We start from the raw sequence: 144,179 nt of genomic DNA, 5'->3' as shown, positions 1-144,179 counted from the left end.
TGCACTGGATAAAGAGCCCAGACTGGAAGATGAATGCTGATGTTGGAACTGTGTATCAGGTCTACTAGAAACCTTTACGATTGAAGTTGCGGGTGGACATTTATTTCTTGACTGTACCACGAGCCTGTGGCTGGAGGAGATTGTTCTAGCCTTAGCTGCACCTAGAGGTACCTGGTTACAATAGTCATTGTGGAAATGTTGAAAACCCAGCTGGGTTGTGGCTCTCAAGAGCTGTGGTTGCCCACCACTGGTCTAGTGGTTAGTGCAGCAGGCTGAGAACCAGAAAACCCAGTGTTCAAATCCTGCTTCTCCATTGATGCCCCTTGTGACCTTGGGCAAAACACTTCACCCTCCGTAAACTTAGAGGCCCTTTTATTAATTGCACTATAAATTGGGCTTGGCACATCCTAACACTGGACTTTCCTATGCCTTAAGCCCATTTCTAGCATGTTCATAAACTAAAGCATTTTCATTTTTATTATTGGTGGGTCTTGCGTTAATGTTGGCTTTAGCGCATGGCAACTGCAAATAATTAATGCTGGAGCACTTACTACCTCCTATTTGGCAGTAAGGGCTCCAGCATTAACCCTGTGTTATTCAGTTAGCGCGTGCTAATGTGAGCGAGCTACCTGATAGTGCTTTCACGTTCATTCTCCACCGCTGACATGGCCCCTCTGAAAACTTAGGGAAAAAAATGCACGGCTTGCACGTGCAAAAGGGAAAATTACTACAAGACACTTTAGCATGTACTGCAGTAAGGGAACTAAGCCTGCATCAGTAAAAGGGCCCCTTAGACTATTAGTCTGCTTGGACAGGGAATACCTTGTATACTTCCATATAATTCCCTTGAGCTTGGATTTGGAAAAGGCGAGTAATTAAATCTCAAATTTAAAACATGCCTCATGGAATGATTTCCAACTCCTGTACATGTGCACATTCTTTCCCCTGATGGGAGGGGCAGTTCCCAAGCATTCTGTTTATTTGGAAGAAATAATAAAATGAAACCAGTGTGATAATAGAACTAACAATTAGATGCCACTGTCAATAGATTTCAAGGAATTAATTTTACATTTAAATTACAGGGTGCTACTGCATCAAAGCAACAGGCATTGCTGTGCATCTCTACCACCAGGAACCTGCACATATAGCAACCGCTAACAATCTACTCTGCATAGTCCATGTGACAGAACAGCGTGTTTTACGTCTCTAAAACTGCCTTAATTCTTGAAATGTATTTCTTTAGTTTGGCCAGCAGGTGGTGCATATTATGTTTTAAGCTGTTACAAAGAACTGACCTTTCCTTCATTAGTTAACACAGATAAAGGAAATACCTGCAGTGATGTAACCAGCTATTTTTAAAACTTGTTGTTCTGGGCTCTGATTGGCCCAGGAGCTCATTTTCATTTGTATTTTACTGACTTTCCCCCCAGTCTTAGCCAGGAAAAAGAGAGTAGAATCTTTTTGCTGAGGCTCAGTGAACAGTGTTATGTCCACTCCTGATCTTCCCAGGTACTAATTAGTTAGTATACAAATGTTTAGATAGTGTAATAATTGATCCATATTTCAGTTACCTGTTATTGTTTGCTGATTGCACTTTTTATGTTCATTGTTTAATATTTTTATGACAATATTAAATACAAAATGAAGAATATGATCACTGGAAAAAGTTTCCACTAAAAGTCTATAAATAGTGATCAATCCAAAATAAACTTTTCTGTTCAGGGAATCTTTACCACACAAATCACTCTTAAATTTTTGTATCTGTTAACGGGAGGAAAAGAGCCTCAGTTATTGCTGAGACTTCGATGGCATTCATGGGAACTGCATATTGTAGCGTTCTTTGCTCAGCTGCATTCAATCATCAGCAAAGTCACGCATGCTCAGTTTCACTAAAACCGAGCATGCACGCAATGTGAGGGGAAGCAGGGCAGACAATGCGCAGAGAACATGCTGGAGAAAGGCTTCAGTGGTGGAGGTTGGGACCCCTGCTGGCCAAGGCACGTGGGGTGGGGTTGCGGTGGGACAGTGGGCCAAACTATGCCCCCCCCACTTTGGGCTCTGGACCCCCCAAACATTGAGGTCTGGCTGTGTCCTTGCTTCATGGGCCATATGATCTTTATCTGCTGTCATAGTCATTGTTTTTCTGTTTCTTCCTTTGTACACCATCAGCTTGGGTAGAACACATGCTAGTTTCCTCTGGTCCCCACCTTTCCCCTTCTTTACCATTGGTTCCATAGTAACCTAAAGAGTCAGCAATTGTCTATTTATTTAAAAATATTTATTAGCTGCTCAATCCACAATTATCTAAAAAAACAGTAAAATAACAAAACTTAGTTATACTTAGTATATAATACTTAGCAATAATAGTGTGATCATTGATCAAACATCTGGTCTTCTTGCTCCTCTACATATCCTGCCAGACAGACTTAGCATTGTGGGTGCCTGCATTTTAATTCAATTTAAGTGGAATTTATATTACACTTAGGCTGGGAAATCCAGGTTCAAGGTGGATTACGATCAGTCATTAAAAAGCAAAGTATATATATTAAAACATAAAAGACATAATCAATAACAATAATAGTATAAACCACACTAGTAATAATACCACAGACTAGGTCAAATTAATAACCCCAGGAAGCTCATTCAGTCCATTCTCTTTCAGTCTTGATTCACCAGTTATACAGATGAGAATTTGTTCTGAGGTAAATTGAGAAAATAACTGTGTCTTCGGTTTTTCTTTTTCTGAAGCTCATATAACTGATCTCAGACTTCATTTCCTGAGGCAGCACATTCCACTCGAGTGGGGCCCTGCCATATATTGTACAGTTGCGAATGGTTTGCGACCTTAAAGTCTTAGAAGGAATTTTCAAACGATCATCCAGTTCTGAGTTTAGTGTCCACAGCGACAAGCACTGCGGCAAAAAGCCAGATAAATAGGAAGGCTCCAGCCCTTGTACTCAAGTTCAAGTTCAAAATATAATAGGCAGCCAATCGAGCTGTATGATTAACAGCCTTGCTCTGTCCCAGCTCTTACAGCTCATGAAATTTTGGCCACCATTGTCCTGTTCTTTGTATTGTATAAGTGCACAAAGTCCCAAAACCTGCCTTAGTTCTATGTGGTCAAGGAAAGGGCAGATTTGTCTGACTAATCTAAGGCTTGCAAATGTTATTTTTTATCACCACCAATGATACTGGGGTTTCCATAGTGACTGTTCAATCAAGTCCGCCTCCCAGACTGTGAATACACAGTGCGATGGATGTTTCTTCACTCTATTTATGGGATCTTTGTAAAAGGGTCCCTTGGTGATATGCTGTCCTGTTTTCTCACCTTTTTTGCTGAATTTTGGTGTGATATTGCTCTATGGTATGATCTCACTCCATGGTGCAACCTCATTTTGAGTACTGTGTTCAATTCAGGTCACTGTATCTCAAAAAAAGATATAGCGGAATTAAAAAAGGTTCCCATATGAGGAAAGGCTAAAGAGGTTAAGGCTTTTCAGCTTGTAAAAGAGAAGGCTGAGGGGGGATATGATAGAGGTCTTCAAAATACTGAGTGGTATGGAACAGGTGGCGGTGAATCAATTTTTCACTCATTCAAAAAGTACAAAGACCAGGGGACATGCAATGAAATTGCATGGAAATAATTTAAAAACAAATAGGAGGAAATATTTTTTCACTCAAAGAATAGTTAAGCTCTTGAACTCATTGTCGGAGGATGTGGTAACCACAATTAGTGTATCTGGGTTTAAAAAAGATTTGGACAAGTTCCTGGAGGAAAAGTCCATAGTCTGTTATTGAGATGGACATGGGGAAAGCCACTCTTGCCCTGGGATTGGTAGCATGGAATGGTGCTACTAATTGGATTTCTGCCAGGTACTTGTAACCTGGATTGGCCACTGCTGGAAGCAGGATACTGAGCTAGATGGACCATTGGTCTGACCTAGTATGGCTATTTTTAAGTACTTATGACCTAGGAATTTGCTTTCCTGAATTTCTCACACAGAAAACTGAGTTTTGTTGGGAATGATATTTAGCATTTATTCACTAATTTTCAAAAACATGCTACTTACGGGTTGGTACAGCTCCTCTAATCATATAGCTGAAAATAATTGGCATATTAATACACAATCCCTCAGGCACTTATCACAAAGCCCAGTGGTTCTAAAATGTTGTTTTTTAAAGAACAGGCAATTGCAGGCACCCTTGAAGGATCCTGCTTAACAAAGCCCATGGACCTGAGCAAGAAGAATACATGTGAACTTTTATTTGTCTATTTGTGGAAGTATCTCAAATCAGGAGACTAAATCAGATTCTGCTGAGAGGTCCAGTTACATCAAAAACCCCTCAGCTCCTATGTGTAATGTCATATTAAGGTCATCCAATAACCCTGCTAGCAGAGTTTCAGAGCTGTAATCCCTTCTGAGAGGGATCCAGATGGTTGGTCTCTGAAAAATTCTTGAAACTACATTATTACAATGCCCTCCGGTAGTTTTGCCTGCCATGTTTTGTGATTGGAGCATCATTTTCACACTTCTCAGACACAATTAAGAACAAGGAAAGCCTTGCTGAGTCAGTCAAAGGTTCATTGAACCAGGGGCGTAGCCAGATCTCGGTGGGAGGGGGGTCCAGAGCCTGAGGTGGGGAGCAGAGTTTAGCCTGCCTCCCCCTGCTGCCACTGACCCCTTGACTCATAAGTACATAAGTATCGCCATACTGGGAAAGACCAAAGGTCCATCAAGCCCAGCATCCTGTTTCCAACAGTGGCCAATCCAGGTCACAAATACCTTGCAAGATCCCAAAGACTCCCCCACCACTTTTGCCCCCCCCCCTTGCACCACCGACCCTCTCCCGCCACTTTCGATCCACCCTCCCACTGCCGCAGACCCTCCCTTGCCGCTGCCTGGTACCTTTGCTGGCGGGGGTCCCCAACCCCCACCAGCCGAAGTCTTCTTCAGCGCTGGTCTCCGATGCCTTCGCTGATCTGTTTCTGTGAGTCCTGACGTCCTGCGTGCGTGCTGACTTTGGCTAGTTCAGGTCACAAGTACATGGCAGAAGAAGAGGATCTGGGTATGACTCAGCTTTTAAAGTCATATTTAAAAATTCCATCAGCTACTTTAATATAAATTTTGGGGTTCCTTGCAGCAAGTTAGCTGGACAAGGGTTGAAATCTCAGATACTTTGCTGAGCATAGGAGACGGGTGCTACTGGTTAGAGCAGCAGGCTGCGAGGCAGGGAAGCTCAGTTCAAATCCCACCACAGCTCTTTATGATCCTGGGCAAGTTATTTAGGGCGTCTTTTACTAAGGCACACTAAGTTTTTAACACGCACTGAAATTGTGGGGTGCACTAAACGTTAGAGACACCCATAGGAATGTAATGGTGTCGCTAACGTTTAGCGCACTCACAATTTTAGCATATGCCAAAAACATGAGCGCGCCTTAGTAAAAGACCCTCTTAATTACTGTGCGCCCTCCAGGCACAGAGAAATATCCGGTGTACCTGAATGTAACTCGCCTTGAGCTACCACTGGAAAAGGTGTGAGCTAAATCCAAACTTCTGTTCCCTATGTGGTCATCTTTTGTTAAAGTGCCATTTCTGCAAATTAGGTCCAAATTGAACTCTGTATTTAAAGGGTAAAGGATCATGGATTTGATAGACTGCCTTTCTATGGTGCAATCTAAGGGCTCCTTTTAGAAAGCGGCGCTTCCGATCAGCGGTGTGCTGAATGTGAAGAAGCGCATTCAATTCTCGTGGGCTTCACCGCATTCGGCACATGCTAATCGGTGATGCCACTTTGTAAAAGCAGTCCTAAGTTTTGTACCAGGGGCCTTTGTTGATCGGAACGATCGCATTCTTCTAATTAGCTGATCAACCAAAACATTTTGAGATCTCATAAATATTCTGTTTGAATTATAAGCAAATAAATATATAGAATTCATTTTGTGATAGGTGTATGAAATTTATTGGACACACACTAATGACGTAAAACATTTATTGGGCAAAATGCTAAGCTAAGTGCTTTAAAATACTTTAAATATTTCTTCAATGTGCCTTGGACTGTTATATTTATTATTAATGCACAAAGAATTAGTAAAAAATATCAATAAGTTACAAAATTAATAGAAAATATGGAGGTTTTTGACCAGTGATAATACTGGACTCTATATAAGCTGGCACTTAGAAATTTTCATCTGCTGCCAAGCGTAGACTGTTGAGGTCTTTTCCTCCATCTAATAGATGAACAAGACAATTTAGAATTAAATTTAATATTTAATACCTCACCGTGCAAGTGAAACAGAATCGGATCATCACGATCATACCTAAACTTACATTGCCCAAATTGCAAAGGACTTAAATACAAAACAACTTACGCATCCACATTCTCCTACGTAAGCACGCAATTATGGAATGGACTCCCGAAAGCTGTAAAAACAATCCATAACCACCTAAACTTCAGAGAATCACTAAAAACCAACCTCTTCAAAAAGGCTTACCTCACCGATCCAACGTAAATTCCCACGTCCAGCAACACAGCTCAACCAATGATCATACTGGACAATATACAATCTTCATCCATACGACCTTCACGGTGCCTGACACACACCTACCTCATTTGACCACAATACAACCTTGTATTTGTTATCAACCGACTGGCGAAGCCACATTGAGCCTGCAAATAGGTGGGAAAATTTGAGGTACAAATGTAACAAATAAATATTATTTGGAGTTTCAGCTTGATATTTGGGTATTTACAAGAATTTTCGCTGAAAATTCTGTCTAGTTTGTACTGTATTCACATATTTAAGATGTATTTTAAATGTAAAGGAATCTTATTTTCTGGTTCTTAACCTTTCCATGCTAGTGAGACAGATGGCATAGTGACAAGAGGTCAGTTCTATTTCTTTTAATGTGTGGTACCATGGGAGTGTGATGGAGGTGCAGCTCTCAGTCCTGCTGAGAAGCTGGGGGCTGGGTAGCAGAGGCAGACTGTGGCTGCTTCGAAAGGATAGCTGCTTCTATCCCACAGCTAATCATTTCATTTCATTCTTTAATGTTCCATTTTGGCTTTCTGAATAAACTCTGAAGCCAGATTTCAATTGTGAAAATAAATTACAGCTGGAACATTTTGGGGAGGAAAGGTAGCAGGGAAACCTCAGGGACAGGCAATATCAATGAAGGGATGCCTCAAACGTTGATGAATAAACTGTTAAAGACAGTTTTCATTTGGGTGGCTTGTCGGCTTTCTCCTGCTGCGGGCGCATATGTTTGATGGATGGAATGCAGCAGGGAATGACCTGGAAGCAGAGTCAGCAATAGCTGCACAACACAATCTGCCATTTATCTGGGGACTGAGCCACATGGCAGTGGAGGAATGAAGTCTCACAGCATGTGGGTGGTGGTAGGGAGGAGGCCATGTCCTTGTAGGGAAGAGACATTGAGGCGGAGCAACAGTGCAGCGGATGAGACCAAGCTCCGCCCTTGGCACTAATGCACCTTTCCATTAGTAGGGAAAGGCAAATGGGACTTGATATACCACCTTTCTGTGGTATTTTGCAACTACATTCGAAGCAGTTTATATATATACAGGTACTTATTTTGTACCTGAAGCAATGGAGGGTTATGTGACTTGCCCACTGTCACAAGGAGCTGCGGTGGGAATTGAACCCAGTTCCCCAGGATCAAAGTCCGCTGCACTAACCACTAGGCTACTCTTCCACAGATTTGGATTTTAGATGTATTACTTGCCTTTTCCAAATAGAAACAAGACAAGTTACATAGTGAAATAGATGAGTTATTTCCATGCCCAAATGTCTAGTGATACACTGTTGGGGCAATATTCGAAGCCATTTATCTGGATAATGGTTGCTATTACTGGGATAAATGGCTTAGTTGGGTCCTATATGGAAATATTCAGTGGCACCATCTAGATAATGGCATTGAATATCCTTACAGATTGCCTTGGTACTATTTGGGTAGTGCTGGGGCTGCCCATGGCTGGAAGTTATGATACGAATGTTGCAATATAATATTGGCTTGTATGGAACTGTAATCTTGCTGAGAAGAGAAAAGCAAGTTTTCTGAGTCAGCAAATTCCAAAAGCAGCACTAACATTAGCAACATTGTAAGTGACGGCAGATAAAGACCTGAATGATCCATCCAGTCTGCCCAACAGTCACATTCATTATCAATTCATGATTAAATCAACAAGGAATGTGATATTATATACTTTGGTGTTTCTGGGACATAGACCATAGAAGTCCTCCCAGCTCTGACTTATGTTCCAAATACTGGAGTTGCCATCAAAGCTGACTCCAACCTATCTGATTCCGTCTTGTCATTTGCGGGACCTGGACCATAAAAGTCTGCCCAGCACTGTCCTCAGTTCTGCCTACTGAAGTTGCAGTTGAAGCTCTTTCCAGCCCATCCTAAACTGGATTGTCATATACAGAACACAGACCTACAAAGTCTGCCTGGCACCAGTCTTACTTCTTCACAGCTGGAGTCGCCATCCAAGCGTCACTCACACACCCACATACCTGCAGCCATTTAAGGTTTTTTTTTTTTTAATAGCATTAGGAGATGGAAAGTTTAATTTGTGTCCTGGGCAGGGGAGGGATGAGCAACATGCCTGACCCTGAGCTCCCATAACTGCTAACATGCTCCCTCCCAGCCCTCACCCGTCTGTCCTCATTCTGCTGAGTCATTACAGCTATCTGCATCTTGGACTGGAGCCTCTGATGCACACACATTCACCACAAAGCTTTGTGGTAGAAGGGAATGGTCACAACGTGGTGAGCTATAATTCTTAGTGTTCAAGAAACCATGTTATTAAACCCGGCAACCACCCTAAGTTATCATACTGTGATATCCACAGCAGGAACCAATCACATCCCCTTTAATTGTCATGTTTATTTCATCATCCACCAAGTTTTACTGCTACCCAAACCCTCATCAGACTTTGATTCTGCCAACAGCCAAATGCTTCCTGACAAGTCAGGGGAGTTTCTTTTTGTTGATTTTGGGAAAAAATGATTGTATAATTCCATGCAATTTCACTGCCAATAAATGAGCACGTTTTAGGTGTATCTTAACTCAGGATTCCCAATTTTGTTCCAATGCTTCACACTCTGGAGATGCACGAAACAAGTTTTACTTTACCATTAACCGTTGTTTCCTGTGGAAAAGAAAAAAATCACTACTTCATGGCAGGGGGAAATAACTCACAATTTAGGGATAATGTAACAAGACAGAACATTTCATTGGCCTGTTTTCAAGAATTACGTTGAACCGTTCGGAAGCCTGCGGTACATTCCAGGAGTCTGGAATGTGGTCTGGCTATTAAAATAATAAAAAAAAAACCTTCAAATTCAGAGCCCCTGGCCGAGATATTTCAAGTAGCAATGCAAGGCGTTTTAACCCTAATTATTAGTAGCACATCTGACCAGGGTACTAAAAAATAACAGCTGTGAAAAATGAAAGATAATTGGGGTCTTACTGGTGTTGGCTTCTGTGTTCCTGTCCCTTTATCTTCTCTGTGAGCGTGCTGAAAGGATGAAGATCTCTTTCTGGTTTAAGGTTTGGTCTGATGGGAGTAGGGAGTGGGAAGGGACCTCTTCTCTTCCAGCACCTAGCAGGAATTACTTCTATTTATTTATTTATTTATTTCATTTGTAACCCACATTTTCCCACCAATTTGCAGGCTCAATGTGGCTTACATTATGCTGTAATGGCGATCGTCATTTCTGGATAGAGAATTACAAGTGGTATTGCATTAAGGCGCATAAATGGTGAAGTAGAATACAAAGTGGTATTGCATTGAAGTTCCTGAATGATAGAGTGAGTTATAAAATAAGTTAGATAATCAACTATAGAAAGTTCATTTCCGGCATGAGAAATAAAGTGGTAGTGCATATTGCGTAACTTTCATTAGTAGCAACGAAGGTTATCAGTCTAGTGTAAAGAGTTCGGTTTTGTCTAGTTCATGTAAAGTCTAGTTGTCTAGTATTTAGGATGGATCATTATAGTATGCCTTCTTGAACAGGTTGGTTTTTAGTAGTTTTCGGAAGATTGTTAGGTCGTGCATTGTTTTTATGGCCTTTGGTAGTTGCGCGCTTATGTAGCAGAAGCTGGATGCATATGTGGATTTATATTTAAGTCCTTTGCAGCTGGGGTAGTGGAGATTCAAGAATGTGCATGCTGATCCTTTTGTGTTCCTAGTTGGCAGGTCTATGAGGTCTGACATATAGATTGGGGCTTCACCGTGAACGATTTTGTGGACCAGGGTGCAAACTTTGAATGCAATTCATTCTTTTAGTGGGAGCCAGTGTAGTTTTTCTCTTAGAGGTTTGGTGCTTTCGTATTTTGTTTTTCCAAATATGAGTCTGGCTGCTGTGTTTTGGGCAGTTTGGAGTTTCTTAATGATTTGTTCTATGCATCCGGCATAGATGGCATTGCAGTAATCTAGGTGGCTTAGCACCATTGATTGTACCAGGCTGCGGAATATTTTCCTTGGGAAGAAAGGTTTTATTCTTTTGAGTTTCCACATTGAGTGGAACATTTTCTTTGCTGTATTTCTCGTATGGCTTTCGAGTGTGAGATTTCGGTCAATTGTAACTCCAAGAATTTTCAGACTGTCTGAAACAGGAAGGGTGTAGTCTGGGGTGCTTATGGTGGTGGGTGCTTTGTTCGTGTTATATTGTGAGGAGAGAATGAGACATTGTGTCTTTTCTGCGTTGAGCTTTAGCTGGAATGCATTCGCCAATGAATTCATTATTTGGAGGCTGTGTTTGATTTCATTTGTGATTTCAGTTAGATCGTGTTTGAACGGGATGTAGATCGTGACATCGTCTGCGTAGATGTATGGGTTATGTCCTTGATTGGATAGCAATTTGGCTAAAGGTGTCATCATTAAGTTAAAAAGGGTTGATGAGAGTGGTGATCCTTGGGGTACTCCGCATTCAGGTTTCCATGGTGATGATGTTTTTGAATTTGATATCACTTGATGTGTTCTTGTGGTTAGGAAGCCATTAATCCATCTAGGTACGTTTCCTCCAATCCCAAAGTACTCTAGGATGTTCAATAGTATTTGGTGGCTGACCATGTCGAACGCGCTGGACATGTCAAATTATAGGAGAAGTACACTATTGCCGGTTGCAATTGTTTGTTTGAATTTGGTTAGGAGAGTGATTTGTTTCGGTGCTGTGGTTGGATCGAAATCCTGACTGTGATTCATGTAGTATTAAGAATTTGTTTAAGTAGTCGGTAAGTTGTTTGGTTACCATACTTTCCATTAGTTTGACTGCCAGAGGGATGGATGCTTCTGGGCGGTAGTTGGTTGTGTCATTTGTTTTTTTCTTTAAGTCTTTGGGTATAGGGGTAAGTAGTATATTTCCTTTGTCCTTGGGGAAGTGTCCATGTTGTAATGTACTTACCTCAATCTACACCTCCCCAACTGCAAAGGTAAGTACAAATCCTTCTACGCATCCAATTTTTCCTTTTTAGGTAGCCAGCTTTGGAATGCCCTACCAATATCTATCCGTACCATTAATGACCTTCTGCCCTTCAGAAAAGCACTGGACCCATCTCTTCAAGATAGCCTACTCTGACGATCCAACCTAACCAAAACTTGCCCATATGATTCTTATTGACAATAGCTATATTCTGACAATGTTCCCCTTTATCCTTTTTGCTACCCCATATCCATTCCTTTCCATCTTTCTACGCCTACCTCCCAACACTCATTTCCTTCTGAACCCAATTCCTTCTATGTTTAACGTACTTTCCGTTAACCCCATTAGTTTTGCGTTTACCACAAACTGTTATAGTCTTTTTACGACTTTGTAATTATTTATATTGTTGCTATGTAAGCCGCATTGAGCCTGCCATGTGTGTGAAAGCGCGGGGTACAAATGTAATAAATAAATAAAATAAACATGTAGTTCAGATGTGACGTGAGGTCTGTTATGAAGCGTTGGGGGGCAAATTTTATTAGGTTGTTGGGACATATATCCAGTTTGCAGTGGGATTTGATGAATCTGTTGATTGCTTGGGTGACGGTTTCTTCGGTTAGAAGATCGAAGTTTGTCCAGGTTCGGTCTGCTGGGTATTCATTGGGAATTGGGTCCAGGCAGTCAATGAATTTTTTGTGATCGGTGGTATTGAGTGGTAGCGTGGATTGTAGTTTTATAATTTTCTCATTGAAGTATTTAGCAAGGTTGTCTGCTGATGGGGTGTCTGTGCTGGTTGTGGTAACCGGTATGGTGTCTAGTAATTTATTCACGAGTTGGTAAAGTTTATGTGCATCTTTGTAGTCTGGCCCTATTTTGGTTTTGTAGTATGCTCTTTTGGGTTGTCTTATTGTATATTTGTATTTTCTTTGCATTTGTTTCCATGCGTTAAGTGTGTATTCATCTTTCATTTTTTTCCATGCTTGTTCGAGTCTCCTAACTTGTGTTTTTAGTTTTTTCAGTTCTTCGTTGAACCAAGGTATCGAGATGTCTTCGTGTGGTTCTTGTTTGTAATGGTGCAATTTTGTCTAATATGCTCCTGCATCTGTCGTCCCAATTTAGGAGATAATGTTTGGAGTCTGTTTGTGCTATCCAATCGTTTTTGTAGATCTGTTGCCAGAATGTTACAGGGTCAATTTGGCCTCTCGTGGTGTAGGCTGTGCGTTCTTGCTTGAGGTACGTGCCTTTTTTTCACCACTGTAGAGCTAGGTTTAATTTGTAGTGGTCTGACCATAGTATGTCTGTCCATTTTGTTAGTATAAGGTTTAAGTCTGAGGATAGTTTGTGTGTGATGAGGCCAATTGTGTGTCCTTTGACATGGGTAGCTTGCATATTAGGCCAGCTGAGGTCCCATAGTTGGAGGAAGTCCTTGCATTCACGTGCATTGGTTGTGTTAGGGTTTTCTAGGTGTAGGCTTATGTCCCCTATTATAAGTAGATTGGAGTTAGATACACAGGTATTCGATATGAAATCCATGAAGTGTGGTTGGCATTCTTGCCAATTACCCGGTGGTCTATAAAACAAGACAACATTTAGGTGGTCAAGCAGGGTAGTACGGTGAATTCTAACTGAGGCAATTTCAAGTTTTGGTGTTATAGACTCGGCAGTTGTTGTTACGGTGAAGTGAGATCTATAGATTAGTGCTATGCCTCCAACTCTTTTTTCTTTCCTTGTCCAGTGAGTAATTTTGTAGGTTGGGGGGCAGAGTTCTAAAATTATGGGGTCCTTGTGATCGTGGATCCTGGTTTCGCTGATGAATAGTAGATCAAAATTGTCTTCCGTGATCCAGTCTGTTATTATTGTTGTTTTGTTGACTACTGATCTGGCGTTTATGTATCCCACTTGAATTTTTTGGTAGGGGTTCATTGAGTTCGTGGTTGTATTGATTTTCGTAAGTTGTGTAGGTTTATTATGACCTTTCTTTCCTTTGTAGTGATTTTGTCCGCATGAGGTAGTTCTTCCATTGTTTTGGTTGTTATTATTCTGGTGAGGTGTGTTGTATCTGGGTAGTCTGTAGAGGTTACTCTCTATCTAGGCCTGGCTCAACCATTAGACAAGGCAGTTGCCTAGGGCAGCAACTTCTTGGGGGGGGGGGCTAAGGTTAATTTAGGGGCTAAGGTTAATTTGGGAGGGGAGCGTGCAAGGTTTGCCTAGGGTACCTAATATCCTTGCCCTGGCTCTAATTCTACCTGTAGGACTGGGTCCCTCCTTGACTTGGTAATAAATAGTGTTCTCTACTCAGTCACCTTTCTGCTTCCTGGAACTCTTCTCTTTTTAATTCACTTTTCTTTCCTGTGAAGGTTAGTGTGTACTTATTTTAAAAGTGGAGAAAGACAGATCGAGGGCTTTGGATGGCAAGTGTAGATCTCAGAGGGCCCAGCCAGTTGTAACCTCACCAGACCTGTGTCCGATGCGACTGCCTTTTCCTTTGTATCTGTTTCAGCACATTCATGAGACCAGTAATGAGGGCAGCTGTTCCCTTTGACTTGAATCAACTTTACAATCCCAGCATCTGCTGTGAATGATTCACTCCAGGAGGGGAAAACCTCATTTACAGAATAAATCTATCTATCTATATTATCTGTACATACATTTCTATCTATGTACACACATTTCTACATATCTATATAAACACATCTACTACTACTTATTTCTATAACACTACTTGATGTACGCAGCGCTGTACATGGAACATTTTAGAGACAGTCCCTGCTTAATAGAACTTACAATCTAAGTTACAATCAGGACAAACAGGACAAATAATGGATATTGGAATTATTTAAGGTGGGAATGATAAAACAGACATGGGTACTGAACAAGTGAATAGAGGTTAGGAGTTAAAAGTAGCCTCAAAAAGGTGGGCTTTTAGCCTAGATTTGAAGACGGCCAGAGCTGGAGCTTGACGTACTGATTCAGGAAGTCTATTTACAGTGCTGCAAGATAAAAGGAACAGAGTCTAGAGTTGGCAGAGGAGGAGAAGGGTACAGATAAGAGAGATTTACCTGATGACTGGAGTTCCCGGACAGGAGTGTAGGGAGAGATAAGAGTGGAGAGGTACTGAGGAGCTGCAGAGTGAATGCATTTGTAAGTCAATAGGAGGAGTTTGAATTGTATGAGCATAGCGACACTGGTGGAAGATAAGTCACACAGCAGAATTTTGAACAGATTGAAAGGGAGAAAGATGGCTTAGTGGACCTGTGAGAAACAATTTGCAGTAATTTAAGTGTGAGGTGATATGAGTATGGATAAGGGTTTTGGTATTATGCTCAGAAAGAAAGGGACAAATTTTGGTGATATTATAGAGAAAGAACTGACGGGTGTTAGCAGTCTGTTGGATATGTGCAGAGAAAGAGAGAAAGAAGTCAGTGATGAGCCCAAGGTTATAAGCTGATGATACAGGGAGGTGAGAGTGTTATCCACAGAGGTAAAGAATAGGGGAAGAAGAGAAGCTCAGTCCTGGCCATGTTTAATTTCAGATGATGGTGAGACATCCAGACAGCAATGTCGGACAGGCAGGCTGAGACTTGGGTATAGATTCTTGCTGAAATTTCTGGTGTGGAGAGGTAGATCTGGGAGTTATCAGCATAAAGGTGATACTGAAAACCATGGGAGGAGATCAGAGCACCAAGAGAATAAATCTAGATGGAGAAAAGAAGAAGTCCCAAGATGGAACCCTAAGGTACATCAACTGATAGTAGGAAATAAATGGAGGAGCATCCACCAGCGCATACACTAAAAGTGCAATGGGAGAGACAGGGGCGTAGCCAGACACCCAACTTTGGGTGGGTCTGGACTCAAGATGGGTGGGCAGAAGAACCCCTCCCTGTCCCACAGGTGATTTGGTCTCTCCTTGTCTCACCTGCATGCCATCTGCTATTTACAAGGTGTGCAGGAGAAACAGTAGTTGGGAGTTTTCAGTTGGTGGGGCTAGGGAATCAGCATAGGTGTGCTGCTACTGGGTGGGCCTGAGCCCTTGGCTACGCCACTGGGGAGAGATAAGAAGAAAATCAAGAAAGAACAGAGTCCTACAATCCAAGTGAGGACAGCGTATCAAGGAGTAGGTGATGATCAACAGTGTCAAAGCAGCAGATAGATCAAAAAGAATGAGGATAGAACAGAGACCTTTGGAGCTGGCCAGGAAGAGGTCATTGGAGATTTTAGCAAGGGTTGTTTGTCCTCTACAGAGGGCATAAGCCAGATTGAAATGGATCAAAAATAGCTTGAGATGAAAGAAAGTTAAGACAACGGCAGTGAACAGCATGTTCAAGTATCATGGATAAGAAAGGGAGGAGGAGATGGGGCGATAATTGGAAAGGCGGGTAGGGTACAATAAAGGTTTTTTGAGGAGTGGTGTAACTACAGCATGTTTGAAGGCATCAGGAACAGTCACAGTGGAGGAAAGATTGAGGATATTACAGATGGAAGGAATGACAGTAGGAGAGATAGTGCTGAGTTCTTGGGTGGGAATAGGGTCAGAGGAACAGGTAGTCAGTTTGGAAGAGAAAAGAAAATGTGCAGATGCTTCCAGTGATTTCAGAAAAGGTGGCAGGGGTTGAAGGAGGCTTGACAATTGCTGTCTCAGTGCTTTTTGCTCAGCACCACTGCGGTTGACTTTTCTCTCAGTTCTAATTGCCTTTTAAGCTCATGCTTGGTGCATTTACCTGTCATTAGCCTTTCTAAAGGCTTGATTTGGCTGCCTTACTTATGGTGCTCTATTCATTGGCTTACACAACAAACAGACTCCTGAAGCAGGCGTTTTTCGCCGAAACATGGCTCCGAGTCGAGTCTTTTTAGCTTTCTTTTAATAAAGCATTTTGATTACTCGCCTCCACAGTCTTGGAAGTGTCATGCTGATCTCACTACTTTTTTGCTGTTCTTTTATTTTTATCCACATAGCAGATCTAGTTTCTCCACTTTTGGTGGTTTTTTGGTTTCACCTATTGGAAGAAATATAAAATCTAACAGGAAGAACTACTTTTCTTTTAACTCTACCCAAAATACTAAAAATAATAATAATAATAAAAATCTCACAAGCTTCCCCTTTAAAAAAACAATATTTCCTGTGTAAAAGTCAATTTTAAAGGGCTAATGCCATTGTTCCTAGCTGGGATCATGGTCCTCATTAATCCTATTTCAGATGCGCACCATTTCTCATAGCTTAAGGATGGGCTGGAGTGGGCTTCGATGACAGCTTCAGTAGTTAGAGAATAAGGTTAGTGCCGGGCAGTCTTCTATGGTCTGTGCCCTGATCATGGCTGGACAGATCTGGAAGGGCTGGAGTGGGGCTTCAATGCCAGCTTCAGTAGTTGGGGAACAAGGCTAGTGTTGGGCAGACTTCTACGGTCTGTGCCTTGAAAATGGCAAAACAAATCAAGATCAAGTATGCATATGTAGTATCACATCATACCTTATACTATGAGTTTATCTCGTTGGACAGACTGGATAGACTGGACAGGTCTTTGTCTGCCATCATCTACTACGTTACCACGTTAAATCTTCCATCTATAATTTTACTTCCTCTTTTTTTCACTCACTCTTACAGGCTTATTTTCAAAGCACTTTGGGAGGCTAAGTTCCATAGGTTTCTATGGAACTTTGGGAGGCTAAGTGCTTTGAAAATATGCCTTCATTCAGTTACACCTCATTTGTTCACATATTGTGTGCACTTTCAGTACAGATTCAATTCATTTTCACATATCTACTTCTGCTCTACTTCAGCACATGCATGCACCTCATTGGATGGTTTATAGATAGAGCAGCACTGCCATATTTTAAAGTGGTCTTTAAATATATTACTCCTTACTCATAACACCAGGAAAAAGTATCATATACATTCACATTTGTTGTCACACAAGCCATATTGCACATATTTATTTATTTATTGCATTTCTATCCCACATTTCCCCACCTATTTGCAGGCTCAATGTGACTTACATAGTACCGTGCGGGCAATCGCCAGTTCCGGTATGACAAATACATAGTGATATCATGGTAAAGATCATGTGTGACAGACAGATTATGGAATAGGAAAGGAGAAGAGTTATGTTATGTCCATTTCGAGTGTTATATTCGTTGTGTTGCAGGGTTTAGGCATTTAAGTTGGATCATTTGGGTATGCCTTTTTGAACAGGTTTCAGTGACTTCCGGAAGTTTAATAGGTCTTGCGTTGTTTTCACAGCATTTGGTAGAGCGTTCCATAGTTGCGTGCTTATATAGGAGAAGCTGGATGCATAGGTTGATTTGTATTTGAGACCTTTGCAACTTGGGTGGTGGAGATTTAGGTATATGCGTGTTGATCTCATTGTGTTTCTGGTTGGTAAGTCAATGAGGTCTGTCATGTAACCTGGGGAATCGCCGTAGATGATTTTATGAACCAAAGTGCAGATTTTGAATGCAATACGTTCTTTGATTGGGAACCAATGCAGTTTTTCTCGTAGGGGTTTGGCGCTTTCAAATCTTGTTTTTCCAAATATAAGCCTGGCTGCGGTGTTTAGAGCTGTTTGGAGTTTCTTTATGATTAGTTCTTTGCATCCTGAGTAGATTCCATTACAGTAGTCTAGGTGGCTTAGTACCATTGATCGTACCAAGTTGCAGAATATTTCCCTCGGGAAGAAAGGTTTTATTCTTTTGAGTTTCCACACACTTTACCAGAGCAGCACTGAATTAATTTCCTCTTTGCCAGGGTGGGGGTGGGAATTGGACCATTTCATTGAGGGATGATGTTGGGAGGTGGTGTGGTAACACTGTTAAAGGTAAGTGGTGTTTGCCGCATTCTGCCTTCTGCCAAACATAAGGCTTTGCAATGAGGGTGAAGTTCCCCCATTAGCTGTGAGGGGCCCTCAGCACACTTTTGGTTGGGGTTCCAGCATTTGAACTTACACCTCTGATTAACATAAAGTGACATTATTGCCATTAGGTATATCTGACCATGTTGTAGAGGAAACAACAGCTTATTTGCAAAAGATTTTCCCCGTAGCAAAGAATGGATACAAATCCTTTTTGAATAAAGCACTTAATAATATATTAGTTACAAAAGAATTCTTGCATAAAGGATGTTTTTCTGAAGCAAAGGTTTTGGATGGGAAGCCTGGCATGACTTAGAAGAAAATCAGCACTGGTCTGAAGATTCTAGCATGGAAATAAGGAGTTAGATGTTGATGATTATCATGTATAGACTGTATGTCATGCTTGATTATCCTTTAAGTATTATGGTGGTGGATCATTTGTTTTGATGCAGACTGCTTATTCAACAACATTTGTTTCATTTTATTTATTTATTTACACAAACGTTTTAATCAGCTCCCCAAAACCAAAGTTTTGCTACCCCTAAACTCTCCTAAATCATTTCCCAAAGTGAGAAGAGGTCCCATCCTTGTATACTTACCCCTCCCCCCCACGTTATGCTAAAACAAACCAGTCACCACTTAACTAGTATTGACTGCTTGTAACGTTGAAAAATATAATTATTCTTATTCATGTAAATGCTCAGCTTCACAAACAGCTTTAAATATTACATTTTTAATGGTCTGGGAATTTACCATCCTTTTTTTTTAGTAGAGCATCAGATCCGCGCATCTACCTCTGTAATGGCTAAAATGAGCCAAGCATATCTCGGAGGTAGTGACGTAATCCTCATTGATCCTCTTAATATAATTAAACATCAGCTGGTTAGAAGCCTTAGCTTACTGCCAACAGTTTCACTGGTGGGTTTGCAGGACCTTATAATTTTTTTTATAATGCAAGAATGCTTTCAACTTCTGTTTTTTTTTTTATTAATTTTAAATTGAACAAGCCTCTTCCCCTTAAAATGAATTTTCAGCTGGAGTAGATATAATCCTGGCTGGAGAAGGTTTTGACCAGTTAATGCCTTGTCTTGGGGTAAAGACCTGAGGTCAGACCTCCTCAGTGAATGGCAACAGATGCCTTGTCCATCACGGATTACTGTTTAAGTACTGAGTAAAGCTATTGAGAAGAATGTCATTTATAACTCTAGTTTTGCATTCATTCATCTCAAAGAGGCTGTTGCATTAGCAGGCATGCTTATTTACTCCATGAATTCAGCTTAGGTGATGCAAGAAAATGTAGGATAAAACAAGCAAGAAACAAGAAGAAAAAAGAAAAGACCTTGCTTAGAGGACAAAGGTCACCATTGTTGTGTTCACTGTCCCTATTATTATAGCTCTTAAATCAGTAATATGATCTTTTTTGCTAATCTGGTTTGTTGCTTCCCAACTTTGAACATCACATTTTAAAGCCAGCGATGTTGAAAAGTGCAGAAAGGCATTATGGGTGCCCTTAACTTTATCACTGTAGCTAAAATGTATGCTCTACAGTAGAATGGATAAGGGTTGCAAAAGAGGACTTCCAACCCCAGAATAATATTTAGACTGGGGGTGTCAAATGGCAATCTCGGAGGGCAGTAAACCAATCAGGTTTTCAGGCTATGCCTAATGAATATTCATGAGTATATCAGCATGCATCGTCTTTATGCATACGTAAAAATACATCTCGTGCATGTTCAAAGACTAGAGTTAGTGCCCAGTCTTAGACCATGGCAGTAGACAAATTTGGAACTCCCATCTGATGGGGCTGACCAGGCCCTCATATGCCAAGACTCAGAGAGGGAAGACGGCCGCTAGTACTGTGGCAGCCCCCATTTGGCAAAACCAAAAGACAAGCCAAGGTTCATAGAGCTACTGGAGCATGATGACTTGAGTGTGTGAGGTGGAAAGGAGAAGTGAAAGATGGAGAGCCAAAAGGGGAGAGGCAAATTAACAACTATAATCCTCACGTTGATTATTGCATTTCAAATACTTAAACTCCTTTAGATGCACAATGTTACTACAGTATGTTAGAAAGGAATTTAAAATGTATCCCTTACAATGCAACAAAGTGTAATACAGTTGATGATACCCTGGCTTGTTTTTCTGTTTTGGTTTCCATTCAAACCATGATGTCACCAACTGTGCAAGACATAGACAGGAGTTTAATGATACAGATTGTTATTATTTTCAAGATGTAAATATGGTTTTATAGCAGTGGAGAATAAATCTTTATTTTTTACATACTTTTCTAAGATCATCCAAATTGAGTTACAAACTAGAGCATATATGCAAACATCAATTACAAACATCTGATCTTGATTCTGCAGAACAAGCCACAAAGAAGGGAAATGTAGAAATGTCCTAAAACAAAAATGCAAGCATGATGAATAAGTTTATAGGTAATATGCAACAAACAATTGCTTTCATTGCAAAGGAAAGTATTCTGTGTGATTTAAAAATGTTATAAAATTACATTAATGGAATGTGGTTCCCAAGTACCACTGAAGCTGGCACTGCAGAAAATACCTTAGGATGCTTAATGGACTTATCTTGAAACTGAGGGGTAGATATTTTTTTAAGCTGCTTACAGCTGTAGGCTGAAGTAACCCCACATATTCAATGCCAGGCCATGTCTGGGCTCTGGCATTGAATATCTAGGTACAGGTGTGGTCACCCAGAGGTTAACCGGGCACTGGCTGATATTTAGACCAGTGCATGGTTAGCGAGGTGGATAAACTTAGGAGAGTCTTCTTGTTGTCCTAACTTGTATCTACTTTCTTAGGGGCCCTTTTACTAACGGGTTGTCGCACGGCAAATTGGAACTACTGCTGGACTATTGTGGATACCAACAGTAATTCTGCCCCCAGCACATTCCACTTCTGGCGGGCCCAGAATTTCTTTCTTATTTTTACTGTGGGTTAGTACGGGAGCGCTTACCACCTCCTCAATAGGTGGCGGTAAGGACACTTCCAGAAATGGCTATGCAGCAAATGTTTACTTATACAGCCATTTCCTTTTTTTTTTTTTTGTGATTTTTACCTGCTGCAGTAAAAGGGACCTCAGCGCACAGCAAATCCATATTGTACAGGCTTCCTTCTGCTTGCAAAAGAAGAGAAAAAACGCAGTGCAATGTGAAAAATTGACAACAAAACTTCTGAAAATCTTCTATGCTGCACCTGAGCTGTTGGTAAATTTTTCTGTCTGTGTATGCTACTGCAGGGTCCCTTTTACTGCAGCTTAGTAAAAGGACCCCTAAGTAATTAATGGACTGCCATGGACCATCCCAGACAGTGCCTGGGTGGTCAAAGGCAATTACCATTTATGTTCCACTGCATATTGCTGGATAGTCAGCTCAGTGGCATCATGGGGAAGTACCCTGCACTGAGCATCAGGTACAATTCCAACAACCTTCCTGGGCTGACTCTATGGGCCATGTTGGGTTTTAATACCATTTACTATGTTATTATAATATTAATGATGACCACAGAGAAACTGAAGCTTTCAAGGACATCTGATGACTGGTGTGTTATCTTGCATGTTTTCTTTATTTATATGTTTTAATACTGCAATCTGCCTTGGAAAGGCAGGATAAAATACAATCATTTGATTTTTAATTTTTTTTGGAAATTCTACAGCTTGAGTGTAATTTTTAAAATATAGGTTTTGGAAATAGCTTGGTGTGTGAATAGGTAAAACTAGGGGTGTAGCTAGGTGGGGCCACAGGGGCATGGGCCCCCACAGATTTAGCCCTGGCCCCCTCTACTTTCGACCCCCTGCCGCCGACCCTCCCCTGCCACTTTTGATCCCCTCTCATGCCGTCGCCGCCAACCCTCCCCCACCGCCGCCACCGCCTGGTATCTTTGCTGGTGGGGGTCCCCAACCCCTGCCAGCCAAAGTCTTTGTCAGCGCCAGTCACAGGTGCCTTCGCTGATCTGTTTCTGTGAGTCCTGACTCCTGACATCCTGCGTGCATGTGCTCTGGTGCCTTCGCTGATCTGTTTCTTTGAGTCCTGACTCTTGACGTCCTGCGTGCACGCACGCAGGACATCAGAACTCACAGAAACAGATCAGCAAAGGCGCTGGAGACTGGCGCTGAAAAAGACTTCAGCTGGCAGGGGTTGGGGACCCCTGCCAGCAAAGGCACCTTCGCTGATCTGTTTCTGTGAGTCCTGACTCCTGACGTCCTGTGTACATGTGCTTCGGTGCCGTCGCTGATCTGTTTCTGTGAGTCCTGACTCCTGACGTCCTGCGTGCATGCAGGATGTCAGGAATCAGGACTCACAGAAACAGATCAGCAAAGGTGCAGGAGACCAGCGCTGAAAAAGACTTCGGCTGGTGGGGGTTGGGGACCCCTGCCAGCAAAGGTACCAGGTGGCAGCGGCGGGAGGGGGGATCGAAAGTAGCGGGGGAGGGTTGGTGGCGGGAGGGGTGGTTGAAAGTGGCAGGGGAGGGTCGGTGGCAGGAGGGGGGGTTGAAAGTGGCAGGGGGTGTCGGCGGCTGGGAGAGGCAGGCTAAACTGTGCCCTCCCACCTCGGGCTCTGGACCCCCCTCCCATCGAGGTCTGGCTATGCCCCTGGGTAAAACAAAGGCAGTGGAGCTTGCACAAATCAAATCATTGGCAATAGAATGCTTCTCAGAATCCAGGTTCCCATAGATCATGTAGGTGCTGGTTTAGCGTGCCAAAAAAGGCTTATTGCAGGACGCATTAAAGCGTCCTTTGGTAATTTCCATTTTCATGCACTATAATCATGCACAAACTATTTCTTAAATATTTCTGAGGGGCATGTCATGGGTGGAGAGTAGGTGTGTCTATGCTAACCAGCTAGCGTGTCCACTTTACCATGTACTAACTAGTTAGTGCAGGGTTAACATGGGAGCACTTACCGCCTCTGTGCTCCTGCATTAATATTTTTGCAAGTCTCACATGCTAATGAACAAATTTGTGCAGGACCCACAAAAATACAGAAGCCCTTTTTTTGGATGTGATAAAAATGGGCTTAGCGCATGGGAAAGTCCCATGTTAGAAGGGAAGGGGACTACCACCTTTCTGTGGTTTTTGCAACTACATTCAAAGCAGTTTACATAGTATAGTACAGTGGAGGAGTGGCCTAGTGGTTAGGGTGGTGGACTTTGGTCCTGGGGAACTGAGGAACTGAGTTCGATTTCCGGCACAGGCAGCTCCTTGTGACTCTGGGCAAGTCACTTAACCCTCCATTGCCTGCCGCATTGAGCCTGCCATGAGTGGGAAAGCGCGGGGTACAAATGTAACAAAAATAAATATACAAGTACTTATTTGAACCTGGGGCAATGGAGGGTTAAGTGAGTTGCCCTGAGTCACAAGGAGTTTAGAAGATGCTAAGCTCATTTCTTAGCGCATCTTAGTAAAAGGATCCCTTAGTAAGTTTTCTCAAGCCGGTTGCTTATTGCAGTCCTAGAGGTCGAACTGAACCCAGCTGTCCTTTCTGTGAAGAAGGAGCAAATTATGGCGCAGTTACCTGTAGAGCTTGTGGACACAGTGTGAATATGTTCTGATTTATGGAGTATTTGCTCCAACCACTTGCTCTTGTCCAAACAAAATAGATCCCAGAGCATTTTGTGTTAATGTCTGCTCATAGCTGGTACTTCATCAGGGATTTTTAGGTGTTGCGGAACTTTTACAGTGATATAAAAACCTAATGAATCTGTAGACCTAGGATTTCTTTCCTAATACATATGGGTCCAATTAACTACAATGTTTGCTTTCTTAAAATGTTTTTTTTCCATTTAATTGCTCTACTTGGAACATTTTTTTCCGCAAATTATGGTGAACATGGTGGAAGGTGTAACATCTGATGTGCCCAACAGGACCACAGCTGTGTCCTTAATATGAAGGACTTTCTTCAATGTCAGAGACCTCCATCATTCTCCTCCACTGCCTGCGCAATCTAAATTCACAGCATTGTTTCTTAAAATATGTGAGGCCAAAACTCTTTGAATACTTGTCCTTATTTGAGGAGCACAGGATCCTAGCCATCCCTTAAAAACCGAGGTGTCCTTTTACTAAGGTGCACTGGAAAATGGCCTGCGGTAATGTAGATGTGTGTTTTGGGCATGCGCAGAATTATTTTTCAGCGCACCTACAAAAAAAATGCCTTTTTTGCCCAAAATGGACATGCGGCAAAATGAAAATTGCCGCGCAGCCATTTTTGGGGTCTGAGACTTTACCACAAGCCATTGACCTAGCGGTAAGGTCTCACCCGGTAACCGGGCAGTAATGATCTACGTGCATCAGAAAATTAAAAAAATATTTTTCAGACGCACACCAAAATTGAAATTAATGCAAGGGCCACACAGTAACTGGGTGATAATTCCAATTTGGCCTGCATTGTGTGCACGTAGGCGCTTATGCTGCTTAGTAAAGGGCCCCTATATCACCGTTCCTTAGAAAAACTGCAAAACATCACCATTCCCCTTTAAGAAAGATGACATTATCCTGTAACTCCAATACGAAGGTCTGCTTCTCTGATTTTTGGGGGGATGATTGGCAGGAAATGGTACATATAGGTATGTATAATGGGATTCTATGTAGTCATGAAAATAGCTACCCCTGCCAGAGGCTAAGGTGCGCAAAAGACTACCCACAAGACACTATAAATAGACCACGATCACTTACCAAACATAAAATGAATATTATTTGCTTTGAATGTTCTCCAGAAAGGCTCAGCTACAATGTCTTGTAAGCATAAAATTGAATCAGCTTGAATGTGCAGACGCCAGCTCGCCCCTAATCCCTCCCAGCTGCTGCGCTTTGCTTTTTCCAGCAAGGCAACCTCCTAAAAGTCTTCTTCGTAATCCTGCACACTGAAACTCAATCTCTTATTTTTGAAAAAAAACTCAAGTTTCATGCCTGGGGCGGCCGAGCTGCGAATCCCTGTCTTTTTCTGCCGGCCAGTAAACAAAGCCTTGAATTGAAGCAGAGGGTTCAGAAGACAATTAACTTCTCCTGAGCCAAACACACAAATGTGTTGTCTTAAAGCTGCTCCATCAGACATTAGATAACCTTCAGATTTTCGCTAAATGGCTGTCTGGGTGGGTTATTTTTATTATTTTTTTTTTGTTCTTGGACATTTGCAGACTTTGGTAACACCCAAGCTATGCCTGATAAGGCACTGAAATGTCCATAGACAATTAAGCAGGCATTGAACTATCCCAAATCAGCAGCAACGCCAGCCCTCCTATATGGGAAACTATGGCACTTTTTGTCTTACATTTCCTGGAGAATATTTCATTTGCTGGTACAAAAGTCAGTTGCAAAAATGATTTAGGCCCCTTTTAGTAAAGTGTGTTAACCAGTTAGCAAGCGAAATGGCATAGGTTAGCTATCAGCACACAAAGGTGACCAATGTTACCATGACGGCTTGCTAATTTGCACATTAACCCCTGGATTCTATATATGGTCAGGGCTGCTGAGGGGGGGGGGGGGCGAGCAGGGGGGCAAGATTCCCCGGGCCAGCCTCCAAAGGGGGCTCGGTGCTGGGGTCTGTCTCTCTCTCCTCCAGTGGCATAGTCCTCCCTGTTGCAACGTTGCCTTCTTAGGACACAGGGCAAGGGGATGCAGAACGCCGCATGTGGCACACAAATGCTTGAATTTGCAGTCTTGGATGGTACATCTGCCTTTGTTATACTTCCCAAACACTCTTCAATTTCATGTAATTATAGTTCATGTCTATCACAGCGATCTTTAACCTTACTAGTAGTTGCACATTATCCTTAAATGGGGATCCTCAGATTATTTCACCAACTCCACCATATGGGGACAGCCCCAATCTCGTAGTGGTGACACCCACTTCTTCATTGATCAACCCGTTTTTTTGAGATTTATGTTTTATTTTTCATTTCATTTTCATTTCAGCCATTTTTCTCTGTATGTTGGAGTATATTCAGTGACGCATGCCTCTTCCCTGAAGAAGATTATAGAAACCTGGCCATGTTGGCAGAGGTTTGGTCTGGGAGAAACATCGCTGCTGCAAGTTATTTAAAAAGCTAAGTAGTATAATAACATTGGTTGTATACAAGTTTGGGATGAAGTTGGATTACTACTTTAAGAAGAATAATATTAAGAATTTGAATTATTTAATTGAACTATTTATAGAAAACAAGGAAAAATGAAATGAAAAATAAAACATAAATCTAAAAAAAACGGGTTGATCAATGAAGAAGTGGGTGTCACCACTACGAGATTGGGGCTGTCCCCATATGGTGGAGTTGGTGAAATAATCTGAGGATCCCCGTTTAAGGATAATGTGCAACTACTAGTAAGGTTAAAGATCGCTGTGATAGACATGAACTATAATTACATGAAATTGAAGAGTGTTTGGGATATGTTTTGAACTGTTGATTAAGGTAATCCCCACACTATAAGGCAAGGGTCTTTTGAATTTGTTTGTTATACTTCCAGCACACATCTCAAGACAGCGTGATAGGCCTCCCTTGTAATTTCCCTGGTGGTGGATCCCTGTAGTGAGCAGAACGGCGTGGTGCAATGTTGGGTCGAGTGAGGACATTCCGAAGCCACAGACCCCCATCGTCCATGTCCCGTGCCATATGGGGGTTAGCTTCCATCTTGTCTCTAAAATGCTTGTCGTGTGCTAGCCAGGCATGGCCCTCGTGCTCACGGTAGATCCTGAGGACTGTTTCGAGGTAACAGAGCATTGGATCTATTTGGTCATGCTGCTTCCTACATACAATGCTCATCGTGCGCACATAGGAAAGCACCCAAGACGCAAGGTTCCGCGAAATTGGTCTGTTGTAGCCTGGCAACAGGTTGCCTTTTTTTTGCTCGTTTTTTGGCATGTCATCTACGTCTGCCTTCTGCAAGTTTGAACCTTTTTTCATAGAGGCCTAGGAACCTTCTGCCATAAACGCTCTGGGGGAACACCATAGTTGAATGCAAACGCGGGTACAGAGAGCGGTGCATTAGGGTCCCGGGCAGGGGAGGGAGAGGAAGAAGAAGAAGAGGAGGAACATGAGGAAGAAGAGGATGAGGAATCAGAGGAAGAAGTGGAACTGGAGCTTGCGGAACACTTATGTTTCTTACCTTTCTTCTTCCTTTTTTCTGTAGGATGTTTACTTGTAGTAGAAGTGTGACTTGCGGTGGGAAGGTGTGAGTGAATGCTGCCATGTTCCTGGGGAGCACCAGGACGCATCATGGTTGGTGCCAAAGACCCCTGAGGTGGCATGCGGTTTGATACACGTGCAGTGGCATGGTGTTCAGTTTGACTAGCTCGGAGTGAGGATCTGCGATAAGGTGAAGGCGTGGGTCCACAATATTCCCTGTGGACACTCCAGGACCTGGTACGATCGTGCCTAGGACAAGAGGGAGAGCTCTGGCGGGCATAGGAGTGCCGGTGGTTGCGGTGATGGCAACGCCTGCAGCAGGATGGGGATCTATGGCGGCCGTGGCAAGAATCAGATCTGCGGCTTGTGGAACTGCGGTGTCCCGAGGTACTTCTGGAACCATAAGATCTCCTACTGGCTCTGTGTTGACGACGACCATGTCCGGTTTGGTGGGATGTGGAATGAGGGCCATCTCTGCTGCCTGCAGAGAGAGACCCATGTCCTTGGTGCTTGGTGCTAGAGCCGTGTAGTGCTTGCCTGTTTACAGCTGGAGCTCCATACAGGTTTTCAGGTGAGAGGGATGTGCGAATGGATCCTGGGACATGTGATGATGGGGGTGACCGCAGATGACATCCTTGGGCCTGTCCTTCATCCCCGCAAGGGTGGATATTGGTTCCCGATGTGCAAAGGTTAAGCGCCTGTGGTATCCGACATGTGGCGGGCATCGGTTGATGAGATGGGCTTTATAGGGAGTCTCCAGGTGCAGCATGTACCAGTATACAGTCCTCCAAAATCCCCGAGGGGAGATGATGGAGGGTGGCGATGGTGAGTGTCTGTGGCGGAGGGTACAATTGCTCGTGATAACAGAAGGTCAACGGAATCAATATACCTTTCAGGATGAAGTCACCTCCGTGTAGATGTGCGGGGGGTGTCTGTAACCTGGTCCATGGGATGCGCCGACTGTCTAGTACCGCGAGGCATGGTGGTTCCTGGAAACGTTGGGAGCTCTTTTCTGTAATTGTGCTTTCTGCCGTGCAGAGATTAGCAATGTAAGGCACTGTATGTTCAGTTTGGAGTACCTTTAGTAATGGTGCTGAGCCCTGTAGTGATGTGTTTCCCAATGGTAGTTTGTGAGATCCACCTGGGTGGTGGAAAAGGGAAACTCCCGTGCTGTAGTACTGGTACTCAACACTGAAATGAAGTTCTTCCCAATGGCAAAGTCGTGAGATCCACGTGGGTGATGCACTGGGATTTGAACCATGGACCTCTGGATTGCAAGACTGGTGCTCTAACCACTAGACCACTCCTCCACTCCGAAAAAAAAAGGAAACTCCCGTGCTGCAAAACTCCTGGCTGCTCACTGCCGAAGATATGGGGAGTCTCCCCATCTATGTCGTGTGTTGAGGCCCCACCTTCTTCCTGCTTCTCTAGCAATGGCTGGCAGAACACCCTCTGACGTCGCCCAGAATGGTGGCGAAGCTGGAAGAGAAGGCAGGCCAGGGCTGCTGCGTAGCAGCCGCCATGTTATGTGCGGCTGCTCGGCATGCACCTCTCCGGCCTACCTCAAAGGTGACAAACGTTACTATGATGGCTTGCTAATTTGCACATTAACTCCTGGATTTTATATATGGTCAGGGCTGCTGAGGGGGGGTGGGGCGAGCAGGGGGGCAAGATTCCCCGGGCCGGCTCCAAAGGGGGCCCGGCGCTGGGGTCTGTCTCTAGGTCTGTTCTGGGGCAGAGGGAGCAGGGAACCAGCGGAACCGACAGCCACGCGGCTGCTCCCAGCAGGTAAGAATGCATCCGGGGGGGGGGGGGGTGTTGATGCACCAGGGGGGTGCGCAGCGGCGATCCGCCAAGGGTGGCAGCCGACCAAAGATCGCCACTGCTCTCCTGCTCCTGTGTGTTGGGACCTGGGTAATCGCATTAACGTGATAACCTGGTCCCGGCACACAACAGCAGGAGAGTGAGAGACTGAGGGAGGAGCAGATACAGGAAAGTAGGGGACAGGGGGTGGTGGTGGCTTAAGTGTGTGTGTCTGGGGGGGGGAGGGGGTGCAGCTGCAGCGGTGGCCTGAGTGGGGGCAGTGCAGCTGTGGCTGTGGCCCTGCCCCGTGCCTGGCTCTGTCTCTCGGTGGCCCTGTAAACGGGGGCCCTTGGGTGCGGATCTGAGATCTGCACGCAAACTAGTTTTCCAAATCTGAGCTGCAGGTACATAAGGTTCTCTGCCCAAATTCTCTTTACAGTTTAGTTGTACCTGAGGCAATGCAGATTGAAGGAAGTTCCCGAGGTCACAATCAGTGGGAAAACAGGATTTGAACCCTGGTTTCCCTAGTTTACAGTTCACTGCTCTAACCACTGTGTTACTCTGCCTTAAAAAAATAATTTAAAATTATTAATATTGGGCTGATGCATTAAGGTTTTTCTACAGTTTTCAACAATATTGCCACTTTTATAGGTTTAGGGATGGATTCTGTAAATAGTACCCAAAGATAGACACTGAATTGATTCAGAATACTAGCTTAGCACACATTTTGGACTCAATTCTGAAAATGTTGTCCCAATTTGAGTGCCAAAAAAATGCATGCAAAACACCCAAGTTGAGTGCCATTTATAGAATAATGATTATCAATGGGATCTGTGCCCAATTTTGGGCATGAGGATTTATACCAACTGAACCCTGGTGTAAATCCCTGCATCAAAATTAGATGCAGATCTCACAAATTCTATAACATTGTACACAAATCCTGACCCCGCCCATGCCTCTCCCATGGCTACACCCCCTTTTCAGATCTGCACAGAATAGTGATTATAAAGATGAGTGTGCAAATTCCAATTATTGACAATTAGCGCCACTAATTGATAACACCCAAAGGATCACAAGGTGACTGTCTAATATTCTTTCACTGAGTAATACCCTATTGGTATAAAAACAACTAAGTCCCTCCAAACACGATACGAGGTGCACTTCAAAAAGAGTCACATCTGATGAAAATGAAATAAAATCAAAATAGAAATATATCTAAGCATGCAAGCTTGAAGGCCAGCATCCAAAACTGAGGCAGAATTTTCAAAAGTGCCTGCTATCCAATCCAGAGCGGCACTACAAGTTCCCCCCTACTCATCCAATGCCAGACACAGTAGGTTTCGTAAGGTAACTGCTTCAAAGGAGTCGGGTGGTGACTTGAGCACTGTTGAAACCAACCATTTAACTTAAGTTGCTTCTATTCTACAGTGTTAGACATCCATATCCTGCCTGTGCAAAATTGAGATTTGGATGTCCGTGCAATATCAACGTCTAAATGCCAGTTTTCAGATGTCCAAAACAAGAAGGGAGCTTCTAAAATAAGTACCATAGTCACTGACTTTCTTCCCCATTATGATTTAAGCTGTATGGTGAGTTACCTTCTGTGCGATTCATCACAAGTGGGTTGATTATTTTTTCCAAATTCCCTGTTGAATTGATGCACAGTTGTCCAGTGTAGAACAAATTAAAGCTGATGCTCACATTTCATTTTTCAAACTTCAGGTGTGAGGTTCTGGTGGAGAAGGATTTTCATTTGGTTGTCCAGTCTCTTGCCCTGAATGCTGTTGATTATTGTAACATTCTTTACATGGGGCTACCTCAGTATTTAGTTCACCTTTACAGATGATCCAAAATGCGGCAGTACAGTTTCTGGTTGACCGTTCTTTGTGTGATCACAATCCAGCTCATCTGGACCAGTTACACAGGCTTTCAATTTTGTAGTGCACGTGATTTAAAGTGAGCTGTTTAATTTTTCACCTCCCTGCAGAAGGAAAGCCCATGCACTTAGGGGTCCTTTTATTAAGGCGCGGTAGGCCTAACGCGGGCCTACTGTGTTCGCTGATGCAACCTGCGGTAGTGTTCCATTTAGCGTGCGATAATCTCTCACTGAAAAATATTCTTCATATTTTTCAGCGTGGGAGGTGTGCCCATGGGCTGGATAGTAGGCGTGCCTGCGCTAATCATATATTGCATGCACGTTAATGAACGCTACCCAATTAGCATGGAATAGCGCAGAAGCCCTTACTGCTTCTTAAATAGGTAGAGCTAAGGGATCCCCATGGTAATGGCCACGCACTGATGGTGAAATTAGCGCATGGCCATTACAAGAAAAACACAAACACGGCCATTTTACTGGTGCGCTAAAGGTGGTCGCAGCGTATGGGAAACCCACATGCTAAAGGTAGTGCAGGCTGCTTCTTAGTGTGTCTTAGGGGTCCTTTTACTAAGATGCACTGAAAAATGGCTTGTGGTAGTGTAGGCGCGGGTTTTGGGTGTGCACCGATCCATTTTTCAGCACAGTTGTAAAAAAGGCCTTTTTAAAATTTTTGCCAAAAATGGATGTGGGGCAAAATCAAAATTGCCACGCGCCCATTTTGGGTCTGCGACCTTACTGCCAGTCATTGACTTAGCGGTAAAGTCTCAAGCAGTAACTGGGCGGTAATGACCTACGCGCATCAAATGCCACTTGGCGCGTGTCGAAAAATAAAAATTATTTTTTTGCCCTTGCGTATCGGATGCACGCCAAAAATGAAATTACTGCAAGAGCCACGTGGTAGCCGGGTGGTAACTCCGTTTTGGCATGCGTTGGGCGCACGAAGACACTTACGCGGCTTAGTAAAAGGGCCCCTTAGTAAAAAGACCCCTTAATGAGGGAGCTGAAAATTTAGGACTCGGTGGTCAATGTTTGTTTGCATGGAACAAAACAATTGATGTTCCTCTATTGTGGAAATGAAATTGAATAGAGTTTGCTCTGCGTTTTTTTGGCATTGCAGGTCCAATTTTTGGAAATCCTTACCAGTTCCATCGCTCACTGAATTTAACTACATAGATTTCAGAAAGAAATTAAAAGGTCTTTTATTTGTGCAAGCTCTTAGGGGTAATTAACTTTGAGCATTTGTTTCATTATTGTAGCCTCATTCTGAGGATGAGGTTGAAGCAGAGGCCCTGGGTGAAGGTGGAGAATTTCTAAAACATTTTTAAGGACTGGGTGTTAACTTTCACTTTGCTAGTAATTTGCATATTTGGGATGATGAAATAATAATAATAATTACACTTTTTATCTAAACAATATCTTGACTTCAGAATTGCAGCATTTTAGAAACATTGAACCACATTTGTGTTATTAACTGGAAGGAGACCTGAAGGTTTGGTGTTCTGACACGATGATGTAGTCTTTCAGCTTTGCATAGTTGCGGGGAAACTCATCGGCCCTTTCCATCTCATTGCTGTTTAGTGGAAAATCTGAAATGAGTTGGTAATACGAGTTCACATCTCATTGGACAGACTTCCATACAAAACCAAAACAGAGAAACTGAAAACCCCCATCACGTCAGATGGCATTAATTAGCACTCAAGTTAGCACGCTTAACAGGATAAAACTGGAGAGGAAACCGGAGTTCCCTTCTGTCTTCTACAGGTAATAACTCTAGAGCAGTCTTGAAACTGATTGGCTGGTAGTATGGCAGCTTGGCCCATGGCTTCTTCCTCTGTATGTATTCTACATTTAAATAAAAGACTTCAGTTTACAGGGTGGCAATAGGTCATAATTAACTGCTCTAAATCATGTAAGGCAGTGGGAAGAAAAGTGAATCTCCTGAAATGCACTGAGGCCCCAATACTCAGAAGCAAATGCGGGTTCTAGAGGCCATAAGTGCCAGACTAGCGCCGTGTTTGCTACCCCAAAATGTTTAGAGCCACCGAGCGCATAAAATAACGAGCTCACTGGCTCTGAATGCAATGAGCATGCAAATGCATGCTAAACAGGGTTATTGATATTCCTCCCCAATGCTCAGAGGCAGCATGCCAAACAAAGGCGCAGCTCCCATGGCAAACCCTGTGTCAGCTCAGAGCTGGCATTAGGTTTTGCCAGGGCACAGGTTTTCAGAAGTTTTCTTGCCAATATTTCATGTTGCACTGCGGTTTTTGTCTTCTTTTGCAAGCAGAAGGGATGCTTGTGCAAGTTTGAGCAATGCTAATGAGAACCAAGCATGTACGCTAGTCTGAGGAAAACCAAAAGTGAAAGCAAACATCGGGGCCTGTTTTTCTGTTCTTAACTATGAGCATTTCAAAAAGGAAAGTGCAAAAAATGTATTTAAAAGTATAGAACAGTGTTGATGTGTGTTTGCACTTCCAGGTTTCTCTGTGCATGTACACAAGAGCCAGGTTTACTACAAACCCTTTGTGTACATGTGCCAGGCTTGGTCTTCCCCTTGATTTTGGTTTGTTAGTGCTGGTTAAGTGTGCATATCATTTGCATAAGATTTTTTTGAACATCACTTTGCTATTTCTTTGTGGGCTCTGCACTCTGCTCCTCTGTGCCCTGCTTTGAGCATTGACCCCTGAAAGCATTAACGATAGCAGAGCTGTGACCTCATCTTGATGTTTTCCTGGCCTCTGGTATTTTCTCCTTCCTCTGAGGGGCTCAGTCCAATGACGTTGGAGTAATACCACTCAAATAAATAAATAAATAAATGCATGCTCAAAGAAGGAAATACTATTTAGTGGATAAAAGGGTTTCTTGATGATCTCTGGCTCTTTTTGTCCATCACAGAAACAAAAACGTAGAAAATGACAGTAGATAAAGGTAATCATTTGAAACCTTAATATGCAAAAAAAAAAACAAAAAAAACAACCAGACAAAAAATCTCCCTCAGATTATTATTATTATTATCTAATTCTGTCTGTACAGATGTTCCTTCAGTGTTTGTGATAGATGAGATGGAGATCAAGGTTGCAGATAAGATGCATAATCTGGGAGTTATTTTGGATAATAAATTAACAATGAAAGATCAAGTTGAAAAATTGATCAGTCTGATTTTTTTTCTAAATTGAGGCTTTTGAGATGGCTGTGTGGTCTTTTAAATTCTTTTAATTTCAGAAGGATTATATAGTCCTTGATATTTCCCTGTTTCGACTACTGCGTTAGTCCTGTTACTTGGACTTCTGAAAACATCTTTAAAAGCTTTACAAGCAGCACAAAATACTACTGCAAGGTGGGTGTACCTAGGTTCACTCATATCACCCCTGTCCTTAAAAAGTTTCATTGGTTACTGATAGAGCCACAAATTACAGTTAAGATTGTTTGTTTGGTCTATAAAGCACTTCACCAAATGCTCTCACCTATTCTTGCCTCTAATTAATGACTTTATCAACCTGTTAGATCTCTTCGTTCTGGTTCCCAAGTTCGAGAAGGTTCCTTCTTTTCATCTTATTCAACTCGAAGCTAGTCAGAAATCCATGTGGGTCCTGGTCGTATGGTGGAATACCAAAAGAATATGAAAGAGTGAAACTCTAAAAAGAAGTGCAATAATGATTTCAAAAAACATATATATCTGGAACATTAGATATTGTTAACAGTGAAGATGGGCATCTTGGATATTTATGACTGACATCATCATTGACTGCTCATGATTTATCACTGATATTATGATGGTCTGTTGGAAGAAAGAATATTATTACTCCACATACTGATGATTTGATTCATTGAAAGTGATTTGAAGAAAGGTTGCTCTGGTGGGAGACTTCAGAGCACTGGATTGACAAGTGACTAAAAACTATGATCACATATTGATGCAAAATATCGCCAGATATATGTTATTTAATGTTGTATTGTAATAGTATTTTGGAGAATTGTGTGCAATTTTAAATGTGTTGGTGCATGTGAGTGTGTATGGATTGGTTTGGTGTAACTATGGGTTAAGGGAATGGATTTAATTTTAGGAAGATTATATTGATTTATTAATAAAGAATGTTTTAAAAATGTTAAACGGTTACTAGAGAGTGATTTGTAGTATAATATGTGCAACCAATTATAGAGTTTGGACCTAGATTGAGTTTATGTTCAGATTTATGGGACCTAAACTATGGAGCAAATTACTCGGATCCTTTCGTAGTATTACTTCTTTTGTTCAGTTTAAGAAAGAACTTAAAACACGGCTTGTTCAAGAGGCATATGGTATTGAGATTGATTAGTTAGTGTGTCTATCCTGATTAGTACGTGATTTTAAAATGCTGTTTTTTTTAACTTGCCTTTATGTTATTATTGTATGTGATATTTCTATTAATTATTATGTATGTTCTTTTGTTAGTCTCCTAGAACTGTGGATGGAGTGGATAAACAGTTATAAATTTGTTAAATAAGTACATAAACCTATGTGGCCTATTCAGTCTGCCCAGCCATACTAACTAATAAGTTCTATAATCCATTCCTCTCTCTTACAGATTTGTGCTTTTCAATAATTCAGATATAGGATTGGATATATTCATTGTAAATACCACCTTATACATAAGTACATAAATATGTAAGTATTGCCACACTGGGACAGACCAAAGGTCCATCAAGCCCAGCATCTTGTTTCCAACAGTGGCCAATCCAGGTCACAAATACCTGGCAAGATTTATTTATTTATTTTGTAGCATTTGTATCCCACATTTTCCCACCGATTTGCAGGCTCAATGTGGCTTACATTTGCCGTAAAGCTCAACAAATTTTATGCTGCTTATCCCAGAAAAAAGCAGTGGATTTTCCTCAAGTCATTTTATTTATTTTTATTTATTTGTTGCATTTGTATCCCACCTTATCCCACCTCTTTGCAGGCTCAAAGTGGCTTACAATACATCATGAGTAGTGGAAGAATGTTAGTAATAAACATTTAGTATTGCATGTTCTTGGTCAGCACGATGAGAAAAGCAAAGTAGTAGTATACAAGCAGATTTTAGGAGACAGTTCTAAAATTAAATAGGCGAGTTGTGCATATTCATTGGGTTGATCTTTTTGGTATGCTCTTTCAAAGAGATGGGTCTTCAGTAGTGCGCGGAAGTTCGCTATTTCGTATATCGATTTCAAGTTGCTCGGCAGTGCATTCCATAACTGTGTGCTCAAGTAAGTGAAGTTTGACGCATGCATTAATTTGTATTTCATCCCCTTGCAACTGGGGAAGTGCAGATCAAGGAATTTGCGGGATGATCTATAATGTTCTATGGACTTTTCCTGTAGGAAGCCGTCCAAACCTTTTTTTAAACCCCGCTAAGCTGACCACCTTTACACATTCTCTGGCAACGAATTCCTCTGCTGAGAGGTTGTACCACATATCAACCAGCCTTTCCATTCCACCACTTCTGAGTTTATCCCCTTTTCACCTTCATCCTATACCCTCTTGTTCCAGAGTTTTCTTTCAATTAAAAGAGGTTTGCCTCCTGGGTACTTATGTCTCTGTCATATTTAAGTCTTCTACAGTCTTCTTCCTACCAATCCACCTGCTACCGTGTAAATCTCCTGCGTATCTAGGGCTCTGGATGTGATTGTTCTAGGAGGAGCTCAGTTCCTTCCTCTCACAAAGGGCACCTTTTCTTCTCTTCTGTCTTTCATTACATTTGCTAAATGTGACTGACATTAGTCTATCTCTCTCCCTGTGCTATGGTGTCACCTTCACCTGGTTATCTCTGGTTTTACCACCTATGCTTTCCTTATGATATGCATAGCCCGTTACACTGTTTGATCTGTATGTACTGTGCATACAGGAACAGACTCTGAGATTCAAATTCTATGATACTTTCAGTGATTCATCAGCAGGCAGTAGGTTGAAATTGTTAAATGCAAACAAGATGTTTGTTCTTATGGCTTCTACATGTATTTATGTTGGGAAAAGATGTTTCTTAGTCCCTTGAGGTTTGTCAGTATTTCATACAAGATCAATTTTATCACATCCAGCAGTGTATCCAGGGAAAGGAGGCCAAAGCCATAACTCAGCCTACATGTCAGAATAATAGTGAAATCTCCAAACAAAAGCCAGCCCCAAAGTAATAACAGCAATGCTGAGAAACAATGAGGTTACAGTGACATAGTGCATCTAACTGAATATAAACATTCAATTATGCATTTGTCACCAGAACTCACGGGTCCTTTTACTAAGATGCACAGAAAAATGACCTACGCTAATGTAGGTATGTGTTTTGGATGCATGCAGATCCATTTTTTAGCACGCCTGTAAAAAATACTTTTTTTGGACAAAAATGGACATGCTGCAAAATGAAAATTGGCACGCGTCCATTTTGGGTCTGAGACCTTATCGCCACCCATTCACTTAGCAGTAAGGTCTCACGCGTTAACCGGGCAGAAATCGTCAACGTGTGTACAATGCCTATTACCACCCAGTTAGTGCCACACACCGGAAAATAAAATACATTTTCCGGCGTGCGTAGTGGACGTGTGTAAAAAATGAAATTACCGCCCAGGCCACGTGTTGGGTGCGTGTAGGTGCCTGCGTGGCTTAGTAAAAGGGCCCCTTAATGACATACACTTACTCCAACTCCGTGACTGGCATAAGTGCTTGCGCCAAACTTCTAGACACATGTTTTTGCTGCTACGCTAGAAAGGAAAGCAGTGCTTATGTTCCTTTATAGAAGTTACATGGTACAACTTTTAAAATGAACAGGAGAAAATATTTTTTCACTCAACGAATATTTAACCTCAGGAACTCATTGCCAGAGGACGTGGTATCATCAGTTAGTGTATCTGGGTTTAAAAAAGATTTGGACACGTTCCTGGAGGGAAAAGTCTATAGTCTGCTATTGAGACAGACATGAGGAAGCCACTGCTTGCCCTGGGATTGGTAACATGGAATGTTGCTACTATTTGGGATTCTAGAATCTTTATATTATTTGGGATTCTAAACTAACTAAACATTTGCCTACTGGCTATACAGTACCTGGGAAGATCAGGACATATATCTGTTCACAGAGCTTCAGCAAAAGAGATATCTCTCTCCTTCTCCTGGGCTGAAACTGAAACATCAGCCAGCCACTGCGGGGTAATTTCAAAACTCCAGGCCAATCAGAGCCCAGAACAGTTAAGTTTCAAATAAAAACTGGTTACATCACTACAGGCATTTCCTATTATCTCTGTGCCAAATAAAAGAAAGAGAAGTCAGTCTTCTGTAACAGTTTTGAGCATAAACATGCACCATCTGCTGGCCAAATAGGAGAAATACACTTCAGGACATAATTAAAACAGGAAAATATCCAATACATTTTACAGAAATAAAACAAACTGTTTCTTCACAGGGACCTTTTACTAAGCCATGCTAAAAAGTGGCCTGCGCTATGACTAGCATGTGGGTTTCCCAAAATGCTGAGGCCACTTTTAGCACTGCAGTAAAATGGATGCAGTTTCTATTTCCCCCATTAATGGCCACATGCTATTTTCCCAATTAGCGCATGGCCATTAGCATGTGAGCCCTTACTGCCACCTATTTACTAAGTGCAGGGGTTGCATGTAAATTTAGGCTTATTCTAGAAAGTACACCTAAATGAAGGTATACTTTATAGAATACACTTAGGGTTTTTTTTTTTAATTTCAGCACCGATTTGTTTTTAGGCGTGATGTACACAATCTAGTCCAATGTTTGTGATGCCTATATCAGTGCGCAGAATCACATTCCAACACATGTGCAGATATGAGATGTGTGACAGAACAGTGTGTTATAAAATTACCTTTAACTCTTGAAGCGCATTTCTCTAGTTTGGCCAGCAGGTGGGGCATGTTTTATGTTAAAACTGTTATAGTAAAATGCATTCCCTCTTTTAGTTTCACTTAGTGAAAAAGTGAATCTATAGTACTATGAGCAGTATACTTTTAAAACTTGTTGATTGGACTCTGATTGGCTTGGAGTTTGAAATTACCGAGCAGTTGTTGCTGGTTGTTGCTTCAGTCTTAGCCTGGGAGAGAAAAGTGGGATGGATTTCTTTGCTGAGGCTCAGTGAATTGCATGTCTTGATCTCCCCAGGTACTTTTTAGGAAGTATATAAATGTCTAGTTAATGTTATAATTGATCCATATTTCAGTTGCCTGTTATTGTTTGCTGATTGCACATTTATTATTGTTCATTATTCCAGTGTGACAATAAACCTGTCTAGTTTGTTGACTATGCCTGTCTGGATTGATAGAATCCTGATGGTTTGTATTTTGGGTCTGTGAGTGCTTTCTGGGAACTGTGGAACTACTGGGAGTGTGGCCCCAGTAACCTAGAAGTCATTGGATACAATTTGAGAGCGGGAGACTCACCCACAGGCAGTTGTGACCCAGTCGGTGGGTGGAGGGTGCTAGTGTAGAGCACAAGCAGCAGGTGCAGGCACACCTGAGCTGTGCTAGGGATAGACCCTCTGAGTGGCCGCGGGGTAACCCCAGGCAGGTAGCTAGGTGTTTTGTGACAAGATGATACTTTAATTTTGTGCTTGGACCAGCACACAGCACTAGCTGCCCTTAGTACAGAACGTTCTGCACATATATCTGGTGTGCTTGCCCTGATTAGCACATAAGTTCTGCATTCATCAAATTTGCATATGATTAACGTACTTTGGTGTCAGGTTTGTGATAGAAGCCGTGTGCTCATCCATTGACACAAGGGACTAAATTCAATAAAGGATGCTGAAAAAAATCTGTGCAGAGTGCTATTCTATAAATGGTCCTTTGAGTTGGGCGTCTTTCAGAAAATAGCAGAGGGCCAGATTCTATGTAGTGCGCCTAGAGATCCACGCTAATTAGCATTGATAATAGCTTTTGAAAACTATAATGAGCACTAATTGGCAATAATTAGAATTTACATACACAACTCACTGAGTGTATTCTGTAATGCACTGCGCATAACTTCTAATGCACGCAGACAAAAAGGGATATAGTTATGGGCGGGGAAATGGGCATTTTGTGGGCATACTGAAATTTACATGCATAGTTAAAAAATATGGCCCTCTGCGCCTAAATCTATGTGCCAGAATTTATGCCATGTTTTCACTGGTGTAAATGAATGCACATAGTTTTAGGCACTGGGATATCAAAAAGCATATTCTATATACCACGCCTAAGTGTAGGTGCTGCTTATAGAACACTCAGACAAAAATGTTTTCCAAGTGGATTTTTTAGGTGCCATATATAGAATTTCCCCCCCCCCCCCAAATTGCCAATTTCCTTGCCAGACTTTGGGTGCAAGGATGTACACCATCTGAAATCTGGTGTAAATCCTGGGGAGTAATTAAATGCAGATCCCTGGTATTCAGTAATACTGTATGCATCTTTAGTGAATACCCCTGACCCACCCATGCTCCTTCCATGGTGACACCCTCTTTTGAGTTGCACGCTATAAAATTTGCACACAGATTCTTATAGAATAGCAAGATGCATTCGCAAATCCAAATTGTAGCCAAATAATGCCAATAATTGATTGCTACTGCCTAATTATTGCTGCTAATTGGCTTTTTAGCCAATTTAGTTGCATGCACATCTCAGGATAGCTCGCAATTTTGCACACAGAAATTTGCGTGCCATTTATACAATCCGGGAGATAGCACTGCTGCAAGCTTATCGGCATCTGGGAAGGGAGCAAATGTGCAAAATTTGCCTCCGGACATGCACTGGTACAAGAACCCAGGTTAGATGAAAGGATTTCCTTGTTTTTCTTCCCTAAAGCACAGCCTTGCACTGTTGTACATCTATAACGGCAGTATATCTTGCTTTCTCTTCCAAGTCTCCGTTCACTTTGCCTTGCAGTCCCTGGAAACCATAAAACATATTACAGTTCTAATGACATACTATAAAAACTAGACATTTTTCATTGCTACTTACATAGGCTATATGAAAATTACTTCAAGTTTGTTTTAATTTTAAGATTGTACCATATAAAAAATAATAAAAATAAAACGGTTTGCAGTATATCACAAACAGGGCAACTAAACCCTTGACTTCAGTGAAAAATATTGAGTCTAGCCCTGAACTTGGAGGCTAATTTTACTTTTGGGAGATAAGATTTCAAACATATATCTGTCCAATTTGCTTATATTCAGTTTCAGAGATCTGGGACCAATTCCAGATTCAAGAGTAAAAGAAATATTGAGCTTGCAATGGAAAGAAAAAAGCATTTTGAAGCTCTAAAGTATATTATATATAAAGACTGGTGTTCATATGATATGTTCTGTTCAGTGCCAAGTGTATTTCTGTGAGATATAATGTCACATACATTTTAAGTTTTTTTTTTTACACCATAAACCCAGAAAGCTAGTTCGAAAGTTTCCCAGTCTATAGGTTTCTCTGTTTTGAACTAGTAATGATCAGATCTGTAGCCTAACATCACCAACAATATGTTTTTAGGCATAAATCAACATACTTTATGTAAAAAAACAAGCAATTTTAGAAAAGGCACTATACATATAATATACCTACATATAACACAGGAACATAGTATAGTCCATCCAGTCTGTCGAACAAGATAAACTCATTTTACATGCTATGCGATACTGTATATGTATATCCAAGTTTGATTTCTTTGCCATTTTCAGGGCACAGATCGTAGAAGTCTGCCCAGCACTGTAGTTGTATTAAACTTTCTGAAGTTAACGTCGGAGCCCCTTAAAATTTACACTCCAGCCCATCCATATCTATTCAGTCACGATCAGGGCAGTCTGTGCCCTGAGAAAGGCAAGGACAAATCAAACTCGGATATACATATAAAGTATCACATACCATGTAAATGAGTTTATCTTGTTGGGCAGACTGGATGGACCGTATAGGTCTTTATCTGCCGTCATTTACTATGTTACTCTTTGGGGTTCTACATGGAATGTTGCTACTAATTGGGATTCCAGAACCGTGTAACTTTTTAGGATTCCAGAATCTTCAGAACTTTTAGTACAAGAACAGTGCTGGGCAGACTTCTACGGTCTGTGCCCTGAGAATGGCAAGGACAAATCAAACTCAGGTATACATATAAAGTATCACATACCATGTAAAATGAGTTTATGTTGTTGGGCAGGATGTCAGGAGTCAGGACTCACAGAAAAAGATCAGGGAATGCGCCAGAAACCGGCACTGAAGACTTTGGCTGGTGGGGGTTGGGGACCCCCGCCAGCAAAGGTACCTGGTGACAACGGTGGTGATGGGGGGGGGGAGGGTTGGTGGAGGGAGGGGCAAAAGTGGTGGGGGAGGGTCGGTGGTGGGAGGAGGGGTTGAAAATGGCAGGGGGGGGGGTCGGTGGTGGGCTAATCTGTACCCCCAACCTCGGGCTCTGGACCCCCCTCCTGCCATGGTCTGGCTATGCCCTTGGTATGCACACTGGGTCATTTTCTATAACTATGTGAGTAAATTTTGGAATGCCCACAAAATGTCCATTTCCCTGCCCATAGCCACACCCCTTTTGAACTGCATGCATTAGAACTTAGGCACTGTTCATTACAGAATATGCTTAGCGTGCATGTAAATTCTAATTATTGCCAATTAATGTTCATGCTTGTTAAGTGCTGTTATCAACGCTGCATAGCTTGTTAAGCCAATTAAGTTATGGGCATTGTTATAGAATACGCCTGGATTTCGGCGCGGATCTCTAGGTGCGCTAAATAGAATCTGACAGTAAGCCCTTTTCCTAGTGCCCTTTAGTAGACATACTCCAAGGAGTAATTTTATAAGAGGAACTATCATATACTTGTGAAAAGTTCTTTATAAAATTATTCGTATCAATTACTAGTGTGGTTTAATCCTAGGGTCCTAAATGTCAGTTTGACTGACTTATCTTGCTCTCCATGGAGAACCTCTGTTACAGGTAAGTACTCCACTAGACAACATATACAAGATTCTCTTCTGTATCTATTTAAGCATTAGAGCCTTGGTATTAAACTTCTTTCAGTTATTTTAATAGGTCATATCAGCTTTCTGATCAGTGTGTGCACTAGTGAAAATCACTTTGTGCACACTTACCCCCAGATTCTATATATCGTGCTTAGCGTTCCGCTCTGAAATCCAAGTGTATTCTATAACAACACACATAAATTAATTGGCTTATCAAGCCAATCTGCATTGTTAACAGCATTTAACAAGCAATAATGAGCACAAATTGGCAATAATTAGAATTTACATGCACAACTCCCTATGTGTATTCTGTAATGCACTGTGCCTAAATTTTAATGCCCACAGGCAAAAAGGGGTGTGGTTATGGGTGGGGAAATGGGCATTTCATAGATGTTCCAAAATTCACATGTGTTGTTATAGACTATGGCCAGCTGTGCCCAAATCTACAAGCTGGGATTTACACCCTGTTTTCATTGGTGTAAATGGATGCACACATTTTTAGGAAGTAGGATATCGACTAAGCGTATTCTATATATTGTGCCTAAATCTAGGCACCACTAATAAAATACTCCTAGGCAGAAATATTTTCCACGTGGATTTTTAAAGTGCCATATGTAGAATCTGGCTCTATACCACTTATGCAACACCTTTACAGAATAACACTTCACTTCTGTTACTTTTATAAGCATTGCCATACTGGGACAGACCAAAGGTCTATCAAGCACAGTATCCTGTTTCTAACAGTGGCCAATTCAGGTCACAAGTACCTGACAAGTTCCCATAACAGTAAAACAGATTTTATGCTTTTTATCCTAGAAATAAGCAGTGGATTTTCCCCAAGTTCATCTTAATAATGGCTTATGGACTTTTCTTTTAGAAAATTATTCAAACCTTTTTTTAAACCCTGCAAAGCTAACAGCTTCCCCCCCCCCTACATTCTCTGGCAACAAACTCCAGAGTTTAATTACATGTTGAGTGAAGAAACATTTTCTCTGGTTTGTTTAAATTTACTACTTAGTAGCTTCATTGCTGCCCCTAGTCTTAGTATTTTTGGAAAGAGCAAACAAGTTATTCACATCTATCCTTTCCACTCCATTCAGTGTTTTATAGACCTTTATGATATCTCCCCTCAGCCATCTTTTCTCTAAGCTGAAGAATCCTAGCTGCTTTAGCCTTTCCTCTTAAGGAAGTTGTCCCATCCCCTTTATCAGCTATTTCTTTTTTGAGATGCGATGACCAGAAATGCACACAGTGTTTGAGGTGAAGTTTCACCTTTCCTAATAATTCCTAACATTCTATTTGCTTTCTTAACTGCCGCTGCACACTGAGCAAAGGGTTTCAGCATATCATCGATGATGACACCTAGATCCTTTTGCTGGGCAGTGGCGTACCGAGGGCGGGGCGGTGGGGGCGGTCCGCCTTGGGTGCATGCTGCTGGAGGGGTGCAGAGAGCAGCTACGCACCTGTTGGCTCCACTGGTTCCCTGCTCCCTCTGCCCTGGAACAAGTTACTTCCTGTTCTGGGGCAGAGGGAGCAGGGAACCAGCGGAACTGACAGCCGTGCGGCTGCTCCCAGCAGGTAAGAATGCACCCGGGGGGGGGGGGGGGGGGGGGGGTTGGGACACCGCTGCATCCGGTGGGGGAGGAGTGCGCAGCAGCGATCCACCAAGGTGGCAGCTGACCAAGGATCGCCACTGTTGCTGGGCATGACTCCTAAGTGGAACCTTGCATCACATAGCTATAGTTTGGGTTCCTCTTTCCCATATAACTCATAAACCAGACACATCACTTTGCACTTGCTCACATTAAATGTCATCTTCTATTTGGATGCCCAGTCTGGTAAGGTCCTCTTGCAAATTTCAACAATTCTCTTTCTATTTAACTTATGTGTACACTTAGCCTTAAAAGTGCCAAAATTCAGTAAATTTATGTGTGCATGTCACCCAGTAATAGAATTGTCCCTTTATTACCCAGTACAAAAGGAATATGATGTTCAGGTGTATTCTTTCTAGAGCTAAGTCCACCAGCTCACAGTGATGCACAATGACTCTCATTGTTCAGCTATAGTCTGGAGACAGAACACGTTTTAAACTTCAAATTCTAATATCTGTGTGGCAACCTCTAGTGGAAAAAGTGTTTTTATGCTGTAAACTGAACAGGTAGTGAGCAGGGCACCATAGGCAGACCACCCAGAAGTGCCACCAGAGAGGCAATTCAAGGTGATATTTATCTACTTTGTGAAGGGTATTTAGAAGGAATTGACCTTTGTCTGGACGGGGGGGGGGGGGAGGGGGGGCGCTCATTTGGTCCAATGCAAAAAACGGCGCCAGATTCATCCAGCAAAACATCGCATTGTTCTCTGTAGGCGCAGGTCTGACAGGTAAAATAGAAAAATAAATAAACGTAAATAATGTGTAAACAATTCGTTGAATAAGATGTGGAAAAATATAGTTGTATTTTGGTCATTCTGCAGATGCCTTTAGTTCATTTCGGTGGAGACTTTCTTCCTTAGTGTCTGGCAACTTCATAAAAACGCCCTCACTCCCAGCGCTGGTAGCATTTTATGATGTTTCTTTTGCGATGGAACTCAAATTTTATAGTATAAATTAGAACTGATCGGATAGTTTAGCTATTTTAATTTTCTATCACGTCTGTACAGTTTAATGAAAAATTAAAGCCATCATTTCGACATTAGAAAGTGACCCAACCTATCTATACCTTGCAAATAAACATTAAACAGCATAGCAAAAGCAAGATGAAGCATGGGACATATAAATCTCAGTTATTTAGACAAAAATGTCCAGATTCTACCACTATACGGGAATAATGTAACATAAAGGAATACTTGGGTTACTCCCAAAACGTTTGCTTCCTTCTCCAAGATTAAAAAGCAATTATAAACAAAAGAAACTTCAGTAAGCATTGAAATAGAAATGTCATTTTTTTAAATGGTCAAGTTGCACATTTCCTGATTAAATTAAAAACAAAAGAAACCCCTGTTCAGTTAAATTAAGTAAAGCTGAACCCTGAAAAGTGCGCCATGCCTGTGAGAGGGAAATGCAATAATAAATCGGTGTCATAAATTTAAACTTGATAAGCATGGCTTAATCTGGGGGTCTGACGTAAAGGGATAATGAATATTTAGTGAACAGGTGTGGATCAACTAATTTTCCTACCCCAGTGCAAACCATTGACCAAAATATATTTATAATTAATGTATTTTGAAACGGGCAGTCGCGTGACTTTTTTTTTTTTTTTTACAGGATTTACACACAATTTCAAACCTTTTTCAAAAAATATATAAACTTCTTAAAATGATCTGAATGTAGGGGTTAAAAAAAGATGTTGCTTTCCATAGCTACAATCTTTGTAAACTTCCATTTAAAATTGGAAATAAGTGTTTACTGTATGTGTACAGAAAATGTGCGATCAGCATAGTCAGTAATGAACCTTAAAGAATTTTCTAGGTTTTTTTTTATTCCCATGCTCTTTGCTTTAAGAAAATATGCACAAACCATAAGTTATAAACCAATACACTGTATCGTCACCCACAACAGCCTTATTAAACATCTATACATCCACATGACCGATTACCACAGGTGTGAAATACGCAGAGGGAGGCAGGAAGTACGTGTGCATTTATATTATATTTCTTTGTCATCTACAGGTAATAAGTACAAAATAAGCGACAAATATTCCCGCAATTAAACTTCATATGCGTTTTGTATGCGTATTAATATTCAAAGATTGTATTTATAATTAATGTATTTTAACGAACAAACCACTTGTAAAAACATCTAAATTTACATATTAACACCTTAAGATTATTCCTTTGTTCCTTGGGTTTATATATGGTTTTAATTTTAAGAATTAACAAAACAAGTACTTTTTAAAGAATTGCAAAGCATTTTACTATTCTGAGGCTCACTAATTTCTTAATATAGATGCAGTATGGAATTTTCGTTTAAACATCTAATGAAAAAACAATGTTTATGTTTGTTTTCTATACAGAACATTTCAGGATTCAGTATAACAGAGGTAAAATGGGATAAATAAAGATCACTTAAAATATAAGGTTATCAATTATGAGAATCATTTGGGGTATGGCATGATCTTCAAGATATCTGTTGGTTTTGATTATTCCTTGGGCTTCCCGGAGGGATACTGCACTTTTTTTTTTTTAATTTTTAGGATAGAGGTAGGAATCTTTAGCTGCTCTAGGAATGGATTATTTCTTTAACCGAAAAACATAAAAATCATGCATTTTGAAAAATGTATTCAACTGCCAAGCACACCATCTGGTGAAATCTACCAAATGTCATATAAATACGCCTATTTTTACTAAGTGGTTGACCCTTGATTTTTTTTTTAAATACTTTGTTATCTAATAGTTAACCTTCTTTACCATGCGCCAAAAATGACATGTTTTTCAGTGGTAAACATTAATCAACCTCATCCCATTCTACAAACCCAGTCCCCTATCCATTGCCACCAATATTTCAAAGCTTTCCCTCCTCTCAAAGTGGACACCAGAAGCTCCTGTGCAAGTTCAAGTAAAACACATACAACCCGCATAATCCAGAGGAAAAGAAATTGCAACTCATCCATTATAGATTTTGGTGTCTTTGCAAAGTGTTTCTGGTCCATGTTCAATGTTAGTCCACGGAGTCCCCCCCTTTGTCTATAGTCTATCAACTATTATACTGACAGGCGTTTAGACTAGATCCAGGACTTTGTAAACTGCTGTATCCGAACGTTGAGTGCTGCTTAGATTTCAGCCTAAGACTAGCCAGGCTGGAGTTACAAGTGTCCCTGTAAACACTGTATGGAGAGCCAGGTGGTCCATAGGGACAAGCAGCTGAAGACATAGCTGAATTCAGTGAAGAACTGCTAATATTATTAAGATTGTTGATGTTGTTTAAACTTGAATTTGGCATGCCCGGGACGGCAGAATGACCCATTGTAGAGGGCATTGTCATCGAAGAGATATTACTTGGGGCAGAGAACATGGACTGGGAAGAGAGCGGACTCATTGAGTTGAAGAAGGTGAAACTTTTAGTAGATAATGGTGCTGGTGTCAAACTCTTGGTGGCCCAGTTGTTGTAAGGATAGCTGGCATACACGTCCTCGTAAGGCTGCATCAAGCCGCTGAACTGAGGAACATAACCATTTTTGCACAGATCCATCTGCTGGTTGCGTTCCCTTTTTCTCCATTTGGCTCTGCGATTCTTGAACCACACCTAGAAAGTTAAGGACACAGTAAGGTATAAGTATGGCGACAGGAATAAAGATTAACCGGCAGACCTCAACTTTTTTTTAAAATTTATATACATCGGAGAGTAGTTTAGTAAAAAACAAAAGCAAACAAACAAAACTCTTCAAAAAAACCACATGCACAAGCAAACACTCAAAAAAAAAAAAAAAAAATCCAGAACGATCAAAGCAGTAATCAATACAAATCTTGGAACTCGGGCAACTAAAAACAAACAGGAAGAAAAACATGGTTAAAAATAATGACACAGAATCGCGCAAATACCAGGTGCTGCAGAGCTCAGAATTCAAGATGCAGAAATACAGCTCTTAGATTATAGGACACACAATTCAACAGTGGTCACTTTTACTTAAGGTTTCCTTGGCTTGCAAAGGCCTTTCCCCCAAGATACACATTGATTTTGAAATTCCTTCTATATTGTCAGCACTGTAAAATCCCAGTTAAAAAAGTGTCCTCGGTGCCTTTAACAGACAGCCACAAAATGGCCGCATATATGAATATTATGTTTAACTTCCTTTCTAAAGATGCAAACACAAGCTCATCTTTTTGTTCCTGACTTCTTTTTTTTGTTTAAGACCCAGGACAAAATGTTTTGCAAGATCCATTTCCCTTCACCAGTCTGATCAGCAATGCCCCCTTTCCAGAACTTGGCTTTTATTTATTCCCGTACGTGTTGCAGCGTCTAATTAGAATTTACTGTACAGATTTGTTCTATCTCTGGAAATCCCTTTAGTTTACGGCAGTAAAATGAGTTACTCCCACCTCCCTTTTTACAAGTATAAATAATGCCTTAACTAAAATATTAATGATTACACAGTTTGGGACTAATCTGTGATTGGCGCATACTCTGTTAACCATGTAATGAAGCTATGGTGAATACGTTAATGTAAATATTTGAATATTACCTTATGCTAAATTGGATATGAAAAATTATTTTTCCCAGAATACTACTACTACTACTACTAATCAACATTTCTAAAGCGCTACCGGACTTACGCAGCGCTGTACAGTCAAACATGAAGAGAGACAGTCCCTGCTCAAAAGAGCTTACAATCTAAAGGATGGCTTCTGTTTTCTTATTTTTATGCAATTTTCAAAAGTTTTCACAAAAATAACCTTAGAATGGGGAAAGGAATCCCGCAGATCATTAGGATGGCTGGGCTAATTTCGACTTCAGCCATTTAACAATTCCAAGCAAGCTGATAAATAATTCAGCCAGCCAGATCTCCGAGAAGGAAGATAATTAACATTGAACTCTATTGTGCAAATAGGAATTGTTTCTATAGATAGAAAGGTGATCTGACCAAGTAGACAATAGACACCTACGATTTTTCTTTGCTGAAAGCAAGAGACGACACAACTGTCGTTAAAAACGTTTCACATAATACTGCGGGGGCAGCTTCAGTCCCTACTCGGAAAATGTTTTTAGACAAGGATTTACTGAAAATGAAGCTAATGGTTAAAATTAGAGACGCTGGATATTTTAAAGTGCACTAATTAAAAAGGCAGCTATTTCCAAACTGCGCTACCTGCTTTCTTCTGAAGCGTTATTCCCCCCCCCCCCCCCACTGGATTTTGTTAAGTTTGGTGACTAGTTTTGCACATCTGCTCTTTGAGTGGATCAATAACAGCGTTTGACTTGATTCACCAAAGTTTTTCTCCACTCTGTATATGAGAGTCAGCATAAAGGCGCCAAATTCAGCTTCGAATTTTCTGCTTAGATACCTATGGCAACTATCAGAAACTTATATTTTTAAATCTCAGAAATATATTCCATGTTATTTGCAAATGTAAAGATACTACTACTACTACTATTACTACTATTAAACATTTCTATAGCGCTACTAGACTTACCCAGCGCTGTACAAATTAAAATGAAAAGACAGTCCCTGCTCAACAGAGCTTACAATCTAAATTGGACAGACGAACAGACAGCTAGGGGTGAGGAAATTGAAGTTGTTGTTTCATTCATCTTTAAGTTAAATGTATTTGTGTGCTTATTTTAATTTTTCTCTGTGCATGGGAGATCTGAATTACATGGCAACGATTTTTCTCACGAATTATTTGAATATAAGGGGTGTGATATTTTTAAGCATCTGAAGCAGTGGACTGATGCGTGCAAACAAGATAAACCGTATAAACAACTCACTGTAAAAAGTGAATTAATTTAAATTCAACCGAAAGGCCTTTATTTAGCAGCACATACGACATTCAAGAAGAACTTTCTCATTTGTATCCCTATATATTTATTTATTTATTGTGTCATTTAATATGTATTGCATTAACTTCATTGAAAACATTGTATTAAATATCGTAACTCACTTGGGGCTGAAATAAGTGAAAGGGTGCAATCAAATTTACAGAAAATAAAATGAAAATAAGCGTCAATTATGTTCAAATTATTATGGTTGAATTGAGCTTCAAATTTACAAGCACTCTTGTGAATCAGGATTTTACAGTGAAAGACTTCCCTCATTTTCTGCTATGCGTCAAATGTTTGGGAACCATGGTCACTGGAGAACGGGACTCCTGTTCTGAACTTTTGTAGTGCATCCCTAAAATCTAAAGGAAAATCAAAGTGCTATGGAGAGCTCTAAAAGTAAGAATTAAAAAATATATATATTTGTATATTGGCCGTTTACTTTTTATCCTGACATCCTATTTGGCTGCTCAAGTATTTTTTTGTTATGAACGTTTAGATAATAGGAATATGCTATTAAATTATCATAATCATCAAACATATAGGTCGTTTGGATATTTATAAGTTTAAATATATACACACTGTATATACAAACACACATATTTTATGCATTTAGTTATAATCTGCTAGCTCCAGTTGAATTCTATTTCTTTGTAAGGCGTTCTCATTCATTTACTGTACCATTTATACAAGTAAAAGCAAGGCAGTTCCCTACTGTACCATTTATACAAGTAAAAGCAAGGCAGTTCCCCTAGTGTTTATTAAGTGAACCCAGTGAACTCTATTTTCTCTTATATAACTGTTCAGCTTTCCTGTTGCTTCATCAGTTAGAAACATAAGAACAAAAATTGCACAGTTATATTGTTTTCTGGTTATTGGATGCACATCTTATAGTGAGCCTGAATTTGATTTAATAGATTTTATTGAAATTAAAAAATACCGGCAGCAAGCAAATGGTACCTGTGTCTTGAAAGGCGACTGTACTCATTCGCATTGTATTTACTAGATAATTATTATTTTTTAAATAGGGCAAAGAATGTTGTCTCTGTTTCATGGAGCATTGGCATCCTAACAGGAATCTCCCTGAACATATCGTCTTGTGTAAGCTCATGCCCAAAGGTATTTTTAAATATATCGCGGATTTGCTTTTATTTTTTTTTTAAATCTCCTGGGGCTCCGTGTTCCCAATAGGACATTATATGAAAGTTCTCTATTTTGTTTCAGATTATTGGTTCACTCTGTGTCCTCGTAAAGTTGGATATGGAGTCAACCAGCGAAAATACAGAGGGATGCCAAAGATTTCTTGATGTTTGGTTGGGAACCTCACCACAGACTGATTCCGGTTACACAAATGCATCCTAGCCCTCTAACGGCGAAATGGTAAGAAGCCATATTTTTCGACCTTGGAAAACAAAATATTTCCTGCGCCCAAATGCAAAGGAAAAATTGTCTATTAAAGACTGGAAATCTTATTTTCAAAAGTGAGCAAACTGTTCAGCTGCTCCCCCCCCCTTACCCGAAAAAAAAATCTAAAACAAAAAATCGCCTCCAAAATGCTTTTGATGTTTTCCCAAGATAAGGCCCCACTTTCCAAACTTATCGTTGACTTCAAATATTTTTGGATAAATCATACGATTACAGCAATTTAAACAGAAGTCTCATTTGATGCTTTGCTTTCAAAGCGGAATCTTAGCAGTTGCTGTTTCCCAAACCTTTCCTGCCGTGTTTCTTTCACAAATCTTTGTTGTTTTCAATCGTACAATATGTAGCTTCAGTAGATCAACACCAAGAAAAATTAAGGGCAAAAGGTCATAGGCTATTCAAGAGCAATCATAAGAGCACGATTGCTTTATATTTTGGAATATTTATGAGACTGCACAGGAGCCTTGATACTATGGTTATTATAAGCTAATAATCTAAACCGTATTTATTAACACTTATTGTCGTCATCTGTAGTTATCATGAAAGGAAATGAGCTTAAGGTTGACAATACCACTTTCAGAAAAGGTCGTGTCACTTATTTGGTTTAATATTCGTTGATGTTTTCGTTACGTCTGTAACGATCTTGCTGCTGGTACTCTTGACTTACTCTCACTCTTGCTTCGGTCAGGTTGGTCCAGACGGCTATCTCCTCTCTCATGCTCATGTCCGGGTAGCGGTTCCTTTGGAAGGTGGCTTCCAGTTCCTGCAGCTGCTGGCTGGTGAAATGAGTCCTCTGCCTTCTTTGCTTTTTTTTCTTGGAAGGGTCTTCCCCGTTTCCGTCTTCGCTTTTCTGTTCCCCACTTCTGTCTTTCTCTACGAAAACAGTGAGAGACAAAGCAAAGCACACATGAGAGGCATCTCCTAACTACTCCCCTCCCCGCCGGATTTTTCTGGGGATAGGAGCGGGGGACTCGAAGCCCGCGGTGCTGTAAAAGCACCCCCCAGGTCACTTTAAAGGTGGTCACTGTGGCTATGGAAAAGAAATCTCTCTCCTAGGTCTCTTTTTGCATCACTACGTATGTCTGTTAACTCTAGAGAAATGACAATCAGTAGAAAACGAAAATGAAACATGATTGCAAATTTGGATGTATAACACTGCACATGATTTGGGCTGGGGATTTAAAAATAATGTATATTGTCAGTTTATGGAATCTGATTCGATTATTTATGCCCTGTAGAAAGATTTTCATAACTGGCTCTGGGCTTAACCGATGGAGAGTGTCATTAAATTGAAATCAATCAATAAATATGCATGTTAGTTAAGGGGTACTTTTTTCTCTGCAAAATCATCAATGCAGTTCTCTTATGCTCAGGCCTCTGGTTTGACTATGCAAAACTAATAAATGCTGACTTATAAAAATTAAGCTGCGGTTTTGTTAGACTGATACAATATGACATATTTAGCAAAATTAATATTTACATTTAAAGGAAAAGTTTAGTTTAGATTTTTTTAAAATTTTAGACTTTAGAAAAATACTTGAAACAGTTGTCTTTATATGAATTTCTAGCATTTATAGGGGTTTGGACTAGTAATTTCAGATGTATTCTGTCATGGGTGAATCAGAAGATTATTTTCAAAAATTGTAAAGAAATCCCCAGATGATTCATGCTGCAGTAGTTATGAATATTACAAGAAATTGCTATGCACAGGAAACTAAAGTAACTTTTATTTAATAAATTGTCATTTGCACTTTTTTTTTTTACTGATTATTGTTTATTCACACTTTTATGTTTGCAGCTTATTAATAATTTTCATTCTTCCTGGTGGATGCTCTCTGTTGATGTTTATTGTTTGAATATTCTGTTAATACAATTTCAAAATTCTCAATACAATTTGGGGAAAAATGACAACTACCTCCCAAGATAAAATATAATAGATGACATAAAATCGACTGTGAATATTGGACAAAAAGCATTCTACTAAAACAGGAATGAGTACAGGGTCTCCAAAATCCCTTTCCATATGTTCTCAGCTTTTTGTTTTTAGATTCAGAATAACATGCACTGTGAAACACGGATCTTAATGTGTATGAATTTTTTTCCCAATGGAACAAATATTCAAACAATAAACATTAACAGAGAGCTTAAAACGGAATTATTTTTTAACTACAATGGTTAACCTTAAACAGAACTGCATTTGCAAATGCAAATGATGGATTTTGGTTTTGGTCTACTTAAACAGCTGAATGTGTGCACCCTAAACATTGATTTATCCAAATAGAAGAAAATTATTGTCTTTTAAGCATTATGCTAACACCTATTTTTCCCATATAGGTCAGTCTCTTAATCTATGTTCCAAAATATGTCACATATTCCATAAACAAAAGTATTGCTGATCATTTTGTTTTCAGGCACTAAAATAATGAAGTATTTAAACTTCCCAGAAACCCTAGACTGCTCTTTTTTTTTTTCAAGCATGTTCTTATCTATCTATTTAAAAATTAAAAACAAGCTGAAAAATCTGGAAACAGAAAGGGTTCTTCATACACTTGCCATATTATTTCAAGAAGCCTGCTTTGGATTGCTGCTATGCGCAGGCCTAAGACCTACAGCCCTAAACAACAGTGATTGCATCCGGGCTCCAAAACACCAGAATGAGACCAACATTGTGAGGGATTTTGGTCATGCCTGGAACACGATATGAGAACAATATAGAAGGCTCAAGCAGAAACCATGGACAAAGAGGGCTGTTCGCGTTGACCTGCTTTCAGAAATATTATATGCAGATTTACCAAGAGGCGAAATCTATACTTGGCAAACTGGAAGAGCCACTTTGGCTTTTACCTGCCCTAATGTTGCTAAATCTTATTGATGCTGAAACTTTTTTTAAAAAATGATTCCTATTTATAAAGATTAATATATGGAAAAGTCGTTGGTTTACGATTAATTTAGCCGTCAAACATGCTTGAAATTCTTTTGTTGCATGCCCAACCCTCATGCTAGTAAAAATAATGTTTTGCGTGCAACCGCTGGGACTTTACAAAATATATGTGTATAACACTATGCATGCTATTAATTTTTTCAGTTTGTCTTGTAGACATTATGAATAGTGACTATGGGAATTCGAAGGAGAACTTGAGAAATGAGGATCTGCAGAGTTTGGAAAAATCATTTTGTTTAGGTAGGAAATTCGATTAACCACCACGGCTGCCAGTCTCCCATCTTTCAAACAGTTCAGCATAAAAACTTGCCTGTAATCTTGTTTTTTTGTTTTTTTTTTTAACTCTTAGTCTCACGTGAAACCAAGTTCAAGGATTTGGCCTTACTTCATCTTCCTAGCAGACAGATATTTTCGTCATAATGCTACCGTGCGCTTTAATGTTACTTGGCCAGTTTTGGAAAAATCCCTCCGCTGTAGGGTTATCTAATAACATTGAAGCATCTTTGGAACGGAAACAAACATTTTCTTAACTTTTGGTATTCCTTAAATGAGTCATTTGCCTTTGTTTTCTTAAGTGGATGCTTCCTAAACTGAAAACTAGGGAACCACAGCTTTCCCTGCAATGATTGGACGCTTGCAAGTCTGTCTTAAAATGTGCACGTCCCCGTCCATGACCCCCCCCCCCTATATTCATATATATATTTATTCATGATTAGTTATTATTTCTCAATCTTTTTTTATTTTCTGGTTCAGTTTCACTTTTTCAACTTAACACGAAAGTAATACTAGAAGAACTGCACTGTAAGAGAATTGCCCACCCCTTCTAAAAAAAAGTAATCGCTCCCTATCTGAAAAACCCAGAGCTGGAAACAAGACCCTATAGCCAAACAAGCAAGCAAAGCCTACGGCAGGAACAGGGTCTCAGGTATTTCACAGCCATACATAGCAAAAGTGAGCCAGACCTGGATGCAATATCTGGCGCTCCTCTGATTTTGACTCGATTAAAAAACACTGCTTACATAATGGCAGAATACGTTTTTAAGGTGCATTTTGCGCTAGTTCAGATTCGCTTTGCATTTCGGCTCACTTCATGCCTTCATTTATGATTATTATTATTTTTTTTTTTACCTGTGACTTCGGCATCGGACGATTCACTGGCGGAATTCTCAATTGGCTCTCTGGATTCGGAAGATCTTTGCAAATGGAAGCTGGAAGCCATGTCATGGGAAGCCTGGGGTCTCAGACCGTCGGGCAAACGCTCCAAATTCATTCCACCTTTAAAAGAAGCCATGAGCAAAAGGAAGACAGCTTTAGTCGCGGCTTATTCCAGAAAATATAACAAAGGAAAGAGAATATCCACTGGATCTTTTCACGTCCCCGAAACAGAGGCCTTTACAGTGTCTTTCTAGTCTGTGGTCTTCTTAAACAATAGTCAGGCTCCCAGGTCCGAAAAACAGACACAATAAACTAGCAGTGGTTCCTTTGTACAGATATGTGAGCTGCTACTTCGATAGTTTTTAGCTAAAGAGATTAAAGTGACCTGCTTTCGTTCAAATGCCTGTAGTTAATCTTAACTCCGCCCACTTAAGGTTTCAAATCCTCCCAGTCTTGGTAATAAATCGCTCGATCCGTGCAGCAGGCCCGGCCTTAACTAGCACTGCCTTCAAACTCCCCATACAGTTTGGCCAGACCGAACTTTCTTAAAGCAACAGAATCCGGCTTCCTCTTCTCCAAAAGGTTTTAAGGAATATTGCAGGGGTTAAAAAAAAAAAAAAGTCCTCGGATAAGTAAGACTGCAAGTTTGTACGTGGTGCTGAACTGTCAGGGTCCCTGCAAAGAGTGAAATGGTTTCTCTTATCATCCTCGCCCTGCGCCTATTATCAGATGCGCCCCCACCCCACTCCACCCCACGTCTGATCTTTCCCAGACTCCAGGGCTTATTTCACACAGCATTAACTGCCTTGGCTGAGAACTCTGCAAAGATCTGAATGATTTATGGGCACACACCAAACATTTCAGTAAATTTATGCTATTGCTATTACCCGAGAGGCACTACTGGAGATCACATTTTTAAAATGTTATTTTATTTTATTTTTATTATGAGCACTTTCGAGAGAGCTTGATGGCAATGGCCATTTGTTAGATTTTTTTAAATTATTATTATTATTATTTCTTGAACATAAATTCTCTATTCTGAAAGATAGTCACCAGTTTTTTAAGATGATAAATAGTGGCTTAGTTGAAAAGCAATAAGTTTAGCACTTACAGGCATTAAGTTTGTGCATAATAAAGGCCTATATTTTTTTAAATTCTTGTAATGATTCTGGAATAGACTGCATCAACTTTAGATTATTTTTGAAATCATTAGGCAAAATCACATTTACTTGCTCTTTCATTTTTTGAGACACATTAGCACCTTCATTTGAATTGAAAAACATTTATTATCAATAAACCCGATTATTTATGTAAATTGTATATATTGAATGATATTACTTAGGGCTAATTCATGGGTTACTGGTGTTTTTAATGTTCCTACGTTTACGCCGTCGCCAGAGCATGAAAGGATACTTTTGGCATACAGGATCTCCTCAGTATTATATCCGACACGGTTATGTAGCCCTCTCTCATTTATTTGATTTTCTGGTACTGTGCACTCTTGAATGACCTCATCTTTCATGAGCAAGAATTCCTTAGGGTTGGGTGCATTTACACCCAAAAAGCAAATAGCTAAATTCTAACATATAAGAATATCCTATCACTGGGATCTTAACGTTAGTTCTAACCTACGCAAATAAATCCTGAACACATATCAACTCATGGCCCCGGTATTGATCATCTTAGGCCAACTTTCAGCTTTAGCCCCCCCCCCCATTAACTTTCAGACCTCTATCACTACCCCCCCCCAAATTTTGATAATTAAACTCAACAATCATGATCATTCTACAACGATTTTATATATATATATATATAAAAGCATCATTGGATATCATACGTTTAATGTATTTGAAAATTGCCTATCCTTTCCGCACGCAAAGGTTGGCATTGAAGGTTATATTGGTTTGCTGGTCCTCGGAAGCTGCTACCCTAGGCCACTGTCCAGCTTTTCCTAATGGTTAGGCCGGCCCTATACCTGGGTATAATATGTACAGCGCTAGGTACGTCTAGTAGAGCTATAGAAATGATTATTATTATTATTTATTTATTTATTTAGATTTTGCTCACACCTTTTTCAGTAGTAGCTCAAGGTGAGTTACATTCAGGTACTCTGGATATTTAGTAGTAACTATCTAAAAAATACAATCATAGTATGACCCGCAAACTCCCCCTCCAAAAAAACCAAACAACCCCCCCCCCTAGAAAACCAAAACAATAACAACAAATCGATTGGAGTTTACCATTGAATGTGATTACACTGATCTAATATGGTGATGATTTTTTTGTTATCTTGCACATCTGTGGAGTATCTAGGTACGATACATGATTAGTTACCTACATATTCTGCAAGTAATAAAAAAATCACCTTCCTGCTACTCTTTCAATATACAGCTGCACAACATTTAATTTCCCTTCCTTCTATCTTGCTGCACCGTATATAAACTTCCTGAGCCGGTACCCAAGCCTCATCTCTGGCCATCTTCAAATCTAAGCTAAAAACCTACCTCTTCGATGCTGCTTTTAACTCCTAAACCTTAACCTAACCCTTCAACTGTCCCCTATCCCTGATATGTCCTGTCTGTCCTAACCCTTATCCCTTACTTGTCCTGTCTGTCTGTCATAATTAGATTGTAGGCTCTAGGGAGCAGGGACTGTCTCTCCATGTTCAAGTGTGAAGCGCTGCTACGTCCGGTAGCGCTATAGAAATAAGCAGTAAGTTCTATGAAATTATTAACATGCTACAATGCTATGCTCTTCATAGGTATGAGAGTTCTGGTTCTAAATTCCATTCTCAGCTTACTGTATCTGCTTTGACAAATTGTTTTAAACAAAATGTTGACTAATATTTGAAATATTTTCTCTCCTGAAAGACTTGGAGGGTTGATATTATGAGGATCCTAATTACCAAAGACTTTATTTTTAAAGACACAAAATGAAAATAATCCTGTGGAAAACAGGGCTCTTGATACGAAATAGTAATTTCCTTCTTCACCATGAACTCAGTTCGACCTTCTTAGGAAGTGACAATGAATAGCAGCAGTATAAAACCTGAAAGTGGATATTAAAGTTTGTATGTAGTATCTCCTCTCTCACATAGGTGAGATGGAAAAATGACAGTGAAAGGAGAATGCTCTAATTATGTGAGTCTCACCTCTAACAATACAAGACGTCTGACGTTTTTCAGACGGTTTTGAAAATTTCTCAGGCTCCAGTTTCTCTCTTAAAGGGACCAAACACTTCATTAAAATGACAGCGTCGTTATCCTAAATCATGTCAAATACAAGCCAACCAGAGCAAACCATCATATTAGGGCTTCCTGCTCATGAAAGCATTTATTTTACTGATAGTCTGGCAGATTATTATTTTTTTGTTTTTACAGACAACTTATCTTTAGGGGACACATTTTCATCATTGCCAATCTGTGTACAGTTGAATTGAATTTGCTGTGCTGAGGTCCACTCATAAAAATATTTAATCTACAGCTTCCCAACGCAGCAGAGCCCAAGCCATGGCACTGCTGCGCTCATCAAGGTTTTAGGACACGCAGTCGTTTTTATAGACGTGCAATGTTTATTCACTAGAGTCTGTGCACTCTTTCTTGATATGCATAAACGTACATTTTTTAGTGCATTGTAAATACTCATGTTATGCCTAGGAGATCTGTTGCAGCTATTTTGAAAAAAAAAAAAAACCCAAAACCTTCTGTCACCATATATTTCACTTATGCTCAGCAGATACGTCAACGGTACAGCTACATGTTAATGCTGAAATTTACCTTTGTGCTGGTTACTGTGTGGGGAAATTCTTTCCACGGGAGAGGTTGCCATAAACTGAGTGAATACCTTGGTGTCTGGGAGGTCACAACTTTGACCAATGTACACAGAACGATGCCAGGAATTGGTTGAAAGTGCATCTGCAGACGTGGAGACAGGAAAATTCCCGCGTCCAACACAACAGTTACAGTATTGTTGGGCTATATTTTTAGTACAATCTTCTACAAATACCCTTAACAAAATTTGCAGGATCAGTTATTGGAACAATTGGAATCAGCTTTTTGGCAGTATCTGTCTCCAAGGATCTTCCTGCGGTTAACAGAAGAAATTAATAGTCTATTTTGCCGGAGTGTATCATAACGTACATAAATAAATAAATAATAATTAAAAAAAAAAAACCAAAACCTTGGGGATTTTTCCTGTTTGATTACACCTACTGTCTTGTTAAAATTTCAGCTCAGAATAAGAAGAAGCACCAGAGAAAGGCTTGGGATGACTCATGGGACCAGCTAATTCTCCCCCCACCCTGTGCTAAAGACGAAACAATACTGATGCAGGATTGATAAAATATAGGAATGACAAACTAGATGTTCACTATAGCAAAAAGTCCAAAACCGTTCTTAGTAGCTACCGCTTACAAGTATTTTGTGCTTATGCAGAAATCACCTTTTCACAGTTTTTAACAAAAAAAGATACAAAGATTTTTAGTTTCGGATAGTTGCCAGGCGTCAGAGTTGTTTAGCACAATCTGTGGTCAGTATTTTGCCTCTAAAATAAATCACATGTGACGCCCACTATTATACTTAGGACAGATTATTCCATCACTAAATAAGTGACTTCCACTTTAGCCCTCAATTTCTTCTAGATTAATCATAGCCCAATTGGTGAAGGGCTCAATTATGATATTTAACCGCACTTTTGAAACATAATTTGTTACGCCCAAAAAATGCAATTACGCCTAATTACTTGTTCATTGATTATCAATAGTCTTTTATTATATGGAAATCTTTACCAACTCACTGCAAACCCTGCAGAATGTAAATCAAGGAAGGTGTTACCACACTTCATAACAAACCGATTGGTCAGCTCCACTGGTTTTATTTCATGACAAGGTTTCAAAAATCAGCTGTATAAAATACTAAAGATCTCATTTAAATAAGAACAATAGTTTTACTTTGTCTTAAACTTAGTATAGTCAGAGTTCTGCCCAGTGGGTTTTACAAAAATATGTCCCATCTCTTGAAAATTCTTTGTTTTGATGCAGTCTATCGCCGTCAGGCTTTTAAGACGGCCAGATAGAAATATGTACGTTTAAAAACTGTTTATCTGTTGTTTTGAAGATACAGATTCGCTCGTCGGGAAGTTTTTTGAGCACATCACTGCTTTTTTCTTCGCCTACAGGTTGTTAATAACGTCTTTGCTATAAGAAATCAACATAGTTTGTGTTCTCAGGCGGAAAAAATATGAGCCCGTCCACAGTGTTTCAAATATTTTTATATCATGTTTCTTATAATATAGTTTGTAGCTTGACTACCACAAAGTGTTTCCAAATTAATGGTGTGCAGGTCTTTAAAATTTCTTATTTGCTTAATGTGATAGCTCTACCATGGTCATTCGGCTCTACAGTACATCTTTGGCTATATTCTCCTTACTGGCTTGATTACATGACATTTGCTTGTTCATAACCGAGTTCTTCAGTGCAAAATGTATATGTTTTTAAATGAGGACAATCAAAGCAAACAGTATGCATAGGGTCACTTAAAAGGAATGTTTTCTTTGGTTATTAAAGCTTGATATGCAATAACAGTCAGAGAATGGACCAGATAACTCTAAAATCCCATTCTTCCATTGACAGAATTCATTTTAGTATGGTTTGAAATCGGGAATTTGCAGTTTATTGTAATTAAACCTGTTCATTTAGTTGAGAGAGAGAGAGAGAGAGCGAGAGAGAGAGAGAGAGAGGGATATGTATGTCTCCCTAATAATTATTGTTATATACCCCCCCCCCCGATTCTATACAGTGTGACTTAACTGATTTAACAAGGTAATTAGCGTTGTTAACAGCTCTTAACAAGAAATAATAAGCACTGCTTGGCAATAATTATAATTTTTGTGCACAAATCCCTAAGCGTATTCTATAACGCAATGCAATGAAATAGTAACGCGCAAAGCAAAAAAGGGACGTGGTCATGGGTGGGGATAAGGGCATTTCGTGGGCTTTCCAAAATTTATGCACATTATTATAGAATATGGCCCAGCGTGACTAAATCTATGCCACGTTTTCATTGGTGTAAATGGATGCGCATAGTTTAGTCACAGTGAAGTCTGCCTAAGCATATTCTATATACTGTGCTTAAATCCAAGTGGTTTTTATAGAATTGTTTACTGCGCAGCGATTTTAGGCATCATATATGGAATCCCCCCCCCCCCACTCAGTGTCCAATCCACAGGAAATGCTGAGGACATTTCAGAGGATTGAAGGAAATCCTGACAGGGCCATATTTGGCTCCACACATTCAGGACCCAATATGTGTCCAGTCTGGAAAAGAGGCTCCATTAGTTCTGCATGGAACATCTTGTTTAAAATTCTGCTTTCTGATAAAGAAGTGGAATTAAATACTCCCCCATATAAAACACAGGTTATCCTGTGACAGAAAATATTCAAAGCACATTATGCATTTTCTGATGGACAGCTAATGCATAATTCGCTTATCTGTATAGTTTCAAATTTATGTGGATAGTATCTGACCATTTAAATCAGTAAGGGGTCCTTTTATTAAGTGGTGGTAAAAAGTGGCCTTAGTGTGTCCTTGTACAGGTCTTTCCCACATGCTAAGGCCAAGAAACACAATCGGATCATCACGAACATACCTAAATCTCCACTACCCAAGCTGCAAAGGACTCAAATACAAATCAACTTATGCATCCAGTTTCTCCTACATAAGCACACAACTGTGGAACGCACTACCAAAAGCTGTGAAAACAATGTACGACCACCTAAATTTCCGGAAATCACTAAAAACCAATCTGTTCAAAAAGGCGTACCCCATCGACCCAACTAAACCCTGCAATACGTGCCTAAACCCTGCAATACGACGAAACCAAAGCTTGTAATAGACTCTGCATAACTCTTCCTCTCTATGATTCCCAATGTGTCTCTAACATATGAACCTTATCCAACCACATCAACTCCTTGTGTTTGTTTCTCTACCGGAGATGGCTAAAGCCTCGTCAGTACAATGTAAGTCACATTGAGCCTGCAAATAGGTGGGAAAATGTGGGATACAAATGTAACAAATAATATTTTTTACTGCAGCCAGAAAATGGCCAATTTTCCATTCTCCCAGTTGATGGTCATGCGCTACGGTCATTTGCTGGTGGCCATTAACAAAAATTACCACCATCCATTTTGTAGGCAGTAAGAGTTCATGTGCTAATCCCATTGTAATCAGTTAGTGTGTGGTAATGTGGCTCTGCTGATTCACACTGTCACACCCACTCTCTGCTCCCCGACACACCCCATCTGAGACAAATTTAGGAATTTTTTTAGTACGTGGTTTGTGTGCGCACATTGGGATTTTACTGCAGGATGCCTCAGCGTTTCCCGTGGTAAGCCCTTTGAAGCTGCTGTAAACGCACCCTAACACTTGCTGCTGCTTATGAAAAGGCCCCCCCCCCACTTAATGGCCAGATACTATCTGTATAATTGTGAGCTGGAGGGCAGTCCTAAAAATAATCCATTCAGCAGTGACAGCCAATTTTATAACAGGTCAAAGTAAGTGGGTGCCTACATTGGACCTAATTTCTAAAGACGCTTAGGGGCGCTTTTACTGAGCTGTGGTAAAAAGTGGCCTTATCATGCGCTAACACAGGTATTTCCTGCATGCTAAGGCCATTTTTACTACGGCTGTAAAAACCCTGATTTTCAATTTTTTTTTTGCATTAATGGCCATGCGCTCATGTTGCTATTTTTTTTTACCAGATTTGAGCAGCACCATTTTGTACGCAGTAAGGACTCCTGAGTTATCCGTGTGCTAACCAGTTAGCATGTGGTAATGTAGATGCGCTAACTGGTTAGTACAGGAGCACCCACTCTCCACCCCGACAACCCCCTCAAGATGCCTAAGCATGTCCATTTCTTGCATGCAGCTTAGTAAAAGGGTTCCATAGTTTTTGCTTTGTAGTGTGAAAAAAATTGATAAAAATAAAGATTAAAAAAACAAACTTGCCTCAGAAAAGCTGCATAAATCACAGCTAAAATGAAGCTGCAGATAGTTACACCTGCTTGGGAGTGGGAGTATATAGATTTATGTGTAATATATGCATGAATATGCATTTTATACAGAGAAATCACAACTCTAATCAGTGCTCTGCCAAAATCCACCTCAAACATGCCTACACTCGAGTCACACAAAAGTATGCTACTTCTTGTCAACACACAATGTAATTTTATAAGTGACATTTTACATGTGTGTACTGTCATATACATGCAAAAATGCCTTTATGAAGTTAGTTTCTCTAAATGGATAAGTTATCCATTTAGTTTAGGTTTGCTGAATAGCAGGTCTAAATTTAATGAATAGTGCCGGTGCGGTCATTGCACTGCACAAACATTCCACACTGCTTCCAATACAGACAGTGGTGCTGAATGTACAGATTAACCCCCCCCCCTTTTACAAAGCTGCACGGTAATGCCGACATAGCCCATTCACTTTGAATGGGCTGTGTCGGCATGACCGCACTGGCAGCCACTAGCGCGGCTTTGTAAAAGGGGGAGGGGTAAATTACGCATGGTTGCTAGCACAGCTTGAAAATGTATCCCATTGTTTTCATTCAATATTCTTATCTAAATTATTTACTTGCCTACCGAATACAAAACACATCAATTAAAAAGCAATTATGATTCATGCAAGGAATAGAAAGGATCTCATAAGCTTGTTCTGACAATAAAATGGAAATGCCATAAAACTAGGATTGCCTACAGCTTAAAATACTGGCACCTATAAAACTAATGTTTCATTACATTGTGCCCCGCATACACATATTATATAGACAAAGCCTGTTGCAATGACATTTGTGTTCTATTATAACTTCTTTTATGACTTTCAAATATTACCTGTTCTTTTCCTACTCTTTCCATTCAAAGATTGCTACTAATTTATTTTCTAAGGGGTCCTTTTACTAAGCTGCATTGGGCACTAGTTCATGCCTAATGCAGCAAAAAAAAAAAAACAAAAACGGAGCATCACAGGACACGTTCAGGCAACCTGTGGTAACTTTGCAATCTGCACATGCTAAAAACATTTTTTTTCTTTCTTTTTTTTTTGGAGAGAACATGTCAGGGGCAGAGAGTGGGTGTTCGTGTGCTTACTACTTAACACGTCTACATTACCGCACATTAACTGGTTAGTGCATGGATAACACGGGAGTCCTTACCACCTTTAAAATGTGGTAATGTCTAAAAATGGCCACATGCTAATGGCAAAAACACTTAAAATTCTAAAGAACTCCACCACTTAAACTCAAAGAATTACTTCATACACTTGTACGTGGTGACTAAATTGTGGTAATGTCTGTTTTCCCAAATTCAATTTACAATTTTTTAATTTGTTATTTTTTAAATTTTGAATTATTCCATTTTTTGGAGGAAAAAAGCCTCTGCGTGTTCTCGGTCATTAATATGTTTTTTATGACTTGCTGGATGTCAACTCTTTATTGGTTAAAACCCTCCATTCTTTAACTTTATCTTACTTTCATAAGTTTGTCTTATAGCATATAACACTTTAATTCTCCATCCAATGGGGTCCCGTTTCACCTTGTAGATATCTCCGTATACCCAGTCTTTTGACAACGCAGGTTTCTAATGGCAAAATTAGAGCATGGCCATTAATACAGAAAATAGAAAACTGAGATTTTTATGGAGTGGAGGAGTGGCCTAGTGGTTAGGGTGGTGGACTTTGGTCCTGAGGAACTGAGTTCAATTCCCACTTCAGGCACAGGCAGCTCCTTGTGACTCTGGGCAAGTCACTTAACCCTCCATTGCCCCATGTAAGCCACATTGAGCCTGCCATGAGTGGGAAAGCGTGGGGTACAAATGTAACAAAAAAAATGGCCTTAGCATGTGGCAAAGACCCACATAAAGGTATGTTAAGGCCTATTTTTTATTGCAGCTTAGTAAAAGGACCCCCTAAATGCATTATTCATGTGTATCTATTCTTCTGATGTTTCAAGCTATGTTTTTTTTGCACTTTTCAGGCAAAAATAATAATCGTATTGTTGAGTAGCAAAAAAATTGTACAACATAGAAATGCCGATATTACTATTAATCACGCCTGCATCTCCCAGTCACATTAAATCTCAAGCTTATCCCCAGCTTTAGCTCTTCCCTACCATGGTGTTGCCATTTAAATTCAGAACATCTTATTTGCATTTATTATGTGACCTGTCTGTCTCAAATAGATTATGAGCTCTAAAAAGCAGGAACTACCTCAGATATTTCTGCAAAGTGCTGCATGCACCTTGTAGTACTAGATGAACGATGATAATAATACTATAAAATGTGCCACAATTTCATATTCTAATTGAAGAGCATTGAAATATGAAGTATGTATAATGTGAAAAAGCACCTATGTGCTGGTAAAATCTGCCAGACATCCCAAGGCATAAAAACTCCTGTGCACTGGGGAAATTTGTGGGAGGAAGGTTGAGCACGGTCCTCCATAAGAGTGAGGTAGTTTTCAATTGTGTCAAAGCTGAAAAAAACTGCAAATTTGGACATGTGCATGACTGGTATATCCCGACATATGCATGGTTCCTAAAAAAAATGGCTCATGTCTGTTTGCATGTCTGGATACACGTTATTTCCTGAACCATTTAATTTACAGCAATCACATTTTCAGGAGAGTTGCATTTATATAAAAGCTACAAACCCAAATACCATTTCTTTGGAAAATGTATGCATTATGCTTCACCTTTTGATTTACAAACAAATCTGTAAATCCTACAAAATTACATATTCCCCACATTTACTGAGTTTTATCATTCCATCTATTAAAGATCTCCTTTTGTGCTTATAATAATGGATACATCTCTCTTTTTAGACTCCCCGCGGATAAGTTTGATAATGTGTACCCTGTTGAAAAGTCTAAAAAGACACCTATTTTAAGCCTGTTTATAATGGTAACTTAGTTATAAAAAGCTTTCAGATTTACACACACATTTATACTTGCTCCGAGGGTGGTTTAAATTTGTGCATGTAATTATGCATGTACCCTTGTATTTTATAAAATATATGTGCATTTCATAATTGTGCCTTCTCTCCATCCAAACTACACCCTCAGGAATGCCTGCATTTGGTGCATATATAAGTTGGCATCATTGGCATTTGTGCTTATATTACATTAATGCTGTGGAATATATGAAAGGCCTTTTCTGCTGTCAAATGTGATTTAGACAGGAAAAAACCTTTGTAAAATTACTCTCCAAGCCTAGTTACAAACCTTAAACTGACAATCTAAATGTAATGATAAGATATTAACCTTACAAGTAAAATGTTAATTTTACAGCCAAATATATCCAACCAAAGTTCAAAGTTGCACACTTTAAACTTAAAAAAAAAAAAAAATCAAAGCCAGTCCCTTCCAGTGATCCCTTCATAAAAATGAAAAGAAATCATAGGAGTTGCTCTTTACTTCACGATGGGGACTGAGTTGTCTTTTTTTTTTTTTTTACTTTCTCTTTATTAAGATTTGAAATATACAGCTATAAGAGCAGTAATGCAGAGCAATCAATAGACAGCGTCATGCAGTATGGAAATCACAAAAATCCTGAATAAACAATTATATACATGAACCTGGAGCAATTTGCTAAGCAAACAAACCTGAACCCCCTTTAATCTCTCCTCCCTATAGTCCGATAGAATAGGATGAGGTGCCAGCAAACATAGATATTGGTAAATGTAACGTGGAGGCATATTTTCAAAGCACTTTGGGAGGCTAAGTTCCATAGGTTTCTATGGAACTTTGGGAGGCTAAGTGCTTTGAAAATATGCCTCTAAATAGTGATCTTAGAGTCACTTAAATCTGAATTTTATGCAATTATGCTCCAAAGCTGTGCATTTCTGATATTTCGGGGTTGCCAATTTTTCTGTTAACAGGTCATAACTCAGTCTTCACCTGACTGAGGTGTCTAAACTTCATGTTCTCTTTGTGTTGCCTAGATCGGTAGCTCCATGGCGTACAGACTGTTTCTTCAATGCATCTCTACACCATTGGTTAGGTCTTCAAGTCTAGCACTGATGCTTGAGAAAACTGGAATGATTGTAGGCCTGCCATACCTGTTAAAGGATCTGCAAAAACCTGCTGCAAAACCCACACTTCTAAGGCCTCTTCCTCATACGACAGTTCCAAAACTCATGTGCCTACATTATTTTTGCTCTTAGTCATTTAAAAGCATCGCAGCCTAGGGGATTCTGTGTACTTGGCTGAACTGATAGATTCCCAGGTTATAGTCTCTTGGAGTTTCACTAAAACCTGGTACAGCTGTTCCGCCATAACCTAGCATTATGACAAAGCCCAAACTTTTGATTGCTGTGGAACTTGTCAAACAGCAATTAATCACAACTGTCTCTAACAGGAACTTAAAAGATCCTTAAGTGTCCTGTGCAGTGAGGGCTTTTTCCCATTTGTATGTGGTACATATATTAAAGTCAAAACCCAAAGTAATTAAAGAACAGGTGTGCAGAGGATAAGAAGCAAAGGGGATCTTGCTAGTGATAGCGGAAAAACATATGGTTTATAATGAAAAGTAAGCCAAGGAGCACAACCCTAACTGCCTGTCCTGTCTGGTGGGAAATCACATTTCTCACCTAACAATATCTACCAGGGCTGGCTTTGGCTCTGGAGTGTCTTCACTTTAAAACTAAGTGTACCTGGCCTCATTAGCTTAGTGTTAAAATACTAAATACTGTTCGTGCTGGGCTGTAGTGTTTTGGGATGATATACTGAATTGCTAATATTTCTGTGTTAACAAAATACTTAAGAGCTGCAAACAGAGGTTCAAAATAGCTTTAAACAGAATGTCAGTAAAATACAGAGTAGTATATACAGACTAGTCCCAACTGACCTAAGCCTCAATTTTATTTAAAATCAACCATAGGTAAAAGTGCAAACTGTAAATCTAATTAGATTGTCCATATGCCCAACAGGTTTCAGCACCTTGGTGCCTGCTTCAGGGGCAGATTTTTATTTTATTTATTGATTAGGATTTATTTACTGCCTTTTTGAAGGAATTCACTCAAGGCAGTGTACAGTAAGAATAGATCAAACATAAACAATACAGCAGTAAAAATATTCAAACAACAATACAAAGTATGGCATAGTATACTACTTACAATGTCAGCATAATACGTAATGACATTTTAATTGACAGTGTAGGGTAAAGCAAAGATGAGAGTAAGAAGAGTTAGAAAGTAAAGTGATTAATTTAAAGAAAGTTGCGTATTTTATAATTGTAGACAATAATTCGGTCTAGGGTGACCACCTATAATACCTCTATGGATGCACGTAAGGAGTTCTCAAACCCCAGACATAACTTAAAAGAGGTGCCCAGAGGGTAAAAAAGTAATATTTACTGGTAAAACAGTATACAACAGTTTTTCCTAGCAATGATAGATGATAACCAAGCTTTGCAAATTAGCCTTCTTCTAAGACCAAATATGTTCAGATTACATTTCATGAACATTTGTAGTGAATATACTGCATCCCAGACCTGTTTTGGGCCATGGAGGATGGGGGCCGAGAACTCCTGGTTTATAGTCTGGTATGTGCTTGTCTCAATGTATATAATATAATGTATACAAGCCTCGGTTCTAGGTCTACACACATTCACATAATTGTTTTGTGTTTTTTTAAAGGTAGGAATCGTGAATGAAGTGTCCAATTTCTCCCTTACACACTAGTCTATATTGCTTCTTCCTCCTCATTACCAAAGTAAATCCAGTACGCCTTTAGGGATAATATTATTTAAAGCTTATATTGAAAACTCCTTCTTAGAATCTTGTTTTCAAGATTTAAATAATGGTTCCTTTGATAGAAACATTACCTTTTTATTCCCCTAGGGGTCCTTTTCCTAAGCTGCGGTAAAAGGGGGCCTACGCTAGCATCAGCGCATGTTTTTGACATGCGCTGAGGTCCCTTTAACCACAGCAGGTAAAAGGGCTGTCTTTTTTTCTCAAAAAGAAATGGCCATGTGGTAAGTGAACCACTTGCCGTGTGGCCATTTTGGCGAGGGAGCACTTACCACCACCCATTGAGGTAGCAGTAAGGGCTCCCGTGCTAACCCAGCAGTAACTGGGCAGTGAGCGGCACTGCCCGATTACTGACGAAGCTTGCTTGAAATTTGTGAGTTTTGTAGGATCTTCTACATTTATTAAAGAAAGAAGACTGTTGTGTGAGCGTTTTGAATTCTGTGTAACTGGATTTTTGTTATTGGCAGTGACCTCCGCCCTGACGGTTTCGAAATCTGGCCATGTTGGTTGAGGTTCCTGATTTACATCACACTGCTGCCAGTTAAGTGATTGAATACAGCTTAAAACGTTGAAGCTAGTTATATTCGATTTCTTGAATTTTGAATTTTTAAGAAAAGGTCATTTTAAAAAGTATGCTATTGCACTGAGATTGTGTCACTTGAAATATAACATATTGGATCAATAATGATTTGCACTTTGCTGCCTGAAACTTGTTCACTAAGCAGTACAGTTGCATTAATTCTGAAGATCCTTCACAACATAAAAACATACATATCGATTTTACAGAAGTGAGGTTGTGCTTGGGAAGGTTTGTTATGTGTTAACATGTGATGGCCCCCCCCACAGACATAAATTGAATTTGTCCAGTTTACGTGATTCTCTAAGGCTAATCTCACAATGTGTATCATGGCTAGGGCTGTGTCAGGGCAAAGCAGAATAAAAGACACAAATGATCCTCCAGGAACAGGACAATGGGAAATTCTTTATTGAAAAGACCCAACATGAGCGGCAACCAAGAACCTGTATCAGGGGTCACAAACAGTGCAATCTCACTTCTTGCCGGGAAATTAAATGCTGTAATGAACAATGTAGACCCCTTAGTCCTGTGATAATAGAAACTGCTGTCAAGGGCATTCCAAAATGTTGCATGCAGAATTACAGAATTTGGCCTAAGCACACCTAACTTGGGTGCTGGCATTTATACCAGCAGGCGTAAGTCCAGCGTCCTAAAGTTAGGTGCAGGATCTGCACCTAAGCTCTATTCTATATAAGGCACACTATGGTCTTTATTCTATAAAGGTTATGCTCCTAAATTTATGATCCTAATTTACACTCCTAAATTTATGCTCATAAATTAGGAGCATACATTTTAGGAGCATAATATTAAGAGCATAAATTTTAGGAGCATAACCTTTATAGAATAAGCATAAAATTTAGGAGTTATGCAACTTTCATAAGGCCCTATGACTGGAAAAAGTGAGCCCCATAAACATTTTCCAATAACAACTGCAAACCTGCACCAAATCAATTAACATTTTATATGCACAAAGTGACATCTATTTCAAACAATTTTGTGTGGTTTTGTAGAAATCCACCTTAATGTTAGTGAGATGTCAAATTTTAAATAACCGTACCCAAAAGTGGAGTTTTTAACACAGGGGTCCTTTTACTAAGCTGCGGTAAAAAGTGCCCTGCGCTAGTTTGGATGGGTGAAATTAGTGCGTGCTGGGCCGTTTTTTACTATGGGGTGGTAAATGGCCGCGCGCTATTAAAAGTAGCACATGACAATTTACTCCCCGATCCCTTAACGCTACCTATTTACTTGGCTATAAAGACTCATATGCTACTCCTGCGGTAATCAGACAGCGTGCATTAATGTGGCTGCGCTTCCGATTACTACCGGGAATGCCCCCCACAGTAGAAAATAGAAAATTTATTTTCTAGCATGGAAAACTTCAGCAGGGTGCCCACACTACCCTGGCGGTATTGTCAATTTAGCGTGTACTATTCACGCGTTAGCCCTACTGTGGCTTAGTAAAAGGGCCCCTGAATGTCAACCTGAACAGTCTGAATGTTTAAATCTGATTTTTTAGCGCCTTATCCTTTTTCAGCTCTGAGTATTGTAATTAAAACTCGATCTTCTTTTGACAACATTTTGTTTATCAAATGCGCAGCAGCATCATGGATGATGTCAGCGAGTAAGTGAGTAAGTAACTCATGTTGGAAACTGAGATTTGTGACAGCAGTTTGTAAACATTAAAAATTTCTTAAATGGGATGAGAGATTCCTATGTAATTTGGCGTCGGTGACACAAATAGATGTCACGTGGTGCTCATAAAATTTTAATTACTTTGGTGCAGGTTTGAGGTTGTTATTGCAAAATGTTTAGGAGGTTCACTTTTTTCCGCACACAGTGTAGAATAGTGCTCAGTGTTGAATTTTTTTCAGCAGCTAAGTTTTGGCGCTATTCATAGAATTCCTCCCCTAATGTCTACTTTCCACACTCACCCTGTCTATAATGAAAGTACAGAGCAAGTGATCACATATCTTGTGGTATTTACTGCCGGATTCTATATAGTGTACCTAGAGATTTGTGTTGAAATCCAAGCATATCCTATATAATAATTCTCATTCTCACCTCCAACGTTCTGACTTGCCTGGGACCGTGGCTCATTCCGAGTTGGTCTGCTAGGCTCCGTAGATCAGGCTGACATCACCGTAGCCATTATGATGTGAACTTCAGAACTCGGGGAGGGGAGGGGGGAAACATGCCTCACAGCTGATCCATGTCCAGAGGAGGGTTGCTGGACATGAGTGCCTGGAGGGGGGGGCAGGGGAGAGAGGAGGGTCGCTGGACATGGGTAGCTGGAGGGGGGGCAGGGGAGAGAGGAGGGTCGCTGGACATGGGTGGCTGCAGTGGGCGAAGGGGGAGAGGAGGGTCGCTGGACATGGGTGGCTGCAGGGGGAGAGGAGGGTCGCTGGACATGGGTAGCTGGAGGGGGGGCAGGGGAGAGAGGAGGGTCGCTGGACATGGGTGGCTGCAGTGGGCGAAGGGGGAGAGCAGGGTCGCTGGACATGGGTGGCTGCAGGGGGAGAGGAGGGTCGCTGGACATGGGTGGCTGCAGGGGAGCCGAGGAAAACCTTGTTAGCGCCCGTTTCATTTGTGTCAGAAACGGGCATTTTTTACTAGTTCTATAATAATGTGCATAACTTAATTGGCTTCACAAGCCAATCAGTGTGTTTAATAGCACTTAACAAGCAATAATAAACACTAATTTGCAATAATTAGAATTTACACACATAGAGGTCCTTTTACTAAACCATGGTAAAAAGTGGCCTGCAGTGGTGTAGGCGAGTGTATTGGGCGTGCACAGGACCAGTTTTTACTGCGTCTGCAAAAAGCTTTTTTTAATGGGACGGGAAAAGGGCATGTAGTAAAACTGAAACTGGTGTGTGTCCAAAACTGGCCTGAGCCCTTAATGCCATCCATTGATCTAGCAGTAAGGGCTCATGCACTACACATGCAGTGACTGGTTGGTACACGCCAACTGCCGATTACCACTGCAAATGATGAACGTGGGAGGAAATAAATAAATAAATCATCCAGGCGTTATGGGCGCACGCCAAATCTAAAATTACCACCAGGGGGCAGTGGTAGCCTGGTACTAGTCTCATTTAGGCACGTGCTGAACATGCATAGCGCCTAATGTGCCTTTGTAAAAGGGCCCCATAACTTGCTAAGCTGATTCTGTCATGAACTGCGCCTACATTTTAAAGCGCACAGTTCAAAAGGGTCATGGCTATGGGTGTTTCATGGGCATTCCAAAATTTACATGTGGTGTTATAGAATATGGCCCAGTGTGAATAAATCTATGTGCAGGGATTTACGCCATGTTTCCACTGGTGTAAATGGACGTGCATAGTTTTAAGTGCTGGGATATCAAATAAGCGTGTTCTATATACCGTGCCTAAATCTAGGTGTAGCTTATAGAATATGCTAAGACAGAAATGTTTACCGAGCAGATTTTTTAGGCGCTATATATATAGAATCTGGCTCTTAGTGCCTCCATTACACAGTACCAGAATCCAGGATAATCTGTGTTTGCCTCACTTGTTACGCACCAGCTACAATTTGGCATTTGTACAAAGCCTTTTGCTCCATTTTGCTAAATGTTCAGGTGCTGGGTCCTCAAGAGTTCAATTCTCTATAGGTACATGATAGAAGAAAGCAACTTGAGCATAAATTTATTCTGAAACCAAAGGAGAATCTAACACAACCTATAAAGAACAATCCTCCTTTTTATGATTCAATGATGAATTCTTCTTCTGATGGACAAACAATAGGACTCATTCACACTGGAGCCTGAATTATGAAGGTTTCCTCCTCCCTATTAGCACAGAATGACAGAAAAGCCTGAGTGAATCACACCTTTGGTTTTGTGTTGTGAAGGGTAAGACCTATACAATAGTACTTCCATTCCAACTAGAGCTGAGTTTAAAGAAGCATTTAAGAGAGGCCACTGTTTGTGACCTAATTAAGGCTTATTTACTAGGCTGCAATAGCTGTCAATGTGGTAATTAATTGCACCGTTAACAAGAGCACCACATTAGCACTTGCAGACAAATGATCAAACCTCGCGCTGTTCCAAACAGCGCTCCAAAAATAGCACTGGAACAGCGCGGGGTGTTATTAGACCTATGATCATAGATAATTGCATGCAAATTTAAGCACGCAATTATCTCTGATCATGGGGTAGAAGTGTGGGAGAATTGTGCCTGAGCATGCACTCAGCACAATCCTCCCGCACTTGGTTGACAGGTCTGGGTTGTCAAAAGCCCAAACCTGTCAAACACAGGGGCTGGAGGTCCATGGGACCACCAGGCCCCAACTACCCCTGCCCCGAGCAACAGGGGCTGGAGGTCTGGTGGACCTCCTGTCCTCCCGACGATTTCCCCCCCAGGTTCAGGGAGGGCTGGAGATCTGGTGGGTCTCCAGCCCCCACTAACTCTCCCAGAAAAGGGTCCCTGGTGGCCTAGTGGCCGACCAACCAACCCCCCCCCCCCCCAGTGACAGGGAGGCTGGAGGTCCGCTGGACCTCCGGTCCCCCTGACGATCCCCCCCACCCAGGTTAAGGGAGGGCTGGAGATCTGGTGGGTCTCCAGCCCCCCATAGTCCCCCAGCAAGGGGTCCCTGGTGGTCCAGTCCCCCCTATCTTGTGTGTTGGAGGAGGGAGGGTAGCCTGCCTCTCTCCTCTTCCTGCGAATCCACAAAATGGTGGCGCCCAGCCTGCCCAGTGTATCCTGGGATGCGCTGGGTGGGGCTATACACCATATAAGGGCACTGATCATGGGGCGTTAGCAACGCTGGCGCTAGTATGGCGCTAACAGCCTCTAGCGCCGGAGTTTGCTTCTGATCATCCCCCTGTTAATGCAACACCTTAGCAGTTAGCATGCGTTATCTGCTGCAATAAACAGCTAATACATGTTGGGAGAAGAGACTGATGCAGAAAGCTGCCAAGAGCAAAAGTGTGTTGTTACTGCGAGGAGTACAGGTTACACCATTCACAAAAAGGCTCAGTGCAGAAAAGTGCACATGGGTGTAGGGTTACCATTTTGTGTCCTCTGAAAAAGAGGACACATGTCACGCCCCCTGCTCCGCCCCCGCCTCGCCCCTTTTGGATCCTCGTTCCGCCCCCCTATTCCCCTCCCCCCATCGCATAGTCCCCCCCCCGCCCCCCATCACATATCCCCCCTCACTATCTAGCCCTGGTGGTCTAGTGACGTCTTCGGGGCAGGAAAGAGCCCCCTCTTTCCTGCCCGGAGCACTGCCTGCCCTTGCCCGCATCCTCCTCGGTCTCGGCTGGGGATTCGAAATGGGCATGGCCGACAGAAAAACTACTGCTGGTGACCACAGAAGGGAAGGAATCTGGTTCTGGCTGAGAGAGTAACTACTATTAAATTCTAATTCTGACATACCCACCAACCAGGCATAAGAGCAGCTTCCTGCACTGGTTGGGCTGCAGAGGCTGGAAGGGAAATGGGGTGAGAAAAGACTAGAGGTGGGAGGGCAAAGAAAGTTTTAACAAAATAAGAGGACAAAAGACCAAACAGAGAAGAGGAACATTTAAGATAAAAGCTATAAGAACGTCCCTATAGATCCTAAAAATTTAGGCTGAAATTGAAACTTAAAATCTCCCCCCCCCCCCCAAAAAAAAACATACTTTACGTAAAATATCTGGACTTACTCCTAGCCTCCCCACCTATGCCCGGGACACGTCGCTCTCCCCACTGACAGAGGCTAGTAGGCTACCTCTTCCAGCACACACTCTGACAGGCTTTTTAGTTGGGCCCGCCCCTACCGCGTTTTCATTGGCTATGTGTGCCGATGCCCGTACCTTACCGCATAGGATTGGTCGATTGAAATGATTACCCCCATCAAGAAGTGACAAGCTAAGGGGGGCGTGCGTGTTCGTGGTACTGAAGGACAGATTTCTACTTCCGGACGGACAATCGTGTTCAATCAGTGGAGGACCCGGGGGGGATTTGAGACGCTTAAAAATATAGGAAGATTTGCTCCTTTTTTTTTTTTTTTAACAGGCTCTCTGCTGCCTTAACGTATTTTAAATCTCCATTAGGGTTGGAAAATCTCAAGGTTTGATTGAGAATAGGAGACAGCATGATGTCAAAAAGTGGAAGCCACTTAGGTTATTCTGCCGTCGTTCCGCGTACACTCAAACAAAGCAAACAAACCTATAGAACATGGTAAGGAAGGGGAGGGGAGACCAGACCCGACCCACGGTGCCGATCGCCCGCATGCACGCATGCCCGCGCCCACGTTTGTCCAGAAGTCCGGACAAACGTGTGTGTGGGCAAAATCCGCCGGACGCCCCGGACATGCCCTCAAAAAGAGGACATGTCCAGGGAAATCCGGACAAATGGTAACCCTACATGGGTGTAAAGCATAAAACATAACAACAGTCCATCCAGTCTGCCCAACAAGATAAACTCATTTTACATGATATGTGATACTTTATATGTATACCAGAGTTTGATTTGTCCTTGCCATTCTCAAGGCACAGACCGTAGAAGTCTACCCAGCACTGCTAACGTCGAAGCCCCTTAAAATTTACACTCCAGCCCATCCCTATCTATTCAGTCACAATCAGGGCATAGACTGTAGAAGTCTGCCCAGCTCCTGTTTTGTTTCCCAATCTCCTCTAAGATTCCGCAAGGATTTGATGTCAGTTTCGGGAATTTACTACCAAGTTTTCCTTTATCTTCTGTAACCCTAGTAAAAACCTGCAACTTTAAAGGACAGAATGGAAAGTAACAGCTCTGTGCAGGGGCAGACTGAGGGTGGTCTGGGCCCCCTGCCCGGCTACTGCCCCACGCCCCCCACCGCAGCCGACACCCCGCTGCCCTGGTCCTACCTGAGAGGCCCTGGTAGTCTGGTGGCCTCTGCTAAGGGGCTTGTTCTTTCTTGCCTACTGCGTTGCCGCTATTCTCCTACCTGCTGGCATCGCCATGTTTTCAAAATGGTGGCCAAGACTTCCCATGGTAGTCTTGCGGGTCTCGACAATCTCGCGTGACTTCCGCAGGGAATCTTGGCCGCAAGGTGGTGCAAGGTGTGTGTGGGGGTGGGGGGGGGGGAATAGTGGGCCGGGTGAGAAAAAAACATGTTCCCCTTGCTGAGGACACTAGATCACCAGTGCCGCGCTGGGCATCCAGGCAGAGCCTCTGGGCACCCTAGAACCTCTGGGTCCTCGGGCACTGTGCCTGGTTGCCCAAATGGTCAGTCCACCCCTGGCTCTGTGTGCATGTCCAAAGAAAATGAAAGGACCAATGCACATCTGTACATGAACCAGAATATGGTTCTGCTCACAAATATTAGCCTCCCAATCATTTCATGTGCAAGAAAGTTTTGTGAGGCCTAATATTTATGTACACGACGACATTCAGGTTCATGCACTGATGTGTGCTGGTACTTCCGTGTTCTTTGGACATGCACACAGTGAAGCTATCCTTACTGCAGAGCCTTTTTGCACATGTGCCCAGCAGGCTTTCCCTGTTTCTTCTTGGACCCCATTGTTAACTGGGGGTCTCTCAAGGATCATCATAGTCTGCATTATCTGTCAGTTATAATCAGGGCTGGGAGCAAGATATAAGATCTACACAAATGATTTATATTTTTTGTTCCTGTTGATAATTCTGCCACCAGTATTTTAAAGATAGTAATCTGTTCCGGGCCAGAGGGAGCTGCAGCGAAGTTAGTGAAGTCTGAGCCCACAGGCGCGCGCCGCGGCACCCCCCCAGTGGCGTGCACCAGGGGCAGACCGCCCCCCCCCTTGGTACGCCACTGATATAGGACTTCATAGGAAGTCAGGAAAAAGGTGCCTCTATGGATGCATACTAGCTGACAAAAAGCCCTGACTGTACCACTGTTTATTTATTTATTACATTTGTACCCCGTGCTTTCCCACATACAGCAGGCTCAGTGCGGCTTACATTGTAAAAGAAAGTAACATAATAACATAGTAGATGACGGCAGAAAAAGACCTGCACGGTCCATCCAGTCTGCCCAACAAGACAACTCATGTGTGCTACTTTTGTGTATACCCTACTTTGATTTGTACCTGTGCTCTTCAGGGCACAGACCGTATAAGTCTGCCCAGCACTAGCCCCGCCTCCCAACCACCGGCTCTGGCATAGACAGTATAAGTCTGCCCAGCACTATCCCCGCCTCCCACCACCGGCTTTGGCACAGACCGTATAAGTCTGCCCAGCGCTATCCCTGCCTCCCAACCTCCAGTCCCGCCTCCCACCACTGGTTGTGGCACAGACCGTATAAGTCTGCCCCGCACTATCCCCGCCTCCCAACCTCCAGCCCCGCCTCCCACTACCGGCTCTGCTATCCAATCTCGGTTAAGCTCCTGAGGATCCTTTCCTTCTGAACAGGATTCTTACATGTATCTTACATGGTAGAAAATAAAGCAAAACAAGAAAATGTAGGAAGAGTATTATAAACTGTGATGATCAAAGCTACTTACATAGTGAAAAGGCATTATTAAGAACATGTGAAAAGAATATTAAGAGCTGAGAAAAAAACAGTGGCAACAGCGCCCAGGAATACATGAGTTGGAATAGGGAAGGTAGACAAGGATAGGATAGGTAAAGGGAAGGAGATTAGGAGGGAAATGGTAAAAGGATGGAGGGGAGAAGATAAGGGATTGAGTATAAAGGGATTTGAGGATCAGGTCAAATGTGTCATTGGGGTCAAAGTTAGTGTCCACATTGTAGCAGGAGTATCGTAGGTGGGCTGGTAGAATTAAATTATCTATCTCAAAGTCCTTAAGAAATTTAGGTTTTGCATTGGAATCTAAGGGCTAGGATTACTAAACGGTGCTATGGGTGTGTTAGCATTTTTAACGCACATAAATGGTGTACGCATGTTAAACGCTAACGCACCCATAGAAATGTATAGGCGCGTTAGCATTTAACGCGCCTTAAATTTACAGGCACGTTAAAAACGCTAACACATCTTAGTAGACATACCCCTTAGTTAACAATGAAAGGTCATATTGCTTTAATTGTTAAAAAAAACGATTTTCTAAAATAAGTTATTTCTCATTTTGATTTTTATATAAACTGCCACCAAAAAATCAGCACTGATAAAAATAGTGGTTAGTGCTAGTCTATAAATGATGCTCAAACTTAGGTGCTGTTTATAGAATAGCTGGGATCCACGACTACCTTTAGGCACAAGCATTTACACCAACGGAACCACGGTGTAAGTCCTCGTACCTAAATTATGACCGGATCCCCTTTATTCTATAACAGCACATATAAATTGCTGGAATGCCCGTGATCTGCCCATGACCCCTCCCCCTTTTAGGAGCCACACGTAAAATTTACATGTGGACCCAGGTCCGTAAACATGCACACGTAAAAAAAACTGATGCCAATTAGCACCATTAATTGATAGGTGTCAATTATCAGCACTAATTGCCTTATTATTCAATTAAATTGCATACGCAAATCGGGCATGCATCCAAATTTGCACACATAGGGCCACATTTTGTATATGGTGCCTGAAAAATCCAAGTGGTAAAAAAATATGCCTAGGCATATACTCTAAAATATATCTAAATTTTATAGAATGGGCTTAAATTTCCTCACAGTATAGAATATGTCGAGCGCTTCTCCACATGACCTAATTTGGTCATGTCCATTTAGGCCATGTTTTATTTGGCATCAATCCCAGCAGGTAGACTTAGGCAGAGAGGGCCATATTCTATAGCAAGGTGCATACATTTTGGAATATCCACGAAACGCCTATTGCCCTGTACATAACCATGTCCCTTTTTGGCTGCACGTATGAGAATTTAGGTGCACTGTATTACAGAGTACACTTAGGGCCCCTTTTATTAAGCTGTAGGTGCATGTTTTTCATGTGCATAGAGGCCCCCTTTTACCACAGCAGGTAAAAGGGAAGTCTCTCCTTCCTGCAGGAAATGGCCATGTGGCACGTAAATCACTTGCCGAAAGGTCATTTCTGGGGGGAGCCCTTACTGCCACCCATTGAGGTGGTGGTAAGGGCTTCCATGCTAACCCGACAGATATGACGGAGTGCTAGGGGTAGGAAGTACCACCGGGCTGCTACAGTAGCCTGGTGGTACTTCCTGTTTAGCACATGGTAAGCCAGCATTGGGCTTACTGCTGCTTAGTAAAAGAGGCCCTTAGTGAATTGTGTGCATAAATTCTAATTATTGTCAGTGCTCGTTACTGCTTGTTAAGTGATGTTATCAACATTGATTAGCTTGTTAAGCCAATTACGTTATGCGTATTGTTATAAAATATGCTTGGATTTTGGCAAGGAATGCTAGGCGCGATATACAGAATCTGGGGGACAATTTCTTAGCACCGTTTATAGAATTTGGGGGCCATTGTTTAACTGTAGTCACATTGAGACACCTCTACAGATAGCACAGAATGGTAATGGGTAATGAGTAATGCATTTTGATATACTGCCTTTCTGTAGTACAACCAAAGCTATAATTTTGATAGGAAGACCCCCTTTATTGCAGTTGTTGCATTGGTTGCTTATTATTTATCAAAGTGGGCCAAGCATGAAGGCTGTTTAATGCAATTTAGAAAAGAAAACTGCAGCTGCCTTAGTCCTCCAGTTTTATCATCCCTGAAAAACAGGCAAAAGATTGGTCATAAAGATATTTTGACATTTATTATCAAAATCTGAGGTTTGCTCTACAAAATGCAAAAGTCCAGAGTCTGCTATTGAGATAGACAAGGGGAAGCCACTGCTTACCCTGGGATTGGTAGCATGGAATGTTGCTACTATTTCGGATTCCAGAATGTTGCCACTCTTTGAGATTCTACAAGGAATGTTGCCACTCTTTGAGATTCTACATGGAACGTTGCCACTTTTTGAGATTCTACATGGAATGTTGCTACTATTTGGGTTTCTGCCACTGTTGGAAGCAGGATACTGGGCTAGATGGTCCATTGGTCAGGCCTAGTATGGCTATTCTTATGCCCTTAAACTGCTAGGGACAGCTGATGAAACAAACCTATTTTCCCATTGGTCGCTAAGCTGCAGTGCAGAAACTGATCCATTTATTACACCTGCTCTGGATCCAGTTCCTTCTAATTTGTGACTCACTAGTGCGATATATAATTTGATTTGCACCCAACTTGCAAAACAGTTGGTGTACGAATGTTAGCACTGAGATACAGTGCAACAACATTTTGTAGTATTACCAGCCCTCACTATGGCTAACTCAGTTATGGCAGCTTTAATTACGGTACTCGTGCACCTTTGTATAGTTAGAATAGAAACCTTGTCCCTCCTACTCATAAGTAGAGTTTTGGTAAAATCCTGTTCGTCTAAGGTCATCTTCCATTTCTATTTTTTTATTGAATGCTGAGTAGAGTCCAATTTTTCCGAAGCAGTCTCTCAATTATATTTGATATAAATCTTTGAAAATAAGGCTCTAAGGGGCCCTTTTATAAAGCAGCAGTAGGGCTAACGTGGGTAACATATGCCAAATTGGCACTAACACCGTGGTAGTGCTGGCACCCGGTGGTTGATGCATGCTGATTCCCGCAGTAGAAAATAGTTTTCTATTTTCTACCACAGGGTGTGTTCCCAGCGGTAATTGGCAACATGCTCACATTGGCACTAACTGCATGATTACCGCACGAGTAGCATATGAGCCTTTACCACTAGGTCAATGGCTGGTGGTAAAGACTCAGGCAGTAAATAGCCACATGATACCTTTCCATTTAGCGCATGACCAATTACTGCCCCATTGAAAAATGCATTTTTCCTGTTAAAGATTTAACAGGTTAGGGCGTCACGTCTTAAAAAAGAAGTGACAGAGAGGAAAAGAAAGAGGTTTACAAAATCATGAGAAGTATGTAACAAGTTGGTAGGAAGTGGTTAGTACTAAGACTAGAGGGCATTCTATGAAATGAACAACTAATTTAAGAAAATACATGTTCAGTCAAGGAAAACTAAACGGTGGAATTTATTATAGTTTATTGCTTATTTAAAACTTGCTACGCCACTAAAACTGACATAGCAGAGCACACCGCACAGAAAGGAACGCCCTAAAAATGAAAGGACAGCGAGAATATAAAACTGCAGGTAGGAAAGAGCAAAATAACTCCATAACATAGATAAAAAGAACCAAAAAAGGATGTGGTCAAGGTTAGTCATATCGCTAGGTTTACAAAGGTTTTGGGCAAGTTTCCGGAAGGCAGGTCCATTACCAATGACTAGCTAGGAAGTTCTGCTCATCATCTCTTACTTCTGGGAGTGAGCACCAGGAAATTGTTCTTCCCATTGGCATCTGCCAAATATTTCCAAGTGACCTGGAGAGAGGACACTAGGCTTGATGGACTATTGATCTGACAGAGCAAGACACTTGTCATATCCTTTTGTTCTAAAGCAAGCGTTCTCAACCCAGTCCTTGGGACACAACAAACTAGTTAGATTTTCAGGATACCTACAATGAATATGCATGAGATAAATCTGCTTACCAAGGAGGTAGGGCATGCAATCCATCTCATGCATATTCATTGTGGGTTTCCTGAAAGCCTGACTGGTTAGCTGTGTTCCGAGGACTGGGTTGAGAACACCTGTTCTAAAGTAATGTTCTAGATTCTTATCACACAGGTAGCACATAAATTGGTGGAAGAAATAATGCAGCAAATACATCAGGTTCTAGATATCTCATTTTAGTAGAAGTTAAGGTGTATTTTCTGAGTCTTAACAACACAATAACCTTGCAAACTGTGTTTCTCTCTGTGAATTAATAAAGTCCGGTAATGTGTCCCATTACATTACCAGAACCCATAGGCTTTTCTTTGACTAGTTTCTTGTCTGCTGTTTGGAGGTTTCTGGAATCTAATTATGGTTTTATGCCCAAGGGATTCTCTGTCCAGGTTAGAGGTAATAAAATGTGTGATCAGGGCTTCTAAAATGGGAGTGGATGAGTAGCCTAGTGGTTAGTGCAGCAGACTTTGATCCCGGGGAGCTGGGTTCATTTCCCACTGCAGCTCCTTGTGTCTGTGGGCAACTCACTTAACCCTCCATTGCCCCAGGTACAAAATAAGTATATATATAAACCACTTTGAATATAGTTGCAAAATACCACAGAAAGGCAGTATATCAAGTCCCATTTCCATAAAATAAGAGCCCTGTTCTGTAGTTTAGATTGCTTTTAAAGAAGATTGAATTCTGAATGTAAGTGAAAGATGCATGAATGGAAACTAGCAAGAGTTGAAGCCTTGATAACTGGCAACTATTACGGTCAAGTGTCAAACTTGTGCTGACTTATTCATGGGTTATCCGGTGGGATATCATATTAGAGAGTTATTTTTAGATCCATTCTTTTCTTGGATGTCTTTTAATATCCTGACAACAAAAGCTGTCAGATATTTTTCTTTTACTAACCTTACATATTATACTAATAAATCAGAAAGATTATCCTATATAATAATTCTTACCACCAACGTTCTAATGTGGGACTGCCTGTGTCCATGGCTCCTGGAGTTGCTGAGCTAGGCTCCGTAGCCAGGATGACGTCACTAACAGCTGATTCTCAGGCAGGGGGAATCAGCTGTCAGTGCGCTGCTCCCTGCCACTTCGGAGAAAGTGGTAGGGAGTGGCACATCAAAAAAACTACAAGCACGGCACCACAGAACCCCCCCCTCAGTGCATCACCCAATCCCCCCCCCGGCACATCAAACACCCCCCTCCCCCCAAGCACATCAAACACCCCCTCCCCCCACCCGAAGCACATCAACACCCCCCCCCCCGGTGCATCAAACCCCATTGCCACCCGCAGATGCCAGTAGTAACGCTGTCCGGCCGCTGCTGCTTCTCCTGTTGAGAAGCAGAGGCAGCTACAAAAAGAAAAGAAGCGATATGTTTTAAAACCCAGCCCAAATCATTCGCAAATGCCCGAGTCTTACAACGCAGTCTCTGCAGCCGCTCCTCCTCTTGCCTCCACATCACTGCCCTGGAGTAAGACCCCGGAGAAGCGCAGTGACGTGACAGGTGAGAGGAGGAGTGGCTGCAGAGACTGCGTTGTAAGACTCGGGCATTTGCGAATGATTTAGGCTGGGTTTAAAAACATATCGCTTCTTTTCTTTTTGTAGCGGCTGCTGCTGCTCAACAGGGGAAGCAGCAGCAGCCAGACACCATTACCACTGGCAGCTGTGGGTGGCGAGGGGGTTTGGTGCGCCGGGGGGGGGGGGGGGGAGGGTCGCTGGACAGGGATGGCTGGAGGCGGGGCAGGGGAAAGGGAGGTGGGGAGGGGGTCCTGAGACCAGAGAGGTGGGGGTGGGGCCTCACACTCACTCACTGTCTCTCACATACACTCTCTCTGACACACTCCCTGTCTATCACACTCTATCTCTCTGTCACACACACACAGTCTCACACACACAGACACTCTGTCTCTCACACACCCTCACACAAACACACACACACGCTGTATCTGTCTCTCTCTCATTCTGTCTATGACACACACACTCCATCTCTCACACACACTCACTCTCAAACATACACACTCCGAGGGAAACCTTGCTAGCGTCCGTTTCATTTGTGTCAGAAATGGGCCTTTTTACTAGTTCATTAATAAATTTCACTCTTTGGTGGAATTCAGTTTGTAAGCTGTATAAATATTCTTCAGTGATGGATAATATAATTTGAATATATGTTAAGCATGGTTTGATGTGATGACCCCTGGTCATATTTTTTTCTATTTTTTTGCTAAGCCTGTACAATTTTCCCAGAAGTAAACATTGCTTATGTGGCTCTGTGTTCAGGGCTGGCACAACCATTAGGCAAGACGAGGTGACTGTCTAAGGCAGTGGCTTCCATGGGGGCAGCAACGAGTAACTGCAGTCAAAGTGGAGTAATAGTCCTGATATTTTCTTATAGATTTCCACTATTCATAATGTAATGTAAGCCACATTTAGCCTGCAAAGAGGTGGGAAAATGTAGGGTACAAATGCAATAAATAAATAAATAAAAGACCCATCAGCCTGTACCTTTATGCACAGAACGCCCGCGGTAAGCCAACAGCACAGAAACTATGTTCATATTAGCCCTCTCCTCAGGTCACTTCACTGGCTCCCTATTCATTTCCGCATACAGTTCAAACTCCTCTTATTAACTTACAAGTGCATTCACTGCAGCTCCTCAGTACCTCTCCACTCTCATCTCTCCCTACACTCCTCCCCGGGAACTCCGTTCACTGGGTAAATCTCTCTTATCTGCACCCTTCTCCTCCACTGCTAACTCCAGACTCCGTTCCTTTTATCTTGCTGCACCATATGCCTGGAATAGACTTTCTGAGCCAATATGTCAAGCTCCATCTCTGGCTGTCTTCAAATCTAGGCTAAAAGCCCAACTTTTTGATGCTGCTTTTAACTCCTAACCCTTACTCACTTGTTCAGTACCCATATTTTATCATTCCCACCTTAGTAATTCTCTTATCCCTTATTTGTCCTGTTTGTCTGTCCTAATTAGATTGTAAGCTCTGACAAGCAGGGGCTGTCTCTTCATGTTCAAGTGTACAGCGCTGCTTACGTCTAGTAGCACTATAGCAATGATAAGTAGTAGTAGTAGTTATCTTTGGGATTCTGGAATCTTGCTACTGTTTGGGATTCCAGAATCTTGCTACTCTTTGTACTTATCCCTTATTTGTCCAGTTTGTCTGTCCTAATTAGATTGTAAGCTCTGTCGAGCAGGGACTGTCTCTTCATGTTCAAGTGTGCAGCGCTGCGTACATCTAGTAGCGCTATAGAAATGATAAGTAGTAGTAGTAACTATACCACCAGAACAGTGCAGAATATTTCTTTGTAGACTCCTGATGCAGGCCTAGTGGCCGAAACACAACATTTGTGTCGAGTCATTTTTCCAATAAACATTTTTTATTTCCAAGTACATTGTTCCAGTCTTTGGTATCCGTGGTCAACCTCCCACTCTTTCTCTTCATATCTTTTTGTAAATTGCTGTCATTATGTATGTATTAAAGTTTAATATTTAAATATATGATATCCAATTAATGCATTTTTACAGGATTGTTCTGGGATGCATGGCATTGAGATGATCATGATTGTTGAGTTTATCAGGGGAAGTATCTCGAGGTCTTAGCAAGACTCAAGATTCACCTAGGGCACATAATACTTTTCACCAGCCCTATCTGTGTTATACTGTTCTTTTTTCTTTCTTTCTTTGTGTTCAAAATTAATAAAAATATAGGGACTCAGACTGGTACTAATTCAGCTCCTTTAAGCATCTGTAGATATAGAATTCTCACTGTAGAAAACTTAATCAACGAGAGTTACTTTTCCTACCAGAGAACCCTGAAACTCGCAACTCATTTGCTGTTAACATTGGCAATGCTCTGTTTTCTAAAGGAACAGTTTAAATTCTTGCCAGCAGGTACTTTCTCTTAGATCCAGATTTAATTGATTTGCAAGAAGCCTGCAAATTAATTTACTTTGCATAATTTTGGAAAAGAACATCCATTGTCTATACATGTAATTTCCCCTAAGTCCAGGAAGGAAAAAAAATCCATTGGAAACTTTTGCCAGATTCTTAAAGTTTGCAACATATTTGAAGAATATTTTTGCTGGCACTGGTTGGTTTTTAAGGGAGATTTTCCATTTCCCTTCCAGAAAGTTAATTTTTTTTAGGTAACAAGTTGCAGTATTTCAATATGGTTGTAGTACAAGGGCTTGCAGAACTGATGCATTTCTACTTTCCCTGATGTTGTCCAAAATGCATACTTATCCTGTGACATGCATTCAGGAATTCCATTTCTTATGTGCCACAAATGGGTGTTTGGGGTGTTCTGTTCTACGACAGTTATATAGACCTAAAATTATAACATGGGCTGCAACTGACAAGTTGCGACATTGTATTCTATTTCTATAGGAAGACCCTTTTACTTTGAGAATTAGATTTGCCAAAGTGCCCCTGGGTAAGCTATTTATTCAAGTGACATTCCAACCATAAGCCTCTTAGTGAAGTGGATAAGTTCAAACTAGAAAACCCAGTTTGGTTAAATAAATCTGCAAGGACCACCTACCTGTACTTAGCCATAATTGCTAATAACTGAAGACGTGTATCTTAGCAGTTTCACAGATGTAAGAAGTATCTAACCTAAAATATATTGCAAACCTGTAAGCATTTTCCTTGTTTTCAAATGCATAACTCATAAGATGTTTAGCAATTTAAATGCAATATTATTGTATAATATGCGAAGGATGACTCTGCTGGTTTGGTAAAGCCAAAGGCACAATAAAGCTTAAAACTGGGAGCGTTTGCAAAATCTTGGATAATAACTCCAACGCTTATTTTTTGACAGTTACAAACGATACCTTAAGGCTCTTTTACACACAGACTATATGACAGCTGGGAAAAGGTTTTTAAAAAAAATTATTTCTGTTTTTAGCAGCAGGCAATAGAACAATTCATTTCGTCCATATAAATGAATAGAATAATGTCTCTCTTGTCATTATTTGATGGCCAGCTAATACTTGCACATGCACCGATCAAAAAAGAAGTTGTGTTTACTGCTCTGAAGAACAATATATTACACAGTATGTCAAATATTTTGGGCTGAATTTTAAAATGCAGCTCATGAAACTCTTCATAAAGTTCTTTACCTTAAAGAAATATCGCCCCCTATGTTTGCTGCTCTCCGTGTGGTTGGATGTTTTTCTGTGTTCAGAATAAAAATGTTAGGCCTGTTTATTGAGTATATTTGCTTGCACAAAATGTACATTTTTTATTATTTGTTTAATTTTTGTTTAGGAGAGGGAGGGTGGAGCTGCTGCTGTAGTATTGATTATCACTATAGTGCTACTAGATTTACCCAGTGCTGTACATAAATGCCTAAGAGACAGCCTCTGCTCTAATCAAGATAAACAAGATAAATAAGGGATTAGGGAGTTACATTTATTATGGAAATGATTAAAACAACAGGGGTATTGAACAGGTGATCCATCTGGTCAGGTCTTTTAATTGTTTTCTCTGTCATGCAAAGTTTGCTAAGTTTCTTCTCTATTCTGGACAATAAAATTAAATACCTAATACTTCAAATCAAGTCAAATCCTAACTTGTTGACTGCTAGTATTCCCACTAGTGAAAGTATATGTTATGCTTTCCAGTCTGTAATATTACAATCACCTGTTACTTTGCAGACCATCATATATGAGTTTAGTTTAAACTGATGGGATAATTCTATTTTAATTTTAAAACATCCGTGTATAGTCTCTCTCTCGAATTATTATTATTCAATTACTTAATTTTGTTATTGATTAAAAAAGGCTCTAGGTAAGGCTCTAAGGGGTCCTTTTACTAAGCTATGGTAAAAAGTGGCCTGCGGTAATGTAGGCACGGGCTTTGGGTGTGCACTGGGCCAGTTTTTACCGTGTTTGCAAAAAAGGGCTTTTCTAAATGGGATAGGAAAAAGGCATGCGGTAAAACTGAAAATAGCATGCGCCTAAAACCCTTAATGCCAAACATTGATCTAGCGGTAAGGGCTCATGTGCTACAATGCAGTGACCAGTCGGCGCACGCCAGCTGCTGATTACCACTGGAAAGGCTGCGTGTGGGAGGAAATAAATAAGTAAATCATCCAGGCATTATGGGTGCATGACAAATCTGAAATTACCACCAGGTGGGCACGGTAGCCTGGTGGTAGTCTCATTTTGGCGCTTGCTGCATGCGCGTGGAGCCTTTGTAACAGGGCCCCCAAATTTTATATATGGTGCCTAAAAAAAATTGTTGCGGAAAAAAGCTGCTCAGCGGTATTCTATAAACGGTGCCTAAAGTTAGGTGCGGCTTATAGAAGAGTGCTTATGCTCAGGAACCGTGACTACATTTAGGTGCGTCCATTTACACCAATGGAAATGTGATGCAAATTAGGCATGGATCCCACTTTATTCCATAATTACGCACGTAACTGAAAGGAACTCCCCGATCCACCCATGACTCTGCCATTTCCATGCCCCCTTTTTTGACTCACATTTAAAAGTTAGGCACAGATCCCATGCCCAAGCTTACATGCGTACATTTTAATCTAAATAGTGCCGATAATTGTTTGTTAAAAAGCCAGTTTAACATTAATTAGCTCATTATTCAATTAAATTGCTTTTGCAAATTGGGCATACCCCCAAATTTGTGTATATAATTTTTAGCACTTTTAATAGAATTCAGGGCTAAAGGCTTTTATCACATAATGCAGCAACTAGAAAAATTAATTAAGTGTAAGTCCATTGCTCTTCACCTCACATTATTCATCTTATCTGACCTGCGCTATCTTCTTTTATAAATATCACTTTGTTCTGAGAGCAAATACAGTGATTAGGTCACAGAGATAAGACCTGACACCCTTCTTCCTAGGTCGACTGTAAGAATTGTACCTGGATTTATCACTGCGAGTCTAATCATAGAAATATTTTCTAAAGGAAGATTAGATTGATAGAGCACGGAACCGCATATAATCTTACAGAGCAAACATCATAAATGCTAGCTTAGAATAGCTGAGAGCAGAAAGGGACCTGCACAGCAGATAACACAGCTCATATGAATTGCCACAGAGCTCCCTGACTGCCTGCAATTAAAGCAGAATTCTGACATTTATTTGCAGGTAGGAAGAACAATGCTTCAGCCCATTTTTTTTTCCTGATAACTCTAGAAACAGCTATATCTTACCGAAGTCCCCATAGGATGGCACATTCTTGAAAAGACTCAATTCCATAATAAAATTTCTGTAAACAATAGACTGTAAATTAAAGCCTTTTTTTTGTTTTGCCATATTTTTTTTATATCAAAGAATATATTTTCATCTAGTAGTTTTCTAACACTATAATAATTCATGTTATAGAAGACCACTACACAATAAAAATTGGGGACTTATTTGGCTTTAAAAATTGGTTGAATTAAGTTTAGATATATTTACTTCTAAAACTAGACGCTAGTATTTATAGACATTTATGGGTTGATGTTTTTTTTTCCTGTTTGAGATGTTTTTTGTAATCTTTATTGAATTCTGCAGTATTAATATATAGGATTATGTACTAAGGTGAGAAAATGTAATTGTTTAGTTTAGTTTCAGGTCCTATATTATTTTAAAGAAATAAGGGGGAGCTCTTCAGTGATCCAGTTTGCAAGCGATAACTGATACATAAATGTTAATGATGTCCTTTGTTATTTATGCATGACATCATTTAAACAAACTTGTCAAGTTACTGGAAAGCAAAAGATGAGTTCAGAAGACCATAAAATATTGTCAGGAATATTGTAATCAGAAAACCTTTTAAATTTCTACTGCAATAGCTCGGAAACCACAGGACAGAGCCCCAAAATTGACCACGGCACTGCACACGAAGTTTTATTTTCTTTAAAATGTAATACCTTTACCACACACGCACAAATTACAATCTACTAATCATGGATATACAACCATAAAGATCTCTGAAATAAAATTAGTACCGCTTAAATGTCTGTACCTAGAACGATCTACCTTTGAATGAGCAACTTTGTGGTATTATTTTCAAGTCATAGGACTCAAACTTGCTACACCCCTGCCCTGCAAATTTAATGCAACAATTAAGCAGTTTATCTCTGCAAAATCTGTCCTAGTTCTTCTGTTGTGGTAGATTTAAATGTGCTCCCATGAATATGTTTCACAAGACGGGATTTTGCAAGCCAGATGTGATACTCTGCAGCTACTGCCATGCTATTCACATATTACGCTCAAGAAGCCCTGTACTGAAATTTCAGCAAAACTGTTTTTGTTTAAACCTTCCAGCGTGCAAAATGAGGTAACCCCCTTGGAATAATATTTTGTAACATATTTGTCAGTACTGACGAAGTGCAGGGACCCTAAAGAATTTATACAAGGTATAAAGATGTCAAGGACTGCGACTTCAAGGCTAAGACTAGCAATCAACTCTGCAAATGGGAATGGTGAAATGGTCTGGAAAATACATCGGATTTAGGAATACACTGTGGAAGCATTCTTTTTTTTCACTTATTTTCCTGTATTGCAGCAAGTACTTCTCTTTAAAAAAAATAATGTATTATATAGTTTGAAGCTCTGAAAGTAATTTGTATCAACCTTCTTAAAATAAATCGGTTAGTGTTACACGTAGAAACGGCTGTGTGACCCGAGAGTTCTTAATTAAGAACACATTCTCTCTTTCTCGACTTCTTAGAGCAATAATGATTGCAATTACACATGTCCTAGTTGTGGAAAACACTGTGAAATAGTTCAGAACAATCCATATAAATAAATTGCATTCCCAAAACCTTGAAAAATTCAACCAATCTGGAAACTAAACTCTCATTGGACTTTCTAAACTTGATCAGGAAGGTTAAGCGATACACATGCAATCTGTAAGGTCTTTTGAACACATGTGAAGTGTTTTAAGAAGTTAAAGAAACTAGAAGCAATTGTACTTGTGTGGGCTTTCGAAAGCTCAAAGCGACTGTGGAGTGAAGGACAGAAATAATCAAAATCCGTCAGATACAGCATGTGAAAGAGGAACTTGGCTTTGCCATTCATTTCCTTGATTCTGTCCAAGTTGGCCCAGCGAGGTTGTAAAAAGTATATCTGGGTTGAGACCCTTCCTTTGCTGTTAGGGTTGACTCAACAGTCCAGAGAAGCAGGATTTGTGCAGTGAGACCCTCACAGAAAAATAAGGAATCACGCCTTCAACTTACCAGTGAAGTGAGAGGAGGAGAGTTGTAAGACTGTCAGCGATCAGGTCTCGTGCAGAATACAGATCCTCCGGGAACCTCAGTTGTGCTATGGCGAGCAGAGCAATGCAGTGCCCCGGTGCTTTTGGGCTTTCTCGAGGAGATTTCGCCTGCTCCTGATGACGTCACTCGAATCCCAGCGTGCCACATACTAGACGGGGAGCAGAGGGCAGTCACAGCCTCCGCAGACGGATAAAAGCTGTACTACGATTATACCATCGATTTGTTTCACTCTCCCCCCCCCCCCAACCTCTTCAAGCTCTTTTGAAAGGTCGATGCACTCAAGGCATGAAAAATCCAAGCTTGCAAAGTCCCAAATAGAACAGTCTTTGGAGAAATAAGATTCTACTTCCTAAATATTAATCGCTCACTGCCATAAGCAAAAACAATTTTTTGAAGTCGAATTTATTCATTTTACAAAATATTGATTTATGCACGAGCAACAATGTCAATGATTCTCTAGTTTGCCAAGTGTCCTGTTTTAAAAATCCTTTTTGAAGCAGCCCCTGTTAAGTAGTTCTAATTGTAGTCATACTCTTTTTGAACTAAATTTATAAATTTAATCGTCTAATTATCACTTATATTTGTTTAAGAAGGAATACAGTCAACTTGAGAAAAAAAAGTTTTGTTTAAAAATAAATCATTCATGGCGTATTTGTGTAATACTATGATTTTCCTTGTGCTTTATTTTACGATAGTCCCCGATATTTCCATCTTGTATTTGTTTAGGGAGATACCCGATTCCACTGAAAACAGATAAATACGTATAAAAATGCAGATTAATTAGATTGTAAGCTCTGTTGAGCAGGGACTGTCTTTCTATGTTTAAATTGTACAGCGCTGCGTAACCCTAGTAGCGCTTTAGAAATGTTAGTTAGTTAGTTAGTAGTTAGTTCATGTTCAAGTGTACAGCGCTGCGTACGTCTAGTAGCGCTATAGAAATGATAAGTAGTAGTAGTAGTAGTAGATTCCTGAAATAAAGGTGGCACAGTGTTATTTTACACCTACGAGCAACTATTAACACAAAAAGAAAAGTGTATTTTATGTACTATGACTGGAAAAGGTGAAAACTGTAAAAGAAAGCCCAAAGAAAATGTCCCCAAATCAACTCGTCCCCAAATACCTGAACTAAATTCGAGTCTGGCTATCCTAAGGGCCAGGTCTTTCACAAAAGTCAAATATCTGTCAATATATGTCTGATTATTGTAGCCAGAAGGTTTTTATTTATTTATATATTTTTTTACAGCCTATTGATATTGACAGATAAATTGTTAACATTTTCAGCTCATTTTTCCCGCCGGAGTTGATAATAAGATGCTAGCGTGGAATAACAAGCGTTTGCTTGGGGATTTGATAAAAGAATCCTTTGTGCTGCCAGGCTTAATCCTCACGTTTCTCGAGTGAGCCGTACCTTTTCGAAAATCACGAAATAACAGGATACAGAGAGAAACTCTAAATTAAGATTTAATAGGCTGAGTATTTGGGAGAAGGCAGTGAAATGGGTTGGTTTGATCAGATACGAATGGACCTTGGATCCCCTGGGGAAGCAGCAAGGCAGCCAGCTTCCCTGGATCTCTTCTTTTCCCTGTTACGTTACATAATTAGAGCAATGGTGTGTAACCCCTAATAAATAATCTACTGTTCTATCACAAGCCTGTGTTTTAAATAACCCGGTGCTTCCCTGGATCTCTTCTTTTCCCTGTTACGTTACATAATTAGAGCAATGGTGTGTAACCCCTAATAAATAATCTACTGTTCTATCACAAGCCTGTGTTTTAAATAACCCGTGCTAAGGGAGCTCACACATAACAGTTCAATTTCTCATGATCCCTGTTTTGTTTCCCATTGATTGACAAAGAGGAAATATGGTAAGTTCTAATGGAATGGACATAAGCCATTCTGATTGTTGCTGAAAAAGTAAAAAAACATCAACAGAAAAACAAAAAAAACAAAACAAAATTGTTCAATTAATATGCCGATACAATCATTATGCGTTTAAAAAGAGAACAATTGACGTCTATGCCTGATAATTTATTTGCCAAAAACTGTGTGTTTATATCTAAGCATGTGTACAACATGTCTGTGCACACACATAAACATAAGCAGACACATATATGATATGTAGAAACATGAGATTTACATATGTTTGGCTTTCATTGTGTGTACATATCACATATCTGTGCACAAATGTCTTTGTCTGTATATCTGTTGTGTGCATTTGCTGTTTTTTTCCAGTGCATGATTTTCGCACAGCAAAAGAACACAAAGCAATGAGCTCTTTTGGAGAGGTGTAAACAACAAAAGATTATTTATTATTTGCTTCTTCGTGCCAGACACAACTTTGGTTTTGACTTTTCAAATTATGTCTGCGGTTTCCGTGCTAGCCAGTGCTCATATTTAGCATTAACTTAAAAAAAAAAAAAAGAAATCTCTTTAATTCTTCTTGAGGACTCCGATATGTGAATACCTCTGTGGAAGCCAGATGCCCATGGCTTTCACTGAACTTCTCATAGCTTGAAGAGAGAGGCTAAGCCGTCCTAAAGCTGATATTTGGAGGATGAGTGAAGACGACAATTTACCACAATCTTGTCCCCCCCCCCACACACACAGTAACATTCTGGCTAATACCCCAGCCCTCTCCCAGTTATTTAACCACTAAAAGTGCTGAATATAATACAACTAGCTAAGGGGAGACCCCAGGAGCAGTCCAATTGCGCACTTGAAATTCTTTTAAATAGAAAAAAAAAATACATGGCATTCGCATTCTGGGTATTAGACGGTTAGACTTTAAGATAATATTAACTTTAGTGCTCTATGGTTTACTTCAATTATCCAAACCCAGCTCCAAATATGATGCAGCCTATAATTTAGGACTGCACAAACTGTGCTATGAAGCATTTAGTAAATAGGCTCTACGGAAAACAGAAAGGTGATACGACCATAATAAAGCCTTTGAGAGTTGCAGCCATCATAAATTAATGCAATGCCACTGTTTCAATCTGCTAACAGCTAAACGCGTTTCCTGTTCGGCTGATTCTAACTGCCACAGCCCAACAGCTGGTTTAAAGGTGCTCTGAAATTAGAGAGCAGAAAGCTGATTGTATTTAAAATCAATGTTTAATGATGTGTTATTATAAAGTCTTCTTCAAAAAGATGTTTATATTAGAAACGGACCGAAATTATAAACGAAAAACGTTCGTGTTTTTTTTGTTTACAGTCTTCCAACCTATGGTGTTAGAGATCCAGAGTCCTCTTAAGGGATGATGATACCTGAAGGGGAGAAAAGACACAGAAAATAATAATTACAGTAAATGTACCTAATCATTTAAAAGCTTAATGGCTCTATATTGTCCTGTAGAGCCAATGTCCGTTAGGAATAATTTTCTTGAAAGACCAAGGTGAGCATGTGGTATTTGAATTAGTGTTAATAACACAGAAGTGAAAAACAGAGACGCTCAGCTTCTTAATAAAGCTGCCAGAGGGATTTAATTCTTCATGAGGCAGAACGACTTATGTTCGTTTTTAGCTAATGCCATCCTGCATCCATAATCCCTAAAAGAATTAGGATCATTCTAAACAATCTGAACGCCATTTCCATTATTTGCATAAATACATGATAAAAAAAACCCACCCCCTTTTAAAAATGTCCACGCAAAATTTAAAAGTTGTTACTGTAGGAAAGTTATTGTATTTGTCAATATCTTAATTCCAAACGTGTAATAATAATGGTAATGATGATTATGATAATTGTAATAATAGTCTCAATCAAAACTTTCCTTGGCTAACAATTAGCAGTTTTTGCAATATATTCAATAGCAGAGCATTCAAAATACCTTTCAAATTATGGACCATTTTCGTACGGTGATCTGGGTTATGGGGAAACTAGGAGGGTGAGTTTTGGTGTTTATACTGTGTGCATATTTGTGTGACCTGTGGTGTGCTCTGACTTTTAGTTTCATTTTTCGTTTGGGTACCAAAGAGTCCTAAGCAGCAATCAAGGGGCAGACATCTTTACAAGCATTTGGCAGCAGTGTAATCTATATATTTTTGTGTTTTCACTGAGCTTTTGTAAAGATGACAGTACTTTCTGTGATTAATAGCCCATACCTCTGAATTAAGATGTTTCATTACTGTCTGCCTTAGAGGTAAACTGTGTGATGTGTTGGATATATTTAATCAGTGAAAACAGTTAGTAATATATGCAATATTAACCTATTTTTCATCCTTGGTTTTGATTTAGTTGTGAGGTATCCTATTGACTTGACGTTTATATCTGAGCACATTTAATGACTTTCCAGATATGCATCTTAGACTTTCTGCCAGCTAGAAGGATCTTATGGATGTTGGTATTAGAGAAAAGGCTTGAAGTCTAGACATTGATCCAGTAATCTACACAGGTCATAAGTACATATATAAGTACATAAGTATTGCCATACTGGGAAAGACCAAAGGTCCATCGAGCCCAGAATCCTGTTTCCAACAGTGGCCAATCCAGGTCACAAATACCTGGCAAGATCCCCCCCCCAAAAAAAAATACAAAACATTTTATACTGCTTATCACAGGAATAGTAGATTTTCCCCAAGTCCATTTAATAATGGTCTATGGACATTTTCTTTAGGAAGCCGTCCAAACCTATGTTTATACCTATTGGTGAAATACAAGCTATGTATGATGGGCTAGATTTAGTAACTGTTGCTCTGAAATCAGTGCTGGAAAAATTGGTGTTCAATGCTATTCTATACTGGGCACTCAAAGATGAATGTTCGTTATAGAATAGCATTAAGTGCTGATTTCAGCACCCAAATTTGGGTGCCAGGACTTCTCCCTGATGACCTACCCCAACGACCCCACCTAACCCTCTTCACCTACCAACACAGCATGACTATGATCGAACAGGACAACACGCAATCTTCATCCATTCAGACCCTCCACTTATACCTCATACGATCACTATACAACTTTGTATTTGTTAACCACCAACTGGGCAAACGCCTTTGACGGTACTATGTAAGCCACATTGAGCCTGCAAATAGGTGGGAAAATGTGGGTACAAATGCAACAAATAATAATAATAATAATAATAATATCTCCTACAAAACCATAGATTTACGCTCACCTAATCCAGACATTATAATACCAGACGATCATAAGAAATTGTTTAACATTATGCTACACAACTATCTTCCCAGGCTTTACTTGATCTGAAGATCTTGAGTATGCATTTTGATCTTTCAGCTTTTGTTTCTTTGACCAGGGAATCCTTTACCCTATTGGCTAACATCCTTAGGTGTCCCTTTAAATTTCAGGTGCCATTTTGAAAGTTTATATATTCTCACAAGACCAAGCATGCTAAGCAGTGGGGTAAGAGATATAAGTATTACATTTTCTAATTCTATTACTATTGACATAACCTTAAGCATGCAGTCAAGTAGACACCTTTTTAGATAATTTGCTAACATGTTTTTTAGGTAACTGAACTTGCTGCATGGAAATAACGCTCCTGATGAAGCCAGTGTGAAACAGTTGTGCTGTAGCACGAAGAACGAAGCAGCTTTTGTTTCAGATAAGTACCCGAGCAAACCTGATCGTATTTGGACTCCAATATTGGAAAAAAGAAAAAATTGTCAACATATTAAATAAATAAATAAATAAATATAGATTTTTTTTTTTTTAGGACTGATGAAGAAGTAGGGCGGGTTATTAGCCCCAGCCTCATTTCAGACGTGACCTAAGCCACTGAATTCCTTTTTCCTCCTCTTACTTTTATTCTGAGCACATTGGAAGTTACCTGCTAGTACTTTATAGTGTTAACATCAGGGCTGTTTTTGAGGGGGTACTTGAGGGTACTGAATACCGGCATCTTTTCCGTTGTCTGCTAAAATTGACCCATGGTTCCCGAGTTTTAATGAAAGAGCTCAGGCTCTACACACCAATTCTGCCTTGTCATAGATTCTGTGACTGGTTGCAGGGGGCCTGGCTATTATGGGGTGAGTCCCTCAGTGATCAACCCACCCCTGAAGGGTGGCCTGGCATTTGAGTACCAGCACCTTTTTCGCCAGAAAAAAAACACTGGTTAACATTATGCTAGCAATTGCTCTACACCTCATAATATACAACTGGAAAGATAATTCCCAGTTGAACTTTGTGGACTGGTGGAAGCAATCTTTGTATAATAAGAAACTATGAAGCTGCTTTGTCATTAGGTTATAGAATTGACCTTCATTTGCTTAATTAGGCCAATCATTTAATAGCCAGTAATTATGTCTTACAGCCTGGAAACACTATGAACACGGCTTAATAAAAGGCCCCCAGGTGTAGTTCTCAGCACCCAAATGGGGTATACATCCCCAGTACTCTATGTGCAAATTTTAGGAATGCTGTTGACCTCATGCCACTCCCATGGTCACACCCCCTTTTGGGTTGTGCGCTATGGGATTTACACATTGTTATAGAATAGCACATTGCAAGATGTGTGTGTAAATTCAATTTGGTGCCAATTAGCACCCAATTGTAGGCACTAATTGTCTCATTTGACAATTTAGCTGGGGGCATATCTTGGATCAGCACCCAATGTTGGGTACCATATGTAGAATCTGGGGGGGGGGGGGGGGGTGTTATGTGCATATTTACAAAATCAACTACAGCAGATCTTTTTGATCATTTCAGTTCTTTAAATCTGTTGATTTTGAGCTCTTTGAAGCTTTTCCTTCCTTTTCTTTTATATAAAATAATATTTTTGGTTTAGTTATTTAGAGGCTTATTTTCAAAGCACTTTGGGAGGCTAAGTTCCATAGGTTTCTATGGAACTTTGTACGGCTAAGTGCTTTGAAAATACGCCTGATAGTCATTTAGGGCCCTGTTTTCTAAGCAGTGTTATAAGCGCATTAATGTTTTTAATGTGTGTTAACCATGCGATGAAACTACAGTGTAGTAAATTTAAAACAAATCGGAGAAAGGTTTCTTCACCCAACGCATAATTAAACTCTGGAATTCGTTGCCAGAGAGCGTGGTGAAGGCGGTTAGCTTAGAAGAGTTTAAAAAGGGGTTGGACGGTTTCCTAAAGGACAAGTCCATAAACCACTACTAAATGGACTTGGGAAAAATCCACAATTTCAGGAATAACATGTATAGAATGTTTGTACGTTTGGGAAGCTCGCCAGGTGCCCTTGGCCTGGATTGGCTGCTGTCGTGGACAGGATGCTGGGCTCGATGGACCTTTGGTCTTTTCCCAGTGTGGCATTACTTATGTACTTATGTATGTACATGCCTACAATATTCCTATAGGCGCCTCCATGATTAGCACGTGCGCTAAGTGTAGTCATGCTAAAAACACTAATGCAACTTAGTAAATAGGGCCCTTAGTTATTTTTCACAGAGTGTATTACCTTGTGCGTATTTATCTTTAGTTATTTACATATTTACAAAATACCGCATACATGGAATTTTGGCATATATGCATGTATGTGCATATACATGCCTTTATTCTGAGTCATGTGCATAATAGTATATGCATGCTAAACAGCAAGTATATACATTTCCTGGGTAATTTTCAAAACCCAAGCACATGCATACTTTTGTTTTGAAAATTCAACAAAGCTGTGTGCAGAATGATGTCCAATATAGTCCAATTCCTGGTGGCAATATCTCTTCTTCATATTCTCATACTTCACCTGTAGATCCCAAACTATTTTCACACATACAGTATATATACAGGGCTGTCAAACATGATACATTATTCTGCTTAATTCTTTGCTGACAGCTTTATCGCATTTAATATAAAGTTAAGCTTCAATCATACAAGGAACCTTTATGGAATTCTGGTTTTACCTCCTAGCTTCCCTCATGTAGAATGTTTGATGTTTGCTAAAATCCACAAAATTCATATTTTCTGTTTGTTCACTGCAGTTAATTTATTATTGTATACATAAATACATACATTGAAGCATCTTTCTTACCTCATCAAGTTCCCAGGGTCTCTTTAGGTAGGGATGGGTCTAGAATTCTTTGACTTTGATATCTTGGGTAGCTTTAGTTTTCTCCCTGATGGCAGTAGGTTATGTTTTTTATTCAAGTTTTTATTGAGTTGCAGTAATGCATCACAGACTTATTTTAAACCACCTTGAACATCTTATGGTCAGAGGCAGTGGTGTTTATAAATAAATAAATAAATAAATACATACATACATAAGTAAAACTGTCATCTAAGATCATGACCATGGTGCAGCCATTCCCAACCTAATTCTTGGGATACACGTAGGCCCATTGGGTTTTCAGGATATCCACAATGAATATTCATGAGCTGTAATTGCATGTAATTGAGGCAGTGCATGGAAATCGATCTCATGGTTATCCTGAAAACCCGATGGGACTAGGTGTGCCTTGAGAACTGAGTTGGGAATGGCTGCCATGGTGAATAAACCTCCCAGCTAGTGAGGTGTGATTCTCTTCACAGTCCACAATCCCACCCAATGCTTCCCAGCTCAGGATTTCTGATTGACATGATAGTTTGAAGAGGGCATCAGAACCAAAGGAGAGATTTGGCCTATCTCAAGCAGATATGCAAAATATTTTAAAATAGCACGCATTCTGTTCATCTGGTAGCTATCTTAGTCTTACATGTTTCCTAATATGTAGGTTTCTGATTATTGACTCCTATCAGTCAGCTTGATGTTCGTTTTATATTTGAATTCCATCAGTGTTACCACATATAATGAATGCAAATGCTGTTCTCTTGTCAACGATACCTGATCTGTAATCTTTCCCTCATTTTTTTTTTTGCATCTTCCTTTTCCCACTGTGGCTTGATGAATTTGGATGTAGCAAATCAATATCCTTTTGTGAGGGAAAGCAAACATTTTTCCAAGTGTGCTTATATAATTGTATATTGTGTGTTGCAGGATTAGTGAATGCATTACAGTGTTTGCTTTTAAAGATTGCAGCTTACCATACTTTGTGCTTAAGTCAATATTAAGTAATCGAACACTGCTTTTACTGTATTATGTGTTGCTTTTTTTCTCACTGCAAAAGTCCCAAAATATTGCAAACAGAAATCTTAAGCTTTTCGGTAGACATTGGGATAGTGCACACGTATGGTTAATTTGGGTATCTGCTTGTTTCCTAATATTCCATGCAAGAGAGAGGGTTTTCCATTTCTTGGGAACTGGAGTTGAGAGAAATGGAAAATAGAGGCAGGAGTTTTGGGATGAACTTTACAGTAACGTAGAGGGGCATAATCGAACGGGGATGACCATCTCTAAGGTTGGTGCTGCGAAGGGGCGGGGCAACCCGTATTATCGAAACAAGATGGACGTCCATCTTTCGTTTCAATAATACGGTTGGGGATGCCCAAATCTCAACATTTAGGTCGACCTTAGAGATGGTCATCCCCAGTTTTCAGCGATAATGGAAACCGAGGACACCCATCTCAAAAATGACCAAATCCAAGGTATTTGGTTGTGGGAGGAGCCAGCATTCGTAGTGCACTGGTCCCCCTTACATGCCAGGACACCAACCGGGCACCCTAGGGGGGCATTGCAGTGGATTTCAGAAATTGCTCCCAGGTACATAGCTTCCTTACCTTGGGTGCTGAGCCCCCCAACCCCCCCAAAACCCACTACCCACAACTGTACACCACTACCATAGCCCTTAGGGATGAAGGGGGGCACCTAAATATGGGTACAGTGGGTTTGTGGTGGGTTTTGGAGGGCTCACATTTGCCACCACAAGTGTAACAGATAGGGGGGGATGGGCCTGGGTCTGCCTGCCTGAAGTGCACTGCACCCACTAAAAAGTGCTCCAGGGACCTGCATACTGCTGTGATGGAGCTGGGTATGACATTTGAGGCTGGCAAAACATTTTTAAAAAATTTTGTTTTTTGGGTGGGAGGGGGTTAATGACCACTGGGGGAGTAAGGGGAGGTTATCCCCAATTCCCTCTGGTGGCCATCTGGTCAGTTTGGGCACCTTTTCAAGACTTGGTCCTGAAAAAAAGGGACCAAGTAAAGTCGGCCAAATGCTTGTCAGGGACGCCCTTCTTTTTTCCATTATTGGCCGAGGATGCCCATCTCTTAACCACGCCCCCATCCCGCCTTCAGTACACTGCCGACACGCCCCCATGAATTTTGGTCGTCCCCGTGACAGAAAGCAGTTGAGGATGCCCAAAATCGGCTTTTGATTATGCCAATTTGGGCGACCCTGAGAGAAGGACGCCCATCTCCCGATTTGTGTCGGAAGATGGGCGCCATTCTCTTTCAAAAATAAGCTAGATAGTAACATAGTAGATGACGGCAGAGAAAGACCTGTATGGTCCATCCAATCTGCCCAACAAGATAAACTCATTTGTTCATAACAGTATTGGCGATCGCCTTTACGGTACAATGTAAGCCACATTGAGCCTGCAAATAGGTGGGAAAATGTGGGATACAAATGTAACAAATAAATAAATAAGTAAGTAAATAAATAAATAAATAAATAAATATGTGCTACTTTATGTGTATACCTGACCTTGATTTGTATCTGCCATTTTCAGGGCACAGACCGCAGAAGTCTGCCCAGCATTAGCCCTGCCTCCCTCCACCGGTACTGCCACCCAATCTCTGCTAATCTTCTGTGCTCAGCTGAATCTTGCCATTGGATCTAAGGTTAGGTAGGAAAGGCGGTTACTAAACTCAAGTTCCGGAAACTTTATTAACAACAATTTATAATTATGTGTGCACATTTCTGTATTTAGGGCACCAGAAAAGACTGGTGCTAAGACGATTCTATAAACAGTGTGTGACATTTATAGAATCATGCTTAGCACCGTTTCCAGTGCTCTGACTTTGGTTGCCAGACTTATGTCTTGTGAAACTTAGTTCAGGGGTGTAGCCAGACTTCGGTGAGAGGTGGGTCCAAAGCCCAAGGTGAGGGGGCACATTTTAGCCCCCCCTGGCGCTGCTGACCTCCCCGCCATTGCTGACCCCCCCCACCACTGCCACCACCACCAACTTTGAACCCCCCCCTGCTGATGACCCTCTCGACCCCCCTCCCGCTACCAACCCGCCGCCGCCGTCGTCACCTACCTTTGCTGGAGGGGCCCCCAACCCCCGCCAGCCGAGGTCCTCTTCTTCCAGCGCAAGGCTTCATTCTGTTTCTGAGTCTGACGTCCTGTACGTACAATGTGCAGGACGTCAGACTCACAGAAACAGAATGAAGCCTTGCAGAGCAGGACGTCAGACTCAGAAACTGAACGAAGCCTTGCGCCGGAAGAAGAGGACCTCGGTTGGCGGGGGTTGGAGTCCCCCACCAGCAAAGGTAGGCGACGGCGGGTTGGCGGCAGGAGGGGGGTCGAGAGGGTCGTTGGGAGGGGGGTCCAGGGCCAAATCTATGGGGGCCCAGGCCCCTGTGGCCCCGCTTTGCTACGCCACTGCCTAGTATACTGGCACCGAAGTTGAGCAAGCTGACCCCAGTACTCTGGAACAATGCATGCAACTTTTTGAAATGCCCCTGACACATCCATGCCCCTCCCATGGCCACACCCCTTTTTTTGAGTTGTACGCAGCATTATAGAAAAGCATACAGCCAGATGCATGTGCAAATCCCAATTAGTGCCAGTCAATATCAATAATTGATTGTTAGCATTCAATTATTGCTTGTTAATGGCTTGTTAGCCAACTAATATATACAAACATTTCAGCAGCATGCCAAAATTTGGGAACCATACATAGATTCTGTCTTGCCTATTCTGTCTGCTCTTAAAACCTCATCCTGTCAAGCACCAAAACTAGCACAGGCCACTTCTTACCGCGGCTTAGTAAAAGGGTCCCTTTGGCAACCTCTAAAGATTTACCTTGATATGTTCTTGTAGAAAGAGCTCTGTAAATGGGGAAACAGAAAACTGAACAATGCAAATATTCTCATGCAGGATCACCTTGACGATCAATGGCCCTTATGTGGTGTGAATCAAAGACATCTCTTAACTACAAATATGACATTGTTGAGGTGCTCAAGGTTATTTTGGAGACATTCTTAAAGAAAGTTCAACCAGGCTTCTTTGAAAACCTCACTTCTTTCCAAAACTCAAATAATCTTCCCCTTCACATGAATATTTTTCCTTAATTGATGTTTGTGAAGTATTTGGGAAAATCATAAGAACTGAAGACCACTTTGCCAAATCAAACTATGAGATGTTCATATTGTGGGTTATTGTGACCTCTTTGTGCTAGCTCAAATTAGGAAATTAATGGGCTTAGATTGCTTTTCTTTAACTTGAAGATCACAACGATAAACAAGGAGAACTAAAGGTGAACTAATGAGTTCATAGGTCAGAGACTTTTTGTCTAACAGCTACCATTTAATGTTCAAGTATAGAGTAGATAGCACTGTGTAGTTATCCTCTAGTCTGGCCTCACAGAGCTCAGACTAACAGACTTGTCGTAAAACTTTCAGGCATCTGATAAAGATACTTGGCTAAACTGGGCTTGTTTATAAAAATACATCATTTCATTGCAAGAATATTCACTTGGATAGTGCAGCAGACATTGATTTGGCAAAGATAAAATATTGATTACAACTGATTGCCCACAGGAAGCAGAACTACTAAAAAAAGAATTGACTCTGTCAAGGTCAAATACAGGGAAGAAAAGACTGGTAAAATATGTCTATTGTGTCATTATTCATTGAGATTGAGAGAGAGAGAGAGAGAGAGAGAGAGAGAGAGAGAGAGAGAGAGAGAGAGAGAGAGAATGAATGGAAATAAAAGAGAGAATCAGGGGCATCAGGCCACATTTTTGATTGGAGGAGCTAAACAACCCAATCTCTAGTCTCGCCTCACGATCTCTGTTTTTTGATGATGTGTTGGGCAAGATACTGGTAGGGCCAAGGACCTTGTGGCCTGCCTTATTCATCTGCTTATGGAAAGAATAACAAGAGAAAAGAGAAATAACAAGAGCAAGGAAGAGAGAGAGAGAGAGAGAGAGAGAAAGAGAAAGTGGAATACTACTACTACTACTACTATTTAGCATTTCTATAGCGCTACAAGGCGTACACAGCGCTGCACAAACATAGCAGGAGAAAGAATAAACATAAGAGAAAGAAAATAAGAGCGGATAGAAAGAGAAACAGAGAGAGAGAGAAAGAGAAAGAGAAAGAGAAAGAGAGAGAGAGAGAGAGAGAGAGAGAGAGAAAATAGCAAACAAAAATAATAAGAAGGAGATAGAATAAAGAGACAGAATCAGAGAAATATGAGAGCGAGAGAGAAGAACTAGATAAAGGGAGAGAAAAAAAGAGAAAGCGAGAGATGTACATTTCCCAAAGCTGACAGAAAAAAAAAAAGGTTTTCTTCACAAGACTATGCAGGCAAAAAGCCCTATAATCCTGAGGGGAACAATTGATAAAGCAACAAAATACACTATGACACGCAGCAAAGGCTAGAAACCATTATGACCAGAGACAACAGGTATCTTTATAATGGTTCTTTTTATTACCCTTTCTCTACTTTGTAATTTCATTTTATCATTGATATTATTACTCTTTTATATGCTGGGGGGTCAGTTACTAATAATGTGAGCTAATGCCACTGCTGTGTATTAACTGTTAGTAAACGACTCTGTTTTAATAATTTCAGGGGCAATTTTCATTAGCTCATACTATTACGAGATATGTAGGTACTTTTGTCATGTGTATTTGTAGTTAATTTTCTAAGGGAAACTAAGCTGTGTTAAAAGGTGACCTATGCTATGATCAGTGCGTGGGTTTCCCCGTGTGCTGAAGCCACTTTTTGTGTAGCTGTGAAAAGGTCAATTTTTCATTTCCTCACTTAATGGTCATGCGCTAATTTCTTAATTAGTTCATGGCCATTAGCGTGTGAGCCCTTAACGACACCTATTTAGTAGGCGAAAGGGCTCATGTTCTAATTGGTAGGTATGCGGCAATGTAGCTGTGCTAACCAATTAGTTCTGGGCACGCCTACTCTGCGCCCCCAAACACACCCACAGCGCTAAAACCTAAAAAGTATTTTTTAGTGCATGGGAAGATGGCAACACTACCGCAGGACACCTGAGTGCACCCCACGGTGCTGCATTTTCCCGTGTGGTACGCACGAGTCAGTGCCTAATGCCACCTAGTAAAAGGATCTCACGTGAGCAGTTTCCATTTGAAAATTAACTAGCAGAGAGGCAATTTTCAGACAGGCCAATTATCAAGTATATTACTCTCAAAGGAGGTCATTTTATAAAAATGTAAGGTGTCTACTTTAAGCCTCTTTAGAAAGGTAACATAAGCCTCTGTGCTCCTAGATCCAGCTCCAGTTGAATAGTTGAGTTCCAAAACCTATTAACTGAAAAGCTGTTTTTCTGATTCATGAACATTGTTATTTTCAAGAATTCTAGTCAATGTAAGAATTTTTGTTTTCACTGACTATCATATACCTTATGAATAAAGGCTTTTTAGTGCCAATTTCAGACATCCTATTGCTATCTATAAAGGCGATCTGTTCCCAGTATAAATCCATGTTTGGAAAAGAAATGTACACAACGAGCTTGAAGGTCATAACCCTGGATATTCAATGCTAGGGCACATTGACTTCTGGCTTTGATTTCTGGGTATCTGCAGTCAACCAGAAGTTAACTGGATACTGGTGATATTCAGGCTGGTGCTCAGTTAATTCGGCGTTTTTACTGTCCTGACTTCATCTGCATACTTAGCTGGTTAGTGCCTATAAGAATTGGCATTGAACCCCCTGCCACTCCCCACTTAAGCGGCATTCTGTTTGGTGTGGTTTATAGAAAAGCGCTTAAGTATTATGGTTGTGCATAAATTTAGGCATGACTATTTGCACCAATGAAAACATGGTGCAAATGTTCACACCTAAATTTACACGTGGAGCAACCTTATTCTGTAATTATGCAACTGAAAATCATGACCCTGTTCTGCCCCAAAACGCTCTTGACCGTCCCCTTTCCACATCTCCTTTTTTGAGCCGTGTGCAAATTTTAGGTGCAAATCACGCGCCTGACTTTATGCGTATAACACCCAATTCAATCTAATTAGTGCCAATAATTGCTTGTTAAAAAGCCAGTTATTGGCACTAATTGGCTCATTATTCAATTAAATTGTATGCGCAAATCAGAACTGAGCCTAAATTTGCGTTTACAATGTTTGCAACCTTTATTGAATTAGGGGGTTAATGGACCGAATATTGCTGCTAACTGGCTAAGTTGCAGCTTTGCCCAAAATTCACCCCCTGGTCCGCCCTTAACCTAGCTGGTTAGGGAACAGCCGGTTTGAGCCAATATTCAGTGGTACTACCCGGTTAAGTGCTGCCAGATATCGGTGGCCGGCAGTGGCGTTCCTAGGGTGGCTGACACCCGGGGCGGATCGCTGATGCGCCCCCGGGTGCAGCAACCCCCCCCCCAGCGAAAGGACACCTCCCCCCGGGTGCATTTTTACCTGCTGGGGGGGTGCCGCGCGCCTGTCGGCTTCGCTCATGCCATGCTCCCTCTGCCCCGGAACAGGAAGTAACCTGTTCCGGGGCAGAGGGAGCACGGAACGAGCGGAGCCGACAGGCACGCGGCACCCCCCCCAGCGGCATGCACCTGGGGCGGACCGCACCCACCGCCCCCCCTTGGTACGCCACTGGTGGCCGGGCAAGATTGCATAAAATATGTGCCCAAATTATGCCCTTGGAATGCTCACCTACAAAACATGGCGAAGTAGGTGCACCCTTTCCATACACCTTCTTTTTATACACATATGTGATTGTGTAATTTTATGAAAACCATTTCCTGCAGGTGAAACAGTGATTATTAGCAGATGGCCGGTTATATCGCACAGTTTAACTGGTTATCTGCTAAGTACTAACCGGCAATATTCAGCAGGACATAACCTGTGATCTTCTGTTGAATATTGCCAGATATCCAGTTAATTGCCCTAGGCAATTCCTGGGGCAATGGAGGGTTAAGTGACTTGCCCAAGGTCACAAGGAGCTGCTGTGGGAATTGAATCCAGTTCCCCAGGATCAAAGTCCACTGCACTAACCACTAGGCTACTCCTCCACTAGCAACATTCCATGTAGAATCTCAAATATGCAGACAATGTCACAATATACAGCCCTTACAAATCTAAACTGACAGAAATAACCAAAGAAATCAAGACCAGCTTAAATATCATGGACTCTTGGGCAAATGCATTTCAACTAAAACTAAACAAAGAAAAAACACATTGTCTCGTCATTTCATCCCAACACAGCACAGACAACCCCAAAATCATCAACACTCCAGACTACACACTCCCTATCTTAGACAGCCTGAAAATCCTCGGAGTCACATTGGACCGCAACCTAACACTAGAGAGCCAAGTGAAAACCACAACAAAGAAAATATTCTCAATGTGGAAACAATTTTTCCCGAGGGAAACATTTCGCAACCTAATACAATCAATGGTATTAAGCCATTTAGATTACTGCAATGGATTCAAAGAACAAATCTTAAAGAAACTGCAAACAGCTCAAAACACGGCAGCCAGGCTCATCTTCGGGAAAATGCGATTTGAAAGTGCAAAACCCCTCCGCGAAAAATGACACTGGCTCCCAATCAAAGAACACATTGCCTTCAAAATCTGCACTATGGTTCACAAAATAATCTACGGCAAAGCCCCAGGATACATGACAGACTTGATCGACCTACCAACCAGAAACACATTTAAATAATCACGAATGTACCTAAACTTGCACTACCCAAGCTGCAAAGGACTCAAATACAAATCAACTTACGCATCCAGTTTTTCCTACATAAGGACGCAACTGTGGAACGCACTACCAAAAGCCTTGAAAACCACGTACGACCATCTACACTTCTGGAGATCACTTAAAACTTACCTGTTTAAAAAGGCATACCCTACCAATCCAACATAAATGCCTGATCTCTGCAACAACAACAACAAAAAAAGAAATGGACATAACACAACCCTTATGTGGCTATACCACATGAACATTATCTTACCACAACTTCACTATGTATTTGCTTACACCGAAGTCTGCATTCGCCTGTTTGGTTAGTACCAGAGAGGCGAATGCAGACTTCGGTAAGCCACATTGAATTTTTTGACTGGGTGACCGGAGTATTGAATCATGGACGTGCTATAGACGTAATCTACTTAGATTTCAGCAAAGCTTTTGACACAGTTCCCCACAGTAGGCTCTTGAATAAACCTGACAGGCTGAAGATAGGACCTGACGTGGTGAACTGGATTAGGAACCGGTTGATGGACAGACGCCAGAGGGTGGTGGTTAATGGAATTCGCTCGGATGAGGGAAAGGTGAGTAGTGGAGTGCCTCAGGGATCAGTGCTGGGGCCAATTCTGTTCATTGCCAAAGGGTTAGAAGGTAAAATTTGCCTTTTTGCGGATGATACTAAGATTTGTAACAGAGTGGACACCCAGGAGGGAGTGGAAAACATGAAAAAGGATCTGCAGAAGCGAGAAGAATGATCTAAGGTTTGGCTATTAAAATTCAATGTGAAGAAATGGGAGTAGAAATCCATGGGAGACGTATGTGTTAGGCGGTGAGATTCTGATATGTACAGACGGGGAGAGGGATCTTGGGGTGATAGTATCTGAGGATCTGAAGGCGACAAAACAGTGCGACAAGGCGGTGACCGTAGCAGACTCCGAAACTGGATGCAGCTTTGAACAGCACGAGGATGAAGGAATATTTTTAAAGGCAGCAGCAGGAGGAAGTGGACCTTGGCTGGCGGGTTGGTGACGGCGACGGCGGTAGGGGGGTCCAGGGCGAAATCTGCGGGGGCCCAGGCCCCTGTGGCCCCACGCAGATACCTCCCTGAGGTCAGGTATAAAGTAGCACATATGAGTTTATCTTGTGGGTAGACTGGAAAACTCTTTTTATTGGAAAAAACTAAAAACAAATAACATACAAATCAAAAACAAGCCCCTAGCTATACACAGTCCTCCTATCTATGTACACACCCTCCCCTCCTCAATACTACAGTGGAAACTGTGTATTAGAAAAACCCAAGAAAAAAAAACCGGACATGCAAATCAAACCCCAGGCTCCTAGCTAGACATGGTCTGCCTATCTATGTACACCCCCTCCTCAATAATACAATGGATCAACCCCCCCCCCCCGACCCCCCACAACCCCTTCAGACAACTGGCACACAATCCCCTGGGAAGCATGTCCCCTCATGGTGGCTTAAGCCTCACGTGTCTCCACCACCTCGAAGCCACCCCCACCCCTTTTTCCACCCTTTCCCACTTTGCCGCTTCCTGCACCGCCCTTACCACATCCCAGCTGACTACCTCCGCCGGCCGGACCTCCTGGTACAGGGACACCCTGCAGCGCGCCATCCAGAGGCAGTACCGCAATATCACCGAAATCAGAAAGCGTGTTACCGGATCCCCGCGTCCCCCTCCACCCTCTGGGCCGTACACCCAGTCCGCATAGCTGTAGTTGCGGAAACTGGGGATCTGCAGCAACGAGGAAACCCGGTCAGAGACCTGGACTGTAAATGGGCACCTCACCAGGAAATGCTCCATCGTCTCTTCAGTTCCAGCACATTCCTCCCGTGGGCACCCTCTATCCCGCACATTGCGATATTTCAAATTTCCTCGGACGTACAGTCTACCGTGAAAGGACAGCCACGCCAGGTCTTTATACTTCACCGGGATGCGGTTCGAAGCAATCAACCGTAACCCCTGCTGCATCCGTGGGGCCGGCGCGTCCCTCAGCGCCAGAGGAGCTGAGAACACCTGCGCCCGTACTCTGTCCATCCAGACCCCCCGTTGTCCTGCCTTCACCTCCCCCACCGTCAGCCCCCACACCCTCACCAATTTCACTAGGGTCTTGCAATAACTCACCCCCCCCGGGGCCCCCCTTCGCAGTGCCACTACCCTCCCCCCCTCCCGCCATAGGTCCCAATATCTCGGCCACCACTGCAGGACACTCCTAGCCCACCCCGGTGGCTCCCGCCCTACCGCCCTCCCCAGATTGAACTGCAGGAACAAAGCGCTGAAAAACAGGACTGGGTTTATCATGCCCACCCCCCCCTCCCTCCTAGGCAGATAGGTAACATTCCGTTTTACCGGATTCGTCCTGTTGCCCCAGAGCAGCCGGAAGAACACCCCATACAAGGCCGCGTACTGGCTCTCCGGCAGCAAGCAGATGTAACTGACGAACAGAAACAAAGGAACTAAGTGTGCCTTGATGAGCTGTACCCGCTCCCCCATGGTCATTTTCCACCCCTTCCATCTATCCACCCTCCCCTTCACTTCTTGGAGACACCTATCCCAGTTGTAGAGCCTATAATCCCCCTTCTCGAAATATATTCCCAAGACCCGTATACGTTCCACAGCTGTAGGAAACCTACCTCCCAACTCAAATTGCAGCCCCTGATCCCCAACCCACAGGCTATTGGACTTTTGAAAATTGACCTGCGACGCTGTTGCCTGCGAGTATTCCTGGATCAGGTTCTGCAATCTACCTCCCTCCCTCTGGTCCGCTACCCACACTGTAACGTCATCTGCATACGCCACGACCCTTAACTGGTTATTGTCCCCCACCTCCACCCCTTCCAGCCCCTCCGCCCCCCCCTTCTCCAGCCGTCTTATAAAAGGGTCGATGGCGTATGCATACAACAGCGGGCTGAGTGGGCACCCCTGTCGGACCCCTGCCCCTACCTCAAACCCCTGCCCTCTCCACCCGTTAACCAGGGGGAAACACCCCGCATGCCGATAAAGTAGCTGTAATTGCTCTATCCAGCCCTTCGGAAACCCATAGCGCTCCAAAATGCTCCATAGGACACCCCACTGCACTCTATCAAACGCTTTTTCCTGGTCGAGTGTTACCAACAGCCTACCATGCCCTCCCACTCTACTGCGTTCTACCCCCTCCCGCACCCACGCTGCCGCTTCCAAGACCCCTCTCCCTTTAACTCCACATGCTTGTGAGGCTGCCAGCAAATCCCCAGACACCTGCCTCATTCTCTGGAATAGCATTCGCGCAAAAATTTTCCGATCTGTATTAAGCAGTGCTATAGGCCGCCAGTTGGCCAGCATCGCCGGGTCCTTCCCCTTACTTAGTAGGATAAGAGCCGCCTCCGTCAGGGACCTAGGCAAGGAACCCTCCAACTGGGCTGCCCCCCATACCCTCACCAGGATCGGCACCAGCTGCTCCTTAAAGGCCTGGTAGAACTCAGTTGTTAGCCCATCCGGCCCCGGCGAAGTCTTCCTGTGGAGCGCCCCGATGGCTTCCTCCACCTCCTGTTCTGTCCACGGGTTCAAGAGGGCCTGAAGCTGGGGTCCCCCGTGACCTATCCCCGGGGTTTCTTCCACATAACACTCCATCTGCTCTATATCAATCTGCTGGGCTGAAAGGAACGCCGCAAAGTGGTCCCTCACTGCCCCCAGAATCCCCTCCCTGGTGTCCTGCAGGACCCCCTGTGCGTCCCGTACCCCCTCCATCACCCTGCGCGCCCTCCGCTCCCGGCAGCATGCGAAGGGGTCCGGGCTACACATTTTCCCGAAGTCCCGCTCGTACACCAAGGAGGTGTAGCGGTTGTACTGTACCTGTTCCAGGAGTGCTTGGAGATCATGTATTTCTTCCTCCCTCCCCCCTTGTGAAATCAGTGTGTCCCTCTTTTTCTTTATCGCCATGCCCAACTTTGTCCTTTCCCTCCCCTCCCTTCTCGCCTGTCTGAGAAAGAATCCCCGCGTTCGTCTTTTCACTGTATCCCACCACTCCCCCAATGACTGAAATGCCCCCTGCACTGACACCTGATCTTCCAAAAACCGGCGGTACTCCTCCCGCACCTGCTCGCTACCTAACCACTTTAAATTTAGTCGCCATAGCCCCCTCCCTGGCCTCTGCGCTGCCGCCCCCCCCACCTGAAGGAGGACCATGTGGTGGTCTGAAAAGTCCACGTCCACGGTTCGTGGACCCCCCAGACAAACCCCCTTCTTTACCAGGAATCTATCGATTCTACTTTTACACTGCCCTCGAAAGAACGTGAACCCCTCCTGTTCCTCACAGAAGGCCACATGCGCGTCTACCAGCTCCGCCTCCCGCATGATCCCTGCCAGCCTCACCCCGTCATAGCCCACCTGTACCGATCGTCCCCCACTATCCTTTTTCCGCAATATGGTGTTAAAATCTCCCCCCCAGACTACTTGGCGCGAAGTGTATAGGTAGGGCTTGATCTTCCCAAAGAGGAGCACCCTTTCCTTCTTGCTTTGGGGCCCGTACACATTCACCACCCTCAGTGCTCTATCCTCCCAAATCGCATCCACAACAAGACATCTCCCCACCCCCAGCTCCACCACTCGCTGAATATTCACCCGGTGGGACTTAAATAAGATCCCCACCCCACCATACCTCTCCCCCGCCAACCCCCACACCGAGGGACCCCACTTCCAGGCCCGCCTTGCCCGCCTGATCACCTCAATGGACCGCAGCCGAGTCTCCTGGAGCAGGAAGCAATCTGCTTGGACCCTCGCGAACCAGTCATACGCTAAACCCTGCTTCTTCGGAGAGGCGATGCTGGCCACATTCAGCGTGGCAAATGTCAACACTAAGCCTGCCATCCTCATTGCGAGTCACGGGTCTGCTCACTCCCAACTTCTTTCCTTATCTCCTGGGATACCCCCTTCTTACCCTGAAGCAGGTCCTCTGCTATGCGGTCTACATCATCCCCTGCCACATCCCCCTCCCCCCCCCTGCAGCCGTCCTGTCTGCACCTTACCCCCACCTCCCCCTTTCTTCCTTCCTTTCTTCTTTGCTCTATCCGGACCCACCCCCTGATCCCTCCCTCTCCCCTCTTCACCCCCACCCCCTACCTCCTCCACCGAGTCCTCCACCTCCCCCAAGTCCTCCAAGTCCTCCAGATCCTCCTCTAGCTCCACTCTGTCCCCCAAGCCTGCACTTGGGCCTTCACCACCTGCCCAGCCCCCTCAGCTTTCCTCTTACTCCCCTTTCCCCTCCCTCCCTCCCTTCCCTCTTCCTCCTCCCTCACCCCTCCCCCTTCCCCCAGAGCCTTCCCGCCCTTCTTCCTACCACCAGTACCCTCCTCCAGTGCTTCCTCATATTTCCGTTTGCCCTCTCCAATCCCCCCTGCCGCCCCCTCTTCCTCCATTAACTCCACCTCTTCTCCTTCCCCCTGTTCTTCCTCCTCCCTCCCAACCTCCCTATCCTCCTCCTCCTCCTCCAACACCTGAAATCTGTTCCCCCCCCTCTTCCCCTGCAGCGACCCCTCCCTGCCCACCCCTAGTTTCCCCCCCCTCCGAAACTTCCCTTTCCTCTGTGGCACTTGTACCCACTCCCCCTCTCCCCCCTGCTCCACTCCTGACCCAGCCCCCTGCCGCCCCCCCTCCTGCATCCCCTCCTTCTCCCCCCCTTGCCCCTCCCTGCCTATCACCCCCTGCCCTATCCCCTCCTCCATTACCCCCCCCTCCCCGTCCCTTCCCCCACATATCCCACTCGTTATGGGCCGCCCTAGGGCAGTTCCGATATGCATGGCCTAACCCGCCGCAGAGGTTGCACCTGATCGCGGTGCAGTCCTCTGTGGCATGCTGATCCCCGCATCTTCCACACTTTACCACTGGGCATGACATGCTGAAGTGCCTAAACGAACCACATCTGAAGCACTGCCGCGGCTGCCCCTTGTAAAAGCACAGTATCCTGTCACGACCGATAAAGGCAGCCGAAGGAATGTGCTGGACCACATGGCTCTCCTGTCTCAATTTGACCAGGGCTCCCCAACCTCCTGCCCAAACCCTGCTTGGATCCGGTAACTTTGTAAGTGGGGATCTCAGCTCCGCGTACCTCTGTAGCCAGTAGGCTAAATCTGCCCCAGAGATAGACTCATTTCTCACGAGCAGGGTGATCTGCACCAGGTCCGGCTTGCTGACTGGAATGGCCCTGAGGTCCCGCCACTCCCCCTTTCCCCTCACCCCCTCGTACCTTTCCCAGAATATTTCCATCCCCCTCTGGGTCATGAAGCTCAAGTCATATTCTGGGATGTTGATGGGGTGTATACACGCGTAAAAGTCCTCGGGTATAAACCCCATCCCCATCACCAGCCTCAAGACCCGATCCCTGGAGGGCATTGCCCCCTCCCCTATCCATTTGAGCTGTACCACATTTCGCCGCTTAGGCAGCTGTCCACCCCCTGTCCCCGCTCCCCCCCAACCCCTCCCTGGGCCCTCAAAACCACCCGATCTCCCCCCCTCCCTCCTTCCCCCTCCCTGGACTACTGCCGCAAAGGACTTGGACCCCAGCCCCCACCGCCCCCCCCTCCACACTTGTTCCAGCCCTTCCCTCTGCCTCCCCCCCCTTCTGTCCCTCTGCCCCTCCCCTCATCCCTCTCCCTTCCTCAATATCCACCGCCCCCTCCCCCTCCCGTTGTCCCCCGTCCCCTTCCCTCTCAGACAAACATCCAGCAACGTCCATAGTCAGTTCTGCGGCTTGGGCTGCCTCCAACTGATTGTCCTGCCCATCACCACTTCCTGGAACGTCCCTGCTCGTCCCTGCCACTGCAGGCTCCAGCCTCTGGGCTAATCGCCTCCTCTCCTCTGTCTCCTGGCGATACTCTGGCACCTGCCCAGTCAGGTCTGCAGCTGGCGATACCAGACTCCCTGCTCGCTCTGCCCCCGAACTCCCTCCAACCTCCGGCACCAGGGGCGAAGCCTCCGGAACTCCGCCGCTCCCCTTGGCTCCTCGCTCCCAGCCGTCCTGCTGGCAGGTCTGCTCCACCACCCGCTGCACATCTGTTAGACTTGCCATGTCCACTTCTGTAGTCAACGAAAGTCTCTCAACAATCGGGTTACTTCCCCCTTGCTTCTGGTGCAGTCCCTCCTGCGTTCTCCCAATGGCTGGCGCTTCCCGGGGGCATGGCTTGTCTGTTCCTGATTCCGCCACAGGCTGGCTGTTAGCACCCCCCGATTTCACCTCTTGTAATGGACAGCTGGTCAAATGAGCTCCCAGCTGCTGCCCGCTCCTATTCCTCTCTCTCCGACCCCTCTCCTGTAAACCGCCAGCTACTCCATGCTCAGGGAAGACCTCCCCTGCTCCCGGACTTCGTGGGCGGGGCTTCTCCAGATGCCATGCTGCTTCGGTTTCCACTTCAGTCATTGCAGACCCGGCCAAAAATACCGGAGTCTGCCTCTGCTGACCCTTTTCCAACAGGGCCTCCTTCACGGCAACTGTCTCTGCTGTTTGCACAACTGCAGGTAAGCCCTCTGAGACTTCGACCACCACCTCTGTAGAAAACAGGCTGCTACCTGCGTCTCCCTCTGCTGCCTCCATTATCTGGAGTTTTGAAAAGTTACTGAGTTCTGTCCTCCCCTCCACAGGTAGGATCTCTACTCCAGCCCCCACCTCAGAGCCATGTCCTGCCGCTGCCTCCTTATCCTCTGGCTGCTGGGTAAGTGCTCTGGACTGTGTTGCCAACTGTCTCATGTATTTTAAAGTGGGGTCACCTCTGAACCCAGACAACTCTTTTGAGTCTAATGCTGCTGAAGACACTGAAGCTTGCTGCAACTGTAGTGTTCCTGAACCCCCAGACTGTGGTATTGAAGCCATCCTTTCTCGGTTAACATAGAGCTCCCTCAAAGGATTCACAGAGCCCTTTTTTAAACAGTTCAACAAGTGTTCTTTTTTCCCCAACAACTTTGATATCCGGGCTTCCTCTTTAACATACATTTGTCTGTGCTCCGCTGGGGCAAATTTACACATAGTTCTTGCCATTTTCAGACGTTTTCCTAGCTCCACTACTTCTTTTTCCACCAGCTTAATTCGTCTTACAATATTTACCACACTACTTGCTGGATCATCAGGGTCATAGCTCACTTCAAGGAACTCCTCATCTGACGATCCACTCTCCTCACTCTCACTCTCAGCTGCCTCCAGCAAAGGCTTCTGGCAAACTTCCATCGCCTCTTCCTTCTCCCTTCCTTGGAAGCGCCCTTCTGGGGCCTGTACTATCTTCCTCCCCCCTCCACTGTCTTCTCGCTTACCTTCCGCAAGCTGGGCCATGGAGGGGGAAATGCTCTGATGGCCTCCACTGGGCTGCTTCTCCCTTCGGTCCTCTGGACTCCTTTCCCTTCTCCCGGTAGTCAAACCAGGGAGAGAGCCACTCCTTTCGGCCTTCTGGTCCCGGGCCCCAGGAGGCCCCATAGCCTGGGACTTTCCTGAGGCCTTCTCCCCAGGGACCCTCCTCATCTTTGGGGAGGGAGCTAGGTCTCACTCCCTTTCCACTGGAAGTCAGCAGAGCTCTCTAAAACACCTCCTTCCTCCTCAGCAGACTGGATGGACCGTACAGGTCTTTCTCTGCCGTCATCTACTATGTTACTATCCTGCTTATTTTCAAAGGAGAAGGGCGGCCATCTTCCGACACAAATTGGGAGATGGCCGGCCTTCTCCTAAGGCCGGCCAAATCGGTATAATCGAAAGCCGATTTTGGCCGGCTTCAACTGCTTTCTGTCGCAGGGCCGGCCAAAGTTCAAGGGGGCGTGTCGTCAGTGTACCAAAGGCAGGACGGGGGTGTGGTTAAAAGACGATAATGGAAAAAAGAAGGCCGGGCCAGACGAGCATTTGGCCGACTTTACTTGGTCCCTTTTTGTTCACGACCAAGCCTTGAAAAGGTGCCCAAACTGATCAGATGACCACCGGAGGGAATCGGGTCACCAACCCCCTCCCATCCAAAAAAAAAAAAATTAAAAAACATTTTTTTGCCAGCCTCTATGCCAGCTTCAAATATCATACCCAGCTCCATCACAGCACTATGTAGGTCCCTGGAGCAGTTTTTATTGGGTACTGCAGTGCACTTCAGGCAGGCGGACCGAGGCCCATCCCCCCACCTGTTACACTTGTGGTGGTAAATGGGAGCATTCCAAAACCCACTCGAAACCCACTGTACCCACATCTAGGTGCCCCCTGTTACCCTTTAAGGGCTATGCTAGTGGTGTACAGTTGTGGGTAGTGGGTTTTGGGGGGGGTTGGGGGGTTCAGCACACAAGGTAAGGGAGCTATGCACCTGGGATCAATTTGTGAAGTCCACTGCAGTACCCCCTAGGGTACCCTGTTGGTGTCCTGGCATGTGAGGGACCAGTGCACTACAAATGCTGGCTCCTCCCAGGACCAAATGCCTTGGATTTGGCCGGTTTTGAGATGGCCGCCATTAGTTACCAATGTCGGCCATCTCTAAGGGCGGCCCAAATGTTGAGATTTGGCCAGCCCCGACCGTATTATCGAAATGAAAGATGGCCGGCCATTTGTTTTGATAATACGGTTGGGTACGCCGCTTTACGGGGCAGTCATTAGAGATGGTCACCCTTATAGATGGGCGCACCCGTTCAATTATGCCCCTCTATGTTACTATCCTGCTTATAATCGAAATAGAAAAACGCCTATATTGTGACCCAAATCGGGAGATAGACATTTATCTCACAAAAACGAATAAAGCGGTATAATCGAAAGCCGAATTTGGACGTTTTCAACTGCACTCCGTCGCGGATGCGGACAAAGTTGATGGGGGCGTGTCGAAGGCGTGGTGAAGGCGGAACTGGGGAGTGGTTATCGGCCGATCAGAGATGGGCGCCTTTCGCCGATAATGGAAAAAATATATTCGTTTTTAGCAAGAATTTAGGGCACTTTTCCTGGACCCTGTTTTTCCACGAATAAGGCCCCAAAAAGTGCCCTAAATGACCAGATGACCACTGGAGGAAATCGGGGATGACCTCCCCTGACTCCCCCAGTGGTCACAAACCCCCTCCCATCACAAAATATGCCGTTTCACAACTTTTTATTTTCACCCTCAAATGTCATACCCACCTCCCTGGCAGCAGTATGCAGGTCAGTGGAGCAGTTATTAGGGGGTGCAGTGGACTTCAGGCAGGTGGACCCAGGCCCATCCCCGCCCCCACCTGTTACACTTGTGCTGGTAAATGGGAGCCCTCCAAACCGCCCCCCAAACCCACTGTACCCACATGTAGGTGCCCCCCTTCACCCCTTAGGGCTATTGTAATGGTGTAGACTTGTGGGCAGTGGGTTTTGAGGGGGATTTGGGGGGCTCAACACCCAAGGGAAGGGTGCTATGCACCTGGGAGCTGTTTTACCTTTTTTTTTTTTTTGTAAAAGTGCCCCCTTGGGTGCCCGGTTGGTGTCCTGGCATGTGAGGGGGACCAGTGCACTACGAATCCTGGCCCCTCCCACGAATAAATGTCTTGGAGTTATTCATTTTTGAGCTGGGCGCTTTCGGTTTCCATTATCGCTGAAAAACAAAAACGCCCAGCTCAAAAAAAGATAAACGTCCATGTTTTTCGAAAATACAGTTCGGTCCGCCCCTTCACGGACCCGTTCTCGGAGATAAACGTCCATGGAGATAGACGTTTCCGTTCGATTATGCCCCTTTATGTATGTTACATTGAGCCTGCAAATAGGTGGGAAAATGTGGGATACAAATGTAACAAATAAAAAAAAATAGTAGCAACATTCCATTTAGAATCTCAAATAGGGAAAGGGAAATGGGACTTGATATATTGCCTTTCTGTGGTTTTTGCAACTACATTCAAAGTGGTTTACTTATTTTTGTACCTGGGGCAATGGAGGGTTAAGAGATTTGCCCAAGGTCACAAGGAGCTGCAGTGGGAAGGGAAGTGTGGTAGTGAAGGGAAGACCAGAGATCAACTGGGATGTTTGGCATTGTATAAAGAAGCAACCTGGACAGATTAGATGGCCTTTGGGGTATTTCATAGGTTGTGCTTCTATGTTAAACAAAATGTTCTTGCTCTACAGCATTAGACTTGTGAGGTCTGTTGGCTTATGAGTGGAGATTAGTAGCAGACAAGACCATACAACATCACCCTGGCAAAGAGGGAAATGCCTGTGAAAGAGCAAGCAGTTGTGTGGGATAGTGAATCATCTTAAGATAATAGCAACCAACGAATGGTGCAGGTTTTCCTTTTAATAGCTTGTCAAATGATGTCTCATCACGGTGTTATGCAGAAAACGCAGTGATATTAATTATATCAGGGTTTCCTGAACCAGTCCTAGAGGCACACCCAGCCACTCTGGTTTTCAGGATAGCCACAATAAATATGCATAATGGGCCGGATTCAGTATTTGGCGCTGGGAAAAATCAGTGCTCAGCATTTTTCTATAAAGGGTGCTTCGGGGGGAGTCACGTGATGGGCTGAGAGAAGAGGTCACAGACTTTTTCACTCTCGGGCGCTCCCTCCCTCAAACCCTCCATAGACTGGACTGACTCGCTAAGAAACAAAGGAGCGCTAACAGGAAAAGATTTAAGACACATGGACTCTTACATTATTCGCGAAACCAGAGCGATGACCGGGAAAACAGCGAAAAAAGAACCCGAGAAGCAACGAGGGATCGGCGAAAACAAGATGGCGCCGAGTCCAGCAGCAGATTCAGTGCCGCGGTTCCATCATGCACAGCTCGAACAACTTACAGAAGCGGTAAAGACCGCTCTGGAGCCGCAACTGAAACAAATCGCCGAACGGCTAGCAAGGGTGGAGACGCAGCTCGGTGAAACAACAAAAAGAACGGGCGAGCTCGAAGCACGTGTGTCGGAGGCAGAGGACACCGCAGTAGTTGCGGCGGCATCAATGCAGGAGATGCAAAAAGAATTGAAGTCACAGGCAGCGAAGCTGGATGATCTTGAGAATAGGTCTCGAAGATCCAACTTGAGACTTATCGGTGTACCGGAGTCGATACCGGATCGCTCCTTGACGGAACAATTAGAACGTTGGCTAAAATCAGAATTTGCCCTTTCTGACAGCATGGGACCGCTCTGCCTTGAAAGGGCTCACAGATTGGGGAAAAGACTTAACAATGGAACCCGTCCAAGAGCTGTGATTGTCAAGGTACATAACTTTGTGCACAAAGAAGAGATTCTACGGGGAGCGCGTCTAAAATGGGATTCCTTAAATTTGGATGGAGCTAGCATTAAAGTGTTCCAAGACTATTCCCAAGCACTACAGGAGCGCAGGAAAGCTTTCACTCCAATCTGCAGGCAACTTACAGAGAGGAATCAGCGGTTTTTGCTACTATACCCCGCACAATTAAAAATTAACATGGACGGCACATGGAGAACTTTCAATTCTCCAGCAGAAGCTCAAGAAGTGGCAGTTTAAAGAACATAATATAACACTTCAAGAGCTGGAGTGCCCGGCTTGCCAGAGTTGAGTCCCAGTTGGACTGCAGAACGTTGGTTGAATAGCTAAATGTTGAATTGTAAGTGATGCATGAAGCAATGCATAACGCTATGTTTTTTCCCTACAGAGAGAGATGGCCATGTTTGAGTTGCGGTTTGCTATGTTTGGCGGAGTGTGGAGGGGGATGGGGGAGGGAGGAGGCCCTACCATTGTTGACTCTGCACACCCGATCTAAGATAAGAGAGGGGAGTGCAAGGTTGGAGATAAGTGAGAGAAGGGGGGGAGGGGGGGTTGGAGGGGGGGAGGGGGGGTGGGAGGGATGGGGTAGAGGGAGGGAGAGCAGAGAGCAAAGATTTTTGGGATACACTTAGAGAGCAGCATAACGTTGGACACAAAGAGGGGGGAAGGTCAATAGAACACGACGCAGGAGCTAATTGGCTAGATAGGAAGGGACACGGGTGGAGCTGGGCCCCGGAGTTCCGCATATCTAAGAAATTTCACCGTTACATGACAACTGGGCATAGTAATGACTAAGAACAACTCGATCCGGTTCCTCACATGGAACGTGGGGGGTATTTCATCCCCAATTAAAAGAACAAAAATTTTAACAGCCCTTAAAAAACACAAAGCGGATGTGGCCTGCTTGCAGGAAACCCGCCTCACCACAGAAGAGCACCAGAAATTGAGGCGGGCATGGGTAGGAGAAGTTCACGCGACCCCAGCTGAGGGGAGAAGTAAAGGGGTGGCCATTTTGATTCGCAAGGGACTAGTAGCCAAATCAGAAGTCATAGAGAGAGATCCACAAGGGAGATTCCTGATGGTCCATTTGTGGATTCAACACCAAGAATATATGATAGTAGCATTGTATGGGCCGAACTTATTTGATAAATCATTCTATGAACAGGTGGCCCAGCGCTGTCTCTCCCGTAGAGCTATCCCTCTAATAATAATGGGAGATTTCAATCTTGTAGCAGATCCAACATTAGATTGCTCAGTACCCAGACGGGCTAACAGGGGAGGAATACGATCGAGAGCACTACCACAGTTCATGCAATCACTAAATTTGGTGGACGCGTGGCGGACCCTGCACCCAGACTCACGAGACTACACCCACTTGTCGCGGGCGCATGGCAGCTGGTCAAGGATAGATTATATCCTTGTAGACCAGAGCATGTTTCACTTGGTAGTAGACGCAGTGATAGGTCCAGAAGAGGTTTCCGACCACGCGATGACATGGATAGACTTGATGGACCCAGGAACATCTAGAGGTGGGGCGGGTTGGCGTTTCCCAGCATATTTGGCTGCAGACAAGGAATTCACACGATATATACGAGAAAGTTGGGAGGAATATGAAAAGTTTAATGCAGCCCACAAAAATCAGCCATCCCTGTTTTGGCAAGCAGCTAAAGCAGTATTAAGAGGGGCAATTATAGCTTTCACAGCTAAAAGGGAGCGGTGAATCACTGGGGCAATTACCAACCTAGAAAAAAGATTCCAAAAAGCAAAACGAAGGTACATTAGCAACCCTAATTCATATTTTAAAGAACAAATGCAGTCAGCACGAATAGCATTGAACACCCTCCTACATGACCGAGCCTCTAGGGCCCTAGTACGTAGGAAATATCGGTTACAACGCTTTGGGAACAGGGCGGGAGGCATGTTGGCACGTATAATTAAAACCTGGGGAGGAAACAGAGCAATCGTGGCAGTTAAGGACAAGGAGGGCCATATTCAAAACCAAAAAGACAAGGTAGCGAAGGTATTCCAAGACTTTTACCAAGATTTATATTCGGCACCATTACCTCACCCCATAGGCTCCATTGACCAGTATTTAGAACGTGCAGGTCTGGCCAAGTTAGGCGAGACAGAGCTAGGCGAACTTAATACTCCAATAACCGGGAAGGAACTACAAGATATAATTAAGGCTCTCCCCACCCACTCAGCTCCGGGGCCCGACGGGTTCTCCAGTGAATTTTATCAAATGCTAAGTCAATCAATAATAAGACCGTTGCTCTCATACTATGAGGAGGTGGTAGAACTTGGAGAATTTCCAATTTATGCTAATGAAGCGCTAATTACGTTACTTTTGAAGCCAGGAAGAAAGGACACACAGGCAGACTCTTATAGGCCCATATCATTAATCAATGTAGACACAAAAATTATGGCCAAGCTTCTAGCAAATAGAATACAGAGAGTGATACCGATATTAATAGAACCAGAACAAGTGGGCTTCATACGAAACAGACACGCTGCAGTAAATGTGAGGCGTCTACGTTTGGCAATGGGACAATGTAGTTGTGCGGAAACAGAGGCAATTTTGGTGAGCCTGGACGCCGAGAAGGCGTTCGATAGAGTGGGATGGGAGTACATGTTCGCAGTGTTACAACACATGGGTGTTAAGGGATGGGCATACCAGGCGATCCAATCTCTATACTCAAACCCCACGGCCGCAGTGCTAATTAATGGCTCAAGAACAACTCAATTCCCCATAGCGAGGGGTACGAGGCAGGGCTGTCCACTGTCCCCGGCCCTGTTTCTTATCTCGATAGAGCCACTGTTGAAGAGTCTAAAAAGAGAAGGGGAGATAGCTGGAGTGGAGGTAGGGGGAGAGACAGTGAAAGCTTTAGCGTTTGCAGACGACCTACTGATAATGACCACTAGACCGGCAACATCGCTCCGGGTGCTGATAGACAGGGTCTCCCATTTTGGCAGGATCTCGGGATTTAAAGTCAACCTAGAGAAATCCAGTGTCATGCATATCTAATCCAGCCCCGATGACATGGAAAGGTTTAAATTCCCATTACGCAGAGCAATAGGAGCCATTAAATACCTGGGGGTACAGATCCCGAGTGACTTGTCCCAGCTCTATAGCTTGAACATCCAAAAGCTGATGTCTGAAACGGCAACTAGACTGGGTCATTGGCAGGGACTACCTCTCTCTCTCATGGGGCGTATAGCGCTCTACAATATGATGATAGTTCCACGCTGGCTGTATGTCTTTCAGGTTTTGCCATTGTATCTCTCTAGTAAAGATGAAAAACAACTGAATGTAATGTTAAGGAAATACTTATGGCAGGGGAAGAGGCCACGACTGCCATTGGAAGTGATGGAGATACCAAAGGAATATGGGGGAATGGGGCTGCTGAGTATGCGGCACATGACGGTAGCATGTGCAATGAGGCATATTAACGACTGGTTCCGCAATACTACAGACTTCTCAGCAACTCAAATAGAGAAAAGCTTACTTAAACCCCTTCATTTCAGCAGTGCCCTACATGGCTTGGATAGGAGAACTTCCTCAGTTTTGAAGTCCACCAATATTTTACAAACTGCGCAAAAAACCTGGAAATGGATTTGCAGAATGCATCATTTCTCCTATAAAACTACTCCATACCTGCCACTGAGGGGAAACCCGGACTTCCCTCCTGGAGATTTATACGCTATGTTCAAGCGCTGGGAAGGACAAGGAATAATTTACCTTCAACAAATACTTACAGAGGAAGGGAGACTAAAATCATTTGCAGATCTTCAAAGGTTAAAACTGTTAACTCCGAGAGACTATTTTCACTACTGGCAGCTGCAACACTATGTGGCTAGCCTGGAATGGGAAGACCTGACAGAAGATGTCCAGGTGGAAGTGGCGGAGGCGTTTTCACTCAACTCCCAACAGAAGGTACCTTTGAAGTACCACCACAGACATATCAAAGATCATAAATTGGAGCTGGACTATGCAAAATATGCTGGGGAATGGGAGAAAGACTTGAATGCAGTAGTAACGACTGACGTGTTCAAAAGGCACGTCCTAATCATTCATCGAACCTCTCTGCTGTCAGCGCATTGGGAGATGCAATATCGCTTTGCCCTCAGACTGCATGTTCCCCCACGGCGAGCGTTTCATATGGGAGCTTCCCCAGATGGAGCATGCCCCAAATGTGGGAAGGAGGGAGCGACTCTGGGACATATGTTCTGGCGATGTGCACAGGTGGAGGAATTCTGGAAGAGTATTTTGGAACAGGTCTCTAAACTGTGGGCCATAGATTGGCGCTATTCCCCATTGCTGTTATTCGGTAAACCTGAACTGAGACCCCCGGTCCCAGGGGGATGCATTGCCTTTATAAAACGAACCACAATCATAGCAAAGGCAACTATTCTTACAGATTGGCTTTCTCCTGATGGTCCTTCAGTACAGAAGTGGAGAATGCAAATGGTGGCTTTGATGCGCTTGGAAAGACAGATGTGTCAGGGCAAGTCTGAATTGGACTTTCAGCAATTCTTAAAGAAATGGAACCCATTTATACAGACATTACCCCATGCTTCCAGGAGTCATCTGTTGAACTTCTAATGCAAGTAGCTTTCAGGCCGACTGACTGAGTGTATCCTAGATCTTGAAGGGAAGGGGAGGGTAGGGAGGGATGGGTGGGTAATTAGGAAGGGTAGGGGAAATTGGTCATTCAGGGATTAAAAGGTTATAATATGGTCCTTTGTGGAATGTATAATGAAAATATTGAACCCAGTGGTTTATGACTGTTCATTATTGTACGTTCTGAAAGAACATATGCTGTATCTGTTAATGACAATAAAAAAATGATTTAAATATATAAAGGGTGCTTCGGGATGAGAATCCATTATAGAGTAGCACCTACTGGGGACTCCAGCGCCCAACTTTGGGCATGAGGATTACACCAGCTGAATGCCCCGACCCACCCATGCCCCTCCTGTGGCTTTACCCCCTTTTGTGTTAGGTGCGAGAGGATTTGGGCATGGATAATTACAGAATTGTGCACAGCCAGATCTGCATGCAAATCAAAACTGGTGCCAATTAACATTGGTCATTGATTGCTAGCATCTAATTGTTGATTGTTAACAGCTCACTAGCTAATTTATTTGCATGCAGATCTCACAACTGTGTGCAAATTTAGATGCCATTTATAGAATCTAGGGGAATATGTATTTGGGCAAGCAAATCTAATGTATATTCATTGCAGCTCTTCTGAAAACCAGATTGGCTGGTGTGGCTTGAGGATTGGTCTGGGAAAGTTGCAGACAAAGTGACAGAAAAGCATTTTTGGGGCAATTCTATAGCTTGGTAGACACCTAAGCTATTATACACTAGTGCAAAGCTACATTGGCACACCAAATATGTATACCTACTTACAACAGGTTGGTGGATGATGCAAGTTGGCGTGCCTAAGTGCACTCAGTGGTGTAGCGACGGGGAGTGGGTGGGTGGGTGGGGCTTGTATCCCCTAAAATTGACTTATGCTCCCCAAGGTCTACTGATTTGGCTGGCAGAGGTCCCAAATCCAACCAACAGGGGCCTTCCTCCAGTGCTGTTCACTGCCATACTGCCTTCCCTGCTTCCCTGTCCCCAAATGCATACTCGGTTTTAGTGAATTATTTTAGTGAAATTGAACATGTGCGAGGTTTTGCGCATGCTTGATTTTATTAAAACCAGGCATGTGCACTGCAGGGGGAAGCAGAGTCGGCAGTTTGGCAGTGAACAATGCTGGATGAAGGCATCTGCTGGTGGGACTTGGGGACCCCTACCAGCCCAGGTATGTGGGGTTGTAGCAAGGAGTGGAGAGCAACAGGGAAGCAGAGCAAAATGTGCCCCCCTTTCGGCTCACGCCCCCCAAATTGAGATATGGCTACACGCCATGCAACATGTACATCTGATAGAATTCTATAAGTTGTGTGCATTCCTTGGTGACATGCCCATGCTCCACCCACATGTACGCTAACAGGCTTATTTTCGAAAGAGAAGGGCGCCCATCTTTCGACCCAAATTGGGCAATGGGCGTCCTTCTCCCAGGGTCACCCTAATCGGCATACTAGAAAGCTGATTTTGGGCGTCCTCAACTGCTTTCCATCATGGGGATGACCAAAGTTCACGGGGGCATGTCGGAAGCATAGTGAAGGTGGGACTGGGGCGTGCTTAACACATGGGTGTCCTTGGCCGATAATGGAAAAAAGAAGGGTGTCCCTGACGAACACTTGGCCAACTTTACTTGGTCCTTTTTTTTTTTACGATCAAGCCACAAAAATGTGCCCTAAATGACCAGATGACCACCGGAGGGAATCGGGGATGCTGGCTCCTTCCACAACCAAATGGCTTGGATTTGGTCGTTTCTGAGATGGGCGTCCTCGGTTTCCATTATCGCTGAAAATCGGGGATGACCACCTCTAAGGACGACCATCTCTAAGGTCACCTAAATGTTGAGATTTGGGCGTCCCCGACAGTATTATCAAAACAAAAGATGGCTGCCCATCTTGATTCAATAATACGGGTTTCCCTGCCCCTTCGCAGAGACATCCTGCGAGGATGTCCTCAGGAAAACTTGGGCGCCCCGTTCGATTATGCTCCTCTAAGCAACTTTGAACATAAGAATAGCCATACTGGGTCAGACCAATGGTTCATCTAGCCCAGTATCCTACTTCCAACAATGGCCAATCGAGGTCACAAGTACCTGGCAGAAACCCCATTAGTATGTTATAGAATAGCATCAAGCACGTTCATGGTATCTACCAATTATTGGGGCTTCTGATGCACATAAGTGCTACCATCCTATATCAGATGTTTGCACTTGGCTATTAACATTGGGTTATAGAATTGGCCTTCATGTGCTTAATTAGGCCATTCATTTAATAGCCAGTGATGATGTCTTACAGCCTGGGAACACTATGAACAAACCCTTGCTGATGTGTCTATCTTGGAATATAACGGCATCAATGTTCAAAAGAGTTGGGTGACTAACTTTGGGTTTATTATAGTCACTTGATATACCACATTATTTGTAGTAACAGGTCAATGAGGTTTACAAAAACATAAAACATAATTTTTTTTAAAGTAAAAAACCCAAAAAGAACACTATAGTAATGAGATAAAAGTTAAACAGTCACAACAACAAAAGATTCTAGGGTTAACAGTAAAGTGGGAAGGGGAGAGAAAAATTACAGGAAGGTGACAAGTGTACAGGGGAACATCAGAGCATGTGCCAAAAGTTATCTTCAAAAATATAGGTTTTCAGTAGTGCTTTAAACCTAGAGAAGGACTGTTCTACATGTATTTTTTGTGGAGCCAAAAAGAAAAAAAGCAGAGGGCCTAGTGGATTGTAAGTGAGCAGATGGGGGGGGGGGGGGGGGGGGGGAAGGAAAAACCCCGGTAGGGGTGCACATAGATGGAGTATAGGTGAAACTCACACTTACCTGTGAAACTTCTAGAATACTATAACTTACATGCATAGCTCTGGCATTTAGGCACAAACACATCAGCTCTATGGCTGGCATGTGCTCACAGTGGTTCACAAAGAACATTTTTTGATAATTGCTTTCATATCTAAATTATAGGCATGTATCTAACCTTTTACACTAGTATTCTATAAAGGAAAATAGGCACATACTTTCCTTTATAGAATATGCTCCATTCATTGTTATAGAATTGTCCTTTACATGGGATGTCCCAAAGTCTCTGGACACCCCTTTATCTGCTACATTTGCTAAGGTATTTTCTGGACATAATTTACTTCATTCCAAGAGTTCCAGTCAGGAAAAAGTGTATTGGAAGAGCTTGGGAAAGACTCTTGGCTCTTTTTCACCAGATGAAGGTCTTAGCCTTCAAAAAGGCGGTAAATAAATAAATAAATAAATAAATAAATAAATAAATAAATAAATCCTGTAATGCTCCTCTTATGAGAAACAGGGGGGGGGGGGTAAGTGAATCAGAGGATGGAGGAACTGGGCAATTATAATAAATGCTTTAACTTATGGTTTCTTGACTTTCTTAAGTCTCCTTTTGTTCCTTCTTCCTTGTCATTACAGGTTTTTATTTCCAGGTTTTAATCAGAACAAGAATGTGGCCATTTTTCATTGTGGCAGCTCTGAATTATGTTCCCGAGCCATCACAGGATCTTTCTGCCAGCATCCCATGAACAGATAAGTGGTGAAATTAAGTCAACATATGGTTGTCAGTCAGACTTTGTCATCCATGTTTTTGGTGTGCCCCTGCCAGTTGTTTTATGTTGCATGAACTACTTGAAAAATTTTAACATGCTAATCTGAAAATCACAGTGGCATCAATCATGAAGCGATGACAACTCCTGTTGTCGCACATTGCAAACATGACCATGAATTCTCGGGCGTAAAGTGGATTTATTGCTCATGTGGTAGTGGATGGAAGATGGGGATGGGAAGGGACATAACTGAGAGCACTTTGTGAGCAACACAAAGGATTTTCAGTTTTCAACAACGGTGAATGGGGTTGTAGTATATAGGGGTAATTCTCTACAGGCTGCCAAAGTTAGGCGCCGGGATGTGGCAATACCAAGCATGAATTCTATATTAGGAAATATGTGAATAATTGCCATTACATAATTTATTTATTTTTATTTAGATTTTGCTCACACCTTTTTCAGTAGTAGCTCAAGGTGAGTTACATTCAGTCTGAAATTATGTACCAATATTTAGACACGGCTGCTTACACCATGTCAATGGCTAGTGTAAATGTCCACACGCGTAGCTGTTGGTTTCTATAACCTTAGTGCACGCCCCTGACCTGCTCATGCCCCTCCCATGTCTACACTCCTGTTGCTGTTACGCGGTATAAAATTGGCACGTTGAGATAATAGAATACCGACTAAGAGCATTTAAGCATATAACTGCAAATTAGTGCCAATTAGAGCAAATTAACAATTACAACCACTAATTGTCAGTGCTCATTAGCTAATTTGTCAATTAAATTCCAGGCATAACTGTAGGTATTCTATAATCTGTGTGAGTAATTTAGTGTGCTAACCCCAAGATTCTCTGTATGGCGCTCAAAATTAGATGCTAATATTTGGGCACTAACCCAAGATGTGCACCCGTTGGTCAAGCCAATTAGTGCCAATAATTGGATGCTAATTGGCACTAATCAGCACAAATTTGAATTTGGGTGCACATCTTGCTCCATGCTTTCCCTATAACAATTTGCGCCCATGGGCGCTGCATGGGTGGGTCAGGGGCATTCCTAAAATTTGTGTGCAATTATAGAATAGTGGGGATGTGCACCTAAATTACATAGTAACATAACATAGTAGATGACGGCAGAAAAACATTATACCTGATTTCAGCAGGATCAATTCCTGGCACCCAAATTTGTGAAGGCTGGTAAGGCACCTATTTTTAAGTTATTTTATAAAAATACATGGGGGTCTAAATGCCATTATACAATACTAGGTGCCAAATGGCAGTCTTCAGACATTTACTCTGCTTAAATGTTCACGTACAAAGTACACAAGTCTTTTATAAACAATCCCCCAGATTCTATATAAGGCGCGGTGAGTAGCGTGCGTTAAATTGGGCATGCACCCAATTTACATGCATACCTTAATTGAGTAACAAGCCAATCAGTGATGATAATTGGCCAATAACCACCAATTATCATCACTGGCATTATTGGAATTTACACGTGCTTCTTTTTAAGCGTATTCTAAGAAGAGGTATGCGTAAATTTGAACATGCTTAGCTGAAAAGGGGGCATGCTCACGGGAGGAGTGTGGGCATGTCGGGGGCATTGCTCAAATTTACTCGTGTTGTTACAGAGTTCAGGTAAATGCACCTACATTTCAACTGCGCATAAATATAGACACTTTCCCTGGTCCTATGCGCTGTTCTTTTAACTTTAGGTGTGGTTATAGAATGGTGCTAAGTGCCTGTTCTGGATGCTTCTAGATTTTAGACACAATTTACAGAATATATCCCAATGTGTATAAATCATGACCCCGCCCGCACGTCTTTCCTCAACAGGCCTCCCTGTGGATCACATAAATGCTCATGCTTTCTTGTCACCACTACCACTTTTACGCACATAATTCCTGGAGTGATTTTATCAAAGCCCTTTATGTGTAAAACATTTATAAAATTATCCTCATAAAGCAAGTATTTATTTCTAAGAAATGTGACTGCAAAATCTTAAATACATTACCTGCAGTCTAGTGCAGTGGACTTTGATCCTGGGGAACTGAGTTCGATTCCCACTGCAGCTCCTTGTGACTCTGGGCAAATCACTTAACCCTCCATTGCCCCAGGTACAAAATAAGTACCTGAATATATGTAAACCGCTTTGAATGTAGTTGCAAAAACCTCAGAAAGGCGGTATATCAAGTCCCATTTCCCTTTCCCTATTTGAGATTCTACATGGAATGTTGAAACTATTTGTAGATTCTAGATGGAATGCTGCTACTATTGAGATTCTGTTGCTACTATTTGAGATTCTACATGAAATGTTGCTATTCCACTAGCAACATTCCATGTAGAAGCCTGCCCTTGCAGATCAACAATGCGGCTGCGCAGGCTTCTGTTTCTGTGAGTCTGACGTCCTGCACGTATGTGCAGGACGTCAGACTCACAGAAACAGAAGCCTACGTGGCCGCATTGCTGATCTGCAAGGGCAGGCTTCTACAGGGAATGTTGCTAGTGGAGGCAGGGCCGGTCTTAGCAAGTGCAGGGCCCTGTGCAGACCAATTTGGTGGGGCCCCATCCTAGCCCCGCCCACCCTAGCCCCACCCCCACCCTAGCTCCACCCCATTGATAAGATTATTGTACTGGAACCTGAGAGACAGGCGAAGGTAGCCATGGTGATTGTACTGCTGCTGTCCGAGGCAATCGCCTAAGTGATAGGGCTGGCCCCATTTGGAGGGGAGATGGTGTGAGGGGCATGCTGAGGCCATCGGATGAAATAGGGACCATAGAGAAGATACTAGACCACCAGGGGTGCAAGGGAATAGGACAGAAATGCCGGGAAACAGTGGACATGGAGAGGAAAAGAGAGATGGGTGATACTGGACATAGAGGGATAGGGAGAGATGCTGGAGGGAGGTGAAGAGGGGAGAGTCGCTGGATGTGGAGAGTAGAAGGGAGATACCTGGGGAAGCAGTGGAGAAATTAAGTGACTAACAATAGGGGAAACACTGGGGAGGCAGGATGAGTGAGAGCGGAAGGATGAATGAAGTTAGGGGAGCACTGCAGCAAGGATGACTAAGGCTGTAATACAGGCTACTGGGGAGATGAGAGGCTTGGACATAAATATTGGGAAAGGATAACAGGATCTGGAGTGGGAGAGCACTAAGGGAGGAAGATGGATGGGGATGTGTGGCAGCACTAGTGAGAGAATGAATGATACTGGGAGGGTGACTGAGGTGTAGTGTGGAGTACACAGGTGAGACTTGGGAAGAATGAGGCATATGGGACCACTTAGGGGAGGATGAGTAAGGCTCAGAAGGAAGAATTAATAAAATTAAGGTGCATTGAAGAAGGGAGGTAAAAGATGATTAAAAGAATATCTATGGGTAAAGGTGGGCAGGGACTGAAAAGGGGAAGAAGGGGACTACTGTGGCTCTGCTCACTGGAAGCAAGGGTCCCAGGCAGGCAAAACCTTTGAGAAAATGGTGGACATACAGCTGAAACATTTCAAACCACCACGACCACAGAGACAGACAGTACTTTAATTCAAAAAGGTTCTTCCTATAGAAAAAAAGCTATCATCATACCTGGCTTGCTTCCTGCCTTAATGGATTGGCACAACTGTTGTAGGCAGCCCTGTCTGTTGCTTTGCTCGCTCGGCTCCACCGAGTCTGCACGCGCTCTCGCTCGCACCACAGTCAGCGACGATGGCTCACCACCTCGGACCAGGCTTCAGCTTTTCCCGCTCAGTGACTCCCGCCCTTGCGGAAACAGGAAATACCTCATCAGAAGGCGGGACATTGAGCGGGAAGTGAAAAGCTGGAGCCTGGAGGTGAGCTGTCGCGCTGCAACTTGTCTGTTGCTGTCGGGCGTGGGGCTGTCGCTGCCTGGCTCACTGCAAAGTTACTGTCGCCGGGGTCCGGGGACGCGGGAGCTGATGGCGGGCTCAGCGGGCCAAAGCCGGGGGTGGCGCCAAGCTGGTGGTGGCGGGAGCGGAGCAGCTGAGCCGCGGGATCATCATGAATGATGCGGTCATCGTCCGAGGCGAGTGGAGGTCGGAGCGGAGGCAGAGTTGAGGCGGGCTGCGCGGGTCCCCCTTAGGCGCGGGGCCCTATGCGGCCGCCTTAGTCGCCTCTGCCTAAGACCTGCCCTGAGTGGAGGAGTAGCCTAGTGGTTAGTGCAGTGGACTTTGATCCTGGGGAACTGAGTTCAATTCCCACTGCAGCTCCTTGTGACTCTGGGCAAGTCACTTAATCCTCTATTGTCCCTGGTACAAAATAAGTACCTGAATATATGTAAACCGCTTTGAATGTACTACTACTATTTATCATTTAGTTGCAAAAACCTCAGAAAGGCAGTATATCAAGTCCCATTTCCCTTATGTGCACTCGCAAAAATTGAGCGTGGTAACCCTCTAGGAAACATTATCCTGGGATCTCAGTAAGTGATGCGGACCTCACCTCTATTTCTGCTTTGAGATACTGTTTTCCAAAAGATAATGTAATTACGGGTGAGGTCACGTGAAATGAATTAAGAGTTCAAATAATCTGCCTCAACATATTTTTTTACCTTTTCTAAATCCTCTTTGCTGTCCCTTTCTGATTCCAACAACAAGCCAAAAAGAAAAAAAAAATCATTTCTGCTGTGTACACCCTATTGTTTATTCCCTGTACAAACTATTTAGAATGTTTGGTTCTAATTGGGAATAATTATAATGTGTGTGAGTTTGATTACACACAGTCATTGAACTACAGGTATGTAATTAATAGCTCTGTGAAAGGTTTTGATATTAAGTAGTGCGTGAAAAACACTTCATGTTGCCAACAAAGAAAAATACTATACAGTGAATTTATATGCCAAATTGCTTATGTGTATTTATCTAACTATATGTCATTTATCTTCCTGTACAGGGCTATAATTGTTTGATAAAATATGTTTTGTGCCTGTTTTGTATATCACAGTAAAAAACAAACAAACCCTTATCAACCAGAACATTTTCTGGTAACAAATCAATTGACCTGGCTAGTGGTTATTTCTGGCTGTTTTAGTTTCCCAGGTGTTTAATTTTATATATTTATTTATTTTATTTATTTCATTTATATCCCACATTTTCCCAATAGATCAGGTTCAATGTAGCTAACAACTTATTGTGATTAGCAGTACAAAAGGTGATGCGGGATAATATACATTAAGAAGAATGGGAATATGGGGGTGGAGGAGAAGGATTGCAGCCTCCACACCAACTAATGCCCATCTGAGACAGGATTGACTTCTCTACCTTTTGTCCTCCCAAACTGAAGGTCCTTTTCTAAAGCTTAGTACTTGCAAATGGAATTAGCATGCGCTAAATGCTATGAAGCCCATAGATATAAAATGGGCTTGTTAGCATTTAGTGAATGTTAATGGAATTAGCATGCACTAAGCTTTAGTAAAAGAGCCCCTAAGAAGGCAAACTATGTCCATAGTGGAGTTTTGATTTGTGATCCAAGAATGAAAGTTTTTAAAAATTGTTTATAACATGGCTCACGTGGCTCCATGCCTGAGCATCTGGCTTGGGGGTCCTTTTACTAAGGTGCACTGAAAAAAAAATGGCCTGCCGTAGACACGTGTTTTGGCCTCGTGCAAAAGTATTTTTCAGCGCACCTACAAAAATGCCTTTGTTTTTGCCAAAAACGGATGTGCGGCAAAATGAAAATTGCTGCGCGTCCATTTTGGGTCTGAGACCTTACTGCAAGCCATTGACCTAGCGATAAGGTCTCACGTGGTAACCAGGTGATAATGGTCTATGTGCATCAGAAAATAAAAAATATTTTTCAGATGCACGTAGCGGACGCGTACCAAAATTGAAATTACCATAAGGGCTATGCGGTAACCAGGTGGTAACTCCGATTTGGCTTGTGTTGGGTGCGCATAGGCACCTACGCTGCTTCATAAAAGGGCCCCTCAGTAACAAAGATCTTATCAACAATGGATTCAAGCACTTAGGGGCAAAACCTAGAAGTTAAGATCATCTACAAATTGCAGGGAGAACAACAAGATACATTAAGATATATAAGTACATAAGTAATGCCATACTGGGAAAAGACCAAAGGTCCATCGAGCCCAGCATCCTGTCCCCGACAGCGGCCAATCCAGGTCAAGGGCACCTGGCAAGTTACCCAAAAGTACAAACATTTTATACATGCTATTCCCGAAATTGTAGATTTTTCCCAAGTCCATTTAGTAGCGGTCTATGGACTTGTCCTTTAGGAAACCGTCCAACCCCTTTTAAAACTCTGCCAAGCTAACCGCCTTTACTATGTTCTCCGGCAACGAATTCCAGAGTCTGGCAACGAATTCCAGAGATAAGACTTACTGAACATGGCAGTAGAATTTATACTGGACAATAGTTGGCCCATTTTAGTTTCCCATTGGAAAGAAGCTGGACTTGTGTGGGAGGATCTTCAGTGCCTTATCATTGGACAAATGCCTGAGAGGAGCTGGTATCCAACAAGCAGTTCATTTTTGGCATGAGCACTACTGGATCTTTGAATTGGATACCAAGCATCTCAGGGGCCTGAATGAGGAAGTAGAAAGGTGTGTAATTACCCGACTAGAGCAGAGGGTCATTACATTTATTTGCATATTTTAATAAAATTTGCACATATGTGCATATATCAACCCAGAAATATCTGTGTGTCAGGTAAAACTGTAAGCACGTTATTTTCTTGGGGTATTTTTCAAGATGGAAATATGATGCATATGTTTTCATCATGAAAAGTTGCCAGCACCCGTACAGGGAAAAGAATGAATGTGCTGTTTTATGTGTCCAAATATCCCCATAATATCCCTGGCCCTTATTGGACCCAGGTCTTCTGCATGACTGAATGAATATTGGACCAGCATACAGTTAGCAATGGATCTTGAAAAGGATGGAAGAGCAGTGAAGTTCTTTGACATTTGGAAAAACGGGAATCATACTTTATAGTTCAGATGAAACCAAAAGGAAAGGGCCCAAAGGAGCAGAAGTTGTGGACGAGAGTTTCAAAAGCAATATTAGGAAATATTTATTTAAGGAAGAAGTGGAGGTGGAGACAAAGGCGGTGATGTAATTTGTAGAGGCTGCTTTAATGGCAAGAAGAGGAAAACCAGTTATTGGATACCTCAGCTCAGAGCAGCGGTGAAATAACTTTGGGGTCCTTTTACTAAGGCATGCCGAAAAATGGCCCGTGCTGGTGTAGGCGTATGTATTGGACGCGCTCAGGTCCATTTTTCAGCGCTCCTGTAAAAAAGGGGTTTTTTTGGCCGAAAATGGACGTATGGCAAAATAAGAATTAGCGCACATCCACTTTGAGCCTGCGACCTTACCGTCACCCATTGACTTAGTGGTAAGGTCTTATGCATTAACTGGGTGGTAATCATCAGCGCGCATACACTGCCGATTACCGCCTGGTTAGCACCACGTGGTAGAAAATAAAAAATATTTTCTGCTGCGTATATCGGACATGCGTAAAAATTAGAATTACCACCCGGGGCATACGGTAGCCGGTTGGTAGTTCTAATTTGAGGCGCGTTTTACATGTGTAAGTGCCTATGCACCTTTTTAAAAGGGCTCCTTTCTGCACTTCACAGAGATGGGTGGTAACCTGCACAGAGCAGATTCTTGGGCAGACTAGAGGCCATTTTAGAGGCCCTTTTACTAAGCTGCGTAAGGCTCTGTGCGCCCAATGCATGCCAAAATGGAGTTACTGCACAGCTACCGTGTGGCTCTTGCAGTAGTTTCATTTTTGGCATGCGTCTGATATGCATGTCCGAAATATAGCTTTTATTTTTGGCCGCGTGTAACAGATGTGCTCCAAGTGGCATTTGGTGCGCATAGGACATTACCGTCTGGTTACCGCGTGAGACTTTACCGCTAGGTCAATGGCTGGCGGTAAGGTTGCAGGCCCAAAATGAATGCGCGGCAATTTTGATTTTGCCGCATGTCCATTTTCTGACAAAAATTTTAAAAAGGCATTTTTTACAGGTGCACTGAAAAATGATTCAGCTTGCGCCCAAAACCCACGCCTACACTGCCGCAAGCCATTTTTCAGCACACCTTAGTAAAAGGACCCCTTAGTCTTTATCTGCTTACAGAAGCCCAACATTTCAATATGATTTGGGGTGCCAAACACAGGAGTGGAGCCAGGTTGACGGCGTGGTGGGAGCGAAAGTGGCGTGAAAGCGGACATCTGCCAGCGCACATTTTCTATGCAACACGATAGGCACCGGCGCTGGCAGAACTCTGTTTGGGGGAGCGGGCGCTCCCCTGGTGCCCCACCTAGCTACGCCACTGGCCAAACACAATACCAATTATGCCTCCCTGGACACAATGAAGAATCCTGCTCAATATTGGGGGTGCCCAGCACCCACTGGCACACATAGAGCTGGTGTCTATGGTTTGCTGTGTTACCATGTTTAAATTGTACAATAAGGATGTCCTACAACAGAGGAAGAAACAAGTACAAGATGAGGATTTTGGTAGATATGATGGATGTGAACCTAGATGTGCTATAGATGTTCCAGAAAGTGCATGTCTTCGATATACAGTAACATCCAGGGGAGTGATTGAATGAATCAAATTTGAAAGTTGCAGGCTGAATTTCATAATCTCTTGCACTACAATGCAATGTCTTCATTCAAATAGTATTAGAATCACAAACTAAAGGGGCTCAAACAGCAAAATAAAACATAATTTTAGCAACCTATCCTAACTATATTAGGTTAATAAGGGGAGGTAGATGTGTGAATCAGAAGCCCTTTGTAACATTTTTGCTTTTTTTTAGGAATTCCTTGCGCATACCAGGACGGGGGATCAGAGCGGCAGGCCCTGGCGGTTAACTCTAAATAATGCTGTTATCTTGATAGCCAGATAATGTGGTATCTGTTCACATAAAGTCACTTGGACAATATTGTTTGTGAGAACCACTTTACTCAGGAGCCTATTCTTTCTTCTTTCTGTGCACAGATGAAGAAAAAAAATCCTAAACACCAAGCAGTTAAGTTGCAATAAAACTGAGAAGAAACACACTGACTCTTTATCAAAGCACCATCTGGGAGACAAACAGCTTGATGCACTTGGTTTATTTCTCAGACTCTGCTTTGCCTCAGAGAATGTCTCATAAATAGTTAAAAGGAGTTTCCGAACTGTTGCAGGCCCCTCCTTTCAACCCTTGCATTTTGTTTTGGAGCAGCAGCTAGATTCGGCCAAAATTGCAAAGCTCCCGGAACACTTGACTATTTCCCAACAAAGTTATTAAAGTAGTTGAACAGTCAACAGTTTCTCTTTACTCATGTGCATTTCCTAACCATAATGTTTACAATAATATCACCAACTATGAAACCTTGTTGTGCTACAGAGAGGTCTCTTGGAGCCTGGGTTATTTAATAAACATGAGCTGTGCTGGGCGATGACTTAATGTGATGTGTAGGTCTTTTAAATCTGACTTGGATTAAGGGCAAAGAGAAAAGATAATGCATATTGGAACAAGTTGGTGCAAAATGCCCTTTGTCTGTTTACAATACTTATGTGAGGGGATCGAGTCCATGATGACAAAGCAAAACTTGGCTTGTGAAAACTAAAAGGCTCTATACTGAAATTCTTCTCTTCACTTCCCTGTCTGTATGTCAGCTAGTTTAGCTGTGTTTGATACTACTGGGCTTCTTGTGGGGAGACCTGCCTCATGTGTAATGTTGTGTTGTACAGTAAATATTATCATATGCATAGAAGGACAGTTTTATAACTTAATATAAACTAGTGGTGGACCAACCTTGCCAAATAATGAAAAAAAATTGTATTTTGAAACATGGATCTATGATAAATCGTGGACATATGAGACTAGATTCTATCTATGGTGCCCAAAAGATTGGCGCCATAACCCCCACTTAAGTGGCATTCTACAAGCCGTGCCTAAAGTTTGGCACAGTTTATAGAATTAATGCTTAAGCGGAGATGTCATGCGTAAATTCAGGCACCTCCATTTGCACCAGTGAAAACATGGTTACAAATGCCTGCACCTAAATTTAAGTGTGGAGCACCGTTATTCTTTTTTTTTTTTCCTAGTGTTTAAATATTTTATTGGTTTTGTTATAAAGAGAGAATAACAACATGTGACAACGAGAAACAATGTTAAACAATGCAAACTATAGCAAACTGCAAATCTTTAGGTACATTAACAGGGGAACATAGAAGAAAAAGGAAGAAGAAAGGGAGGGAAGAAGCCCGCAGATGAGTCTGGAGAGATGATGCGATTCTCTGGCCACACTAAATATGGCAATTGCACTTTTTGCCCCATAATGGAAGAGGTGTCAGTTTTTGTTAATCCTGTTGACCAGAAGAGTTATGTATTCCACGTAAATACTATATGTAAGTCTAGTTCCATTATATATTGCCTAAGATGTCCCTGTGACAAAATTTACGTGGGTCAGACATCCAGAATCTTGGCAACACGTTTGACGGAACTTAAGAGCTCAATAAATACTCAGAAGATAGGACTACCGTTGGTAGCGCATTGCATCCGGCACTCTCATACTTTTGAAGATCTCAAATGTATAGTCCTGCAGGAAATGTTTTTGTCCCCGCGAGGGGGCGATCATTGGAGAGTTTTGTTGCAGCAGGAGCAAAAATGGTTCTTCAAACTGCATACATTAGAACCAGCCAGTTTGAATTCCCGCGTTGAATGATGTAATTTTTTCTGAGCACCAGATTGGTGGTTGGACTATTGGCGTCTGACGTCATAATGGCTATATCACGATGTAGAACAGCAGTTCTTTAGATGAGTAGTGGATGTTGCCCTGGAGAGCTGTGTGTGTGTCCCATGTACTGTGAAATTTGGAGCCTTTGCATTTATTTTCTGGAATGCTAGTCATGAAGATTGATAAGCTGGATCATAGGACCGTGTTTTTCCTTTGATGTTGTAGTTTTGGCCCAAGACCCTGAAGAAGCAGCGAAACACTGGCCATCGTCGGCTCGGAGCGGGAAGTGAAGGACTACACAGCGTAATACCAGAATGAGCAGCATAATCCATCATGCAGCACTTCTAATAAGATAAGTGTAATAGTGTATAAGGGATATCGTATAGTAATGATCTATACCTACAGTATAACTAAGAAAAATATGCAATACGCTCTATAAACTTTGACCATAGGTATTGTAAGACGTTTAAACCTGTGGCATTATAAGGTTTTTTGGCCTATGATAAAGAGAAGACCATCCAGATCTGTTTAAGCTCCGTGAGATTAAAATTGATCTTGGAGCTCTTTGAGGCCTTTTTCCTTTAAACTAAGTCATTTTTGAATAAGTGGATTTTTTGAGTATATATAAATTTGGCCTTGCAAATGTGCTGAACCCAAAATCTCTCTCTCTTTTATACAGATGTACAGGATTCGGGTCCAGCACATTTGCATGGCTAATTGTAATGTGAAAAATGCACAGAACTTCAGTTTTGTGCAAAACCTCAGAGGGTGCAGTTGCCTATTTTTGTGATAAAGTCCATGAATGTGCATGAATTTAATGTTAAAAAACTTTGTAAATATTATTTACCTAATAATTAAGAGGACCTTTTACTAAAACATCCTAAAACAAGGTGCCAGTATTTATGAGGTGCTAAGTACTCCTGCATTAAGTCCACATTATACAGTTAGCACGAATTCATCAGAATACGTTAGCCGGAAAATGCTGGAATGCCCATTTCCTGCCCATGCCACGCCCCCCTGAAAAAAGAAATACAAAAAAAAAAATTGCGGTTAGCATGTGCAAACAGGCAATTTAAATAAGCAAGCAAGAGACCGCACTCCGCACAGAACCAACAAGCAGACTCCTGACGTAGGCCCCGTCGCCGAAACACAGCCGTGTCGAGTTATATTGAGGAATTGTCATTAAAAATCTCCAGCTCCTTTCGTCGCCTCTGCTGTTGTTTTTGCTTGCAAACGGGCAAATTACCAGAAACGTTTTGCGTTATGCCTTTTTTGGCACGCTAACCAGATGTTAGGGCTTCCTACCCTTTAGTAAAAAGGCCTCTAAACCAGTTAGTATATAACAAGAATAAAAATGTGTGAACTGTTGGCTGATCACCCCCCACGATTCCACTAGTGGCTCAGATTTGATGATAAAAATGAAGGGCTATAGCTGACATCATCTGACACATCAAGTGTACACAGCAGAAATCCCGAATGATTCAATACAGATAATAACTACTGTGATAAGGACTTGTCTACAAGCTTTAAAAGCACAAATGAAATGGTGTTTGGAAGCTCCATGTAAGTTATAACCGAGCACAGATTCTTATTGTGCTTAGAGAGAAGGGAACGCACGTATTGCTTAGCCAGCTTCTGCTTGTTATGGCACCCAAGAACGGCAACCTTAGACACACATTCACAATAATCCTTAGTGTTCCCTTCAGGAAAAAGGATCCTCCTGTGTAATCTCCTGAGTTAAGCCACCCTCAGGACTTGTTTAACATTTTGAAAAGTGGCAGCTTGTTTAATTTTATCACTCGAGCTGTTCATGATTCTTTCATTGTTTTCTTGCCAAAGAGCTTAATCTGTGGAAATGATGCTAGCATAATGACTTTTACTGGCTGCTCTTTTAACATTTTTCCTGAAATTATATATTTATTATCAGCATGGTTAGTCCTCGTAATTTTGGAGTGGAAGTCTGGAAATAGCCGTTCATAGGATACGCCCTGCATAGACCCACCGGATGGCACATTGCTTTCCTGTGATTGTGACTGGCATCACTCATACTTGACATTTTACGTAGCTTCACATACCTGATGGAATGAGGACTGAGCAAAGAATATTGTTGGAAGAAATCTGGAGATCGCTTTTTATGTTTTGTTTTTAAACTTCATTTTCTAAATTTCAACAGTTTTATGTGTATTGCAGTAGGGTCTCACTTTTTTTTTTAAATGTTTTGCATGTTTTGTGTACATTCATTGTTTGTTGCACAGGGCTACTAGTGATAAGGTAAAGTGCCTGTATTTTCTACAAAATGTCAAGCATCAGCTATATACCTGCAAGTATGGTTCCAAGTTGGTAGATGCATGCAAACAGAAATCATTTTGTATCAGAAGAGCTTGGTAGAGCACAGTAACTTTGCATATCATTAGACCTGGGCTTGTTTTCAAGCAAAATGAGTTTTGCAGTCTCCCTTACCTAGTCTTTGATAATTTAGTGTGTTCTTTCACGTAAGTGGGCATTGTCAGAGTTCTACCCGAGGGTACCAACAGGGTGGCTGCAAGTCATGATTTCACAGCTTTGACACCGTACAAAGGGGTCCTTTTACCAAGCTGCGGGAAAGAGGGCTCTGCACTAAGGGCAGGGGCCGTTGTTTCTGTGCGCCAGGGCCCTTTTTTACCGCAGTGGGTAAAAAGCCCCCAGACAAACATGGACACTTGGTAAGAGAACTCTTACTGTGTGGCCATGTGGCGGGGAACCCTTACCACCACCCATTGAGGTGGTGATAAGGGCTCCCGTGGTAACCGGCGCGTTACCGCTGCACAAGCCATTTCCGGGGGGTTTCTTTTCCCGCTGGAAGTGACAAACGCCCGGGGTGGAACTACCGCTGCCAGCCGTGGTGGCCAGCAGTAGTTCCAATTTAGTATTTGGTCAGTCGAGCAATGAACGTTTGAGAGCTTGGAGCGGTACTGTTGAGGTCTATAAACTAAGAATTGCTATATATTCTATATGCATTTTCATTCTAAATAGTGGTGAATATTTGTAGCAGTTTATCTAGATATCTGTTTGGGTCATTGATTGGAGCCTGGTTTGTGGGTATCATAGTTTGCCGGTAAGCATATAGAGGGGTGGAGTTTGGCTGGAGGACTGGCTAAATATGCATGTGCAGTAATTACAAAATACTTGCACAATCCAGGTGTGGACTGATGTTTGTGACCCGTGCCTGCAAGGTCGGCACAAATTTTGCAGCTTATTCTAGTACTTTATAAAGACATATAGAAACTTAAATAAGGGGGCCTACCTGTCCTCTTAAAACAGGCATCCTGTGCGAATGCCCTTTTGAAAATTACCCACCTGATATGCTCTTCAACTTGGAGGGGAGACAGATGAGGGGAGATATGATTGAGGTCTACAAAATCCTGAGTGGTGTAGAACGAGTAGAAGTAAATCAATTTTTTACTCATTCCAGAAGTACAAAGACAAGGGGACACTCAAGGAAGTTACATGGAAAAACTTTTAAACAAATAGGAGGAAATATTTTTTCACTCAATGAATAGTTAAGCTTTGGAACTCTTTGCTGGAGGATATGGTATCAGCGGTTAGCGCATCTGGGTTTAAATAAGGTTTGGACAAATTCCTGGTGGAAAAGTCCATAGTCTGCTATTGAGGCAGACATGGGAAGCAACCGCTTGCCCTGGGATTTGTAGTATGGAATGTTGCTACTCTTTGAGATTCTGCATGGAATCTTGTCACTCTTTAGGATTCTAGAACCTTGTTATTCTTTGGGGTTCTACATGGAATGTTGCTGCTCTTTGAGATTCTGCAAGGAATCTTGTCACTCTTTAGGATTCCGGAATCTTGCTATTCTTTGGGGTTCTACATGGAATGTTGCCACAATTTGGGTTTCTACCAGGCACTTGAGACCTGGCTTGGCCACTGTTTGGAAAACAGGATACTGGGCTAGATGGACCACTGGTCTGACCCAGTATGGTTATTCTTATGTTCTTATGTATGTTCATACAAGATGAGGCTTATAGGCTGTTTGCACAGACATTTACCTGCAGTGAACAGAAATTTTCCCAGGATGGAATTAGGGTGTGGTTTTCACTTCCAAATATACTTTTGAAAATGTATATTTATTTTATTTATTTGTTACATTTGTATCCCACATTTTCCCACACGTTTGAAGGCTCAATGTGGCTTACATAATACTGTGAAGGCATTCGCCAAGTCCG

General features: G+C 42.4%; 1 protein-coding gene across 2 annotated transcripts; it reads right to left on the bottom strand.

The window, feature by feature from the left end:
- Window positions 1-46,389: 46,389 nt before the first annotated feature.
- PITX1 (paired like homeodomain 1) lies at window positions 46,390-92,198 on the bottom strand. Of its 2 annotated transcripts, XM_030212106.1 has the most exons (4): window positions 92,119-92,198; window positions 56,019-56,165; window positions 52,617-52,822; window positions 46,390-48,295 (listed from the first exon to the last, which is right to left on the bottom strand). In XM_030212106.1, exons 2-4 carry the CDS (start codon window positions 56,158-56,160, stop codon window positions 47,747-47,749), a joined length of 897 nt encoding a protein of 298 aa, XP_030067966.1. In that variant the 5' UTR covers window positions 56,161-56,165; window positions 92,119-92,198; the 3' UTR covers window positions 46,390-47,746. The 2 variants fall into 2 exon arrangements, with proteins under 2 accessions (XP_030067966.1, XP_030067965.1); XM_030212105.1 differs by lacking the exon at window positions 92,119-92,198 and having other exon boundaries at window positions 56,019-56,395.
- Window positions 92,199-144,179: the final 51,981 nt, after the last annotated feature.

Source organism: Microcaecilia unicolor, chromosome 8 (genome assembly GCF_901765095.1).
Source record: "Microcaecilia unicolor chromosome 8, aMicUni1.1, whole genome shotgun sequence".
Lineage (NCBI taxonomy): Eukaryota > Metazoa > Chordata > Amphibia > Gymnophiona > Siphonopidae > Microcaecilia > Microcaecilia unicolor.
The sequence above is the reverse complement of the archived record's forward strand: the minus strand, read 5'-3'. Positions and strand labels throughout refer to the sequence as shown.

Bases quoted from the DNA above. Each gene is read 5' to 3' on its own strand.
- PITX1 (XM_030212105.1), bottom strand. From the start codon at position 56,181: ATGGCTTCTTTTAAAGGTGGAATGAATTTGGAGCGTTTGCCCGACGGT. The intron at 52,823-56,018 runs GTAAAAAAAAAA...CTGTTTTCGTAG, and splicing joins GTCCGATGCCGAAGTCACAG to AGAAAGACAGAAGTGGGGAA. The intron at 48,296-52,616 runs GTAAGTCAAGAG...TTAACTTTCTAG, and splicing joins TGACCGAAGCAAGAGTGAGA to GTGTGGTTCAAGAATCGCAG.